Here is a 144179-nt window from a genome sequence, read left to right as displayed (position 1 = left end):
AACTTTTATTGTATTGCTCGTGACGATATCGTTTTACTGTATGAACTAGAAGCTTTCGTTTCTAATGTTATCTATATATTATATGACTCCCTAATTTCAGTGTTCATTCTCTGTTTAGGAAATGAAGTAGGTGGCAACGTCACAGCTGTGCTTTCATGTATTATGATGGAATAGTATCGATATTTCAGCTGCATATTTGGAAAAAGCAGAGGGAGGTGATGGTGAATTTGAGGATGGATGGAACAGCTGTGAAAAAGTGAATCTAGCAATAGTGAATCGTGTGGAAAGTGCTGTTGTGTCAGTTATCATTGTTTTCGTATCAGCTGATTTTATTATGTGCTCACTGAAATTTTTGATAGACCCTGAACTGTGCCGATAAACTGAAACTTAATTGTGTGAATAACTTACTTGTCTATAGAGGAAACAATTTGTATTCAATTCCACATGATATATATTGCATTAATGATGTAGTGCATGGATATTCCATTAAACGTTTGTGGTGAATCATATTTGTTCGGAAACTTTATTGGTGTTCGGAGAAATCCTTTGTTTTCAAGCAAGTAATTCAAGTCGACTGCCCGTGTTTATAATTTAGTAAATTTTTAGTTTTAATTGTAGAAGGCAGCGAATAGTGGGGAAAACAATTTCGACTCGTTGCATGTATTTGTATATACTGTCCAATTGAGGAAATGAACGGCTGATCAAAGTATATGGTATTATTATGGTAATATATGGTTTTCATTGAAAGCTATAACTATTAATATATTTGGCGAGTTAGTGTGTTAACACAAGCTTGAAATTTTTCAAGAATGGACCTGATAGCCTACATTGAGGATATTTTTAGTAGCAAGTCAAGTGATGAAATAAAATTATGAATTGTAAATATGAATAAAACACGTAAAATTTGGGCTAATGGTAGTAATTCTTTGCATTAATTGTTATTGTTTTCGTACTGTCGATGAAGCAAGCTTGTGCTTCATATATTAAGCTCGAATGTTAATTCCTAACCAAATCACTTAACTAGTTAAATATTCATCACTTATGCTACTATTATTTAATTAAAATAAAGCTGATATCATTTTATTTTTGGCTATTATTCCATTTTTCAATGCTTGATTAGGTTACTTTAACCTCAGAAAAACAATTCGACATCGCAATGCGCACGTTTTCTGGTTGCAATACCGAATTGCTCGGCATCGAAGACCGCGTAATATTATAGCAAGCCTACCGGTTGCAATTCGCCGTTCATAATAGTAAATAGCAACGGGCCTATGCTATTCTGAGAATTACGTCTTCCGGTGTAGTAAAAACACGAATTGCAACCGTTCGTAATACCAAATAGCATAGGCGTTGCAATACGCTATATTATAGCAACATCGGTTGCAATATCGAAGAATAGCATGATGCTATTCCATCCATAATAGCAGCCAAGGAAACATAGCAAGAGTGATGTTTGGATGCCAATGTTATTTTCTGGAACTATATAGGTAAGATAGAAAAAGAGTCGCGTGTTTTTTCCACATAGGTCCGGGTTCAAGAGATATTCGCGTGTAAAAATTTCGCACACCATCACTTCCCTTGAGTAAACTCCCTCTCAATTACCTCAGTGGTGTACACCCATGTCTCGTATAGCGCAATTTCGATTAGCGCAATTTCGATATAGCGCAAATTCGTTCCTCGGGGAAACATTGCAACGCAGTGTAGCCTAATCAAAAATCTTAAACGCTCTTGTGATAAAACGTGAACTTGCGCTAAGTACACACGAAATTTCTAACAATTTACGCATATTAATATTATTTCTTGCCTCAAATCTTCTTTTTTGTTTATATATTAATCGAAATTCATTGCTGCGCAATTGCCAAAAGTATTACTCGTCATTGGGTCTAGATAGCCGGCCTACCGAAGATTTATCTCTTCTCCTTAACAGAATGATAATAAATAATTTAGATCGTTAATTAAGCGTGGGGCTAGTGGAAAAGAGTTTTTTTTTCAGCAATACGGTTTGAGACGTATTTTTGCCGTCGTAGGTTACCGGGCGATTGCCTTCCAGGAGGGCAAGTCGGTAACTTGGGGCGCCTCGTTTGGGAGAAAGAGTTCTCCCCCAAAATTGTCTCCCGACCCAAGTCGGTAACTTAGTAGAGAGAACTGTTTCTCCCGACCGGATGGGAGACAACTCGCTCCGATGGGTAGTATGAAAAATTTCTAAGGCGAATCTGATATTGGAGCTTGATTTATCGAAAAATTAATCGTGTGCCATTTTAAAATGTTTTTAATTTTATGTAAAATTCAGCCATGCAAATATTTTCTAAATTGAATACATAATAACCTCATTATGACTTACCAAAGTCGGGACTACTTTTTTGACCGCGCGCAGTGATTCCTCGCTTGCAAGCGGTTGCAAGGCTAAATCCAAGTGCCGGTAAATTTTGCTTGTCACCTTGTTAAATTCTTCATCTCGTGTCAATTACGACCTCTCCAAAGTTGAAAATTAAGAGTATATTTCAAATATGAATACAGCTTTTGCTCGCTGCTTGCAGATTTGTGCAAACATCTTTTGTGCCAAAATTGTGTTAATGTCAATGTGACAACTCTCGTAAATCTTCTGCTGATAATCACAGTGCCAGTGGTTGCAATGTGCAAAGTTTGGATAGGTTGAAAATTATCGGCTAAGAGTTGTAATTATCATTGCTCCATCGTGATTGAATTGTAAACAGTGCTATTACCGTATCGATTAATGTCTGACAGCAATGTAAACATTGTCAGTGTCGTGTTCACCTCCGTTGTTCATCGTATAGGTACATTGACATTTCACGATCAAGCTATCAAGATCAAAGCTGTGTGTGAAGTTTCTTTTTCTAGTATATTTACGAATAATAGTGAGAGAAGTCACCTGTGCCTCTTTCGTATGCTAATTTCTGGCTTTAAATCAGTGAATTAATAGTTGTTTTCATCATAACGAGCTTGGTGATTGTAAGTTGTTCGTGATGAATAAAAGAGTGGAAGTGATTTCCAGTTTTTGATTATTTTATTTGCCTATGTCTCACTTTATATTTACGGTGTTTGCTAGTATTTAGTTTGTGGATATTCATTTATTATTGAAGTACATTTATAGCTTGTGTATGTGTTGACAGCGGAACCGATTCGCGATCTCACATGTGTGCAGACGGTTTTGCTGAGCAGTAGTATTCGTGAAACCAATGAAAAGGTGAAACTCTGTTACATTGTCATGGGACAAGTTTCTTTTAACAATAAGGGCATATCTTGTGTTTCAATAACTATCTATTGCTTTTCATAGGTAACTGCTTAGAAGTTATTTTCCATTATTTAAATTGCTTTTCTTGCGCTCTCTGAATTAGCATTAGCTTTCTAAACCCCGCTACTTAAACGAAAAGAATGCAGAGCTACAGATTATTGTCATTTCATAGGATTGCGGTGTTTTTGTCTGTTATTAAGGCCCTCCAGCTAAGTATTGGTGATGGATTTTCAGCAGGTAGAGAATCGGACCATCGAAGGACGGATAGGACAACCTTCTCCGCTAATGCGGCCGGAAATCTTCCTCCCTCGCCTCAAACGGTTTATTTATATCCCGCAACAATTTCTCACTGGTGGTAATTGCCCCACTTCTTTTAAATGCACCTCATATACGAGCAATAATATTCTATGGTTTGAATGAAAACGCGCCATATTGAGAAAATACAACAAAACACTGTCGAGATACGCACTTTCTCCATGGGAGAAAGAGATACGTCGGGCTCTTGAGGGGGACATAATGCCCCGTTCACATTACGATCGTCCGAGCCGTCGTCCTTACGATAGTTGACCGAACTAGCCGTGTGAATGCAAGTTCTGACTATAGTTGACGTAGTTCCGAACGTTGCCACTTTACGATGGTTAGGCGCTGGGAGACCGGAAACGGAAGCGACAAGAGAAAGACGAAATGCTCGTGAAGCTCTATTTTTTTCATGGACATTTCATGGATTTGTCCTAGGAAGGAAGAATATGGGCGGAAGAAAAATTATTCGGTAAATACACGTTGAAAACAGTAATATCTTGTCAATGCAAACCACAACAGCTTTGCTAATTATCAATTTCCCGTTCACTTTAGATGTCAGCACTAGAGAGCAGCACAGGTTTCAACCATAGTTGTGTGAATGCACGATAGTTCCGACCAGCCCCCGGCTTCTCCCTACCTCTCCCCTGCTGGCTCATGCGACCCTTACTGTCCGATTAGTTCGTCATTTTCACCGCTGGCGCTACTTGTGCACTCGTCCGACGTCAGCCTTGCGATTGCATGGGAAGTAATGCGTCTTGGTGATTCATTGCGATAAACCACGTTTTTTTACAGTCTTTTCCTGCAACGGAGGCCAGTTTTACTTATGGTATATCGTTGATCGAGTGTTTAGGAGTTGGAAAAACTCTCTATTTCAATTTAAAAGGAAAATGGTGGGCAAAAGATGTATCGTGCCAGGTTGTATGTACCTCTGGGTATGACTCTAACTTAGAAAAGGTGCATATCTTTTTGGTGTCAAGGGAAGAAAGACTACGAGCTGAGTGGCAGAGGTGCATTCCTCGTGATAATTTTATCGTCAAGTATCCGCAAGTTGTTTGTGAAAAACACTTTATTGAATCCGATATTCTTCGTGAGAAGATTATCACGGACAACGAGGGAAACGTCGCACAGTGGTCCGGATCGCGAAAAAGTCAGGCAAAAATCAGATTTTCGTTGGATGTTTGGAAAAATTGCTCCCTACATGTTATTTGGCGAGCTATTTTCATTTCTGCAGTTATTTTTACGAAAAAACTATTATTTCATGCGATATCGTGGAACTTTAACTTATTAACTGGCTAATTGTAACGCTGACTGCATAGATAAACGGTAATCATGATAAAATATGAAAATAAATGATAATTAGTTGTATAGAATGAGTTAATATTCTTTCAAATTAGTCAATAAACAAAAAAAACGGCTAAAAGTAGGGTTTTTTGGTGCATTGACTTACGTTAAAGAGGTACGATTTCCAGATTTCGAGAGATTCTTCTGTATGGACTAAAAAGTAATTAATAAATTAGTGTCAAAATAGTATTTAAGTGACTCTTTTATTCTCATAAAAGCATGGTTAATTCCTCATAAATTTACAATTATGTATTACAATTGTTCAGCATCAGATTCTTCTGAATCCCTCCCATCCTCCTCTTCTCATTCACTCGAAGAATTTTGAGACTCTTGCAAGACCAAGAGATCACGAACCTCCTGCGGAAGATATTTAAGGCCCCGGCATTTGTTTAGTTCAGTTCCTAATGTGCTAATAAAAGGATCCGATATTAGGATCAGTCTCCGGAAAATATCCTCATTAGTTTGAAGTCGAGATATTTTTATCGCGTGATGCTCACGATATATTCTAATGTCTTTATTGCGAGATTCCTGGGCCTCCTCCGACAGTTCTCCAATACGAAGAAGAGCCGACTCGATGTCATCTGCACCACTTTTTGCACAGTGGGTGGCTTGTAAAACCAACCATAATGTCTCACAAAATTTTCCGCTGTATCCATACAGAACTTTTTAAATTTTACTGAATCAATCAAAAATCCGCAACACAAAGACCTTAAAATTGTTGAGAAGTGAAAGATTAACTCTTCCTCTACTCCTGAAAATTAATTAACTATGTTATATCATGTGAAAAATACTGCATAAAGCAATAATAAAAAGATGTTATATTGCAACAATGAAAAGAAAGCATTCAAAAATATTGACCCTCGCCAGTAGGCTCAGCCGATAGGCGAGAATTTTTGAAAAAGCCCCTAGCTGAGTTTTCATCACTGGATGTACCATATTTTGGCTTCGGCACATCAACTAAAAGGCCTATTCTCTTTTTAAATTCGTAGGTACCAATTAAAAAATAAGACTACTAGGACAATATCCCAGGGGACCCCATATCACCATTAGAATACAAGGAAAATACGAACCTGAGGTGCTTTGAAGGTTGCGAAATGCAATATCAGGAAAATCAACAATTTTGTCCAACCAAGTGCAATTCCGCTTCAAGTGCGATTTAAAAAATATGGCAAATGCTGGAATGCCAGCGAACTTATTCTTAGTGATATCCTCAAAAGGAACGACCTTTCCTTCCCGTGCAGTGAGCATCGAGAAATGATGCTTGCTGCCATCATTGTCCAGTTTTTGAATTCAAGGATGAGGCAAGCTGCACGGGTGGAGAATGCCGAGGTTGGCCGAGAGTATGCCTCCAGAAGGAGAAACTTAAAGTTTTTGAAAAAATAAATGCTATTCATTTTAGCCTTGTAGAAATATCTTTTTTGATCGTTCACACCATTATATTGTTTAACCATTCCTTTGCTTGTAGTGCTTGTAAGTATAAGTATGCCGTGTGTTGCTTTCCAGATTCTGAATCTACAATTACAGTTATCATAAGGATTAATATTTTCAGTTTATAGGAATTCATATTGGTATCTATCCAAGGAATGGAGCAGCTAATACAGCAGTGACGAAACAATGGGGGAGGCGTGAGGAGATAGATAGGAAAAAAATTAATGAAAAGTAGAAAAAAAGATGATTTTCGGTGGGTATTGGAAAAGAAAATTAATTGGTCTGAGCTATGGAACTCGAGAGTTAAATATTCGGTCTTAAGTTTTACTGTTGAGAGGACTTACTTAGCAGTTACGCTTGTTACAAATAATCAATGTGAAAGCTGTAGCGGCAAAGTTACGCGAAAGCTTTTTGGCTAGGTCGGCACTCGTTTCTCCTCAACTATCTAGGAATAGTAAAGGGAGATTGCCATTGCTTCTTTATTGCCGCTTCATTTACTAAGTTTTCAGCCTAATACTTCTGTCCATGCTATTGAGTACCTTACCGATATTCTCCGTTAACACTTCGCAGTTTTGCTTCCATTGCAAGGTAATTTCGACCGATGTCCTTTTCAGGTGGGTATATTATCTTCACACCATCGTCCTATTTGTCTTAAATGGCTCGCGGAAATGGGATCTACAAAAAACACACCTTTATTATTTATCCCCGCTGGATTAAGCATTCAAACACCCGATTTCGTAGACTATTTTATGACCGTTTACGGAAGCTACTGCACCAGTTTTCACGAATAAAGCTATTTTATATTCTTTAAAACTGAAGCGCGTAAGAGTGAGTACATGCGCGAAGCACGGCTTACAAATTTTTTATAAATATAGTGCATCAAGTTACCTCACAGCCATATCAACCCATGTAACGACGCCCGGAACGACCGGACGAGTGTACTGCTAGCGCTTGACGGCCGGTATGGGAACTAATCGGACAGTAAGGGAACGTACGTGGAGCCGCGGACGCCGGGGGCTGGTTCCGACGACGGCTCGGACTATCGTAATCTGAACGAGGCATAACTGAAGCGCCCGTCTGGGGCGCCGGAAGGCGCTTGAGGGGGCTTACAGACTTGGGTCGGGAGACTAGTACTCTCCCAGGCGACAAATAGTCTCCTTTCTCCGGCGGGGCGCCCTAGAGACTTGGGGCGGGCGACAACTCTCGCGCAGGCGCTTCACGAATCTCCTTTCTCCCATTTTCGGGAGAGAACAGAGTTACAGACTTGCCCTCCTGGTAGAGAGTCTACGCTAAAGCCTTCAAGGTCATCGGTATTCACGGGGGAGAAATGGAGCGGTGACAGAGTTGCGCATGAATAGCATCAACACATAACAGGGTCCGCTATAGTGTCTCAAACACAATGGCTTCGTTCCCTCCCCGCAGTCATAGCCCTTCTGCGTCTCAGGAATACAGTTCAGCAGAAGAAAGTGATTTAGATAGAGCCATACAGGGTAAAAACCAAGAGAATATGGCAAAAAATAGGAATGCATGTAGAAAAATCAAGAAAAACCATAAACCTAGAAGAGGACTTGAGAGAGGTCAATTGCTTTGAAAATGGAGAGCGTCAAAGCGATATTGCGCGGAAGTTTAAACTCACGATGCCTTATTCTGAATAAAGACGAAGCTAAAATATCAGTGACCTCAGCCGCACCAACTTCAACCAAGCGGTCTACACATACGGAAAGTTCATGGTGAATCAGTACAAAAAGACGAGAGTGGTAATCGCTCCGAGACATTAAGTGAAAGCTCCGGTTGGTTCCAGAATTTAAACGGCAAGCAGGTATTTTCAGTGCGGCGATATCAGGTGAATCTGCAAGTGTTGATAGCGCAGCCACCACAACATTTTCTGATGAACTCCAAGCTGTTATTGAAAGTGGCTCCTTTCCCCCTCAACTAGTTTTAAGTGTTGATGAGACGATATTCTTTTGGAAAAGAATGCATTCTCGTTCATTCATTTTCAGGGAAGGAAAACCTGGGTCAGGTTTCAAGGCATTTAAAGACTGTTTCACGTAGCTGCTAATGACTCGGAGGACTTCAAATTAAAATTATTTATCATTCATAAACTCCGCTAGCTATGAAATGGCATTTAAAGTAGCATTTTCCTGTCATTTCGATGAGCGACAAAAGGGCCTGGGTGACACAATAGCTGTTTTTAGACAAGTTTGAAAAATCATCAACTGCCGGCAACGCATTACGATCCCCTGAGATAGCAGATGTTAGCCCACCCGCACGACAGGACGGAATTTCGAAAGCACGTAAGAATTTTTTTTAACGTGAATAAAAGTCTTTGAATGCGTGAATACTATCTTTAAAGATGTTTTAAACTATAAATATTTATAGAAATAATGTTTTCTAAGGCTTTTTATGGGAATATAGATGTTTTAGAGGAAATTCAATACCCAAGACCTATGCTACCAGGAACGCATCCCTATCTTCCCTATGTTAAAACGCTCTCGTATAACGCAAATTCTTATAGCGCAAAGACCCCAAGGAACGCATCCCTTGCGCTATACGAGACATGGGTGTAGTCGATTAGGGCACTAGTCTAGTGACTTTTGACGCGTGCGTCCCAGATTCGAGTCCCGGTGAAGGCTAATTTTTATTTCTCTCTTATAATTTTGGAAGTTGCTGTTACAACTCATCCCCATTTGTTTAATTTAGATACTTCGCATCCTCAAATTCACGTGGTAAGGCATAATCCAGAGTTGCATTTAAAACCCATAAACTAATATGAAAATAAAGAAATTGCAAAGAAACTAAATTAAACGAATGGGGATGAGTTGTAACAGCGATTTCTAAAATTGTAAGAGAGAAAAAAATGTGGCGTAAAGGTGACACTTAATAAATTAAATTTGCATTGGTAATTTAAGTAAACCGCGAATAGCCACGGTGATAAATTTACAGTCACCCTCAATGCACAAATTGTGCAAAAAATCCAGAGGAAAAATCATTCGCCTTGACCAGGATTCGAACCTGGAACCCCCAAATCAAGAGCTAACACCTGTATGTGTTCAAAGTTTGAGCTGTGCTCTCCAGCTGTGGCACTGTGCGCACCATTAGGTATGCTTCTCACATCATATGCCCAGCAGTCCATACCACCTTGTCCAGTATAGTCCTCAAATTTCCACAAGGGAGAATGATGCCTCGGTAGCTTAACTGGGCAAAGCACTCGACTGTAAATCGGGGGATATGGGTTTGTATCCCAGTCAAGACGAATGATTTTTTTCTCTGTGGATTTTTCACACAGTTTGCATTAGTAACTACTATTGGTCAACTGGAGTCAATGAACTTACCATAATAAGACTGGAGGGTGGCATTGGTTTCAGTTTGAAGGTGAGGACGTAAGAAAGACAGAATGCTTGGCACAAATTTCCCAGAGGCATGGAGAATTTGTCCCGTGGCAGCTTGGAATAATACCAAGGATGCCAAATGTAAGGCAAGTGCAGGGTCATCTGTAACAGCATTCAGTTTCTCCAGAAGGGCACTTCGGTGGGCCTGCATCTGCACCCTAAAAGAAAGATCCAATTTCATTACATTAAATTTATCAATTCATGAAAATATAATAAGTAAAACCCAGACATGCAGCGAGGGGGTTTAGGGGATAAAACCCCCCCAGAGCTCAGAGAAACTTTTAATTTTAATCCTTTTTACTTAATTTGATTAATATTACATATAGAATCCTTATAAAAAGCTTGATAAGTAGAAGAAAAAAACCTTGAGTCCATTTCTTGAGACATGATGGCCTGATTAAGACAATCATTGAGAGACAGGTAGATGGCAAGAACGGAAAAGGAAGACCTTAAACAAAATATATGGAACTGGTAAAGAAGAATGTGAAAGGGAAGAAATAGGTTTATAGGTGTGAAAAGGTCAGCTGATAGGAGAACTGAGTGAAGAGCTGCGTCAAGTTAGTATTTAGGATTCGTCAAGCGTATTCTGGGATAATTTTCAATGAGAAAGTGATAGAGTGATGCTATTTTGCATTCGTCCGACCACACCTAGAATATGTAGTGAGCAAATGGGATCCAGAGCAGAAAGATAATCTGTGAACGGAATAAAATAAAAAGGGAAAGCTGCATGTTTTATCAAAAACTGCTACGGGTGTACAGACAGCATTACCCAGACGTTAAGCGAATTAGGCTGGGAGCCGCTAGAGACTCAGAGGCTGCGCGCAAGGTGTTGCTTGAAAATTTGAGAATATGTAGATATATTTAAGAGCGACACAGAGAACATCATCTTAGAGCCCCACTATATTTCCAGGTCCAGCGATAAAGTAAGAGAGATATTTTGTCGAACGGATAGATATGGGATTTCATTTTTTCCTCGAACCATAAAGGATTTCAATAAATGTTAGTCGTAATCTTGTAAGAGCATTTGCTTTTTATAAGTGAACAGCTGGTGTCCTAACATCCCCTGCCAGATGCCTTTTTAGGTGGCTTGCAGGATGGTATGTAGATATAGACGAAACCAATCTTACAATTATTGACCAGTGATGATGATGAAATATAAACATAATTCAATACAAGTACCTATTGATCAGTTTTGAAGAGTTAATGAGCAAGAATAGCTACGAAAAAAGTTGCATCGTAGCTTAGTGGGTAGAGAGCTTGGCTGCAGATCATAGGATCCCAAGTTCAAATCCTGAGGAAAGTCTTAAGGGGACCACAAAACAAAATACTCCAAGTGCAAGGTGGTCCAGGGTAAGGAACAGGCCTCCCTACTATGAATTTGTGAATTGCACATGGCTGTGGCTAAGTATAAGGTGAGCTCTACCTTAACTATCCATTCCAACCTTTACGTTGAATCACTAGGTGAGTGAGAAAGGATAAATAATGCAATGACAACACTTTCACTACAGCAACCAACAACCAACACCAGAAATGAAGAAGTTCACTAAGGGAGTGACTTTAAATAGAGTAATGCCAAGGTCCTATTCACTGGTTAAACGACTAAATTTTCTATTGTTAACTGTTTTCATTACAGCCAAATGAAAATTAGTAATAGCCTTTGCTAATTATTCTATACCAATGAAAAACTTATTTAATAAAAAAAAACCTAGTGGCAATTCCAGGAACATAACCAGAATTGGTTACAACCCATCCTTAATTAGCATCACCATTGCTCACCATATGTTAGCAAAATAATGCTGGACACTCAAACGTCTTTTCACAGACTATCTTTTAAAAATTTTACTAGATTCATGGTAATATACATTCTACATAAATATTAATCTCAATTGGGGATAAAAATGTAACTAACCGGAGTAAAATATTAGCTTGAAACAAGGGATGGTCAGATCAGACAACTTGGATTCAAATACCTGCCAGTATAAAGTTTTAAAAAATATAGCAATTAAATCACTAAAATATTGACTTACTTCTCCTTCTTCTTGTCCTGTTTCCTTAAAACAACATCACAGACAGTCAACGCTCCTTCACAGGTAGCGAGGAATTCTTCAATTGAATTTCCTGAGAGGGACTTGTGCAATTTCATCAAAATTTCCCGCACTTGTGGAGTTACCTCATTTAAAATTTTGACCCTTATCTGAAATAACATAAACACATGGGTAAGAGTACAAAAAAAGGATCGGGAAGGATTTGGACATTCTATGAGAATTAGTCCAAAAGATGGTGAAAAAATTAAGTCCTTACAAATTTACTTATTGATTTCAACCTTCTCAATGATTATACTTACACAAGGTATTGACTAGAGCCTTGCAAAAGCATCAAAATATTTGGTCAACCCAGAGAGACACATGGGTCAGAAAGGCTGGAAAGAGCTTTGGAGAAGCTTACTCACGTAGCACTAACCTCCACCATCAAGAGCTCAAAAAGCTCAGTCTGCCTGAGCTCAAATTCACAGCAGTTCTAAACTACATAGTTTTAAGTATAAATAAATACCTTTAACAAATATTTCTCGGGTTTGCAGCCAGCTTAATGCTTTTATCAAGTAGTCAGAAGTATTCACCAGGAAAAATTTAAATCGTTTATTAAATACCTTTATTTTGTACTTTATTTTTGGAAGTTTGGCTAAGGGTTGAACTTTAATTTTTGACAATAGCTAGAGGTCCGTGAAAGTGGTTTTACTTTTTGCTAAAATTTGTTTTAAAACCATGTGATTTCGGTGTTACAGTAAATCTTGGCAGTGTTATTATAATGCTACAATTTTCCCACGTTTATACGCGTTTTATTATTATATGGTACACATTTCATGAATACTTATACTTTTATTAAGCATTTTACATAACATTTAACACAATTTCGATTGTACAAAATTTCTGATAATACTAAATGAAAGAAATGGTTCAACTTATATTGGTTCAAGGTATATGAATGGTTCAAGTACGTAGTCTTGGTGAATACGATCCGCAAACAGCAAATTCCCACTACCATACATATGTGTATACTTCGAGAGCCATTCCAGAATTTTTGGATTGTCAAGTTCCTCTACACTAAATAAAGCCTTTAAAAATGCTTCAGTAGTAGGAACAACAAGCTCTTCGTTTTCTTTGACTGAGTGACTGTATGTTCAAATGATAGCTGTCGTTTTGCGGGTGCCCTTTCTTTCGCATGTGTAAGTGTATCGCTACTGATGCGCTTTAACAAAGTGTCACATCTTTCATATTCAAATCTTTTATCGCAAACTTTGCACAGTAATACTCTGTCTTTCACATGAAATCCTTCTCAGCTGAATTCACTTACCCTGGTATGAACAGTATCACTAGCTTTAGGCATTTTAAAATTCCTATCCTTCATTCGATACTTAAAGCTATGGAACTACAATAAAAAAACAGTCCAACCACAAAACACAACCAATCACAATGGTGTTTTCAAACTGAGTGCTGGGTAGCTGCGGTATAACCATAGTACTGTATAACTTACAAATTGGCCGAAATGTTTCATGTCGTGGGTTCCCTTTCAATACCACTCACCCAGGTGTTGAGGGAAGGTAGGACAGCAGCTAGATACAACAAAATCGCTTAGTTTTGATTACAGCTATTGCCAATCGGTCAGGAAAGACAGTGAAAGAAGCACACATAATAGGATTCAAAGAAACATGAAAAATGATTTCCCATTTATCGATCCTGAAACATCTAGAATGAGACACTTTCTCATCTGAAGAATTAGATATTAGATTTGGCCAATGTCGAAATGATTTTTTTTTTCATGAAACTCAGTAGAGAGCCGAATATCCGATGATCCGTCCGCTGATAAGGAGACCTCCCCCTCCTCCTATCCTTTCTGTTCCTTCCTTTCCTTCCCCCTACTGTTAGAGCTTCGTGCTTTCAAATAACCATACGCTTCTATGGATGTTTTTAAACGAATCGAATCGCACAGTTGACGGCTGCCGTGGTCACCATGGCACCCATTTCAATCCGGCCTAGCGGTGTGCCGTCTACGGCGTGAAATACAGGCAGTACTACATTGAGGCCGCTTTCTGACGAAACAACTTTTTGCCAGCCGCCGTTCACGACGCGATGGGGTGAAATTCAGGCCGCTTTCAGACGATATGACTCTCTGCCACGCTGTGGGCCGTGCCGTGAACGGCGGCCCAGTCCTGGCCAGCGGCCGTGTTTAAGTCAACGAAATGGTTACATTAGACCCACACTCAAGGTTTTCCTGCAACAAGTTATCCAACTGTCTAATGTGTCGCGGTGAGTCACCGGAATTTGCTCGGCATTGCCGCATACCGGGCGCGTGAGCTTGTATTTCCACTCTTCCGCGGCCGCATTAAATTTCTTTCCGCACATTTTTAATTCATAATATGTAACTAATTCTTCAGGTGAGAAAGCGCCTCATTCTAAATATTTCAGGATTGATACGTAGGATTTGCAGAGAGAGGCTGTGATAGATTTAACGGCAAATTCTGGCGAAGAAATCACTACAGTGCACGATATTACGCTGATGCGTTATGCGCGAGACTAAACAAACCAATTGACCTTGGAATCGTAGTGTGATAGAGCAAATGAACGTCGGAAGCGTTAAACAATGAAGGCTTAGGCTTTAATAGATCATGACTCATTAGATGTGATTTTTTTGCTAATCCATCTAAAATCGCAGAAATCGCAAAATTTCGTTTTTATTTACCGATTTCGCGTTATTTCGCGTCTCGCGATATTCACGGACCTCTAACAATAGCCAATACTTTGGAGACATTGCAGTGTGAAATAAATTATCTGAAATACAGTAGACTCTTGTTGATATGAACAACATTATTACAAAGTTCTCATAATTACGAAGCAAATAGTTGGTCCCGACCAAAAGGCCAATCCTCTGGTAAAAGGAACATTATCACAAAATTACAAACCTCAGTCCCAGTGGTTACTAAAAAAACTTTATTACAAATTTCCATGAATAAGCAACAGCATTTAGAAGGGTGCATACGGCGATGAGTTATAATCATTGCACTACGTTTAGGTATGAGCTGTGCTCAAGAGCATCCATTAATTAAAATATGGTTCTTTCTTCAGTATAAGATACTTCAGTATCCACGCAATATCATATAATAAGCTTCATTCCTGTGGAATCATGGTAACCTACTCAGTAACTCCCGTAAATTGGACGTACATTATGTCCTCTATTTACAAACATTTGTTTTATGAACATTCGAAAAATTCAAGCATGCACAAAATTGCAAATTTGATGTCTTTGGAGTTGGCCGATGCAACGCAGTGTGGGGTAGAGAAACTCGCACATTGGGCATATTCTGAACAAAGTATCATTTAATCTGTTGTGAAGTCAAGAACTGTTCAGCATTTTGCCCGTCCTTCCTTCCCACCGATAGCGATATTTTTCGGCTCCAGCAGCATCGCACCTACAGCTGGATTAGCTCAACACAATCCTGAGTTAACTCCAAGTTGTAATGCTGTGTTGCATTCTGCAGGACAACAGCTCATTTCGATGCCTTGCATAGATTTATCAACTTACGAACAAGGTCTTGGAACGCATCTTGTTCGTATACCGAGGACTTAATGTAGTCGGGAAGATATCAACCTTCGATTGCATCATGCCGTATTCTCATATTGATAAAACCAAACAAATATTCTTGTTTATATATATTTTCAAGTCATTTAATAGACTTTAAGTACCGGATATTGAAGAGACAAGAAATTTTGACAATGTTTTATGCAATTATTCCTAAAAGATACGTTCATACGAACTATGTTATTAAGAACCTCTGGTTTTTTGGTTCCGCAAACTACAAAATAACAAGAGTCTAAAGTACATCTATTAAGTGCTATAAAAACTTAACAAAGTCTTGCAGTAGTGTAGGTCTAGTTATATGCTGCACCCACTCAAACACAATTTTACAGTATTACTCTGGAATTTAAGCAGTGATTTATGACCTCTTTCTAAATGATACTGGTTCATGTAGAAAATAGGATTTCTTTGGCAATAAAAACTCGTGAATTATATAAAAGATAAATTTTTAATCGTGACTTCATAAATTTTACTGATAGAATATTAAGTATCACATGAAATATTACACAATGAAGGGAAGTAGTTTCTATTAACAGACAGAAAAAAGCCAATATATTTTTGCATTATATTTCCATGTTTAGGTCTTTTCGAGTTGCAACTGTAGTTTCATCGGTCAGCTTCTTTATTTCAAAGATCTATGGCTAATTTCAAAGATCTTTAAGCCTGAAAGATTTTGTGCTTTCCCGGCGAATGGACTGAGTGAAGATTTCTCAGGATCGCCACCGCGTCAGGAACTCCATATCTGCCGACGTTTCGATGTCCGACTCAGTCATCGTCCTCAGGGCTGTGAATCGGGGCTTGTTATTATGTAGTCCACAGCCATGAGGACGATGACCGAGTCGGACATCAAAACGTCGGCAGATATGGAGTTCCTGACCCGGTGATGATCCTGAGAAATCTTCATACATCTTTAAGCCTATGTAAGGGGACCATTCAAGGTTAGATGCACCATTATGACAGGAAAGAAAGGTTTGACATTACCTCTGTAGTTATTTCCTTTGGACCTCCTGCTCTTGCAGACCCTTCTTTTGAGGCATAGTCAAAAATCTCATTGGCAATATCAGTACACATGGTCCGAAGGAGATGCTTGCTAAATTGCCCCAACGACCCATCGTCATGATTGTTGTCTATCAGCTTGGCTCCTCGCTCATAAAGCCGAACATCAGTGAGCAAGGCAGATAACCTCTCTTGAAGTTCGGCATGAATTTTCCTGCGGGACTGAGCTGACGATGCCACAGCTGTCTCCAAAAAGTTACGGGCAGCTGCTTCAGCTTTACGCTGAATGGACCTGGCAAAAGAGGGTAAAAGAAGTTACAAAAATGAGAGATTAGTCCATTTTCCTGTAATACAAGACATATAAAAGATATCAAAAGTAAAGTCAAAAGACATCACAACATTCCACACAGTTCATTAAACATGACTACATTCAATATCAAGTCAATCACAAGAGAAAAAAAATATACTGATAGGAAAATCTGATAAAATAAAATACTTCTTTGCCCAATCAATGTGGCATGAGTATGAAATATGGTGGCATACAGGGGTGCAGCTAGGAATTAAGGCAGGGGGGGGGGAGGGCACCTAATACATAAAGAAACAAAAGAATGACAGAAATTTTAAATGATATTATTATCACTAACAATCCTAACCAGCTAATCAAAACTTCCACAATATCAATGCTGTACATTTTGATGACATTAAAAATTAGAATGTAATATATTAATGGTACTGACAATAATTTCATTGACAATGACAACTTCCATACTCACGGATGAAGAAAAGATGCTATCTCAGATATTAGGTCTGGAGATGCATCCTGCAGAAACTCTGCTTGTGATGCAGCTTTGTTCTCCTGCTCCCCATGTTCTTGCAGCTTTTCCTGCACTTCTGAAAGCCTTAGAAACTCAAGCCCCGCTTTGTTGGCCTTCCCACTGGTTCCTTTACCACCACCCCTTCCCTCATCCTCGTCATCATCCGAGTCCCCACCTCCTCTCTTGCCACCATAGTGCTTCTTTTTAGTAGACTTGGTTTTTGTCTCCCGGCCCTACAAAAAACACAATTTGAACCTACAATAATTACACTAATATAAAATATTTTAAGCTACCTTCATCAGTGTTCCCTAACTTAACTTTATGCCCACAATCCAAATCTAAAACCAGCAGTTGAGATACAGAGAAAACTCTGTTAATGGACACCTCTGACTTAAGGACTGTATTCAATTCCCCAGCAGAAGATTATGCACTTGTATAAAGAAAAAACCTTCAGTATACGTACTCTCCCTTTTACAGACACAGACACTTTTTAAGCATAATTTTACTCTTTTATCAACACCATAGCCATGGGTTTTCTGACAGATCTCTCAAAAATTGAGAGCATTCAAAATAAAAGTATTTCACCCAGCTGGCTTAAAATTCTATAAACTACAATACTTGCTGGGTATGCATAAAATAAGTGTAAGTTTTAAAATCTCCGGAGGCGACCTAAAGAAACCTTAACTATTAATTAAGTTTTCTTTAGGCTATATTCAGGATAACTACACTTTTCGATGTCTTGCTTGAGGTTTTCAACCTACGAACGAGGCCTCGGAATGCATCTCATTTGTATGTCAAGGGCTTACTATAATCAGTCTCAGGTTTCTGATTGCACCGCCAGAGTAGAGGGTCTTTGCCCATTTCTCCATCAAAAATGTGGACTGTATTTGCCTCACTAGCAGCCAACCGATAGTGGCCGAGTAGGGAAGCTCTTTTGCAGGGCTACAAGGACCAAGTCTATCTTACCTGGGTTCCCCCTCCTCCCTTTCCTCCGGTAGCTTTTTTTCTCCTTTCCTCCCGTCGATCGCCTTTGACACTGGTATCATCACCAAAACCATCTCCGGAATTACTGAATCCTCCTTTACCCGACATCTTTCCACTCTCCAGCTGTGCTTGTAAATAGGCACCAGAAGCCACACTCTAGAAAAAAAATTACAATGCACTTCTTAAAAAATTGTTTTTTTCCGCAAATACAGGGTACATCCATATGAAATTCCCAGACATTTCTAGATTATCTCGATTACATTAAAAAAATATCCATACTAATTAAAACTAACTAGTACAAAGATCAACAATTTTTACATATTCCTGGGGGTTACCGTCGATAGTAAAGACTAAGCTGGGAAAGCCAAGTTTCTAGTCTAAGTAAAAAACTCTGCGCAGTGCGCTTTTTGGTTCGCTCGATTAGGTCAACAGTTAACAATGAAGTGATAATCTCAATCTATTATGGTGAGTTCTATTCCCATGTTATTTATAGCACCCCTTTTAGGGGCCCTTTACCTTGTGCTCATGCTGTTTTTAAAATACAAAAGAAGATAGTGAGACTGATGTGTAGGGCTGTAGTGATCCGGAAATGGAAGATTTTCATTTCCAAAATATGCATAAATATGTTGTTGTGTGACTTCTCAGAATAGCCAGCTATGACAATCTATGCCTCGGGATTTGTACCTTTTCACTTTCGAGAACGACTAATCTTCCTCTTCCCCTTCCTTTCCCCTTCCTCCTGAACGAAAACATCCTGGTTCCACTTCCCTATATAATGGCACGGTGGAGATGCTATTCGCACTCAGGGACGGACTCAGCAATGTAGCCGTCAGTTGGAGTCGAAGTGCGGGCCGTATGGCTCGTGCGACCGAAGCACCTCGCTATCCACCAGTGCCATCACCAGCAGCTCCTCTCCTTCCCGAGACTTTGGTAATGTTCTAAATTTTGGCTATTCTGGACCCACATATTCACTACTACTTCATGCCTTCTGCTTGAAATGATTTGGAAATTGGGTTTTTGAATGGAAATAAACTTTGGGGTGAAAACTTTAAATACTTGTGTGTGATTATTCGCTTCCCGACACCAAGGGCAAGAACCCGCACCCTTACAGGGCACCCCTTAGAGCTCCATGTCGCCCTCTTTTCAAGAAACTCTCCATTCTCCCAATTCCGTATGTTTAAATGTTGAGTGCAATTATTTGTGCTAAACACAATTTTGGTTTGTATGCTACCAACAATAACATTCAAACCACTATACCAGGAACTGTGGCTATCTACATGTTCATCAGAACCAGCAAAACCAGCCTTTCCCCCATAACATGGGACTACTACTATACGACAAGCTTCCTAGAAACATTAAGAGTGTGGAAAAAATGTCTATTTTTCAATTTAAGGTAAAGGAGTTCTTTTAGATACATTTATTTTATTCTACTGATGAATATTTAACTATATAAATATGTTCTGTATGGGTATTTTTTATTTTCTATTTCTTTTCTTGTAACTGAACATTGACGTACTGTATATCATGGAACATGTATGTACCAAGATCTCCAGGCAAATAAATGTTGTTATTATTATTATTACATATGATTAAAAGGTGAATGAGTGAAGATAAATTTTAGCAATAAAATAAATTAATTAAGAGTATCACTACTTATTGACCCACACCCAAAACCACATTTATTGAAAAGAATTCTGTAGACGGATGAAACAATATATACTTTCACATGATTTATATTAACCTTCACCTAAGTACTCATGATAAATTGTTGAAAATTTGAATAAATATTAGCAAAGGGTCAGTTCAGTTCTTTGGTTTCACCAGCTTCTGAATTTATAAATGAAATCGGAGCTGAAGCCAAAAATATTCACTACCAAAATAATGTAATAAATTCACAACTCAAAAAACTTTCTCGGGCATGATTAACACTATACACTTCCAGTAGAATGATATTGCAGATAAAATCATTTGAGAGACAACTTGATGAATTATTTTAACAAATTTCATAATACCACCACGAAAATATCTATTTTTTAAATTGAGCAATGAAATGAATTACTCCATTAAAAATCAGAGCCAAGAACTAGAACCAGGACCTAACCGCTTTATCCGAAAAAAATTTGTACACACCAAAATATAGAAATTACTCCTCCAAACTATAATAACAATAATTACCTCTTCTGCTCTTTTCAAAGCTATTGCTTCCAAAGGCTCAGCAAGTGACTTAAGGAAAGGTTCTGTGACAACAAAAGACTGGCAAAATATGAGGAACTTTCCACTGTCATGATTCTTCAGTGCCTTGGTTAACAGAAGACTAACATCATCCGGGGAGAAAACTGAGGGAAGGATTTGCTGTGAAGAAAGAACAATAAATTGTTAGCTCCACATTTAATTATCAACGGCAATCAAAATAATAAATCAAAATGCATGTCACAGAAATTTTAAGATCTAATACATTGAATGCACAAATTCATAACATAGATTCCCATCATATCTAGAGGCCAAGCTATAACTAACAATTCATTAAAATATTGAATCGATTTAAAAAAATTAGAGATGGGTCGAATAGCAGATTTCTCGAATTCGAATATCGAATTCGAATATTAAATCATTGCTCGAATATTCGAATACCTCGAATTTCGAATACCTCGAATACTAAATGATGAATGCTGGTATGTTTGACTCGGTTGCCTATGCAGCAGGCAACACAAGATTTTGGGGAGTAATTTTGATTTCCTTTAAATGATTCGAACAGGAATTTAGCTGATTAATGAATATTTTCATTTTATGGAAACAATTGGGCATATAATTAATTCAACTAACATCGCTTTACCCTCACTCCTGCTGCCAAGTGCTAGCTGACAATCTGAGGCATTTTGTAAAATACAAGCTCTTCTCCACCAGATTTTCTTCAATTATTTTCAGTCCATCTTTGGGAGTTCTCACGAGATAAGAAGATGAATTGGAATTGCTATCAGGGAGAAACCAAATATTCTGAGAAAATATCCCTTTTTCTGGGACTGTAACAATAAAGATTTATAGCACCACTCATAAATTATAACTTGATATATGTTTTCGGAAAAAAATACCGCATCAACTTCCGAGAAGCTCTGTTGCTCATATCGAGTTTCGCCAGAATGCGTCTCCGTCGTATTTTGACATTTATTTCTTTGCGTAAAATGCTTAAATAAACTCAGAAATACGTCGTGTTTTGTCTTATTCTTTTTGAAATTACGCGCACATTACTAATATTTCAATTCAATAAAGGTGTAACATCAATTGACGAAAGTCATTCTTAGACACCTTTTGTGCTAATAGATGACTCATGCAGCGGTTGACCTCCAAAGAAATGGGGAACTTCGAAGCTGGTAGGAAAAAAAAGGTCAGTGGGGGAGAAAAGGGAGGGCCCGAAACACGTTTCTATTGTTCTCGTGTAACCCGGTATTTTTTCGAAGCTAAGGTCTTCGTAATATGATCCCTGCGCGAGCTGTGACCTTTTTTTATTTCGAAGAAGAGGAAAGCCTCAGAGGGGGGGCTAGTGCTGAATGGAGAGGGATACCGGATCTTGGGAAATGCGCTAATGTAAGTATCCCACGGTACTCACACAGCTGTTGACCTCCAGAAATGGGGAACTTCGAAGCAGGTAGCCAGAAAAAGGTCAGTGGGTGAGAAAAGGGGGGAGGGCGTGAAACACGTTTTTATTGTTCTCGTAACTCGATATTTTTTTCGAAGCAGGGGTCTTCGTAATGCGATCCCTGCGCGAGCTGGGACCTTTTGTTTGATTTCGGGGAAGAGGAAAGCGTCAGAGGGGTGAGTCAAGTGCTGAATGGAGGGGGATAGCGGATCGTGGGAAATGCCCTAAGGTTGCTATCCCACGGCACTGAGGTTCTCCTGGTGGGGGGAATCGGGGATTTTCGGATTTTTTCACCCGACCATTTTCGGTTCCCCTCGTTGAACTCTTTTCACCGCTAAAATCCACTAATTTGATGTAATTCGTCAACTTGCGTAAAACGGCGCTGCGGGCACTAAATGACTACAGTTCTCTACATTTTTCCGAGTCAACTACCAACGACGTGCGTGCGACAGTGTATGACGCGAAATTCCAAGTATTCGAGGTATTCGAGGCGGTACTTTTCGCATAACTATTCGAAACCTCGAATATCGAATACTTTCTAATATTCGAGGTATTCGAGTATTCGCGGATACTATTCGCACATCTCTAAAAAAAATGGTTATTGAGAATTAGCACACACTTGGCAATGTACATTAGTAAACTAGCACACATACGGTATAATTATTTAATTAACTGTAACAACTAGAGGCTCAAGTACCCAAAGATTCATCAGATACCAATTTAAGTATGAATAGATGAACAACAAATACATTCAGATATTATAAAATACATTACATTCAGACATCATAAAATATGGTCATGTCTTCAATTTATGTTATTTTTTAACATGAAATTTACTATAGAAGGAGCTGGTCATAGTCTGCTCCTCAAAAGTCAAAAAACATTTATAATCTAGAGAAATATTTAGTCCATACATTTAAACTGAAAAAGTTTCAACAAATGAGACAGTTTAAAAACGTGTTTTTAAAAAATGCTTTTTTATGATTTACTTAGGAATAAAGATGAGATTTAAGCATTTTCACAACCCTAAAAATTACAAAGGCATAAGGCAGATTCTGTAGGCTAGAAAATACAAAGATATCAGACACCATAGAAATGCAAAATGCTTGGCTTAGTGAAATAAATAAATACGTTTACAATAAAGGTTAAGCTCATAGGTACTGAGGAAACATCATAAACCCCTATTTTTTCTGAGGACCCTAAAAAAGTAGGAGATAATGAATTAAGGAAAAAGTTTTAAAAAAACACCAGGTAGTAAAAAAAACAGTAAATCACCTCAATATCCACCCAAGATCCTGTTGCAATGGCTTCATCTACAGCTGCTTCCACATGCTCCAACATAGACTTTCCTATGGCACATGTAGCCAAACACTGAGGCTGAGCTTCTCCAGGGAAGTTGTGTTTTTTCACAAATCCAGCAGGATCAGAGATACCCAGTCTTCGAAGAGCATCATACTCTATGAAATTAAATAGCAGATTATTATTTTTTTTTTTTGGAGGCTTAGTACAGTCACACACTAGTGGGATTATGGCTGTGCCCATGGCATATGATCAGTCTTGGCATTGCCACAAATGAAATGGCTTGCATTATGTAAAATGTAACTCACTTTTCTGATTTGAGCCATCTAATTTAATTTTTTTGTTTTGTAAATCCTGACTCATCAATTTTGCAGCCAGAAATAATGCATGTTAACACATGGTGCTTCGGTGGTTTTCCTTATTTCTCATTGAAATAACAACAGCTTTATTCCTATGAATTTAATAAATTTGTTGTACATTACTAAATTACTTCATCCAAAACCTGAGGTCTGGAAGAACAGGTCCATCATATACACAGAGGTGGTTCGATAGTTAATCAGGAGGCCTTTTTTTGCCAGTTGAATGTATTGGTACGCGCAACAGGAAATAAATACAGTAAAACCTCTTTACATCGTAATGGGGGGGACCAAAATTTGGGCAATTTGATGTATGGAGGTTCACTATAGAGAGGTTTCAGTGATAGGTGCGAAAGGCATTGCTGTCTTTTAAACCATTATATTTATGTGTTTAAACAAACATGCATGCATCAGTGAACATATATTTATTATTTAATAATTACAGAAAGCTAGCGCTTTCGCATGATTTTTACGATGATTCAAGAGAAAACAATGTGATCTCTCTTAATTCAACAGTCACTTAAAATGATTAGGATAGTTGGATATCTTTTTTCTTATTTACTGTTAGGTATGCTCTCATATGGAACAAAATGGCCATAACTAATGATTAACGTGAAAATTACGGCATATTAAAGGTGTATAAGAAAAAAAAAGAGTGAAACATTTATTGCTGAAAATGTCATTCCATGTACGTAATCGCGGCTGCATTAATGGTCTCTAGTTGTCTTGATACGATTTCCGGAGGTAGTCAGGCTGTCTCGGGGGTATCTCCTTGGTGTGATAAGTGGAGGTTTTACGATATAAAGAGGTTCACTACAAAGAGGTTTGCCTATAAATTTACATGTAAATCTGACGGGACCGTAGGGGTGGTATGATGTATGGAGGTTTATGATGTAAAGAGGTTCACTACAAAGAGGTTTTACTGTATTGAGCCAAAAACACTGGTGGAAAAATTGCTACTCACTGTTCCCACTTCTCGATCACCACATATGCCTTGGTACCCATTCTGTTTTGCTTTCCCTGATTCTCATGGTTTTGCATACATTGCAATTAAGTTCTATTTTATGGAAATATAGCCTTCTCCTTTCTTTGTCCCCGCGTAAGCATGTTTAATTACCGACTAGACAAGGTAATCATAAAACGGACTACAGACTTACCTAAATATCCATTTTGTCTGAAGAAACTATTAACCCAATCTGATTGAGATTTGGAGTACACAGACGGAACATAGAGGCTGTTAGGCCCCTGTTTCCCACTGAGTGAACCAGCAACTTGCTTCTTTTCCAGAAGGCCTTCCACCACAGCTGCAAAAAAATAATGCACCAAATTGAATAAAATGTAGTGGACAGTATTTCTAAGAAAACTTTCCTTCAATGAAAAGTATGTTTACCTGAAGATACACCTTACCCTAAATTTCTTATATTTAATTTTTAAAAAATAAACTGCAGCTTGAATATAAGTAAGGGCAAAAGGGCAGGGTCTAAATAAAGAGAGCTAAGGAACATAATAATGTAAAAAATTTACAAATTTTAAAACCATCCAACAGTTAGACGATGGCAAAGACAACTTTTACCAAGTCGACTTAAATACTAGACCAATGTCTTTGCTGGGATTCACATTATATATCATCAAACACACATCCACTAGCATTTTGATTTAAACTCAATAGGGAAAATTTGAAAATGTAGAGATCTATAAAAATATTTGAATTACAATCACATACTTGAGTTGATATTACAACCATCTCTGGTTGTTTCATCTAAGGATTACATCTCCTTTTCAAAGTAGAATACCTCGGCATTTTTAACTCTATAAAAATATGTATAGTTCTTAATAATCCAGGAATGCATGACATATGTCACAATCATGATCCATTTAACACCATTCCACCAGCAAATGATATATTATACAAATGATATATAAAGGGTATATTTTCAGTAATATGTATAAATATTTCACTGGCCAATATCTAAGCAGGGAAAAGAGACAGGGAGGCCTCTTGGTTTTGTCCATGACTGCTCTTAAAATGCAAATTACTTTGGGAGTGAAATAATAAAAAAACTTACACATTAAAGCAGTAATCGGAGTTCTGCATTATCCTGAAAAACAGGAAGGGAGCACAGATTTTCTAGTCATGAAAATTCCCCACTGGCATCAAATATCAGCCCGACATTAATTTAATGTCATCAATGGCAGATGACATATACAAAATCGGGCTGACATTGGGCCAGCATGCGTTTACAGCATTCCATACCAACACTACAGCCAACTTATGCCGATTTTGGGCCGACATCAGAACATCTAACCGAGTGCTACCTGACTCCTACATGTGACCAGGAAGGAGGGAGAAAAGCAAGGAATACTATTAATAAAGAATAAAAGATATAAAATTTATTTTTGATGTTGAATTTACTTCTTAACTTTGTAAGTCCTATCAATTTTAATAAATTAGATTAATTATCTATAAAACTTATACCCCATTTACACTACCATCATTCTTAACCAGCATAAAGATGACGTCAGAACCAACATGTATTCACACGTACCATGGTTAGACACTGGCAACATCGGATAAGTGGTAAAGTAAGTCTAAGTGAAAAATGAATTGGCAAGAGGGAATAACCTGTTGGGAGGAAAAAGAGAATGTGCAGGAGAAAGTTCTTGCGTTAATTGCAATGATTTTCAATGTATATGCATATCATGAGCTGCTTATGAATTAAATATCGCATTCCAGCATCGTCGAGCATTGTTCCTTGCAACGTAGAAGTTAATTCAGATGTTTTCGTCCAACTAATCATTTCATCGATAGCATGGTTTGCATTTTTCTCCTGTTCTATTGAATCTGAATTAAAGTACTATTAGTAATAATTTGGTTGGTATCAACAACATATACTACTACTTGCACTTAATTCGGATATGTTGACAAATAATTGATGTAGGTGAAGAAAAGAGGACCTAATCTTGAGCCTTAAGCCACAATTGTGGCACAATTATGGTGAATTGGGATTGAGATACACTTGTCGCTGCATTGCAGTGTTAGCAATTATTGTTTCCTGATTTTGATAGAGGACATGATCCTGTAATGTCTGCACATTAATATAAGGAGCCACTTTTTAAGAACGGTCTTTATTCTCTCGATCCACACCATGACAACCCATAACAATTCAATAAACAAAACACACCAATACATCACATCTCCTCCCCCCATACTCCGAAGACCACCGTTCATAACAAATTCAAATTTAGCAACCTCCACAAAACTTTAACATCAGCAAACCTGAACTACTACACAAAAACAATATTCTTCCCAATGCACAAAAAAAATAATAATACCTTGTAACATAGAAATCGACAGAAACAAACAATCATAATGAATAACATACATAAAGCATACAATGCACAATAACAATCAAATTCAAATTAACAAGCATGAACATCAAATAATATATAATGCTTACAAGTTTAACCTTTCCACCTGCCTGCGCTCTCGCACAGGGTAACGCCTCTCTATTCTCTGTTTTGGACTATCAGATTTAACTAATTGCCGTGAAGTTAAGTTAGGTGAAGTGACGTCATGCTGAGGCATATCAGACTTCAGCCTAGCGTATTCACTGCTAGAATGATGAGGCGGTGTATTCTTGGGACTGTACTGTTGAGATGGTGTGCTCTGCAGAGGTGACCCCCCCTCCTTCGACAGCCTGTCGTCTGTCACTCTAGGCTTCTTTATTATTTACATTGTCATTACTACTTAAAGCTAGGTTAACACGCTTTTTTACATTCTTCACAGAATTTTCTGCTTGACCATTTGTAGCTGGATGGTAAGGTGGCGATAAGGTATGCTTAATGCCATTGCATCTTAGAAAATCCTTAAATTCACCAGAATTGAAGGGTGGACCATTATCTGAAACTATTTGTTGCGGTAAACCAAACCTTGCAAACAAAGCACTTAATTTTGTAATAGTCTGATTAGCTGATGTTGAGCTTACCTCTTCCACCTCCAACCATTTACTATGAGCATCTACTATAACAAGATATAGTTTGTTACTTACAGGCCCTAAGAAATCAATATGTAAACGTTCCCACACACTCTTGGGATACTCCCACACATGTAGGTTACACTTTTTAGGGTTCTGCCTCACAGACAAGCAAGGTGGACAACTGTTGGCTAAATTCTCAATGTCTGAGTCTAAACCTGGCCACCAAAAATACGAACGAGCCATGGCTTTCATCTTAACAATGCCAAGGTGTCCGCAATGCAACTCAGTTAATAATGGCTTACGTAAACTATGAGGTACAACTATCCTATGCCCCCAAACAATAATACCATTTTCAATAGCTAATTCACCTTGCCGCTGGAAATACGGTTTTAATTCATTGTCCATATTTGAGTGGTTATTTGGCCAACCATACAATACATAGTTGTACACTTTCCTTAACAAAACATCCCTTTTTGTTTCCTCTATAACGTTATTAAAATCAACTGGTATGTCATTCTCTTGAATAAATTGCAAATAAGTACCTACATAATTTACATCCTCTGACTCAAACTGAAATTCTTTTACATTCAAAGGCAATCTAGATAAGCAATCGGCGTTTGCATTATCCTGTGATTTAACATATTTAATATCAAAGTCATAATTCGTTAAGAACAGCGCATAGCGCTGAAGTCTGCTTGCTGCATAAGCAGGTAAACCTTTCTTTGATCCAAAAATAGATATCAATGGTTTGTGATCAGTTATTAAAGTAAACTTTCTACCATACAAATATTGATTAAACTTTCGCACACCATAAATAATACCTAAAGCCTCCTTGTCTATGACACTGTACCCCATTTCAGCCTTTGATAAGGTCCTTGATGCATAACAAATTGGTTTCTCAGAACCATCCTTCTGTAACTGACTTAATACACAGCCTAAACCATAGCTAGAACTATCAGTAGCTAATCTTACCGGTAGGTTAGGGTCATAATGTGCCAATATTGGAGCTGAAACTAATTTATTCTTGATTAGCTTGAATGCTTGTTCACATGAGATTGACCACTCAAAAACACTACCTTTCCTCAACAAACTATACAAAGGTGCTGCAATAGTAGATAAATGAGGCACATATTTTCCATAATAATTAACCATACCTAAAAATGCCTTTATTTGTGAAACATCAGTGGGAGTAGGCGCCTTTTCAATAGCGCTTATTTTAGATGGCGATGTACTTAGGCCATCCTCACTCAAAACATAACCCAAGTACTCAATTGACTTGCGGAAAAATTCACACTTCTTTTTACTCACACTGAGACCACTCACTTTTAATCTATTGCAAACTTCATATAACCTTTCCTTGTGAACATCATTATTTTCCCCAGTAATCAAAATGTCATCAAGGAAACAAACAACTCCTGGAATACCAGCGAGAATGGTTTCCATTATTTTCTGAAAAATACCTGGTGCAGAGGCCACTCCATAGGGAACTCTATTGTACATAAATAGCCCTTTTGTAGTACTTATAGTACACAATTTCTTTGATTGGTCATCTAAGCATATCTGCTGATAAGCTTGGGATAGGTCCATTTTGGAGAAAGTTCTACCTTTTTGTAACGTATTAAAAAGATCTTCAATCCTAGGTATTGGATGTCTATTGATGATTAGCGAATCATTTAGTGAAGAAACCCTGAAATCTGCACACAAACGTAATTCCCCGGTTTTTTTTACTATTGGAACAATGGGACTTCCCCATTCACTATCACTCACAGGTGACAAAATACCTTCCCTTACCAATCTATCTATCTCAGCCTCTACCTTGTTTTTCAGGGAGAAAGGTATCGGCCTAGGCTTCAGAAATCTAGGCACAACATTATCTTTTAAAACTAACCTAGCTGGCTCACCCTTATAACAGCCTAATTTATCAGTAAACACCTCAGGAAACTTTTGATATAAACTATTAACTATTTTAAATTCTGCATCTATTATACTACATACATCCCTACTATGCTCTGAGTTAGTGCTCATAATAATATTACTAACCCCACTAGGTATTTTAATTACCAACCCAAGATCACGGATCCAGTCTCTGCCCATTAAAGGATTTGCTCCCTTAGCTATTACATATAAGGATAACTGTTTACATATATTTCTATATTTTACGATTACGCTCAATTTCCCTAATGGTTTGATAGGCTGGCTTGTATATGAGCTTAATACCAAATTGGTACTTAGTAACTTTACTGAAGTAAAATTGTCTTGATAACATTGTTCATTTATGACACTGACACAAGCACCACTATCTACTTCAAAATACAAAAGCTTATCTTCAACTTGCAATTTTACCATAATAGGCCTTACCCTATCATTGGTTTCATCAACTTCATTAGTTTTACTTACATTAAATAGATTAGTTAAATCATATATATAATCATTAGTTGGCTTATTTTGCTTGGAATCGTCAGTAGTAGGCTTTTTTAGCATACAATCATTAGAATCACAGGGTTCACAATAGTGATTAGATGGCTTAGTACTAAAATTACTAGGCTTTGGATTTGACACACCCCTATCTTGACTTCGACAAACCTGTGACAAGTGGCCTACTTTGCCACACTTATAGCACTTGTATGACTTGAATTTACACATATTGGCCCTATGGCCTGACTTTCCACAACAATAACACTTTACATCACTAGACACTCTCTCCTCCCTCCTAGTTGTGTCCTCCCTCCTTTGGTTTGTGGGACGTTGTTGTTGCCGGTTCACGTGAGAACAGCTGCCACTGCGATGCGTTGTCCCCATAGCCGCCGACGTCGTCGCCAAACCGTTCCGCCTGGCGTTGTAGTTAAGTTGACTTGTTTGTGGATTCCCTCGCGCCATCAACGTCGCTGCATCGTGGTCAGCCATCTCCATGTTGGTAGCTATCGTTACTGCCTTTTCAAAAGTAAGGTCTGTTTCCCCCAACAGCCGCCTCTTAATTGCGTCACTACGGATACCGCTGACCAGTCTATCTCTCAAATAATCCGACAGATTATTTCTAAATTCACAAAACATTGAAAGTTCCTTTAACTGTACCACATAATCGGAGATTGACTCGTGCTCCCGCTGGCTCCGTAAACTAAACTTATAACGCTCCGAAATAAATGATGGCTTTGGACTTAAGTGCGTTGTTACTAGCTGCACTAATTGTTCAAATGTCTTAGTTGCCGGCTTATCTGGTGCACACAAATTTTTTACTAAATTGTAAGTTTTATGCCCAATTACTGTTAACAAGGTAGGCACTTTTTTCTCGTCCTTAATGTCGTTTGCATCAAAAAATAGTTCTAAACGCTCAATATACGAAGACCACGTCTCTTCAGCCGCGTCAAATGCATTCATTGAGCCGATGAGTCCCGCCATTTCGCCGTCACCGAAAAATCTATCTTCCTGCACTCGAACTTGGTACTTTTACTATCACGATCACGCTCAATCACGGCTACGCCCTTCCGCTGTTGACCGTAATTATGTGAATTCGTGCTTCCTCGTCGCCAAATGTAATGTCTGCACATTAATATAAGGAGCCACTTTTTAAGAACGGTCTTTATTCTCTCGATCCACACCATGACAACCCATAACAATTCAATAAACAAAACACACCAATACATCACAGATCCAATCTGATGCTATACCATAAATTAAAACTATTTTACTTCAATTCAATGGTGGATGAATAACTTGCAGAATTTTGACTTGAATATTGTTGAAATTAAACTTGAAATAAGAGAGAGAATGTGGTAATTTTTGTGATATTTAGTATCACCCGACATTTCTAACTTTATTTTCTAGAGTTATATCTAACTAGCAGTTAGCCTGATATTTTAAATTGCTAAGGGAGGAACTTTTGTTCAAGGATAAACAATAAGTGATCTTTTTTAAACTGGGACAAAGAACTCTTACCAAAACATTAAAATCATTGTAACCATCATATTTTTATTAATGTAATTTGACACATTTTACATTATGCTAGCAAAATATTTATAGAGACTACTCAATATGTCTATAACAAAACAATGCAAGTTAATGGCTAATTCACAACAAACTATAGCATATCGCATGACGTATATCAAGTTTAAAACCTCACAATATATAACAAATTATGGAATGAATCTAAAGCACTTTCCTTCGAATTAATTCTGACGAATATAGTTCAATAGGAACGGCTGGCTCCTCTTCAAGTACAGTGGAACCTCGTTAAAGCGAGTACGGGCTATAGCGACACCCCCGCTATTACGAGAGATAGCCGATGCACCGTCAATTGACCCTATAATAAGAGTGTTAAAAAATTCGTTTTTACGAGACCCTTTCGGCGTTGGCTCTCGCCATAGCGAGGGTTTCACCGCCGGAAGACTTTCATCAAGACTCCTTAACCTCTGTAACTGCTAGCGATCTGTTAGAAATGAAGTTAATGGAGTGCTCAGTCTCAAATTTATGTGGTAAACTGTCGTTCGATAAAAATAATGATTGACGAAACAATGCTTTGCATGATTTTTATTCAGTGCGGCGCTTATAAATTGTTTGAATAGTTAGTCGTTATTTGAGTAAGAAAATTTAGTGATGCAAAAAAACATTGCCTTTCGTCTGGATTTATGCTTACGTTTATCGGATAGATGTTTATCTGTCGCCGCACCACTCCTGTTCCTGTATATCTGTTCGCAACAGGTATATTGGCTATTATTTGCTCCACCTCCGGTAAAGCGACAATTCGCTATAGCGAGTGTTTATTAGTGCACCGTGGGGTGTCGTTATATCGAGGTTGCACTGTACTTTACTTTCTGATTTCTTTCCTCCACTCCCACCATGGTGCTGCTTCGCCTTCTTATTTTTCTAACCAGCTTTTAACCAACTTGAGTTCACTCACGCATAAACTACTGCCAACCATGGTTGGAAAACGGTGGTCACAATTCCAACCAAAGTTAACGGTAACTAGCGTTCACACCTCTGTTTGTAACCTTGGCCCGGCTTAACCAGCAATAAAAGAGGGTAGTGTGAACAGGGCAATAAGTATTTTCCATAGTTTTGATATAAATTTAATTTAAGGTTTCCTGTTAATGCAGAAGTGGACGTATAGTTATTCAGATTTTCATATGCATGGGTCTCTGACAACTGTTTTGGTTTGGATATCACTCTCAGATTGAAATCAAAATTGATCTATCCTCTAATTAGCAATTAGTCTCTTGTGCCCTCTATAGTTACATAAAATCAATGGGGAACTTGCATGAATTTTTTTTATTTCACAGGCGGACAGAAAATTATTTTCTGAATACAACAAAGAAAACTGCATGTATATCTGAGTATTCCTTCGCGAGATATTCAATGATAAATATAACGAATTTTAAAGCACGAGAAAAACTCCCTCACCCCCCAAGCCACTGCCGACGAAGCCTCGATGACGTCAAAGGTGCCTAAACATCACACAAAGCTATTGTTGTGATTGTTTGTAATAGTTGCCAGCAGTTGTGAGAGCTTCGTTTGTTAGACGTGTTGATTATATTCTATTTAAAGATAAATATTCGACGATAGAGGCTCAGAAGCCCTCATATTTTGCATTATTTATAATATATTAATATCTGAGTAAGGGCATAAAATATAAAACTGGAGCAGTTAAACCAAAAATATTATAATACCTAAATAACATCGTTGTATGAGTCTGAGCCTCTGCCGTTGGAAGGGGGATTCGTTAATTGTAAGTTAATGTTATCGAAGGCATATCATTCATTTAAGTATGTAATTAGAATGATTTTGATGTTTACTAATGTCCGCTTAGCCTTTATATACAATAACTTCATCCGTTTATTCGTAGGTACCGGAGAATTCGTCGTTTAGGACTGTCTGTGCTTGTACTATGAGGTGAATTCCAGTCAATGCAACTTTTGCTTGCTGATTGGAGACATCTAGGAACATTTTTGTGACAAAATAGTGTTATTTTTAACGTGATATCTCCCGTTAAGCTACTGCTAATAATCACAGTGCCAGTGGTTGTAATGCACAAAGTTTGACAAGGTTGAAAAATATCGGCCAAGAGTTGTCAGTGTTCCATCGTGATTGAATTGTAAAACGTGCTATTACGCTATTGATAAATGTCTAACAGTAGTGTAAAAATTGTCAGTGGCATGTTAACCTCCGTTGTTCACCATAGATATGACATTTTGCGATCAAGCTATTGAAATAAAAACTGTGTGAAGTTTGTTATTCCATTATTTCAACGAATAGTAGTGAGAAAAGTCACATGTGTCACTTGTGTGGGCTAATTTAAGGCCTTAAATCAGTGAATAAATAGTTGTTTCATCATAATGAGCTCTGTTATTGTAAGTGGCACGTGATGAATATAAGAATGGTAGTGAATTTCAGTTTATGATGAGAGTATTCGCCTATTTCCCACTATATTTTTATGGTATATGCTAGTATATTATTTATGGATTTACCTATATTATTTAAATAGGTTGTAGCTTGTGTGTGTGTGTTGGCAGCGGAACCGATTCGCGATCTCACATGTGGATTGTGTGCAGACTGTTTTGCTGTGAATTTGTACCGTAGGACGGATAGGACTACCTTCTCCGCTAATTCGGCGTCGCCAAATTCAACAGCACAGCTTAATCTAATGTCAACAGCACAGCTTACGATCGTTATCCTCCAGTATTACAAGTTTCTTTTACATCTCAATTTGCCGGCGATGTATATCAATAATTTGTCTTAACAAATTCCATGAGGGTTGTGGCATCAATTTTTGGTGTCCTAAAAAAAGGCTGGTGTCCTAACACCCCACGCCTTTTGGGCGGCTTCCGGGGTATTATGTAGATGTAGATGAATTTCAGGTGTACTATTCGAACAAGTGGCAATGTTATCATCCATTTTTCTGATCACTAAAATATACGAAGTGAAACGCTTGTACTTCATCATCCCAATGTTGCATTATTAACATCCTAAGCAATAATCGTGGCACAATAGCAATAGGAAAACTTGCCCAAGAATAACAGAACAAAATAAAGCGACGATGAGCGGCTATATACTCCCTCAAAACAAATTTTACAGCATGCGCTAAGCGTATTTCCCAATTCCCTACGGTTGTTTAGGCACCTATGACATCACGCCTGGCCTCGGCAACACTCGGCTGTCTTTGCGCAGTGGTCGGCTCAGAGAAATTTTTCTCGATTTTAAATTCAATTTTTTTTATTTCTTTTGATGCTGAATGGAGAAACTTAAGGTATTTTTGCGAGCTAATATATCCATTTTACTTATTCAAAATAGCTTTTAGAGCAATCGACGACCCATACAAGTTCCCCATTAAATTCACCTAATTCCATACACATAATCATGCTTACTATAGTAATAGTAATTACTATAGAATTGGTGCTCCAAATTCATCTTGCATATAAACTGAATCAATTTCAATGACTGTTTGTCAGTTTGTGGACTTCATATAATTCTATATGCTGCACCTACACCCTATGGTGACTTAATGCCAGATGACATGTGTTACTAGACTTGGGATATGTCGCCTAAATGCTGGGACTCTGTGTATGGTGCAGGGCCTATGTCGGCGTCAGCGTGTCGGGTGGAATGTCAGCCGTAGCCCAGCTAAACATCATTTCCACATCTACTGATGTCGGACCGAACTGGAGCACACATGCGAATGTTGTGTCGATATTGGACCAAGGCTGGAGTGCTATCTGGATTCCTATTAATCACTTCTAAAAATTAAATGTGCACTTGAGTATTGGGAGAGACTTCAGCAGAGCACTCGTAATTAAAAATATCTCAATTATGAGGTAATTGTCTATGAAGCCTGAATCCACTTCCTACAATACCTACTATTCTACTTACAATTATTTTAAATTCTACTTACAATAAAATATACTCTCCGGAATTTTGCACTGAGATATGATGGAAGCAACTGTAGTTGGACGCGTAACAGCACACAGAGCACCACGGACTATAGCACGGTTTCTGGCAACAAAAGCTTCAGTGAAAATTAACCTTGGATCTTGCTTGTCCTGTTTTCCATCAATTGTTTTTCCAAGCTCTCTCTCCACCAACTGAAATAATTTTACATAATATTACTTAAAGTGATGACAATATTAATGTCAGGGATATGATCACTCATCAATATTGTAATGCAAATTAATTTGATAACAATAAGCACTCAATCAATTAAAAGAAACAGTTATTGAAAAAAAATTCACAGATCCCGAAATAAAAGCAACACACTAACCCATAAATGTGTGATATAAATTTATACTTAAGTATTCATAACTTGCAAAAAAATGTTTGAATAACCATATGGATGATATACTGTGCAAGCCAGCACCAGGGTGTCCACACACTGGTGTTCAGGGAGCATTTAAACAATGATTTTGAACACAACAAAGCAAGTAGTGTTTGAGCATCAAGAATTCAAACATTTTATATCTAAAGTTCAGCACGACCACAAGATCACACCAAGGCTGATGGCACCAAACATGCCAGAAGAAAACGATAGCATTTAAATACGTGAAAAATGAAGACATTACTATGACATTCATGAGCTGTTCACATGAAAGATAAAATCCAGCAAAGCAAAGAACTTCAATATCTTGAGAAAAAAAACATTTAAAAAGATAAAATTATAAAATACTAGATTAGGTGCTGAAAACACGATGTGAAATACTTAATATTAAGTACAGTTATACCCATTCAAATCCCAAAGATAAAACTCCTGAAAATTGGTTCTCACCAAAGTACACACACCAAGGAATGGTCGTTAAAAGCTAATTGCTATGCATTCATCTACAGCAAGTTCTTTTCATAAGCATGTTAGTTCCTAAGAGATATTTCAGAGATTATGAAAAATTAAATGGAATGCTAACCGTTTGCAGGAACTCTCCAGGTAGATCATAATTCCTCGTCAAACTGGAGATAGAAACTTGACCCTCACGCTGTAAGCAATCGTTGATTTCCTGAGCAACTCGTGTCTGATAACTCTTGTCAATCAACTGGCCCAATATTACAGTGTAGTCACCTCTTCCATCCTTAGATGACAGCTCATTAACGCGAGCTTCTACCTGGCTTAGGTCAACGGAGAGTAATTTAGCGAGTTCAACCAAATTGATTCTCCCTGAAAACAAAGGATTGACAGTGCAACATCAACGAAAGTGGATGTGAATCCATTCAGGCGCGAACCTAAAGAATAAAATTATTCACACGGTTTTACCTCCATGGACGTATAGCTCGTCCAATATCTCTTTGGTGAGATGCTGAGGAGTAACATACTCCTTCCCGTCAGTGGTAAAAAGAACATCCAGAAGTTTAAGCTCTAGTAGTCTTGACACGATTTCAATGCAGTTGTTTTCCGACAGCCTTTAAAAAATTAAATAGTATGAAAATCATCGCACATACAGCCCAGAATAACAGCACCAAATGCTCTTTTGGCACCTAAATCTCAATCATAATTATTAATTGTGCACAGGCTCAGCAGACGAAAATGTTGGCTCCCATAATTTCTGTCCTACGCCGCAGATATAACCACAGAATTTAATTCAGCACACTTGCTTAATGATAATCTCAAGGATATAGTATATTACATACCTCTGAACTGTACAACTTAGCTGGGCTCTCTGAAAATCTGCGGCCAGCCGCTTAATTTCATTCCAGTCAACAGCTGCCATGTTGGCGGTGTAACAACGTAACAATTGAAGGCAGTTACGCGCTTATAAACATGGGCGCGCTAATATGTCTCAAATATTTTGGCACTCATTATTCCCGGCAATAATTAAATTCTCTGCCAATAGACACAGATATGGATGCGACGTACAGATAACGGATATAAAGAGCTGTCAACTTACTGGTCATCTTCAACCCATCCAGCTGATTCGATTCCTTCATTTACGTCACATTTCGGACCTGTCGTAACCAAAAGCAACACTTCATCCGTGGTATTTATTATTCTACCTATGACATTATCACAAACGAGCGCATGCTTCTCTCTTTAATGTAACTACTCAAGCGTTTCTCATTGCTTATTAACAAAGAGGTTATATCCCGCGAGTTTATTTCCCATGTAACGCAACATTACAGCGAGCGAACAATAACGCTCTCGCCACAAAGCTGGTTCTTCGTCGAAGGCGTACCACAGCAGCTGTCAACTCGAGAAGATCCCGACTCAATTAGTGACAAACACATTGACGTAGCTTCCCCAAAAATATGTCATTAAGTCTGTGGAATGCAATTTCCAACCGATGTATCTCATAGACTGCAATTATTATCTATAACAAAAGTCGGCCGGAGCTGTATCCCATACATAAGGAGTGAAAACTGCACAATGGTGACCTACCATATTGACAACTGGTCAGTAACAGAGGACAACTGCACAAAGTAATAAATTCAACCTACAGACTAATAACATAGGCTGAATCAAAAAACAAGAGCCACATGACTATTATCGTATCCACGAGGCAGACACCCGCTGCCGACACAATTAAGGCAGCACATATTCACTACTACAAACTTAGGACCCCCCCCCCACACTTTTGTCATTTTTTATGCTTCCCCATTGAAAGTCAGAACCAAGGGGACTCCACTATTGTAATATTCGCGGTCAGAACCACCAATACACCACTCAACTCATTCCAATGTTAAACCTGACAAAGTTGATAACCACAATGAAATCATCCTTGCTCTATCGCATACACCTACAATTGACACTGGCAACCAATCAACATTATCACAGCTATGCTACATCATCCACCATGATGTCATTGACTGCAGTCAAAATTTGAACTTGTAGGAGCCGACTAACAACAAAATTACTGGCGTATTAGCAAAAGATGTCAATGAGGCCAAACTATCTTCAACCAACCAATACAACCCCTTTGTTATAGATTAATAATAATGCATTGTTTTATATTGCCCTCTCCACGAATATCTGTAGGTTCTCCTTAAACAGTGACTATAAAATGCATAACCGTAGAAAAGGAAATTGAGGTGTAGTAATACACATTAAATGAAAACAAAACAAGCTTTTAGTTAGTTCTTATAATTATACTTGATCGTCACACGACATAAAATGCACTACTTTTAGAGAACACTACTGCACAAATAACATATTGAACAATAATGCTTAAGTCCACCACTGAATTCAAATGCATATGAAGTTCATGAGCTGTCCTAATGGCTTCACAGATATTTAGTGAAACCAGATCACACGATAATGACATTTATGACATCACTGGCTATCATTTCTTGCATTGCTGAACATGTAATAAAAATAAAATGAATAGTCTGTCACTACACATCAGAAATACTTTGATGAATGCCATTTCAGGCATTCTTCTGGAATTAAGTGCAATTGCTTCACGGCTTTGTGAAATCTAACACATCACAAATTAAGTCCATAAGATAGAAGTGGAAGGATAGTGAGAGCAGCATCTGCACAGTCTTGGTACATCCAAATGACCTCTCTTCCAGCAAGACGAATTAAATAAAACATCTCTTCTATTGCCTCTACCGTCCTTCAACTAGAACATAAAAACAAGGTATTAAATGACGAATTTCCAAAAGCCACTGATGTGGAAGAAAAGGTGCATCAGTGAGAGAGTTCAAGATTCTTTCATCAAAAAAGTACAGATAAGAAATTCATCATGACGTAGTAGGAAGGTCCAATATTGACAATACTTACTGTAAGAGGAAAGGTCAATTTCATCAGGTAATTCGGTTATGTTAACATCAAACCTATCTTGTACATCATTCAGAATTTTGGCATCACCCTCGTCACTTACAAAGGTGATAGCCAATCCCTGTAAAAAGAAGTTTTATTAAGTAAAGACCATAAATAAAATTAAGATAAATTTAAGACTCCACATTTATTCCATGTACCTTGGTCCCAAATCGGCCAGCACGAGCTACTCTATGAAGGTAAGTATCAGAATCTTCAGGCATATCATAATTGAAAACTATATTAACACGCTCAATATCCATTCCTCGGCCAAAGAGATTCGTAGCCACAAGAATTCTCTAAAATGAAAAAAATTGAATTAGTATACATCCAAGTTGAATTAATAACTAATTAGAATTAAGATATTCAGCACTAGATAAATAATCACATAAGTCATATGTCCCTATCAAAGTTTCATCACGTTAGAATTGAGGTAGCCGTATACTTATTTTAAATCAAACCTTTTGAAAATCCTTAAATTGCTGATAGCGAGAAAGTCTCTCCTCCTGAGTCATACCTCGATGTATTGCAATGGCCGGGAAATTCTGTTCAATTAAAAGCTGTGCAAGGGCCATACATCTTTGAACAGATTTCACAAAAATGACCACCTGTAAAAAGATACAATTAACAGCTGCAACGAAGGAAAATATCACCTTAATGATTAATGGAAACCAAGTTAAGTACCTGATTGAACTCCAGAACATCAAGTAATTCAAACAGCTTTTTATTCTTCTCATTTTCCTTCAATTTCACATAGTGCTGCTGCAGACCATGAAGAGTAAGTTTTGCTTCATCATCAACATAGACTTCCATAGGCTGTTCCCCAACATAAGGAAGAAACAACAACAAACAAGGCACATTTAAACAAACAAACCCCACCTCCAAATCCCAGTTGACATTCAACAAATTGAAAATTTATCAAGTTTTAAAAATAAATTCACAAAATCAAAACACCCTTTAAAATTTAACTGATAAAATAACTCATGCACTTTTAAAAACCCTAAAACCCTGGAGTGGGGTAGATTCTGCCTGACATCTGAATTTTAGGTTGTCTAATCAGAGTGATGGAATGCAGGGGAAAAATTCTCACCACCAATATTACATCCCCATTTTCTACATACGGTTTCGTTGGTAGAGGCTGGGAATTCCTCCACCACTGGGTCTCCATGCAAAGGGGTGATAGACGTTGTAGAATGATATTGCCGATGGATCCGAACAGGCAGTGGCATTTATCAATCCTCAAACCCTTCTCATCAGAGGCCAGTTAGCCCATTTACATCCCACAAAGAAAATCCTTTTATCATTCACGGTCTCATGTTTTCACTAAATTTGGCATTATGGTCGGAGCCTAACATCCTAACCCAACCTAAAGCTATCTTCTTTTCTTCTCTTCTCTCTTCGTTTCTTGAAATCTTCTGCTCTTCTAATCTTCTCCTAACAAAATAACCCATTCCCAAACCCCAAATTTTTAAAACAGGCCCTAACAATGCTTCTCAGTCTGAGTTTGGCTAGTTAGATAGTCAAGAAAGTGATCTTATTACTCTGAAGATGAACAGGAATTTCGTTTGGATCGAGTGATGACTGGCTCACAATGCAATAGCAATTTAAGAACCTAACATTGACTCCAGGTTCTGCCCCAAACTGAAGAAACCTCAGATACAACACCCCAACCACAGGGTATCAACCTCATGAACATATTTTAAACTAAGTGACTGGTATGTAACAATTCGGAGGATAAATTACATCTTGCATAAATTTCTTGCAAACAGGCCTGACGTCCTTGCTGAGTGTGGCACTAAACATCATAACTTGCTTTCCATGTGGGGTGTTGCGGAATATTTCCTGCACATCTCTCCTCATATCTGCAAGAAGAATAAAAAAACAATAAGCTTATTCTCATCCCACCCAGTATTTTATTATTAGATAGGCTTTAAATGTATGATGGTAGCGTACTCCTTACCCATACGGGAGGGAGCATAGAACCAACATATTTGCTGTACACAGTATAGAAACGCCAGAACTGAAAATTACATCAAGTCTGGAGCTGGTACTGTGACATGTACTTAGGGATAAAAAATAACCTTCATGCACAATACCGTATTCTTCCGAATATAGTCCCCCCCTAATTTTGAGGCTTGAGTTTTGGGAAAAAATTTAAAAAATGGGTTTGAATCTAGTCCCCCCCTTAACTTTATCACGGGCATTTTTGGAAAAAAGGGGGACTATATTCAGACATACATATTGCAATCAACTGTGTTGCTTTCAGTGCATCAAAGATATCCGACATGTCTATAAAAAATTAATGAGGTAACTAAATTTCATAAGCATTAACCCAAAACTGCAACTGCAACCCATTAACTGCAATGTTCTCACAATTGTCATTATTAAGTACCAAACACTTGCCAATTTCAGAATGCTTCGGGTAAAAATTGAGACAAATGCACACAATGCTTTGAATGGGATAGGAACATTGCATCAGATACTTAGAACTCCTGTTAGCTGTTTACTATGTGGCATATAATTGCATACCATGATACATAAATATTGGAAGTCCAATTGACTAAAGCATGCACTTAATTCCTACCCCTAGCTCCGTGTCAACTCACTATAGGAATTCGCAGTCTATGCCCATCACAATTGGTTAAACAGCAGCAGATGCATGAATTGGCCACCAAGTGTGCTGATTTCAATTTTGAGTGATCAATCAAATCAATTCTCAAGATGAATAAATAATAAATTTATATTATGCAAACTTCAACAGACAAATAATTCTTAGAGCCCAACTACTGAGTACCAACTAGCATGACCAACTAGAACTAACATTACTAGCATGACCAACTAGAACTAACATTGCTAGGAAATCAAACTAAACTAACAATTAAGCTTGTTCTGATACAAGTAGGAAGTGTATACATGTTCAAGTAAACAGGAAGCAATTCAAGCCCCTACATATCAAGAGTCTAGATTCAAAAAGTAATAGTTACTGGTAACTATGAAACATAAGCACCAATTACCTAGTAGCTCCAACATTTTGTCGCATTCATCAAGAATGAAGTGTTTTAAATGCTTCAGCACCAGCTTCTTGGAGCTAACCAGGGCAAGAATACGACCTGGAGTTCCAACAACAATGTGGGGGCAGCTATTTTTCAGGACCTCTTCATCCTTTTGGATAGGTAGGCCACCAAAAAACACACCAACCTACAAGAACAACAAAATATTAAATCCTTAAGGTAACCAAGGTAATATCAGTTACTAGCCCAATCAATAAAATGTGAACCAATTATAACACTACATGATAATTACAATGATAGCAATGTAGATATTCAAGCAATAAGATCAAAGAGATACTGGGCACAAGGAACTGATACAATTGCAAGTGCATTATTTATATTAGGATTCATTGCTCTCACCTTAATGGCCGGCATGTACTTGGAGAAACGCTCATACTCCTTGCTGATTTGAAAAGCAAGTTCTCTTGTATGACACATAACGAGCACATGGACCTGATTGTCAGCGATTTCCAGCTGTTGCAGAGTGGCTAGAACGAAGACAGCTGTTTTACCCATACCAGACTTGGCCTGGCACAGGATATCCATCCCAAGAACAGCTTGAGGAATGCACTCGTGCTGAACTGAAAAGTCAAACAGGAAATCAATTAATAACCCAGGACTTCAATGTAATAGTCAATATTGAAGCGAATGTGTCGATTTTGTCACGCTATAAGACGCCTTGATCGTGATATATAAGACAAAATTTATGATTAAGAGAGAGAAAAGGCAGTTAGCCTAAGAGTGCAAGCCTTATAACAAAATATTACTCTCATATTATACGGTTTGAGTTGTGCTCTCCATGGTGGACGACACAAATGACTATATAACTCAAAATTAGGAAAAAGCAGTCCAAGGAAAATAAAAAAACGAGTAATCATTACGCAAAATAAATATCGAATATGACCAGAGAAAATTTGCAGTATTAAAGACAAAACAAGTAGCATAAATGTAATTAGATTCAGACAATTCTACATCAGCTGCCAACACGACCAACGGTCGAAGTTGATTCAAGTCACTAACAATAGTTATCTGATCTTCATTCGATTACGAATAGATGCCACGATTCTCGCCGGGTCTGTGTTTATTCAGCGTATTATTTAAATTTTTAGGTTAATTTACCACTATTTCTTCGGCGTACCGGGACGAAATAAGTTACTGGAAGCCAATTTTAAACTAATTTCGCTTAACTGTTACACGTCAAAAAGGCACCGCAATTATAGAAGATTCATTTGAATAATGCAGAGAATTACACCGCCATGCTCATACTCAGTAGAAATTGGAGGGAAGAGTTCAACTCACAAGAGCAATTATAGTACCAAATGAGGCCGAGAGCAGTGGTGCCATGCTGTCGGTACGCCGTCCGGCACTGGTTAGCAAATAACATAATAGCTATCACTTATGTCACTTTAGTTGCTTCAAAATGTCTAACGCGTTACAAAATGTAAATAAAGTTCCAATAAAAAATACGGCTGATATTACAAGTCTATTAAAAGTTACGGAAATTGCGTTCCGGCACTTCTTATTTGGTCATGACGTCATTGGCTGAGTGTGCTTGAAACCACCGAAGATAAGAGAACATAAGAATTTACCACGAAACGGGATTTGCTTGCACCTGATAATTGAGAAATAATTTAATGCATTTCTCACGAGAGGTCATCCTTTATACATTCATTGTTATAAGACATGAATAACATGCACCGCCAACAAGGCGATGAGATTGAAAGTCCATTTAACACGGGACATGTACTGATATAATGAGGGACTTGCAAGCGCATTTCGATTGCGTTATGTAAAGCGGTGAATTGCTAGAACAGATGTGAAAACACCTGAACGCGAGATTACAAAATAGACAGGTATATTACCAGTTACGCATTTGCGCAGATGCACACAAGATGGAAAAATCATGCACTTCTGAATTTTAAATCGATATGCCCCAGTCTACAGTCTAAAGCAATACCCTTGCTTAATGCCGCCAAGCTGGTTGTGGAAAAAGGCAAACATTGCCCAGCATGCAACCGAGGCCACGCTCGTAAACTAGCTACACGTGGTAAAAAATCTCTCAGCAGCCATTTTGAATAACTGTACGGGTTGAAATTACCTTCAGACGGATGCTCAAATCCACAGTCTGCAATAGCTCTCAGAATTTCCGGCTTGAGAAGAAAATCGCGAAATCCGGAGCTGTGAATGGAAACATAAGTTCCCTTAACGTCCTTCTTTGTTGCGACGTCTCCCGAGCCATCGACAACATTAGTCTCATTTTGCTCCTCATCTTCGTAATCCAAAAGATCGTCATTGTCTGCCATATCGGAGTAATATTTCGTCTGGATAGGGACACTGAAACAAACAAACATTCAGAAAAATAAGTACCAACAATCTTGAGTGCTAACGCCGAAGTTCCATCAATATCGATAACATTTCCTCAAAACCTAAAATTTACCGTAGCTTCTCAAATCCTACATTAACCAATGTACCCTAAAAACAAGTTTCCTACTATTTCAATGCTCAAATTATATCAGATGCAGCAGGATTTCACCAGGTTAGACTTACCTCCCAGAAACCAAAGCCGGCAATGGACGCTAACAAGTAGCAATGGCGCCGTCCACAGCTGTAGTCGAGTTGAGTACAGTAATGTTAAATAGTTGTACTTCGTACATAACTCATGTAAATAATTGAATTTAAAAAAACAAATTCTATATTTTTAAAACAAATGATCCAATTTTTGTTCGATTATACGGGAAAATAACATGAAAAAATTCTCAAAATCTTTTCAATTGATCATTACTTCCGTCCAATTCCCTCTATGAATGCGGTGTTGCCGGCTTATATTGCTTAAACAAGGCATTTAAATTTTGAATTTTAGTTACTTTATGATAATACTTAATTAAGAATTTATTTATTTTATGAAATTTAGAAATATATAACATTGCAATGCTAAATGTTGTTCATATAACCGCGCGAACACGATTTTTAAATTTAGGAAATTTTAGTAGCGTACTTTTCAAACATAGCGTACATATACTTTCAACGCTTTCAACTATCAAATTAATCAGGTGATAATCGAGTACATATAGGATTACAATGAATTCAAAAACTTCGATGCACGTGAAAAATTCAAAGGAACTATAAAAGAGCTTGAATATATATTTCGAATCTTATTTTTAACAGCGGAGGATGGACTGTGGACCACAATAGGCAGGTGGAATTTTATTTTCATATTCGGGCATTGGATTCATGAATTAACTATCGTGATCATATGTAAGCATCATCGAATGCGTGTATTAGGTAATTCCTGCCTCTACTTATTTTCTGTAATGTTTCCACCGTACATTCACATGCAACGATTCAATCATTTGAATCTGTACAGAAGGTCAAAGCTAGGAGTGGAGGAAAAATTATTTAACCTAAACTTCATCCTGGAAAAAATTCAGAGTCAATATGAGAGACTAGTCAGGTTTTCAAGTTGTTGAAATCCTCTTGAAAACTATGAAGGTGCCTGCCTTTTTTTTTTATTTGACGACCCTATTGTAATGTTCAATGAGCGTGTACACTGTGTAACATGTTTTATAAAACAATTTACACATTACATGCTTTACGAAAAAGTCGAAAATCAGTGTAACATTGTGTTATATAACAAAATATCGTGTTATAACACAATGTAAATTGTTACACGAATTTGTAACTTTTTCATGGAGCATGCTATATGTAACTTGTTTAATGTGATTTCCTAAATACATCATATGATATGTTACAGAGACCCTCCTTAAAATTCCCTTTGAATGAACTGCAAATACTAGATAAATGTTAAAAGCGTTTACAAATCCTTGCCATCACCTTTTGATAAGGCACAATAGAAAAACCCCCTAACATGTTTCTTTTAACCTCTACGGAAGTGGTGTCCAACAGGTGGTCCACAAGATATTTAAATTTAAAAAACAAAAACTTTTAATTTGGCTATTTTCAGGTACCTGGTACTATGATATGGCGAGGTACCAACATTATCTTAGCTCAGCTAATAGCTCATTTGTGGAGGGGTAGGGAACTAGGAAATTTACCTTTAAAGTTAATTTTAATTAATTGGGTTTAGGAATCGGTGGGGGTCCTGGCCATAATAGCATATGGATTAGTGGGGTCCTTGGAGAAATGTTGTATTTACCTGTGGAGATATTCAAGACACTCCTGTAAGTCCTCTAGGTACCTGTCAACTGTAGCAAAATCATCACAGATTTTGTTGAAAACGGCTTCATAGCATTGGTGGAATTATGATTGTATTGTTACATTGCCCAAAGCATCTGAACAAGATTCTTGGAGGTTTCTCATTTACTCTGTTGACCTCTTCTGTGGGAATTCTTAGGAAAATCTCTTTGCCCTTCCTTGTTTTTCCTTGTGATCCACTAATTATCTTCAATCTCTAAATAAAAACTTTTGTTAGCGTGTTCAAATCTACTGATATTCGTCAGGGATAGCAAAGCTGGACACATCAGACATTCAAGAGTGAAACTTGACAAACTCCAAAAGATTGTCAGCTGATAGCAGGCTGAATTCACCTCAACTTCATTGCCTGTATAAGTTGAATTCCTGAAGGAATCAAGCTAGAAAAGTGAAGTAGGAATAAAGCTTAGTACCTATGCATGGTATAGTGCAGCTAGAATCAAGCTTGCAGTTCTTTGCAAAGTTAATCAAATACACACCATAATGTCCGTACATCCAGGAACAGACAGGAAATCCATTCTCAAACAAGGGTTTCCATAATAAAAAAACTAATGTTTGCAGTCATTACATTAGTAATGGGGCAGATGGTGCAGACTGCCCTGAGCCACAGAGTTAAAGTACTTCTGGTACTTCTCTTCGGGGGAGTGGGGCCTAACACCCAAACTCTACCCCAGGCCACAAGAAGTCTGCAGGTGGCCCTGCCAGTGGCGCAGGGAGGGGGGGTTTTGGGAGATAAACCCCCCCCCCCCCAGCAGAGGCGCAGCTAGGAATTAAGGCTGGGGAGAGGTTTTAGGCGCAACTAATACCGGGGTGTGTGGGGGTATGGAATTCCCACCAGGATAAGTGGTAGGTGCAAGATTAATACATTATGGAATTTTAAGATAAACGATTCGAAATGGTGAGTTTTACGGCTTTCTGAGGGATATTTTATTAATCCTTACACTATTATATTAGTAATATCAATCCATTAAAGTAAAATGGATTGAAATAAAAAATTTCTCTTAGCTCTGGGGGGGGGGGGGGTTTAACCCCCAAAACCCCCCCTTGCTGTGCCACTGCCCCCCAGAGCTCAGAGAAATTTTTAAGTTTAATCCATTTCACTTAATCTCCGCATTCTCTTCGGATTTTCACTGCGTCCATTGGGTTTTAGCGACAACAGTTTCGCTGACATTGCAGTCAGCGTCTTCACCTTCGACCTGAAGACGCTGACACTGCATAAAAAAAAAAAAAAAAATGCGCGGACGGGTGAAAACCCGAAGAGAATGCAGAGATCATCTGATCAACGCCGCAAAAATCTTCAAACCTACATCCATTTCACTTAATTGGATAAATATTATTTATAGAATAGTGTAAGGATTAATAAGATATCCCTCACATAGCCGTAAAACTCACCATTTATCTTAAAACTCCGCAAGTTATTAATCTCACACCTACCGCTTATCCTGGTGGGTATTCCATACCCCCACACACCCTGGTATTAGCTGTACCTAAACCCCCCCAGCCTTAATTCCTAGCTGCGCCCCTGGGCCCTGCTATTGTTTTTCAGGCTGTAACCTCCAAAGTGGGGGGAGGTTTGGCTGAAGTGCCCCCCATAATTTGCCCAGAACCCTTTCAGAAAAAGTGGGCTCTTTTGGATGGAATCTCAGGACTCATAACTTTGGTAGCCCATTTAGCTTCACTGGCCGGATTTGCATTCTCAATGGTTGTCCTCCATTGCCAGATTTGATTCAAAACTCTACATTAGTGGAGATTTTTGCCTGTGCTCAGGGGTGGCGACTTACAAAAAATATTGGGGGGACCCAAACCGGGGACCTTGTCCCGGTAAATTTTATAAGTAGTGAATTTTAAGTTTTTTAAGCATTTTAGAAGAGTCATATGATCAACATTAGAACCCTGATCACTCGAATCTCGATATCTGAACACTCCGGGGAAAATCAACAAGTCTGACACATTTTTCCTCACATCTGTAACGAATTATTGGGAGGGCTCGGGCCCCCTCAGGCCCCATGGAGTCGGCACCGCTGCCTGTGCTCATATGGGCATGCTAGGCATTTATAGGTTAATTGATGTAAACAGGGATGTGGCCATTTAACCTTTGGGCTGCAGGAGCTCACGATTTTAGCTGCCAGCCAGTGCAGAAGAGACCCCCTGCCACTAAGGCTGGTCTTATATATGTAAAGCCCCTTAGAGATCCTTATGGTTATGGAAAGTGCTCTAGTGCATCCAGGTAGCAATAAAAAGTTTGTGTAAATGCTGCAGCCAGTGTGCTAAACGTGTAAAAATGTTCCCACACTCTAAGGGTTAACCACAACAAGACATGTTTCATCATAAAAACAGGACTGTCTTAATAAGGCTGGTGGTGGTTCCTACATATCTCTGCTGGGTTACTTTAAGTCAGAGCTAACCAGCTCATTTGATCAGCGCAATATGAATCAGCTTATGAAGCTTGAGCAAATTTTATTTCTAGGTAGTGCGAGAATTCTTGCACATCTCATGGAGGAATTAGGGGTCCATAAGAGAGACATTGTAGCCAAGGCGGCATACCAACTCAGGAGCTGAATTGTAGGTTTGAAGATTTTCACGGCGTTGATTAGATGATCTTTCCATTCTATTCGGATTTTCACCGCAGTGAAAACCCGAATAGAATGGAAAGATCATCAGGAGCTGAATTATTAACTGTTTGTTTTGAGGAGCTGGTCCATTACTTCCTGTGCCACCTGGGTGACATGCAATACCTCTAAGCAATTTTGCATTTCAGGTCTGATATGCGTAGACCAGTGGCTTTTAGAAACTCATTAATTATTTTTCAAACTAGTTTCTTAAGCCAGCAAAATATAAACTTACATGGGAGAGCCACCTTAAAGAGTACCACCTTCTCCATTTTTCCTGGAATTCTGTTTTGTTGAAGGGTGGTTTTCACAGCCTCTGTGACATTTATTTCTTTCGAACAATCCTTCAGTGGAATTAGAAGGTTAAAAGGCCATTTTACAAAGGGCATGGAATTGCGCAGGTTAGAACTGCATTAATTTCTAATATGGCAAGGAATTGCACGAATGTATGAACGAAATTAGAACGGGCTATTTTGCCACCTCTTGTTCGTGCATTCTTGCATGTGTTCTAGCAATTCACCGCTTTATACGATGCAATTTTGACTGCGCCTTCCTACACACATCAGATTGTGCAAGTAAGTGCCCCGTGTAAAATGACCTAAAGACCTACATACGATTCAATATGCAGGAAAATAAATAAACACACCAGCTCTTTCTCCATTCACATTGAGACATAACTTTGAGGCTGTCACAATTGGAAATTATGATTGAATTTGTGAGGACAACAGAACAAATGAAAGTTTTTGCACTTCATTTGAATCCTCTGTAATCTTAATTGACAGCTTAAATATTATAGCAAACAAATGGCCTTGAATATACTCAACAAAATGTAACTTTTGACTCTAAACATGAATTGCTTCGCCCATAGCATCCAAACTGGGCAGAAGCATCCTCTGAAAAAATCTGTCAAGCAAGATTTGAACGAGGATGTCCAACAGATAAGGCACTACAACAACTGATCCTTTGCTCTGGTGCACAATTTTTTCACTATATCCTTTCGAACAGCCGCATGAAAACTATTTCAATCCAATGTAGAGGGCATGGAGTTGCACTTGGTTCTTCAAGTATGTCAATAAGATCTAATCCCCTACCTATGCTTGGAAATAAAAAGTTTGTTTTGCTACAGCTTGAAAAGCCTTGGTGGCATCAATTTCCGAATAATTTTCCTAAGATTGCAAGATTTTTTTACTAGTCATAGTTTTGCTTATAAAATGCTTGTATCTTTGCTATACGCAGCTTCAATATATGTAGTGAGCATCCAGTTAACCAGAGTGATGACAAATTAAAGATAGAAATGTGTCAAGGCCACTTACTTACATTGACGCTTATTTCAAATGAGTATGAGACAATAATAGGCAGTTCTACATTGAAGGTAAATGCTTAAGCATTTTCAATTAACGCATAGCGGTAAAAGTAAAAGAGAATTCGAAAAAAAATGATATGATCGCCCGTAAATTCGGATCAGAAAGAAATTTGAATGCATCGCGCCACGTTACGAGAAGCAATTTGGCAACATGCATCCCGCAGCCGTTGTTGCCAGCTCAGTGGTAGTTATGAAATAAACGAGGCAGCTGACTTCCTTTCTGTTTTCGTTTCGCTGGTCTAAGCGAATGAATTCCAGGAGAAACGAAGAGTAGATACTGCATTTAAAGCATTCCGCTAATTTAAGGGTGATAATGATAGAGAAATACTTCGTGACGACGCCAGGGAAAGAAGACAGCAGTATGTCTGATAACACGAATGACACAAACGATGAAGACGAGGGCATGAGCGAGGAAATGAGCGATGATATGGTTGAGGAAGGTAATATACTGACCTTTGACGTAATAAAACCTTCATGGTATTTTCATTTTTACTTAAATACCCGCTCTTTCCAGAACTGGAAGCACTGAACTCGCATTTGGATAACCTTGGGACTTACCTCGACAATCTAGAGAAAAAGAACGATGACATTCATGCACAGCTGGTCGAGTTGCTAGAAGCCAACCGGCAGGTTAAAATGCTCTTTCAAGACGAGTCGGCGCCAAAAGAGGAGCCTATGAAAGAATAATGCCATATGTATTTCGTAAATTATTATAATCTGTATTTAAAAATCAGGGATATAGAAATTCTCTAGGCATTTTTCCATTGAATAATGTTAAAACCTATATCATGTCTAGTATTTAACTGCCCATTCTATCAGTTTGTGCATTTAAAAAATCAGGGAGAAATACATTCCAGGAAAATTTTCATTGAAAATTTTTGAAACTTCAGTCATGTCGAGAATTTAATTCCCCATTCTATCATAATTTTATTAGTACTATTGTGCCACCGATTCTTAAGCTGAAATTTGTAATGCATGTAATAGTATGCATAATTTTTGTGTTACTTTATGCCTAGAATTGTGAATAGTGTAAATATAAATACTGCCATACTGTACCACTTCAGTCTAGTGATTTACCGTTTTCCTCCACTACCATGCATGCTATTACCCATTGACGAATTTGTGGTTTTCATACTCTGATTTCAGTAACCAATTCAATCCGGTCAGATGTTTATGAAAATATCTATGTAAACATAGATATAAAGCTTACACCTAACCATTGCAATTTGAATGTGCTTTATTTATGGATGTGCCTGATGAACGAGACTCTGGCATCCTATGCATTGCAGTGTCCCTACAGCCCTCTAGGCAACAATGTGCAGTTTCTCCAACCATTCTACTGACATCACCAGGTAAGAACTTCTGACTGGAAGATACCAGCATGTCAGCTGGAAGAAAATGCTGCCACCCAAATTAAGATGATTGCTGGATACCCTCCTCTATTACAGATAAATGCAGCAAAAAACCTCTATCCCAGTACCTTACAATACAACATGTGAAAAAACTTAGGCTGGAACTCTAAATATTTTCTAGTAGAAAGCGGGCATTGTTCACAAATTTTCAATTTCATTATTTCATGCCCATTGGAACTATTAATCCTCATCTATGGGATTAGGAGGGTGAATACTATTTACAGATAAGCCTAATATGGCAGATTTAAGTTGAATCTCTCAAATACTGTTGGTTGGAATGTGAGCGGTAGATTCATACTCAAAGAAGGTAGAATGAGTGGAGTGCTAGACTATACAAAAGGGCAGCAAGTGCTTCTCTGCTGCAGCACAATAGATATATGTACTTACAAGCAATGGCAGATCCAAGATAGGCACAAGGAAGGCTAAGTGGGGGTAACCTCCCAGCAGTAGTGGGAGTCGGAAAAAATTAATATATTCTATGTAGTGCAAACTGGATATCCAAAGGAGGAAGGAAGCTACAGCCACATCTATCCCCTCTCTGAATCTGCCACTAGATTGTAACTTACCAAAAGTGTGTAAAATACACCCTAAGTTTAGAGCTACATAATTTGTATGTTAATTCGTAAAAGTAAGTAAATACATATATCGGAAAATATAACTAAATACTTCTGTGCAAAGTGGCAACCTCCAAAAATTTTGATTTTATCTAATGTTTGTTTTGACCCAAAGGGTGATAGGGGGGGCTATAAACCCCCTTGCCCCCCCCCCCAATCTATGTATCAGGTGCTGCTTAGAAATAATCACACATTGGGTACTTTATGAAAAAAATCTTGAGTGATTTTGCAGTCTTTATAACACCTCTCCAGACATGGGGTAGTACGTGAGAGTATTGAACGTATTTCTTAACTCCTTGGTAGTATGCTGTGTGTACTGGCAGCCAGCAAGAATTTTCAGGGATTCTCCTCATCAAGTAGAAGACATATTTGTCGGAGCACACCTCTAAAATTGTGTATTGTGCATCGGGCAGCACTAACACTCAATAGAGGAGTTTCTCATTGTTCAAGCAGATTAAGACCTTCATATAGGATACAATATCACAGGAATGGTTGGTGTGCTGGAAATGCTCACCATTGAGAAGATAGTGTCCACAATGCAAGGATTCAATGGCAGGGTGATTGACAATTACTGCATCAGGTAAGAGCAGTGTCTAGATTATATTTTTCTACCAAGAGCGAGAAAATTTTACGTTTCGGTGTATTTCATTGTCGGTGTTGAGGAAGTAGAGGGAGCGAGGGGCAGCAAATTGTAGATCTTTTTCACCAACTGCCACAGACTGTACACCTGATAATAGTGGATTCAAATCCTTAATCCTTTAGGTGTTTGAATCATTCAAGATTGATTTCAGCACGTAACAAAAGATGGATGCAGAAATTAATTAACACACATTCTAGATTATGGGATCCTTATAACAATACTCAATGTGAGTTTATTCAATTTGAAACCTTAATCCTAGTGTCAAATGTACAAGAACAGGCTTCTTTAACTTATATGTCCAAAATCCGTCAGTTGAAATGCTTGAGAAATAGACAAACAGTACACAGATGCGAAGAAATAAATGCACAACAATAAACTGCAATTATGAATGAAAAACATATATTAAAATTAGAAAAGGAAATGATTAAATAATTTACAAAACTTTAAAGAAGGATTGACTATTTACATATTTTTTAACGATAATTCACCAAATACATTGGAGCATTAAGTTCTGAGTGAAGACGTTTTATGGAAAACTGTGTTCTCCAAGTAAAAAGTTTAAGAAAATAGATCACTTGTGTATCTGAGAGGTATTTCATTGGTTTTATCTTCCCAAATTCACCGTAATGTCTTTTTCCGCACATTTCACAGTGCCATTGGTGACTCAACATAATATCTCAATGCTTCAGAAGTTTCTGAGACGCTTCCAGAGTTGAAATTATATATTTCCCTTCAGGATGAAGTAGAAAAGTGTATGAATTATCACCAAACGCACCATACCGTCGGTGTTCCCTTAATCCTGGAGAAACTGGTGCATCTTCAAATCCAGCAACAAAAACAGCTGCCCATGGAAATTTCCTGTTGGCAATGTACACCCTGAAAATAATATTAGCTTACATTCCAAAATAATATAAGATTCATGAATTAATTTAAATAAATCTGATAAGGCGGTTGCACCTAGAAATGTTGACAATATGATTTTCATGAAAATACCATAATATGACCTTCTCACTGTACTTCATTAACTAATGGCAAATATAGGAATTCCAAACTGTATTTTCTCGTGATTGAAACAGAAAATCTGCACTTCTACGCAAGCTCTCATACAGCACTTCTCTTAGCATAGGAAAATGTTAATTAATACTCCATGCAGTAAACCCTTGCTTTATGATATTATTCTGTTCCAAAAGACTAATCATAAACTTAATTCCATAGAATGTTGAATTGGCATTATTTCTTGATGACGAATCAGTTTAAAGAGTATAATCAAGTGTCAATGCTGCTATGTTACAACTTTACAATCTGTGACAAATAAGGTATAGAATATCATAAATGATGGCAAACTGTGCAATTGAAAATAAAATTAGCAAAATTTGAAATTAAAAAAGGAAGTGCAAAATCAGATCACATATGGCTCATCCATTGTAAGTCTAAACTTTCATAAAACTGGAGGGTATATGTCACAAAGCACAATTTTGTAAACAGGAGTTTCTACTGTTGATAAAAGATTTCTGAAGGAAAGGAAAAGGTAAAGTAAATTCAAAAGCATATATATTTTCCCAAAGTATTAATTTTGAAAGTAAGATGTTTCAATGTCCAGGAACTTGAAATTATCACCAATAACCTGATGGCAATGTATTGAGACACCAAAACCATGAATAGGGTGGTTTCCTATTATTTTTTTATTGCCTTAATCGAAAGATTATTACTCCTGGAGTACGTATTTCACGCTTTTAGATTTTTAAATGACAATATCTATTTTTCGCGATTAAATGGAAAGTGAAAATTTTCAAGCGCGCGAAAACGCGAGGCTCAAGTATGAATGCCGGGAAATATCTCCGTACGTCGTATTTCTGGTTCCCCCTCCCGCCCAGTGAGGTGACCTTGAGGCGAGGCTTAGCGCTGATACGTCGCAGGCTGCCAGCGGGTAGCTGAGTACCTTGCTGAATGGTAGCGCTTGGCTTAAAAAAGGTTTATTAATACCTTATCAAACGAAGAAAACTTTCCGACCTTAGCCAGTTTTAGTAGGTGATTATTAAGACATGCTTCCCTGAGCTCTGTGCCTCATGCATGCATTGGTAACCTCAGACGATGTATAACTCCTATCCTCTCGTGTAGAAACTAGGTCCCTGTGACATCACGTGGAGTGGAATCGCATGGGCGCCAATCTGGCCTTTTTCAAATGAGGATAAAATTTGACCCTTGCCATTCGTCTAAACTGGTATTTCAAAAACCAAATAATTTGTGCATTATGAATACACTAATGGTGGGTAACGAATCGCAATCAATGCCTTTTGTTTTCTTTGATGAAGGAAACTACCCTATTACACTCATGAAAAAGTAGCTAATACATGACTCCTAACTTTGCCTTTCACCATTAAAAAAATAATTTTGTAGTGAAAGATTAATGCATAAAAATATGTACCGTCGAAGAGCGAAACAGTCTCTATGATCGATGGAAACATAGAAATAATGTTTAAATGCCAAAAGATGCATTTTTATGTCTTTTAAGAAGAATAAATAGATGGATTTCTTTCTATTGAAGTATGATATAGGTATTATCGATCATTATAAGCCATGCAAGGCCTTGCAATACATTTGTTGGGGCAAACAAATGACAAACAAACATATTAGCATGATAAAACAAGGGGTGCTTACGAAAAAATTTGATACAGAGTAAGTGAATAATTCCTTGGTGAAGGAACAAACCCTAGCTCTGTTGATACCAGCTGACATGATGAACCGCAATAGGTTTTCTGGTTGAATAGTGAGATTGAGGAAGGTATAACTCCTACACTCTAGGGTTGTTTCCTATTTTTTTAATTGCCTATATCGTAAGATTATTACTCCTGAAGTATGTATTTCATGCTTTTAGATTTTTAAACGACAATACATATCTATTATTCATGATTTAATGAAAAGTGAAATTTTTCAAGCACGCGAAAACGTGAAGGCTGAGCATGAATGCTGGGAAAAGCCCATCTGACGTCTGGCTGCAGCTGTGTGAGGCCACCTAGGTGCGAGGCTATGAATGCCGCTACGATGCAGGCTGCTTGCTGCCGAGCATGGCAGTAGTGTAGTGTACCCTGCTAGTAGGTAGCACATGGTTTAATTAAGGATTATTAATACCCTATCAAACCAAGGAAACTTTCTGATCACAGGCAATTTTAATAGGTTATTATTAAGAGATGTTTCCCTGAGCTCTGTGCCTCATATATGCCTCAGACAATGTAAAAGTCCTATCTACTTGTATCGCATCAACGTCCCTGTGACGTCACGTGGAGTGGCATCACATGAGCGCCAATCTGGCCTTTTTCAAATGAGGTTAAAATTGATCATTAACATTCGTCTAAACTGGGATTTCTAAAACCAAATAAATTGTATATTATGAATACACTAATGGTGGGTAACGAATAGCAAGCAATGCCTTTCGTTTTCTTTGATTAAGGAAACTACCCTATTGTAGTTATGGCTGTCATACAATAAGTTATAAGAATATTTACAGCTAAGCAGATATTGCTAAAAAGAAAACTTAAAAATAGGCATCCCCTTTCACCAGATAACTTTAATTTGACAACATGCCATTTGGTCCTCCCTAGAGGTGGATGTGGCGACTGCCTCTTTTCACCTTGGGGACAACCCACTGGTCACCAATAACAAGGGTTGCTGATATAGAAAATTCATAACTCACTCTAGATTTTCTAAAAATTTGATTATCCTCGATGGTGTGTAGAAGCCCTTCCCTTTCAGGTGGGCAGTTTGTCCGCACATAACTGTGTGTTCCATTGAAAAAATACTTTCATTTTCCTCCTCTTCACCACTGATGAATGATTGTGCACATGAAAAGAAGAAAATAGGCTTAATGGCACTCTGCTATGAGAGAGAAAATATGAACATAGAAATCAATCTTGCCAAAAATGTACTGATTGGGTGCATGGCTGTGAGGCATATTACAACGCAAAAATACTGCAGCCCATCTCTCAGTAAATTTTCCATGAGTCGTTGTTCATCATGTGAGAAATGAATATTTATTCTCGTGTACATAGTTTGGGATGTATATAGACCCATACAGAAATTATCATCAAAATCTGAGATTCTAAGGGACAAAGATTTGTTCATTAGAGATGGAATGATTCATACGGACTCCACTGTAATCATAGGTGTATTTAAAGAGGGGGGACACATGCCCCCCATATGCTTAAAAATAGACAAGATTTTTAATACAGTTATCATTACGTTCGTTTCATTGAGTCTGGTCCTTCCATTGTTCGTAGGAAATGCTTTTAAATACTTTGTTTTTTTCTTCAAATGGATCCACATTATCTTGCTCATCTGATCTTGAAAATTAATTCCAGTACTAAGAAACTACTAGACAAGACAATTTAAGCATGGTGCGATTTACTCATGAAGTTCCTTTAATTGTGTTAATTTGAATTGTTAAGGGTTGACTGCATGCCTACCATTAAGGCGAGCTTACCTATTTCTGGCTACTTGTGCTATGGATCTTAGCCCTGTGAATTGGCTTGTGACCATGCTAAATTAGTTTCTTCAAAGCTTTCACTAGGAGGTGTTATTTGGATATGGAATTATGATGTGGACTGTAATATGTATTAGTTTTGTAAGCATTTTTCGGGGAATTTTTCATATGCCAAAGTTTGCGGCTGTTTCTGTCAAAAATCAGGTTGCTGCCTTGTGGTAGTTCCTACCAAAGTGATCACTTAATGTGCTAGGCCAAAGTATTAATTTATTCCCATTGCCATATTGGAAATTAAGTGGGATAATAAAGAAAATTTCGCACATTACGGAGCCTCGATCATTTAATTTAATATTAATAACTTTCATATCAAAATAAAGAGAATATTTTCTACAGTAATTGTTGCACATATTTTGTTTTTAATCTAAAATATGAGAAGGCCTGCCAGACCCTAGTGCCCCCAGAAAAAAATCCTGGATCCGCACCTGACTGTCATCAATTTAGTAAAATGTGAGAATGTCATGACAGGAGAATTGTAAAGTTTCATTCTTGGTGGCATGGTAATTCACATGATCTTATCATTACACATTTGTAATACTCAACAATTTCAAACAAAGCATTCAAAATCAACAACTAATATTTACACTATTTGTCCACATTAGGCAACTATGTAAGGGTTCTAAGAGGCAATGTTTCTAGTTCACAGATATCATTACAGAGTTTTAGTGTTTTCTTCCTCCAGGTCCCCTGATGCCATACAGAAAAAATACTATTCTAGGGAACATGGGTTGTCATCATAAAGAAGATCTGAGGAATAGGTAGCATAAGACTATTGGTCCCTAAACAATGAGTGAGCCTTGTATGATGTTGGGCATGATATGGTGGAAGTTCTTAATAAATATTATTAAAATAAGACATTGCAATATTTCCACTGAGTTTTATTACTACACAACGCGTTTCGTCGTCACAAACAACATTATCAAGTATGACAAGTCTTAAAAAGTTCCTCCTTATATGTATCTTGGTGCTTGAAGGGAGGGGGTAAGGTGGAGGGTGGGGTTTGGGTGACGAGAAGTGAGGATGTTGAAGGCTGTGGGGGGATCATCTGGACGAGGACTCCATCTAGACAACCACAACCCGAAAGAAGACAGTTTAGGCATACGGGGTACCCTCACCCATCCTGGAACCTCTATTTCCTCCCCCCTCTTCAAGACCCTATAAACTACCATTTTCCCCCACAGCCTTCAATATCTTCACTACTCGTCACCCAAACCCCACCCTCCACCTTACCCCCTCCCTTCAAGCACTAAGATACGTGTAAGGAGGAACTTTTTAAGACTTGTCACACTTGATAATGTCGTTTGTGATGACGAAACGCGTTGTGTAGTAATGAAACCCAGTGGAAATATTGCAATGTCTTATTTTAATAATAAAATGAGTGAGCCATCAACTGAATATCAAACCCAATGCAAAAGCTAAGATCTCGATAATAATTAGACAAAAGAAAACTTTCAACTCTCTTCAATCCACCTGGTTATTGGAATAACCCAATGGTGTAACTAGGAATATGTTTTTGGGGGGGGATGAGGGGTGGTTAGTGGAGGCTACCCCCCAGAAAACGGAGAGTTCAGGAAAAATTGTGAAAAATAACATGCCTGAAAATGCATTTTGGCACTTAAATTTAACTTTAAGCATATGCAGTTATTACGCATCAAATCCAGACTAGATTTTTAAATGATTTTTTTGATTTCTCTGAGGCTTTGGGGGAAGGATACATCCCCTCACCCCCCCCCCCCTCATAGTTACACCACAGGAATAACACTCTTTGGTAACCTTGATGATGAACTTAGTGTAAAAAACAATACTAAATTATAAAATCCCAGGGTGAAATGTAAAAAGTGAATTTTCTTTTCTGTCGTTGTGGTTCCACAAATTTAAACTGCAAACATTAAACAAGGAATGGGAAAAAAATTCTCAAACTTGAGTACAATTTTTATACTCGCATAAAATCCATCAGTATAATGCAACAATTTTTTTGAGCAAAATACATGATTACGGTTAAATCTGGTAAGGTGAGTATTTTATTACAATTGATCTCAAATGCATGATTTGATGAAGTGGTATTTTACTTACAGATCAACACCAAGTGAGAAGGCTCCAAGCCACTCCAAGACATCTTCAGGCTCACATCCAACATCATCATTCTTCCATTTCACTATGGGAACTTTAATATTATTGACCCTCCGCTGAGTGAACTTGGGGCTACATTGCGTAATATTTATGTTAAGCTTTTCAAAGAAAGCAGCAATTGATGATGGGCAAATTTTTTCTTGTCCTAGAAATAATGATAAGGTTTTCAAAGAATATTAAGAAATCATTAGAAGAATTTTTTGAGGGGAAAACTCATTTTTATACATAAATTTTATACTGGGGAAAACGAACTTGAGCATGGATGAATTGTTTTCACAACTATTCATCATGAATCCAACTCCTACTGGCTCAAACTATTGCATTTAAAAAGTAATTTGTATGCAGTCATGTGCAACAGTGGATAGTCGAAAGGGTGAAAATCAGTCATGTGTAAGCGTGCAAAGTTGAAAGTTGCCATGAAAAAATCATTTGGTGTAGCCAAGTATTTTTGAGGGGGTTCGGGCCCCCTCAAACCCCATGGAGCCGGCGCCACTGTGCCCGATTAAAAGAAGTAAAATGAATATACTCACCTAATGGAGGATCCCATGCCAGAATCATATCGAAAACATGTTCAGACTGGAAATTCGATAGAGCAGAGTGAATCCTCTCATATTTTTTAGACTCTGGATTGATGGTTTTTAAATCAATGGACACCACTGGATATGGATAAATTATTAAAAAAATGTTCAACTATTATAACATTCATCAATGCCAAAAAGTTTAAGACCATTTTCATGTCAAGCCACTCACTTCACTTAAAGAGGACAAAGAGGATTTTTCACCGTTAAAACATTCCAACACATTTTACAAGAGTTTAATCCCAGATTCAAGAAATTTCAACATAAATCGTTTCCCATATAGAGGTAAACTTACAGTATCTGGTAGCCCGTTTCTTCATGCGACAGAATGCCGAGGGCTTACCATCCAAGCCCAGTTCCTCATACGACTGTTTGAGCAGAGACAAAACTAGATGACCCGTTGGTGTCACGGCTATGCAATCGTCACAATCCACTCTTGTACCAATCGTCAGGGCCGTGAACTGTCCTATATTTAGCAAGATTTCCTTAGTATCTTAAATTCTAGAATTTTTTAAGGGCAGAATTCATTACTGAAAGTACTTGAACAATCCAAATGACTAGTCGGTATGCTCACACGTAAACGTGTGACTTTACAATTTGACAGTCATTTGGGATGATTTTTTATGCGGATTTCCTACTGCTAGATAATGCCATAATTTTCTATTTCTTTCACTCACCTGAACGGATAAATTTTCCTAAAAATAAGCTATTGATGAAAGCAGTGATTGGGAAATTGGAAACTCTATAATAATCACAGTCATTTGAGAGCGACTCAATCAAATTTTGTGGTACAATAACAGTATCCGGGAGTACAACAGAGACCTGTGAAGTGAACAGTACGATCACCACTGGAAAATAGACACACAGGGAATAAAAAAACTATTCAAAATATATTATTATTACTAAGTGGTTGAAATAACGCTTCTTTGCGACACTTTTAATGTCGTCTGAAGTCTTCCAGTCTCCAGTGCTGAACGTTGAACTGTGCTTGGGAGGCGAAAAGTTCCAAACTTCGGGACAAAGCATAACTAATTAAGATTTCCGGAAAATGGGAGAACATTCACGTATTACACGCAAAAAAAATCACACAGGAAACGATGATATTAATAATTCCATCGATGAAGCGGTCTCAAAACAACTAACGAAAATTCGGAAGCTGTTTGAATAATAACAAACACCATGCCGGATTTCAGTGATTATCAGCTCTCGCTTGTTTTTTTTTGGCGGTATTCAAATGCAAGCGATAGTAGAACTCGAAGTTTTTATGAACTATTTTGGCATCAAATCGATCAGAACTATGTGATAATTGGCCATAATAGGAAGCAACCAATTAAATTTTAACTGAAAACGACCAATTCCTTATGAGGATCCACAGGCTACTCTCCTTTTTACACGTTAGAAAATCACTGAAGGTACCTACATCTTAATCTGCATTACCAATATATTTAGCTAAAAAAACGATATTCTAGATTGCTAGGGCCGACTACAGCAAAACTCACAGCTTAAAGTTAAATGATATCTTAAACAGAATCAGCAATCGATGATCTTGTATTTTACCATTTCAATCTTGATTGCATGCACAAGACCTGATGCTCCATCCTCATCTTACTCTGACAATGAGACTGTGGCTGTGCAAGCGTAAGAATATCAGGAAATAGTGGAAAATAGAATTTGGGAAATTGAAAATTCACAGAAAGGGTGAGATAAGATAAAAATAGGAATAGTGACAACGGCCAAAAAGTCAATTGGGTTCGTTGACAGTAGAACAGTGTCGGCGCGTGCTTATATGCATGTAGCAAGTGCCATAGAGGTTGCCAGAAAGGCATGGCAAGTGCACACCCAAAGATGAATGAATTATGAAAGATATCTATTCCATTACAAAGAGAAGGATAAAAATCCTGTCTACTTATGGATGTGATATGAAGCTCCGAACAATACAGCTATCTCTTTGGTGAATTCACCGCTCTGCAAGTGTGCGATCCCGTGGCATCGTGCCGGGTGCAAATTCGGTCTATGCGATTGCTTAAGGGTGCTCGGGCGGGACGGTGTAAGCAGGAGGAATGTGATGTTCAAATGGGTGCTGGGAGTAGAGTTAAAACGTTAAAACTTAAGTATATGATCTTTGGTTAAAACCGTCAAAACGACGCGAGTGCGCACGCGCATGTTTGGTAAGTGACACGCAGGTAGTGTAGCTGCCGCCTACACTACCTGCGCCCAGGATCCTACTGCTTGTAAAAAAAAGCAAGACACCCGAGTTTGAGGAGCGCATTGCCCCTAAATTGCATTTGAGGGAGGGTCAGGGGTTCACCTAGAGGTCTCAAATTTTTTCAGGCCTTATTTTTGATCGGTCCCACAACTTTTTTTCATTGTGCCAGATGGATTTGAAAAAAATCGATTTTTCCGATCCGCCCTAATGCACATCCCCGAAAAGTTTTCATTGAACGAAACATACGGGAATGCGTGAACCAAATTCATGCATCCATACATTAACTTGTACGTGGTAAAATATCTCGAAACAAGACCTTGCAGCTGGAGTCAGATTTTTATAATAGTTACAAAAGATTAAAAATCTATACCAAGAATGCGGGTACAAGAATCCATTAATTTAGACAAAATCCTACTGCCAAAGAATGTTGCCTTCTTGCACTAAAACCATGAATATATATGTAGAAATAATATGTAGTAATAGTGAAGGAGTAGTGTATAGAACGGCCATCCAGAGACTTATTGTTAGGGGGGAGGGACAGAAAGAGTGTCGGCAAAAGTGGAGGGGACTCGGGGCGCCACCCTCGACACAAAAAGGCCCTCTATTCCTCTCGTGACATCACACACCTGGGGCAAGCCATGGGATTTATGAGATTATTTCCTTGAAAAAATAGTTTTATTTTAGTTACCTGCATGCCATGTATTAATATATTTTTTTCTTGGGTTTACAGAAAAATTTTTGAATGCTTTCGTTTCAATTCAGTACTGATTTTGCTTAAAGCCTTTTGCAATTTTTGCTCCTAGGGAGGGGGGCAGCTGCCCCCCCCTACCCCTCGCTGGGTTCGCCCATGCACCTCTTAGAACTTCTGGATTACGCACACTATCAATGAACTAACTGCGGCGGAGGGAACCACACCAGCGTACAGTGGGCAGAAATCGGAAAAAGCCGGTCAAGCAGTAGAAGAAGTTTTTAAAGTTTAAATTTTCCTTCTTCGCAACTTAACCCTTGGGGTGCACAATTCTTTTTCTGACCACCCGGGAACGCCTATAAAATTAAATATGATTTTTTTAACATAAGATAAAGTAAGGATAGTATTGAATCAATCAATCTGAAAAGATCACTGTTTAAAAAAATACAAACCGGCTCCTGTAAAATAAACGGGATTGTGCTGAATGACAGATTCCGGAAATTTTTAAGATTCTGCAAGCCAATTTTTGTAGTGATACAAAATTCGTTCATTGATTCGGGAACTCTCTACCTGTTTGTTAAGGTATGGCCATAAGATGAGTTTTGTCAGGAAATCACTAAGCGATTTCAGAGCCTCATGGTTGTGTCTTAAATTCAGCCTCCGCAATAAATAATCCAGCAATTTTTTTCTGGGTGAATGATTTTTTCCCAGATTTCAATATTATATGCACGCCTAGTCATGTAACCAAGTGAGGAGGCATATTCTATAGAATGACTTACGGAGCCGATATAAGATTTAAAAATAGACTTCAAATTGGTGGACGGAAAATATTCCTATGAAAACCATCAATGGCTCCCGCTCCACGGTGTCATAACACGACCGTTTTCGCATTAGGATCCTGGAGGTTAGGGATCGGAGGGTAAAGAAGGTAGTGAGATCTCACCTGGTATCCTTCTGAAGGTCTTTGTGTACGAGTCTCAAGAAAACAACTCTACCAATGAAATAAAATATATGATGTAAATAATCTCAATCACCTGACCCTTTTTGGCTAGGCTATAACAAAAGATGAGTTTTTCAAGCGTAAAAAATTTTTTTAAATGTTGTATACTAATTCCAATTCGTGAAAATACAGCATCAAGATAACGTCAGCTACCCAACAATGAAGAGGACACTGAGACAGCGTCGCAAGACAACACAGCTAGCACTTCGCATCATCCAACCACCGTCCCTGATGAGTACATGGTGGTTTATTTGGGGATTTCGCTGGTCACCCTCACGTCTAGGGCAAATGTCAGATCACAAGCCGTCACAGAAGAGGAGTATTAATGATAACAAGTTATTGGCAATGCTTGAGGAGGAATATATCCTATAATGAGGATCTTGCTCCATGTATTATTTTCTAAATGAGATACCGTGTTCAATTTTGGGGCTTATCCATTTCCTTTCATAATACAGAAATGATCTATTGGTTGCTGTTAAACATTGTAAAGTAATAATTTATGTTGACGTTATAATTTGCACCATAAACATTTTTGAAACCAAGGTTTCTTGGATATTTCACCGTTACTCATACCACTACTTTTTTCATAATGCGATCTGGGTTTTGATGAGTAATCATCATTTTCAGGGGTAAATTATGATGTATTTATCTTATTATTGTTACCTAATTACCAAACGGAGGAAGAGATGAATTTTTAAATGGAGGCCAGAATATGGGAAAAGGATGGGTATCGATATTTGTTTACAGATTGCTGTCCTGACTTTCAATAATTTTTAAAATTTCCAACTGCTCGATATATAGTCCAATTCACAGTGGTCAATGCATAATTTTAAAATATTAATTTTAAAATTGCTCCTATGACGGTTGCATATTAAGTGTTTAGCAAAATTACCTTTATAATTTAATGATTATGCAATGACCACGGATGGACTCTGTGTGTGAGCAAATCAGCTCCAATGAACAACTCCGCACTAAGGTTCAGAGCTCCTATTTGAGTGCAATTCTTTCTTAGTGCAACATGCAGCCATTTACCTCTAGTATTTTATGCCACAGTGGGGTCATTTCCTAAAGAACGCATTCTTCCAAACCTTGCCAAATAATCACCAAGAGGTGAAATAAAATATCTCAAATTATGTTCCTCAACTATAAATTTTACGAGAGATTGATAAATCATTTTTCAACTGAAGACCTAAATATTTCAGTTCAGAGCTTTTTCCACAATCACACATTTCCACTCTCTTAAAGGAAAGAAAGATGTCCTGGATCGGGAATGTAACCATGGACCTTGGCCTTCGCAATGATTCAATTGCTCATCCAGGGTAATTTTTTTCAATGGCATTTAATGTAAAAGTCTAATGTAACTTGTCACTCATCTAACTGAAAATTGTGGGGTGAAGAAATAGAGGGATTTGATTTTATCAAATAAAGATGTATTTAATATCATTCCAAGCATGAGCAAAAACAATGATAGTTCACTTCATTCAACAGAGAGGAAGTTAACAAAAATAAAGTCTTTTCAAAAAGATTAAAATAGTAGGCAGTAGAAATACATATCCACTACCAAAAACATAGATATGCATTCAATTTATCAATAAATTATGGCAATGAACCAACACAATTCAATTCAAATAACTTACAAAAACTAATAACACAGCCCAGTTTGACTAGTTTTGAATCATTTTCCATAGCTTATCCGAGAGTATGCACAGCTACCTGAGGCATATTTACAGAACATGTAAATACATAATCAAAATCAAGTATAAAGGATACAAACAATCCAATATTATATTCCTAAAAATATGAGGAGTAACAAATAAGTCACTACTAGGCAAAAAAGCCATTTTTGTAAACATTAATAACACAAGCAGAAAAGGGTTACAATCATAAAAACACAACCTGCTGAATGGTAACCCTGCTCTGAGTCATTTCATGTTTCAATTTTACTGGTATAAACAATCTAATTGCACTAATATTCCCCATTATGTACAATACTGGAAAAGTAGTTAATATATCCTATTTCAAGAATAGACAACCTTTATTTTTTGTGTTCAAAACACAAATGTAGTACCAAGATTAAACAAGCAGACATAAAACTTCCAAAGCTCATGAACTGATGGCAGTTCCCCATATTTAATTCTTTCAAAAAGAGAAATGGGAACGACCTCATGATAGTGCACCAAAAGCAATGATTGTGAGATAGCTTCTTTCAGTTTTCAAGCTAAAAAAAGCTGATACATTCATCAAAAACTACACATGATGGGTGAATAGCATTTACCATGATTGTATAAAATCTGCTGTTTCCAATATGACTAGTGCAGCAGCCAAATGATGAGTTCTTTACTGGAATGTGATTTGTGTTTTTGCGACCGACTCTCGCCCATCCATGATGCCATCAGCGTAAACATCAACTGAATCCCGTCCTTTATTGTCAACAACATCCCCTCCATTTCCACCAGGTGGATCCACAAACAACTGGTTCAGCCTTGAAGCAAAATCGACGGACCCATTTAAAGCTAACGCTTCAGCATAATCTTCAATGTCCTGGCTGTACCTGAATCAATCAGAAAAACTTATGCCAATGAAAACATGAAATATGCAAACTGTATTCTGCATTTGAGCTAGTCGTAATCACAACTTTTACCAATTGAATTCAGATCTGCCTATGTTGACCTAGAGTGGTAAATGCAACAACCAAGCCAGACTGATCTGATATACAAGTGGGGTCAGCAACTCTCGCAAACAAGCCTAAAATGCCAAATCAATCCAGGGTGGACAGAACATGAATATGGTAGCTTTCTTTTCGTCACCACTGGAAAATACTATCAAATATCACAGCATTAACAATCCAGAAGTAAAAAATCCTGACAGTCTATCACCTAGATTCCCATCCAGAAAAAAATAAGTTAAATATGTAGTATGTATCTGCATTGTTATGTTCCATTAAGACCGTTTTACATGGGGCACATCATTGCACAATCTGACGTACATACGAAGGTTCAGTCAAAATTGCATCGTGTAAAGCGGTGAATTGCTAGAACACATGCGAGAATGCACGGATGTGCGACTGCAAAAGAGCCCCTGCTCTAACTCCGTGCTCGCATTCTTGCAATTTCAACAATTTTTTTCCGATAGATGTCACAGCAGTAACCATGAATATTATTCAGAATATTCTTGTGAAATGAGCAAAAATGACCCTAACTTCTAATTAAAAATAAGTATTATGAAGATATGAAAATAACAAGTTGTGTGAGAATAAATGTCGGAGTATGTACCTATATGAAATATTTGGTTTGCTAACTTTGAGTGATTTGCCAATCATGGTGTCTTGAATAATGTCTCGCGGTACTCCAGTGGTAGATAAGTAACTGCAAGGAAATATCATTAGAACATCATTGTTCGTGCATTTTTGCATATTTGTTACACTAAGCATTGAACTATAGGAAGGTTTGTGACACATTAACTTTCTTATTCTGCCATACCATTTTGTTTAATCAGTGAATGATTCATTGATTCATCTCAAGTGTACGTTCTATGAATATACATATTAATTTAAGTTCATGGTAAGTTTCATTACATTTACAAGAGACAATATTCACCATGAATATATACATATGTTACAATATTCTAGAGCATTTCATGAATTTGATAGACATGAAAAATTTGAAATTTTCGATTATGATTTCCGTCTTATTCCGATTAGTGCACATTGTGGAAAAGTATAAATTCTAGGTAGTAGCAAAAGCAATCTTAACTACGCATTGGATCTTAATCTCCCTTTTCACTGTTTTATCTTATTAATTATACGCAGATTATTATCTGCTTAAGTTTCAGGATAATCGCCTTTGTGTCAGTGCATTAACACAAAACAGACCAGTATGTCAACAACGTTGCACACTGAATTTCATTTGTTCCTTGTTCTAACATGTAACACACTACTTGCACACTCGACAGACGACGAAATTTCATGAATGAATGCTTGATTGCAAATACCGTGTAAAGTAGCAATGCATTCATCTGTGCAATAATTATTGCACGCAAGATTGAGAAATGAACGTATTGCTAACCTGTTCAATGACGTGCCCCATGTAAAATGGTCTTTGCAATATCAAGGTAATAAGTCCATATTAATACACGATCATACAGTAAAGCCTCAACTTATGAACTTATAGACACACTCATGCACAATTGAAAAATTCAAAAATGCCTGAAATTTCAAATTTGGGGCCTTTTGAGTTGGTTGTTGCGACTGCTGGTGCACTTTAGGCCCTAAGTGTGCGACTAATATTAACCATGTAATCATGTTATATTGATATTACCCTTCAGCAACATGCGTTCGAAAATTTTACTTAATTGAGAGCATAACAAAATATGAATAATGGAGCTTATTACTCAGAGTGCTCACAACAATTAATGTAAAAATGCTAATGTTTAAATTGGATAATTTCTGATGGCACATTTTGCTATAACTTTTAACTTGCTCAGCTGATTACGGGAAGAGAATGTAACAGCAGGATTCTATATCCCACCCTTCCCATAGTTATTTTCTCTCGTGGCAATTGCACTGATGTTTGCAAAGGAAGGCAACCTTTTTTCTTGAAATATTTTCAGCACTGTTCACTTTCAAGCATTGTACTGAATAGTCTCGTGCAAGACTGCAAGTCTTGAGAAGATAACTATGCAATCAATATTCTTGATTTATATATTTTTCTCTCTCAAACTCATACAATATAATTATAACAAATGTTCAACATTTTTGTACAGAAATTTTTTCATCGGAAATGAGTGTATGGCTTGCATTCATTTTCCATGTTGAAGGACAAGAAACTTGTGAACTTGCTACTCCCACTGTTCTAGCTGGTTAGGGTTATCGCTGACAATGCAACACCAAAAGGATGGGAATGAAAAAATGCCGGCACCCTTCAGGTCAGCAAAGTCTGATTGGAGAGGGACAGAGAGAGACAAATGGAGGAGAAGTGAAGGAAGAGAAAGACCATGGGGTGGGGAGCTCCTTTCCCGTTTAGCCCGTTTTGGCAATAAAGAGTGATAAATATAGCATTCAAGGTTACATAGACGAAGTTTAAAGTCTATCTAAACAATTTTGTGGCTTTATGATGAGTGAGAATGATCAACAAATATTGAATGTATGCAACCCGCCTGCCACCCAAAGTGTCTGCCTGGGGTGGCACGCGCTGACTCTTGGGGACTTATCTCAGAAACCACTGGTCCCAATTTGAAAATATTTTAATTGCAGCATATCAAATGTCCAATGTATTGTTGGTTACCATAGAAAATCAGTTGAAAAATACCAGCGCCTTCTTATTGCCATTCATATCCCAAAAACAGCCAAAAATGCCAAAATTTCTCAACTTTGAGTGATATGCGTCTTCCCGTTATCCAATTGCAATAATATTTTACAGGATATGTTTTTACACCAATTGACATAAGATGAGGGGGTGCCCCGAAAGAAATTAGAGAAATAAGGACCAATATAATGTACAGGGCTACCACATGAAATATTTAACTTACACTTTCTACATCAGAGAATTAGGAGTAAATTGGCTTTTTATTATTTTTTGAGGGCCTATGGCTATTTAACAACCCAATAAAACTCACCTTAATGTCTGGTGCATTCATATTTGTACATAGTGATCAATTATTGCCATGTGGAACGAGCATCAGGAGATATTAAATGGCAATTTGAGTCTTTTCTTTTTCAGGGAAGTTTATACTTCGATAACTGTCATTTCGTTTAATGTCACATTTTCCAGGAATGGTAAGTGATGTTAAAACGAGGACATACTATGCAACGAAGTTTGGTTATAACAAAGTAAACTTCCGGCCCCCTAATTTCCTTATACACATGGTGCCACTGTATAAACTTTCCACTAACCTGCTTCGCGGCCTTCCACCAGGAGCGCTACTGGATGGATTTCCAGAGCCATAGTCAATGTCATCTACCGCCTCCAATGAAATGTGAGAACCTTTAATAAAAAAAAGACAATAGTATTAGACCATGACATAGATATGGAGTTAATAAGCAAAAGCTATGGATGGGCAACTAGAGGCATTGAAGACTCAAACAGCATAAGAAATCAAGCTTTTTGAACAAATGATGAAAAATAATCTTACATTATACAGTGAGTCCTCGTTTAACGTCACTTACCGTTCCTGAAAAATGTGACGATAAACGAAATGACGTTAATCGAAGCATAATATCCCATAAGTAACAATGTAAAAAGTGAATATCGGCTCCTAGACCTAACAATTCCTACGCGAAAAAAATGTTAGCGTATCATATCTGGGGCATTTTTTACGGTGGGAATGCCAAACTATCGCATAAATACGAGTTCCTGTCTTCATCGACGACAATAGCAGCAGTGACGTAAATCCTTCTCCATTTTTGTATCTTCCAGCATTTGCTTTTCGGCTTCGCTATGGTGGTCGCCTGGGCGAGCGTCGCCTGGGCGAGCGTCGCCTGGGCATCATCCAAGGCATCATCATCGCTGAAACATCGTCGCAGTTACAGGAACCAAAATTATTGTGAACTCGGCGAAAAAAGTGACGGCAAAAACTCCGAGTTCTACACGGAAAAATGCCTTGAAATCACTTTTTAGGTTCCTGAAAACCATTATGTCAAGTAAAACCTTGCGCACCTACGCAAGAATTCATTTTGCAGAAATTTTTGCTAAAACCGTAATCGCAATTAAGAATAAACACACCGTTTTACACTTTGCTTAGACTGACTGTACTACCGCCCACAAAACGAACAACCTGCAACGCCCGCCGCTTCGCCTTTTTTTTTCGAGCGAAATTTAAAAGACTTGACGTTATCGCGAAGCGTAGGTGCGATAAACGAATGACGGTCTCAAAATTTTCGTGACGTTATCGCGAAATGACGTTAAACGGGGTGACGTAGAACGAGGACTCACTGTATTGTTTTCATACCAGATTCTCTAAAGATGTATTTGGTCACTTAGATTTAGCAACAACTGACATTAGCTAGCCAGGAAAGGAATAATAATTGCAGTATGAGTCACAAAAACACCTTTTTTCCTGCTTGAATTAGCAACCACTTACAACCATTTTAAATGCAGAGGGTGACCAGTCAAATAATAAAATGAAATTTTCTTCTTTTTTTTTCAACTTTTCCGCAACCACCTGACTACACTATACCAGATCTTTTTCAAACGTCTCGTAATACGTATTTAAAAAAAGTCCGAGTCATTCAAAATTATATAAATATGAAATGCTACAGGAAATTAATTGGCTCACAGAATTAAGAATATGATTAAGATATAAAATGAATTTTAATAGTTATTCGTAAATTTAATTACAAGAGCGAAACGTCTAGAATACAGCGACTTGATGTAGCATAACCACACGAAGGCATTGAAACGGTTATCAGCAAAGGTTAAAGTGTTCTTTTGTTGAAGAATACTTGAGGGTAAAAGGATGAGGAGATTTTGAAATTTTCAATAAAAGTAATTTTTCCAGATTCATTTTTCACTACGCATTTGATGACTTTCCAGACACAATGAAAACCCCAGACTTGCCCACTTTTCGATTGTAGTGGCTACCCTGCATTAACACCTTTAAATAAATCAATTTTCATGAAGTAGAAGGCAAGGACTGAGGTTGAAATATTTTCAAATAAGATTTAATTTTCTCATTTAGCATCCGAAATGGCCTACATACACATGTATTTGCATATATATGAGTAGTTGAGACAATTAATGAGACACTGATATAAACTGAAAACCAAAGATAAGCATGTATTCACCTGACTGGAAAAGAGATTCCGAGAGCAGGTTGCGGTCCAGGAACCCAGAAGCCAATCCTGTTCCACCACAGCCTTCATCCATGTAAGATCCGTCCTCCATATCACCGGCATAGTCTTCACCCCATGGATCGGACGCACCATCAGCTTGGCTGCTAACCATGTCAAGCCACTGTGTATTGTGATGGCGAAATTTCTCCACTTGGATTCGCTTCTTCCAATCCTCCCTATGCTCCTGATCACAGAAGGGAAGAAAAGGAATTCTTATTAAAGGTTAGACCAAAATAAAAAAATACATTTTTCAAAGTAAACTAATTTCATGCAAAAACCAAAGAAAAATATGTTTTTTGGACTAGAAGCCTAATGGAGATGTACAGTGCAAGCTCAGTTTAACAAGCCCTTGTTAGAGAGAGTCAGATCCATTGCAACCGACGAAAGGTTAACACTTTGCGAGCCATGGGCATAATATTACATCCTGCTAATCTTTCTGAGGATGACGATGGACGTAATATTGCGTCTATCTATTTTATTGACTTTGTTTGCGTGAAGCTGTAATATTTCGCCCATGGTACTTTTCCAGTTTACTGCTTAGTGGTTACTGCTTTTGTTATTTCAAAAATCAACTGCTCGATGGAAAAAGAGTTCTTTTAATGTCTTGAGGACGAAAAGTCCTCTGTAGCTACTGGCACCCTTATCACAGCCTACTTTGTGTGAAAATTCTTTGGAAGAAAGAACCATTCATGGAGGGTGCAGTGACCCTTTTTGTCATCCAGGATTTTGAATGATTAGCGTGGAGCAATGCTTTTGTATGATTTCCTTGGTTTAAATAGTTCAAATTGAGCACAATAAAAAATATTATGCATTTTATGGCGGTACATCATTTGTTGCAACTTTTTTGTTTTTCAAAAACAGTAGGTTTTCATTATTAAAATATATATATTTAAAAGTTAGCAATAAATGTTCTTCAACTCATTTATAAAAAAAGATCAAAGTCCATTTTTATTGAAATACACATCGATATAAATATATTTTTGATACTTATGTTTTAAAAAAATTGCGAATTTAGTAAAAATGGTTGGATTTTTCAGTAGGGCTTTGAAATCAGCAGCCGGCACTCAAAGTGTTAAATACATTCCGGTTTACAATGTGATTTCCATATTTTCATTTCAATCCATTATTTCAAGAAGTTTACGGCTAGCATTCAAGACAAGTGTGGCTCTATATGATTCACATTGCCTACCACTCAAAACTGAATGTCACCGAAAGGACGATGGCCATTTTTGTTATTATTTACTTAATAATATTTCATGTTGCTAATTAATCCAACTACATCAATCCAAATAAATTTTCATTTAATCAAGGAAGAAAATCAGGGCTGTAATTTTTTGTTGCAGAGCATACTTTTAGTTTAAATAGGCCCATTACTAACAGGTTTGACTGTAATACTTACTGCAATTATATCAAGTGTGGCATCACATACTTTGGTAATTTGCACATTCTTATCGTGCATCAAGTCAAGTAAGTATGCCGGAGCATCTAAATATCTAGTTAAGGACATAGTTATAGTAAAAAATGTGAAAAAGTTAATTGCAAGAATATTGGAAATAACTAATAATATAATGAAAAATTTTAAAAAATTACCATCCAAATGAGCAATTTTACATTACCAATGTTTATTAGGCACATATTTCATTAACATGACAATAAGCATCATTATTATTATTATAGGTAGATTACACATTTTTCAGTCGTAAGGAATCAAAATTTTTAAGTTTCTCATATATAAAAACAAGAGCCTTAAAGTTTTGTGCCTTGTTCTGAGGAACACACATACAGTACATTAGGTATTTATGGAGAGAATTCACCTCCATATTAATAATAATAATTCTTATATTTCAAGGGTTAGCATTTTGAAGTTTGTCTTTTTTTCTCTCCCGTCTCCCGGAGATAATGTAAGTTGTGAACTGAGACGTAATAAAGATGGCTGCGCCGTAAGTGAAACTTGGTTCTCCCTTGAATTTTTACTTGAAGTAAAGGTGAGTTCATGAGAAACCTCCAAGAGTAAAGAGGTAACAACGACAAAGTACTGAGATATAACAGTGAGTGCTGACATAGACTGAAACAGAGCAACTGGCTATGTAAGATTTTACCCTTTCCCGGCAAACAATATGTATTAACTCTTCTCGGGATACCGCACGGTTAATATTTTGTAAGAGCGCCGACGTCAGTAGCCATGAGAATGGGTAACGAGTCGGCACTCGAAACGTCGGCGCTCTTACAAAATCTTACGCAGTATCCCGAGAAGAGTTTATACATAGAGCATATGGCTATTTTCCAGCATTTGCATCTAAATGTGAAGAATAGAAATTTCAAGATCTTGCCAATAAAAATCTCTCTCTCTAACTTTCTGAGTTTTGTGGGGATATGCCAATGAAAATCATACCTGAAATTTAGTAAAAAGCCTAGCAAAACTTGAGGTAGCATAACTTTTTTAGAAAAATGCCTCCTGGTTGAGTCATGAAAAATGATAGTTGCATATATGTAAATATACTAATTTCGGATGTATATCTTAATGGTCTTTGGAATTGGTCTTCTTGAGCATGTGTCTTAAGAGAAGGGATGGAAAAGGTCTAAAGTGTGCTCATTTGGCATTTTCCCATGTTGGTGTCAATACTTCTAATATATTAAGTCTCATATCCAAAACTTGAGTGAGCATCGCAAAAGTTCCATTGAGAAAAAAATCATTTGCCTTGTCGGGATTCAAACCCAGACCTCCTAAATTCATGCCAGGTGTTTCACCACTTGAACTATCAATGCATCTCATATGAACGTCCAGCAGTGTACTCAATCTTAAAGCCACAAAGCTCTGCAGAGGATAAAGTTGCCTCGGTAGTTCAGGTGGTGTAACACCTGGTCTGAAATTTCTGGGTTCAAATCCTGGCAAGGCAAATGAATTGTCCTCAGCTAAATTATTGCACTTCATGTGCCCTTGTGGGTGACTCCGTAAAGGTACATCGCTGGCTAGTTCACAGATATTCCATGGATATTGGTGAGTTTACCACCTTGTGGTTATTGTGAAGTAAAAAAAGGATACCAGTTTCTTGAAGTAGATACTCCCGTGTAGATACATGCTTGCTCAGCTGGAAGAACACATACACAACTTGCAGCACTATTTCGTCATCTTCCTGCTTGGCTATGAAATTTAAGGGTGAAAAATCAAGGGTTAGCATCTTTGAGCTCTGCAATATCAAAGCAAAAATAATCAAAGCTCCTCTCTAAACATCTACATGAATGAAAATGGATGAAAAAATTTACTACCTTTAAGTAGCTCTATCAAAGAGAGAATTGCGTCAGCTTTGCATAAAAGCATTGCGCAAGCATCATCAGCCGCAACCGTTCCAAGAAAGTTAACAATTTCTAGTACTACATCATCCTCAGCTACGCCTATGAAAAAGAAAAAATGATTTGAACATGTTAGTGACTATCAACATAATTCCTATGTAAGCAAAAAAATCAAATTCACACACAGAAACACACACTGAGGTACTAGGAAACCTTTCCTGTGTAATTGTGAACCAATCTTAAATTCTTTATCTTGGTACAACATTCGACGATCACTATCAGACCAATTTTAACAGAAAACAAAAAAAACCTAGATCACAAAAATACAGCAGAGCCTTGATTATCTATATTTTGAATGACTGCTAATTGGATAATCCACCTATCACTTCTTTAGCCAGTCCCCCATAATACTCCTACAGTCTTTTCCTAACCTTCACTACCAAAAAATAATTACCTAGTTCTTACTTAAGTAGTATGGGCACCGTTTACATTCATAGTTATATAAATGATTTTTCAACTGTTGAAGAGCTATAAAAACAGCCTCTTCCTTGTCCAAGACAAAATAAACATCAAAGAGAAAGGAGGCTCCATAAAATTAGACAGGAAAGCGTTATGGAATTCTTGAAATTTTGATGAGGTGATTACTAAACATACTTCCATACAACATGGAGATGCAAGGAAATTCTGAATGTGAATAAAATTTGTACTGAAGAGGCAAACGGTCAGTAAATATGGCAATACTCACAGTTATATTCTAACACACTAATAATACGAATGTGTACCACATTGATGAATGCCACTGGTTTCTCAGAAACTTAATTTACAGGTTAAAACATAATGGAAAATTTGGTGTAAAATCTTTAGCTTAACAGTCACAAAATTCACAATTTAAAAAATCATGATTTTTGGGTCCTTATATTGTGGTTCTACTGTAATAAGATTTATTGATCTAGTCTCTCAAAATTTATGGCCATTAACTAATTACCTACTGAAGGCATACTATTTTCACCTGAAAAAATTATTCCTACACAATGAAACACAATTTCTAATCAATGAGACATACTATTTAAAAGAAAAAGAAAAATAAAAATTAAATTTATACTTCAAAGGAAATTGTCCTACCTGGTATGAGCTTGCTTCTAAACCATGAAATGAGATTATACTGCCGTAAAAGTTTCTCATAATCCAAGTCTGGTAAACTTAGATTCCCTAACACAGCCAAGCATTCGACAACAAAATCTTCACAGTCAGCCTCTTGGACAGCATTAGCAAGGTCACCAATAAATTCCTGTAAAGACAATGTAAAGTAATTGTTCAAGTAGTATAATTTTCAAGGAAAATACCTACAGAAAATTGCAATATTTCAAAGACCAAATAGTGTACATTGTATATCTTTTGTATTGTAAACGTTTATCTACCGTTTTTAATATGTTTGCATTGACACTATCCAGGGGTTGGGTGGACGAGGGGACTTCTTAGTCTCAACCTCGCCCGAATAAAGACATCTTATTATTATTATTATTAAATTATAATTTCATGGATGGTCACATGGATAATTGTAGTCAAGGAGTCACCTTGTTTCCAACAGTAACCCTGAACAAAAAATAGGAAACTTGAGCATCTTACCAAATAAAGTTTTCACCTGAATGTAGGATGACTCAGAACCCATGAAACTCTCTACATTTAGAAGCAAATTAAAATAGAAAATTACAAACTTAGACCCAAAAATTGTACTTAAATGATTGTTTTGATAGCATTGGAATAGTAGCACAGAATAAGTAACATTAACTTCTGGAGAAAAACTGGTAGATTTCGTGTAACAGTTAGACTCACTCCACTCTTTAATATTATCCATTATCCCATATTTCCACAAAATTCGTCTTCATAGCCGTTTGATTCTGATTTTTCGCAAAATTTTAAACTTTAGAGCTCGGGCGGCAATGGTTAATATTATCCGATTTGAAAACAATTTTGTGTGCGAGATCCTTAAATCATTTCGCAACTTTCCCGCATAGGGCAAATTTGATCAGGAAAAAAAAACCTTTTTTCGGCCCACCCTACTATACAAGGCATTGAGGAGAGTGGTTATCCTGCAGAATGCAACACTGCATCACAATATTGCATTAACTCACAATTGCAATGAACTTATCTATCTTGCAACGTAGCCAGAGCCGAAAAAAATCGCTGTCCACGGGAAGAAAGAATGGGCGAAACGCTGAACACTTCCTGACTTCACACAAGACTAAATGATACTTTGTTCTGATTATGCCCAAAGTGCGAGTTCCTCTACGCCACATTGTGTAGCATTGGCAAACTCCAAAGGCACCAAATTTGAAATTTCGGGCGCGCTTGAATTATTTGAATGTTTGTGTCTCAGAAAGTTCATAAATCCAATCTGCGTAGGAAGAGGAATAACTGCACATCCGATTCATGAGCGTTAATGAATGGGTCACCATAATTCCATAGGAATGAAGCACATTATATGATGTTGCTCGCATATTGAAGTATCTCCTACTGAAGAAAGAACCAAAATTGACACTCTCGGACACAGTACAATAACTTAAACTTAGATCAATGATGATAATGTAGCGTCAAGTATATCCACCTAAATGCCGTTGCTTTTTCGCGAAACCTTGTAATAAAGTTCATTTTGTAACCACCAGGGCCGGGACTGAGGTTCGCAATTTCGTAATAACATTTCTTTTACCATAAATTGGATAGGCCATTTTGTTAGGACCAATGGATGGCTTTGTAATAACGAGAACTTCGTAATAACATTGCTCGTATTAACGAGAGTCTACTGCACATGTTTTAAATGTAATGATTACATGAAAAAATTGCTTAAAATGTAACTGTTAGCAGTCACTAAGTTATTAGTGCATAATTACTCCCCAACTCTGATTAAAAAGCAATTTACACTACCAATGAGCTTACCACAAAGAGGACTTTAGTTTGACCATCATGCTGCGATATGTTCCTCACGATTTTCATCACGAGAGCATCTTGTAGACGAAACGCCCTCTTCATAAGGTCTTTCAAACCCACAGCCTCACTCTCTTCGGCATCCAGCTCCCCATTCTCAGTTCCCTCACCACCACCCTTGCCAACATCACTTGCCACACTGTGGACGTTAGTTGAGCACATCAGTTGCGCATTCCGGCGATTTAAAGCCAAATTGATCAACAGTGCGGCAGCCAGAGAATCAGTTTGCTTCTCAGGAGGTTCGAGCAGCATTTTCATCACCTTTAATTCAAATAGATAGTTATAAATAAGAATAATAAAGTATCCCTTAACCTCCTCATTTGTTACATACGTCTCTCTTTTGAGTTTTGGTTATAATGAACAGAAAAGCCACACAAAGCCAACCTCAAATTCCGGGGCAATCATAGACCACCCACACCAATTTTAATTTTTCCAACTATTGAATCGCAATTTCTACAGGACAATTTACATTATACACTTCCATATACATCTTTACAGGACATAAAAATAAGATTAAGAGAAGAAGAATTATTTAAGTATATTCTTGATCTTAAAACTAATTATATAAATTCATGATAAAAATGTACATGTTAACCACTATGAAGGTTCACTTGATTGGCATAAAGAAAAAAGTTGATAAAAGTGGATAAAACTATATGTTAGACAATGAGGAAAAATCACCGCCAGACTTTGAGAGCATATACCATTTTTCCAGGTTTTTTTCAACACTGTCCCTAATATTCCCTAACTTTTAAAGATAGTGAAATTCTATAATCCTCTCTTTCTTTTTTATTTATAATAACAATACCTAGGGAAGACTGCTAAATAATGCTATAGATGTTATTGAACCCAAATTAAAATCTGGCATTAATAATTCAAAGTGTAACAACCGTGATTCATGCTACATTGGACAAACGGTACGAGACTTCAAAACAAGAATGAAGGAACACAGAGCGTGTTGGAAGAACAAGGATGATACTTCAGCTTTCGCCCGCCACCTCTTGGAAATGGGGCACCAAAGTAGTTTCGGCCCAGAAATACTATATTTTACCAGTAAAGGGAGGAGGATAGATGCCTTAGAAATTTGGGAGATAGCTACAAATGGAAACCTGGTTAATGACATGACCTTTCCCAACCCATCCCCCTTATTACTTATCACCCAAATAATCCCCCACCTCCACAACCCACTTGACAAACTGTGTCCCCCTCCTCCCCCCCGTTCTCCTTCAGGAATTACCAATCCCAGCTTGAAACCCAACCTCACCCCCACCCCCCACATTAACAACCATAATATAAATAAACCTGCCCCCACCATATATTTTCTGTATTTGATAATGGTGTAACAGCCGAAATCGGTAATAAAATAGGAAAAAAATATAAACTTGTGGAAGAAACAAAGTATCTCTCATTATTAATATGGAGCCCTTCCACCACGTTCGTGCTTCAGTTTTGATTTAACTCTCTTCCTTCCCAGGTTTTTGCAGGAGAATGGCCACCCTGGTGAATTATCAGTTTATTTCCTCACCAATATTTCTGCAAATTTGTAACAACTTCAGGGCTTTGAAATATTTACTGCACTCACTTCAGGGCAGACCAAAAAATTTAACCTTTAGGCAAAATAACTTCTTTTTGATAATTAGGGAAAAATTAAACATTCAAACTTCGAAAATTGAACGTTAATTTAAAATGTTTGGTTTGTACAGCTAGCAGTAGCCAAAAAGCATTCAAAGCCCAGGAGATAGTCTCGAATGTGACTTCAAAACAAGATTACCGTATATCTCCGAATATAGTCCCCCCTTTTTTCCAAAAATGGCCGAGGAAAAGTAAGGGGGGGGGACTATAATCGAGTGTAATCCAATTTAGCATACTAAAGGTGACCATCAAGTTATAAATAACGGCATAATGGCTAATGTTCTCGTAGTCTTTCTATTTGAGTATATTTATGAGGATTATAATCGAAGATGTGAGTAAATACTGCCACGTTTTACCGGAAATTAAGACAATTTTTGCCACAAATGTTGTAAAGATACGATTCTTCCGATTCAAATAGCATATCGAATTCGGGTTTTCACGGAATCCATCGGGTAGCTGTAAATTTTTCTTGGAAAAGTATTGTTAGAATAATTCAATCGACACTGATCACTTTATGACGCAAAACAATAAATAATTAAAATCAAAACTAAACACACACTAATCGAACACTAGAATTGAATCAATAGTATATGTACCTGTCGCTCATTTAATAGTAACACGATTTAAATCATTGCGAAAAATAAACAGATAAAGTAAACCTTTCGTGACGATTTCGCATTGCATTGCGGCCGTAGCTACTATATGTCCATGTGCCCGTGCGGTTCGTGTTTACAACCACCGCCTTCACAGAACAAGAATGCGCAATAGTTATGCATTTGTTTCTGAAAAGGCACAATAATCAATGGCTTTAAACCAGAAGCGCCGGCATTACTGCATTTGATCGAAATCCAGCGACTCAGCATCGAAAGTGCGATCAATTTATGGAGGAATATCTTCAATTCGCCAGGGTAAGTAGGATCGATAAATTACGTCACATAATATTTCGCAATTATTTCCGCGATATTTTCTTTAATTAAAATAATTTTACGTTCAACAGTGAGGTGATGGATCAAGTAGAAAGATGAGGATCAATCCTGCGGCAGATTAGAAGCTATCAAAGACGGAGTTTCGATGCCAATTTAAAAATAGCCGTTGCAGAATGCGCCGTAAATCATAGTATTCATATGACGGCTGAAAAATTTGGCGTGGAAAGAAAGTCTTTGGAAAGATTGCAAAGCGCTAATACATCGCGGAGGTCATTTCGGGGGTCTCGATGCGGCAGATTCATAGAATTAGAGGAAAATATCGTCGAATTTGTGCGCAAATGCAGAGCAGAAACTCTTTGTGTAACTTATGCAATGATTCGCAACGAGGCATTGAAAATTGATAACATGTTTTTTCAGTGTTTATGTTTGGTGGAAAAAGTTTATTTCCTAATTTTATTACTTTGATATTTGTAACCTGTAGTTTAATTATTTTGCTTAGCAGGCATTAGATGGCAATATTTTTATAATATTTATAATTTATTTAACACAATTTTATTTAGATATCCTAAATTCTTCTAGTCACTTGGATTTCACATGACTTGATGGGTGTGTTACACTGGGTCTAAGGAAGTTTCAGGGCCAAATGCAATACTGTTTATGAGCTTTATGTTAAAGCTTATATATTTACATTGTCTGTAGTCATTTGGAAATCAAAAATATTAATAATTTGTGAATGTTTAAAAAAATACAATAGCCTTGGATAGTTGAAAATTTTCTCATTACTTCATTACATCTGGTTAAGGAACTATAAATTACTGATACATGCAATGGATAACAACATATTTTAGGAATAGTTATTTTGTTGTGATGGAAAATATGTGAACAGATTTGTTCTTATTATTTACAGAAAAAAATAGTTTTTATTGACTCTAGAATCTTAATCTTGCTAACCACAGAAAAACTGCCTTCCTTTGCATTTTAAAATTTTTCCCAAAACTGGGGTCTCAAAATTAGGTGGGGGGGACTATATTCAGAGGGGGACTATATTCGGAGATATACGGTACTAACGGAAAACATTATTTGCACTAAGGATGATAATATCCATTGACAATCTTTTGGCTTCACAGGGATTGAAACCCAGATCTCCCAACTGCCAGTCATGCGTGCTGCCAGTTACACCAGTAAGTATGATCCTAGTTTGAGCAATTGGGAGATTGTGCTTATTAAACACTGTGAATAACTTTACACCCATGAGCATTGGCGTCGTCAGCAGCAACACTTAGGGGGGACAAATGGGGTTATATTAATTTTTTAAATGCAATTTAGGGGGGGACAAAACTGACTTTTCAAATATTGGGGGGGATGCGTCCCCCATTCCCCTATGGCGGCGATGCCCGTGCCCATGAGCATAACTGAGTACAAAGTCACTAGCCACATGCACTGCTTTGTTAAACACATGAATTGAAAATACTCACAATTGGAATGCAATTGGTATACGTGAACATAGACTTCACACGGTCATCCATTGACAGATGGTACAATATACTCATTGCTGTATTGTGCTGGCGCACATCACTGGCAGCAAGAACTGCCACCAATCTTGGCAGCATGCCAACACGAATCATCTTTGCACGTAGACCACCATCAAATGAGAGATTCATCAAAAGCTTGAGAGACAGATGAGATACATCAAACCTTGGCCATGACACTAGCCTCGGTAATTTTTCAACAACATTGTGTTCAGCCTGTAACAGAAATGCACTATTTTAATCTTTCAACCCTGAGCATGCCCTTACAAACACAAGGAAGAAGCTACGCTTAGTTCCTAGAATTTTGATAGAGCACGACAACTTGAGAGACTCTAAAATCAAAAGTGTATGAATATTTTACAGAAAATTTTTTCGAGAACTACAGTTTTAAGTCTTTTTAATGGGATAACTATGACATTGAAATTTGAAAACACTTGATTACTTGCATGGACAATTAAATTACCTTATTTTCTGGTAAATAACATGTACCTACAAGGTAACATGGATTTTAGAAATAAAATCATGATATATGAAGTGAGCAGTTAGGACATTTGTTTCAGAGTTCAATGAAACAAGATTTCTGTTGCATATCACGCACTATTATTTTTATCATTTTCCTATATTTTTTGTATAGATAACACTGGGCTATCCACAAGAAATTACCGTTATCAACATAAAAGAGCTGAAATAATATCCCGCAGTAAAGGTCAACAACAGGGCATTCAAATCCACTTCCTAACAGTTGATGCATTATGATATGCACCAAATATCAAGTTAAGCATCATAAAAACAGCTAACATACCATATCGTCCTTATTTTCTCTAAATATGGACAGTTTTTTTAGGAATGTCAGCACTAGCACCAGTAGGTCAGGGTTGTCTCGGTCAAGGCACCTAATCAGCATCCCCACAATATTTCTCCTTCTCATTTTCTCCTCTAACTTCAATGACTCAGCCAAATTCAACAACAGATAGAAGGATACTGAAATCAAACAAGACTTCTTGTTTTTTACTCAAGTTAGATAAAATTCAGCCATACAAGTCAGTCTGAAACACTTTTCTTAGCCTTCAATAAGAAAAATTATGAGAAAAATTCCAATTTAATGTGATTCCTTAAACATTTTTCTCCATTGTACTTCAGTTATGACCAACAGTGCCACCAAAGACCAGCACTATAGCAGGAGAGATAGCTCCTTTTTACTGTCATTTATTTACACTGACAGTAGAATATAAATTGTAAGAGGAAAGCACGATGATAAGGAGGTTGCAATTAATTAGTGATAAAATGTACATACCTCTAAGCAATTGATCCTGTTTTCGAACAAGAGAATGAAACTTCCTGAGACTCCTTTCATACTCCAGACGCGACCTGACAACTGGTTTAGCAGGTGGCACACCATCTTCTGTGCTATCGCTGACATCTGGACTGATAACCCTCTGAAATAAAAAAATCTCAAAGTCAGCTATTCTCAGAAAACAATTATTCAAGGATCTTGATGTTAATTATTTAGCAGGAGATATATAATAAAGCCAAATAATGTCTCATGTTAGAATTATAAAAGCAGAATCTTGAAGACGATTAAAAATAAGCTCTTATAAAAAATTTTTTTTTTAAAACCAGCCTTTATATTTAGATTACAGGGGATGAGCAACGTTTATATATGACACAAAGCAAAAAAACTCAGTGACCCCGAAAAACCAAAAGTGACGTATTAAAAAAGTCACTATATTTATTACTACGAATCTGCAGGCGCTCGAAGGGAAGAAAAATTTTTTGACGATTTTCGAAAAAAATCTAAGTGCCGAAAAATTTCCAAGTCCAGAGTCCGGACCTGGGACGACGGAATTCGGACGAAATTTTTCCAAGTCCGAAGCCGGACCCGAGACGACGGAGGGACTTTGAAAAATTTTCAAAAGCGGGGGTCTCGCCGAGTAAAGCAAGACGAATCCCCCAAGCTAGGGCTGAGTCGATGGGAAATTTTATGGTGGATAACTTTTACTGTGGTCGCAAAACACGAAAATCGACCATTTGGAACTTCTTTGATCAAAAACATGTTTTGGGGGGCTATAGGTTGACTGGGGGGTGGTTAAAGGGGGGTTGGAGAGAAAAAGTTATATTTTCATGTATTGTCATCGGAAATGAAGAAGTGTGCAAAATTTCAGCGTTTTTGCTTCACAGGAAGTGAGTCAAATTTCAGTTACAAGATTTGTACCAGACAAACAGACAGGTTGGTGAGTTGATATAAAGACTGTAAAAACAATTTAGGTTGAAACCAGGGTTGATAAAAATCATGATTTTTTCAAAAAAATCATTTTTCATCAATCCGATTTAAATCAATTTTATTGATTTAAATCGGATTTTATTGATTTAAATGAGATTTTTATGATTCTCCATTCATCAAAAATTCAGTTATTTGCAAAACTAACTATTTGGGCAGCATATTGGAGAATGATCGTTTGCAGAAACAATAAGAGGCAACATACTCTAAACTTAATACAACATTTAGTCAATCAGGGAAGAGAACTATGGAAATGCAAATGGTATCAAATTAAAAATTACACCGGCATAATATAAAATTGCCATTGGAAGTATCAAATGTGCAATATTATGCGGTTTTAAAGCATATGAAGTTTAGAAAAATTCTGTAATTGCAAATTTGTATGGTGCCTACGCTTAGAAGTTAAATCGGAAAACAATTTTTTTTCAACGGATACTCCAGTATTCTAACCAAAGCCATTTTTTTAAATTCTCATGTTAAATGCATTCCTACAGATGTATTCAACGGTGTTCGGCGAGATGTTGTGGAACATAATGATACAATGATAAATGAAGAGCAAACTTAGTGCATGTCCACAGTAATTTTATTTGGTACGACGCGTTTCAGCGACCTTACTTCGCTATCATCAGGTACAAAATGCCGTATTTTCGTCAAGCAGTCATATATATATATATACAATCATGCAAATGGGAGGGGTATATTTATGAGTCGGCGGAAGTGGGAGAGGGTTTGGGGGGTAAAGGATGGGGGAAGGGGGTGGGGAGGTGGTTGGGATACGTAAGGATTTGGGGTTCGGTTGAAGGTTTGAGAGGGGGGAGGGCTAACAACGGGGAATGACTCAGGAACTCAATGTCATTCAAAAGATTTTCCTTGCGTTTTCTCCTCCTGGTAATTTCCCATTGCTCGAGTGCGTCGAGCCGATGTCCTTTTCCTTCGAAGGCCAGTATTTTAGGTTGGAAACTGCATGAATGGTTCTCGTTGATAAGGTGAGTGGCTAGCTGGGATTTGGTGCCTTTCTTATCAAAACATCTTTTGTGCTCTGCTGTCCTTACTTTGAAATTCCGACCAGTTTGTCCTACATATGTTGAATCACATGAGTCGCAGCTGATTGCATAAATGCCGGATCTTAAAAGAGGGTCCCATTTATCTAATAATTTGTCAAATAATTATTTGAATTAATAAAAAATATATTTTTATTTATATTAATAAAAAAATTATTTGACAAATTATTAGATAAATGGGACCCTCTTTTAAGATCCGGCATTTATGCAATCAGCTGCGACTCATGTGATTCAACATATGTAGGACAAACTGGTCGGAATTTCAAAGTAAGGACAGCAGAGCACAAAAGATGTTTTGATAAGAAAGGCACCAAATCCCAGCTAGCCACTCACCTTATCAACGAGAACCATTCATGCAGTTTCCAACCTAAAATACTGGCCTTCGAAGGAAAAGGACGTCGGCTCGACGCACTCGAGCAATGGGAAATTACCAGGAGGAGAAAACGCAAGGAAAATCTTTTGAATGACATTGAGCTCCTGAGTCATTCCCCGTTGTTAGCCCTCCCCCCTCTCAAACCTTCAACCGAACCCCAAATCCTTACGTATCCCAACCACCTCCCCACCCCCTTCCCCCATCCTTTACCCCCCAAACCCTCTCCCACTTCCGTCGACTCATAAATATACCCCTCCCATTTTCATGATTATAAATATATATATGACTGCTTGACGAAAATATGCATTTTGTACCTGATGATAGTGAAGTAAGGTTGCTGAAACGCGTCGTACCAAATAAAATTACTGTGGATATGCACTAAGTTTGCTCTTCATTTATCATTGCATTCCTAGAGTATCATTTCTATTTAAGAGCCACCATTGTGCTGATAACTGTCGATTCATTGTATTAATTAAGAAATAAAAATCAAAATTATGCACTTACAGCTTCCTTTTCTTGACTCTTTAAAAATCAAACATATAGATCACATTATGATTTAAATCATGATTTAAATCAAAGTGATTTAAATCAATCAACCCTGGTTGAAACAATGAAAGAGGCATAAACACACAACACAAAATTAACCAAAATTGTTGAAGTGGACAGAGATTGTATTGAAAGGTGATCAATTCTTGGCGGTGCTTTTCAAGTGACACATATTGGAGCTCATATAAAAATGAACCAGTTTATAAGAAAGTCCTGTTTAAACAAAGTGAAAGCCATTCCCAGTCATTAAGATGAACATTCTTTGTAACTGAGCGAGGTTATTAAATAATTGTCACAATTATACTCCAGTAATGCTTCAAAGTTCAATTCTAAGTTCACAAGTGTGGGCCCAAATATGTATAACAAAGTTGGTTACAAAAAAGTTAACTTCAAGCCCCCTCATCTTTGTAATACACAGGCTTCACTGTTTTACCAATACATAATTAAATACTCATGAATATAATATATTTCTCCAGCCAAACTAATTACATTAAAATACATGATGGTGATATTGAAGATGAAATATACTGAAAATCAGATGGGAAAAATGTGGCCTGACTGGGACTCAAACCAAGAACCTCTTTATCTTTGCACCAGGTGATTTATGAGTCATACACTACCAGAACATTTAGCTTTCTCATGATTTTGGAGGGGATTCAAGATAAAAAAAAGAAGAAAATTGAAAGAGAATACAAAAATAATAAGGTAGATAATTCATGAATTTGAACCAAACTATCTCAAATTGAGAGGTCATTGAAGAGAAAATAAGGTTCTAACACTAAGCATGTAATTTATGCTTAGTTACCCCTTTATAAATTATAAGAAAATCATGCATGTGAGTACTCATTATAGAAGGTTAAAACATATATCAGTTGGCAAGCTATTATATAACTTAGCTCGTACTGTCTTAATGAGATTTCCAGTGCTCTAGAGACTACTGTACACTCCCGATTATCTGGGCTAATGATGGGGAGAGATGGCAAGAATAATTGGAAAACACGGATAACCTAAATTTTCACTTTAATGCCTTCAAATGTTCATAATTTACATAAAACAAACAATATATTATTATTTATGCAGTTATTCTAAACATTTTAGAGTGCTTCCCAGACTCATTGAAAGCTTTCTTTGCCAGTTCGCGATCTTTTTAGTGGCGATAATATGGTTGTACTTGTATTATTAATGCTCCATGAAAGGCCTGGTTTCAAAAACCACACATCCGTGGCTTAGTGATCATGGATACAGAAAAGTGGTTAGCACCAATGCTTAAAAACCACTGCTCGACGTCGGAAACTAAACCGTAAGGCACCACATCTCGTAGTCGCCTCTCACACAAGTCACCAGGTTGCAACTGCTGCGGGACGTGTATCTGTGATCATGGATCGCGGTCGTGTGCTGCGAGGCTTGGAAAACAGGAACACAGAGCACCCGTGAATGCAGCTAGCGTGCGTTCGCTTCCGTTTTACGAAGGGGATTATAACGGAAACAATAAGCCTGGTGTATCCTAGCATTAATGCAGTAATTCTGGTGATTTTATGTCTGATTTTATTTTTTTATAAAGATTGTGGAAAATATTGAGCGAGAGTGAAAATCATGCACGGATAATCTGCAATGGGGATATACCGCAGCCGGATAATCGGGAGTCTGCTGTATTTGTATATAGATGAGTGGGTAAGTAGAGATGAAATATGAAATTTTAAAACCGTTCCAGTAATTGAATTAGCAAACATTCAACTAACCTTAGGGAGGGAAGATGATTGATTGCCTTGATGTCTGGGGGAGGTGGTTCCCTGTGACAGAGCAGACAGATTTGAATCTGAATTCCTGGTCGGCCTCCTCTGCTCCAGTTCATGTTCCCACTGCTCATACCGATGCAGCTCATGCTCAATGACCTCTATACACAGCGATCCCACCTGCAGACATTAGATTCAAACTCAGCATTTCATCAACCATACATCATCATGGTACGACTAGCAACATTACCTCGATCACCACTGATGTAAATTCAAACATTGATTTCCATCATTATTTCTTTAATGCATAAAAAATACTATAAAGTGACAAGTTAGTAGGAAATTGAGTACATTTTGGTATTGTTTTCGAAAGTTGTGAGTATTAACACTTTACAGCAAGGTGTTGATGCTATTTGTGATTCAAGGTTTTTATAACATTTAATTTCATGCTGTTTCCAGTGTTAAACAAGTGGCCAGGATGGTTTGACATAATTATTAAATGAACAGGGAGAGGAATAGATAAGAGATAAATATGAAATTCATAGTTACTTTGTAATGGATGACTATGCGATGAAATTGAGTAAATGAAGAGAAACAGAAGAAGATATAAATAATATTGGTGCTGAGCTCAACACTGCGCCGCCATTCTTCTCTTAACACTCTAGCGAGAGCACCAAGCACTGTCTCTGAAATAGTACATATGGAAACGTGATTTTGCTAATATCCTCACAAGCATTAGACATTGAAGTCACATGCTACATACAGTCATTGACACCAAGAGCAATAAAAGCCTGGTTCGAATCCACTTCAAGGAAAATGAAAGATGGCAATGATTTCTTTTGCTAACCAATATAATCACAAAGACATTTAATGCAGTCAATGAAAATAAATGAATCATTTGAATTTTTGGTTATTTAGCTAATTTGCACAATCATTCTAAGAACATAGAAATTCCAAATTCTATGATTGGCTACATACATGGTGGAAAGTAGGTTAGCTTCAGGAAAATTTTTTACTAAAATATATGGAACTAGCAAATATATGGAACTTAATTAAATAATAATACAACATTAAAATACATGTAAAAACTGTATACTATTTAACCAAAAATTAAAGTGAAATACAATGTTATTAACATATGCTTGAAAAAAGAATGTTCACAAAAAGTTCATTAAATAGAACCTCTGAATTTCTAGTCCCATGAACATATTTATAAAGAGATCATACAGTTGGGTCATTTCACATTAATCAAGTTCTGGTCAAATTAATATGGTCAAGACATGGTAACTCTCAAACAGTCTCCTCATAAACATGAGCAGCAAAGATTTAGCTCACTGAACTTTCTGAGATCAGTGGCTTAGCCAGGGGAGGTCCAGGGGGTCCGGATCCCCCCAAAATATAAAAACTCAATAATGTTTCTTCATAAAAGAAAACAAAATATTTTAATAATCATGAATTTACAAAATATTTTTTTTAACATATGAAGCTTTTTCGATTATGAAAAGTGTAAAAAATTAGACGAAAAATCCACAGAGGAAAAATCATTCGACTCTGGTCAAGGTGAATGATTTTTCCTCAGTGGATTTTTCGCAAAATTTGTGCATTGCGGGTGACTTCGTAAAAGTTATCACCGTGGCTAGTCCCGGTTTACTTAAATATGTTAAAATTAGTTTAAAACCCATTAGTTAGAACCCTATTTTTCAAAAATTTTCCAACTGATTTTGGATCCTCCCCCCCCCCCCCGAACAAAATTCCTGGCTACGCCCCTGTCTGAGATACTAAAACCTTGAGTCATCCCTTAACAATAGACTAAGCGCTAAATAAGACAAACCATTAGTTGACAGCTCCATTAGATTCTCTGGAACTCGTGCCAGCTGCAGGATGAGGGCAGAGCCACGAATTTTGTCCGACGGCCCCTCGTACATGAGCTCCATATATTCCTCCAAACGCGACATGGAAGCTACAGTTTTGATCTGTTCCCCACTTCCACTGCTTTCCGTAGGAGTGCTACCTTCACCACTGCTGCTGCCCGAATAGGGTCGAGGTATGACTGATTCCGGTCTCGTTTCTCTGCTGGCATCCCTCGAACGGTCAGGAGTCACTGGAATACCTAGGTTTAATATAAAGTAAAACCTCTTTACATCAAAATGGGGGGCAATTTTTAGGCAATTTGATGTATGGAGGTTCACTATAGAGAGGTTTCAGTGATGGGAACCATTTTTCCAGCCTTTATATCAACTCACCAACCTGTCTGTTTGTCTGGTACAAATCTTGTAACTCAAATTTGACTCACTTCCTGTGAAGCAAAAACGCTGAAATTTTGCACACTTCTTCATTTCCGATGACAATACATGAAAATATAACTTTTTCTCTCCAACCCCCCTTTAACCACCCCCCAGTCAACCTATAGCCCCCCAAAACATGTTTTTGATCTAAGAAGTTCCAAATGGTCGATTTTCGTGTTTTGCGACCACAGTAAAAGTTATCCACTTTAGGCATATCCACATAGTAGGCATTTAAAAGCATAGGGGTGGCATTTTGAAACATAGGGGGCTTACCATTCACTGAAAATTTAATAAATATAGTGACTTTTTTAATACGTCACTTTTGGTTTTTCGGGGTCACTGAGTTTTTTTGCTTTGTGTCATATATAAACGTTGCTCATCCCCTGTAATCTAAATATAAAGGCTGGTTTTTAAAAAAAATTTTTTTATAAGAGCTTATTTCATATCCTTCAGAGAAGAAAGGCACTACTGTCTTCTAAACCATTATATTTATGTGTTTAAACAAACATGCATGCATTAGTGAACACATATTTATTATTTAATAATAACAGAAAGCGAGTGCTATCACGAGATTTTGAACATGATTCGAGAGAAAACAATGTGATCTCCCTTACTTCAACTGTCACTTAAAATGATTAGGATAGTAGGATACCTTTTTTCTTATTTACTGTTAGGTATGCTCTCATATGGAATAAAATGGCCACAACTTATGATTGACGTGAAAATTACAGCATGTTAAAGGTGTATAAGAAAAAAAAGTAAGGGTGAAACATTTATTGCTGAAAATGTCATTCCATGTACGAAATCGCAGCTGCATTAATGGTCTCTAGTTGTCTCGGTACGTTTTGCAGAGGTAGTTAGACTATCTCGGGGGTGTCTCCTTAGAGGTTTTACTGTAATAATAATGATTATTTTTTATTATGTATTTAAGTATTCTACTGATTAAGGTAACTAGGCATTGAGTTTTCAAAAAGTATTTTGTCAGTCTACCCTCCCTCAATGCACTTCCCTCTTCAATTTACAAGAAGACCGACTACATAACTCACAATTTTCGTTCTACCTAAAAGTCCTCTCTCCTCCTTCCCCTCCGTCATTTACCCAACATTCAACCCTATAGTACTGCTTTCAACATTCACTCCTGGCTCAGTACTCACTCCATCATACTTTATCTCCTACGTAATTCATCTAAAAAATAACAATTAAAAATTATGATTAATGCTTGCTCATTATTTGTATGCAAACCCATGGTGTCTGAACGCTCACACACAGGCATGTAAAATATCACTTTCATTTTAATTTTAAAGCACTTTCAATTACAGTTTATAGTGAAACACTGACTTGCAATTTTCCACAAAAACAAATTTTTGTGGAAAATTGCAAGTCAGTGTTTCATTATGAATCAATTCCACTCCATCTCGCTTGATTCTTCGAATTTTATTTTCGCATTTTGTAAAATCTATTTTTTCTTTATTTTCATAATTTATCACTGGAAGTTCAAGAAAAAGTGTGATGAAACACAGATATTTGAAAAATATGGAATAGTTTAAATAATTCTGGGGTTTAGCAATAATAAATTAAGGAATAAGTTTTAAGGAAATAATTTAAAATTATTTTAGTAGCCTGAATATCATTTATACTAGTTGAACATCAACATTGAACAAGTTTCAAAACTTTCTTCCTTCAACCGGTTGCGTCTGTCAGTCACAACTAGATTGTACTGGCTGAAAAACCTCTCCGTATCCATGATGCTAACTGGTGTCCAGACTGTGTGGAGTGCAGCATTACCAAACTTAGTTTTTTTCTGGACAGAATGGCATGAAATATTTGCTAAACATCGCAGAAGCTACCAGGGTTCTCTCTCAACCTCTCTACATGTAACCATCTTTGAAGAAGTAAGGCCCAACATCCAGTGCGTCAGCGAGGGGCGGGCTCGGCATTAAATATACGAATTTTGCCATCCAATAGGCAAATTTGCTGTTTAAATATCATAAAAGTCCCGTCATTGCGCCTATGTTGCATTTATTCACGTGTATCGCATCAATATTGCAATTATCGCACAAGTGATTTTAACGTATCACTAATAGTAGAGCATCCCAATGGAGAAGTAAGCCCATAGAACATAGTAAATGCAAGGAAATAGGGGAGTCCACCTCCAACTTCACAAAACACTTAATAGAAAGTTGCTATCACAGTGATTTTAAGTTGTCTACTTCGAATTTTTAAAATGAGGGAGTGAAATTTGATAACCTTGAAATGCTTGAAATTGTTTAAGTCCTTTACAAAAAAATACTAGTTAAACAACCATGTTTTTGACTCCTGCTCACAATCACAGAGTGTTAACCTTCTTCAAAGGACACATCTTAGAGTGACCCACCATTTTTTTTCAACTCTGACAAATATTCCATTTATTGGTCAAATACCATGCTCTGGTGTTTTGTACAAGTGGACTAATTGTAATCTGTTAGCATTTTTGGGTGTCATATAGAGTTCATGCCCTCATCATCCTTGTTACCACCCCAAAATTTTTTCTTCCCATCCCCGGAGCTGTAGTTGCGCCGGTACGGCGGACCCCATAAAATCTAAACTCGTTATAAGCGTACTGGTTAAAATTTTTCAAGCATCTGTAATCGGCATAAATTTATGCAGTCTTGGCTTAAATCAGGAAGATGATCATTTAAAGAGACAGCGTGTCGAAAATGTGACCCACAGAACTAAGTCCACTACGAGTCCATCTGGAACCTCCATAAGTGATTTTTGGTGAGTACCGCCTGAATTTTTTTCCCAACTGCAGCACTGCCCACACCCCAATCGAATATAGAATTTATTTTGGTACTTTGCTGGCGTCCGACACCTCAAGAATAACTGTTTTCTGTTACCTAGGTAGGTATAAGTTTGTTTAAAGTGTGAAATACTACATAAATTTTTATGTTCTTCTATCATCAATATTGAAAAATTCCACCAAATTAAACCTGAGACTATTGTTTACACTAAAATGATGATCTTGGTGGTGGGGGTAAAGTCCCAGCCTCAAACTGAAGGTCGCATGTTGGAGCCCCACCTGGGTAGGATTTACATATCCATGGCATGAGTGCTTGTCATAGTCTTTATTTATACGCCATTGTGTTGACGTATTGGACCATATTTTAGGAGCATGAAAATGAAAATGGCTATTTAGTTAGATTGGAGCATGTCATTTCCACCAGAAAATAAAAAAATGAACCATTATAAACAGCTCTTTTGGCCCAGAAGTTCTAGGTCTGTGCCCCGTCAGTGGTTTTGGCCTTGATAAATAGATAGACATGAAACGTAGAAATCTGCATACCTTGACAAAACTAAAAAAAATGAGTGTGGGTCTTAAAGTGACCAATTGAAATATTAGCAGCTATGTTTACGTAGTCCATAATGTTGGATAGTGATTCCTGCTTTTAAAATATGCTGATATTGTAAGATATGGTTGTTTTTATGAGATATTCAATGTTTTTTTACATGACCTTTTGTCTGCCACTGATAAAATTCCACTTTTTCATCAACGTTCTTGCTTGAATTGATGTTTCAGGCTATGTCTCCAATCAAACTTGAGCTTTAATTTATTGTTTCTGCCTCTGATGAACAGCCTAGACACTAATACCAAAAATCCATTGTTTACTTAACTCGGATCAATTTGATGAGACCATCAGCCGACATTTCTCTCCCTTCACCTCATTATTTATTTCATTATTAGGATTTCTGATAAATTATCACAATAATTATTTACAAATTGTTTCCTAAATATGCTCGCGATACAGTTAACAACTAGCATCGTCATGATATCAAACCATCAGGGACTAGTGGTATGTATTTCAAATTCAGAAAGGGTACAAAAATTGATGAAAATGATTGCTTTGGAAGGGAAAAATCACACACTAAGAAAAAGGGTAACCAATTAGTGCATTCTGTGGCCAATAGAGAACAGCGTGTAACTCCCAGATGAATATATGGAACCACAAGAATGCACAAAGAACGATCACACATTTAAATGAGGGAGAAAGCTCTTTCATGCCAAGCAAAAGCAAGTGAGTGACTCATGAACTACAATTAATGGCGTGATTAAACTCAATACACAGAAGGATCACCTAGGTGTGATGTGATGCAACAGCTTACCTTTATTTGATGGAGATGAGCCTTTTCGATTCTGTAAGTAATATATCAGCTGTTCAACCTCGGCCAATTTGCTAGGATGAATTAGCTGGCAACGATCAACCACTTCTTTCGCCAAAGCAGATATGTCTGTCGAGGAGCTCAAGTTTTTCAGCCGGATTACCTTTTGACATTCCTAACGAGAGAGGAACATAAAACGTTATGTGAAAATTTCAAAGCCAAAATATGTTGTCATAGCGGTGAATTTTATAATAGGATACCATAATTTCCTCCTTTTCCGTCTACGATTACCAATCTCGTCCTCTCATGCATAAATTTCAACTATGCAATAACAAAAACTCGCAGCAAGGTTGAATAAGTTTGTCAGCTAACCTTTTTCTCTCCAAGCATGGCATCTCCAGTTTCGCCAAGGATAGTAGCTTCCAAATGGTAATTGACGACTAAGGCTTTTTCTGAGGGATGAACATCTATTGACCCCCCTTGAATTTTTCTGAAATAATATAAGGTACATTGACAACTCGTCGTTCATGATTCGTACTTATACACAACGTATCATTCAATAGATCAATCAGCGGAAAAGCAGCGATTATCTATTTAAGTCATTGAAAGTGATTCAAAAAAGCTTTAAATGTTTCTTTCATTTAGACAGCAACGATACAAAATTTGGAAGGAATCTTGTTACGGGGCATAGAAAAATTGCAATGGATTTACCGTTTAATAAATTTTGCCTCGTCCGTCTGCATCTTCGTTAATTTTCATGCAGCTTTTCTCAACATTTTATGATACTCCTCGCATAGTATACATCATTCTGAGAACATTGAATAGCTGTCAAAGTCAATCATTTACAAATATCCCGCACGCTTGGGATCCATGTTGCCTTCTTTGTTATGTTTGCTTTGGGTTCTTGTTTGCAAATGTCTGCGTTTCGCGATTACCCAGTCGAATAGCGAAAAAACATTCTTCGTCACATCTTTTTGAAATTAAATTAATATTTTTGTTATCAGTGCATATAAACACATACAATTAAAGTGCGTTTATCAGATCAATATCCTCTTCTCTGCATTTCGATCGGTCGAAATATTCGATGGCTTTCATTGCGATACTAGCGCGAAAAGACAAATCCGTCTTGGAATCAATCACTTCCGCGTTGATCCCCCTCTTCAAGTATTTCAAATCGTGTTGGCTCACCAGAGCACTCCAAAAACCGCTTACTTCTTAAAAATACAGAGAGGACATCCTTGAACCAACCGCACCGAAAACAAACAGACGCAAACCGCTAGAGCTAAGGCGTCTTTTCCTGTCAATGTCGTACCGTCATTCACACGGTTTGTGTCACGGCTTTAGTCAATAATGAGCATATGATGGCTTCCTCAATTGGGAGATCACATTGCATAATGTTTCACAAGAGAAGCAAGAAAAAGCACGAGTGAAATAGAGGTTTAGGGGTGGAGGAATCCAATATATTCGAGCGTCAGAATATAAATATTCTCATTTACGGCTGGATAAAACGAGAGACAAGGCAATCTTCCTCGCAGGTGTTGGCGTCGATAAGAGCTCAGCGCATTTCCAAAATGATTTTCGAGAGATACTTCAATCCAACACAATGGCTTGTCATCGGTTTCACGTGGTATGTAAAATCTTGAAAACTTTAGGGCATTAGTAATAATTAATTATTTTTCGTTAACAAATTTTAAAATATCTCAGTCATTTTAACTTATTCTTGACATCAGTCAGAAATAACTTCATCCTATGTAATTTGGTGTAATTATAGTTCCATCATCGGCCTTGTTTTTGATCGAAGACTCTTTAAATAAGTTATTATTTACCCGTAACGCGCAGAAAGGTCGTTTATTTAACTATACGTCTTCTACACGCAAAATTACAGCACAAGATACTGGGTACTTATATGTCTATATGAATCTTACTACTGAACGTGAACCACTTCTTTCGAAATATTTTCTGATTTATGCACAAACAACCTAGATGTTGGAAAAACAATTTTTCACTAACGCGAGTAAATGTTTTGAAAATTTAACTTAATCGCCATATTCACAGTGAAACAAATATTTTACGAAGGCCGTAACATTATTGTGTCTTTAAAGAAAATACGCCCTATCAAATCTGCAAATTTTCTTAGTTACTTTAATAAGTGTTTATTTATATTTCCTTCGCTATGAGGCAAAATAGTCCCCAACGAACTCAACGAGGATAAAAAGAAATTTGGTCATGAAACTTTCAAGGCACTCACTGTAAACCATCTCCCTTCCTACCGCTTAATTTTTGCAGAAAATCTGGTTTCGTATCAGTGGTTATTTTGAGAATTTACCGAAACTTCACAAAACCCTCATTGCCGTTTTAGCCAAGCGTCAGTTTATACATGGAACTTGAGATTTCGATTTTCAATTTTAAGAAATGTTTAGCAAGTCTGTAGTCACCTATTAGAAACCATTGAAAAAGACAAGATGCCGCATTAATACAGTCGTTCTTTCAAATTAGCTATGTATTTAATCAAACAGCGGTTGAGTATTCAATATTTCACCTCATAGTTCTGAAACTACCAAAAATTACAGAAAAATTCATTTCGCATTAAACAAATAGAGATGGGGACGATGGATTCATCACTAGAATCCATCGAAAAGATATTGCAATCAAATTCACCATGAATTGGCAGCAGCCACTGTGTGAGAGCAAAATAATGCATTCCTTTGATCTAAGATTATCATTGACACTAAACCCTATAATCTCACTTGGGTATTTAAGAATTCCGCTTCATTCAAAACCTTATTTTCGCACGTGCAATGCTATCTAAAATATTTATTTTGATAGTTACCGAATTATAAACAGATGGCAAGTCAATTAATTACAAAAAAATAATTAAAAAGAATTGCATTCAAAACCCGTTGTTTGAATAGCCAATAAAATGGCAAAAAAATAATTTATTTCCGGTCTGACAGCTATGAACTACTTTTCGAAAATCACTAATTAATCCCTATAATGTTCAAACGACGCCTCAGCTAAAGAGGAATCTTCATTACCGCCTAACCAGTATTTTTTGCCAAATATTAATCGTTAAAAAAATTGCTCTATCATCATGAAACTTTGAGAGTAGAGCCTAGGTCAACATTTACCTGTACCTCAATCTCTCAGTATTTTCTCAGGAGTAAAATTTTCGAATTTGTGGCACAGGAAATAGTTGACAAGGTTCTGATTTTAAAATATAAACCTTAGCCCTATGCCCTAAAAAGTTCGTAATGATAGCATCAGTTTTAAGGCCGTTTTACACGGGGCAAGCACTTGCACAAACTGACGTGTGTACGAAGTCGCAGTAAAATTGCGTCGTGTAAAGCGGTGAATTGCTGGAACACATGCGAAAATGCATGGACTCGAGATGGCAAAATAGCCCCTGCTCTGATTTACTACGCGCATTCGCGAAATTCCACGCCAGGAAGAGAAATTAATTCAGTTCTAACCTGCGCAATTACGTGCCCCGTGTAAAACATCCTTTGGGCAAGATATTTGTGCCAAAAAAGCCTTGTTGATCGGGAGTGATGCATCATCCTAAGTTTAATTTTCTCAGGTTCTTCCTAGATAATAGAAAACGACACAGATAACACAAGGAAAAATACCGACAGAAGGGTGAAACTTAGCAACATTCGCCCTTGCGACCGCAGGGAGATATCAGCTGACAGCGTAAACTAGGAAAGTCTCGGTAATTTTCCAATGGAAATGAAGTTAGGGTGGGATTCTTGGTAGGGAAGGAAGGGACTGCATCAGGTAGCCGCATGACGTTATCTGATTTCAGGATGTGGGAAGGAAACCCCAAGCTGTGGCGCTACTGAGTATGTTGCATAGTCTTGCGCCACAGGAGAAACTAAGTCAAGCCTTTATGATAAGCACGCACCATTTGTCCCCTGTTCATCATCACCAACATTTTCAACACGAGAACAATTTCTTTTCGAGCTGAGCGTCAGCTAATTGTCGTCAGTTACTTTCTTACGCTAATTAACAAGCGTCGTCGGAACAGCGACCATCCCAAAAGAATTAAGGAAGTCACTCAGAGCCCCAAAGATTCGATTTTTTCCTTAAGGTATTCAGCAGACTTCATTTTTTTTACTCATTCCTTTTCGTACTTCCGTATTACTCAGTTGATTAATACCTTAATATATTTATTTCAAAAAAGACCTGATGAAGGTATAAAAATATAAGGAAATATTGGCCAAAATATTTGCTTTTAATTCTTAATGCCCTACACTGAAAGACAGAAATCAACGTTAAAATTGAGGTCAAGATAAAGAAAAAAACTCAGTTCACTTAATGACGATAATAGATCATCATCGCCATTAAGCAATAACAAAAAGATTCGATACCTCCACTGCAAAAACGCTCAACAATCGCCCATCGAATCAAATCAGCTCATCTAGTACTACTAGGGCTACTAGACGAGCGGATTTGATTCGGCGGGCATTTGTGCAGTGGAGGTATCGGATTGGTTTGCCGCAGCTCTCCATTCAGCTTTCAAATCAGATAACCTTATCATATTTACGTATGCTTTTCTTTCACTTCCTTAATAATTTCCCCAACAAATTCGGAGACTTCCCTAAAGTGCACTTGTTCTTAGAGAACTGTCCTCATCAGGCCATTATGCCCCTTGCTGTTCCCAATAAAGTTGTCCCGTCATCTTCTATGAGTTTTTGGTATACTTATCTTTTCTCCCATTCTCTGAGGTACTTCCCCATGGCTAGAGATGCGTGAAAATCGCAAATGCGATGTGCGCAAATAAATGCGACATAGATGCGATGACTGGACTTTTATGATATTCTTACGAAAATTTGGCTTTTTGACTGCAAAATTCGTACATTTTGTGCCGAGCGCAGTTTAAATGCTCCGCCGACACTGTGAGCGACTGGCCAGCTGCTAGTTGGCTGGGACTTCACGTGACCGCGAACTACAAGTGGGCGCGGGCAAGCTACACCACCGCCACTATATTTCTCATTCCTTAATTTATTATTGTTCTACGTCATAATTATTTAAAATATTCTGTATTTTATCACATAACTGTGTTTCACTACATTTTATCGTCATTTACCTCATTATGAAAATAAAAAATAGACGCTAAAAAAATACGATAATCTGTTATTGAAAGTGCGATAAAATAAAAATGAAAGTGCGATTTTCACGTAAATCTACCCATGGCGCACCCGGTCGATCTAATAGAACTTCATGACTATACAACAGCACCACATTTTGAACGATTACAACCGTGACTTCTCTGAATTTTTAGAACTCCATGCCCCGCGCCATTATATAAATTCAGCTAGCCTGAGTAATATTAGAACAGGGATAATGCTGCTATGTGGCATAAACGCGAACTAGCGTTCCTCGTCGCATTTTATTTTTTTCCTCGATTCAGTTTTTACTTCAACACTTGCATAATTTTTAATTATTGCAAAAAATTTGTTGGTTAAAACGGCCTTAAGAATTATATAAAAAATTTCTTCAGCATATTTTGTGGTTCTTCTTTCGCTGTAGTTCGAAAATGAGCTTTCTATCTTTTCCTCAATTCATCACCGAGAATCATAAATTATCGTGAACCAGGAGACGATTTTCTCAGGCCTTCAACTCATGAGTTATGCCTCGTTAAATCAATCGAACGCGGTTTTTGCTTACTCGACCTACGTATTCGTAATTCAAACTGTATCTTTTCACAAAAAGAGCGTTTTAATAAATGAAAACATTTTCCCCCTAATGTCCCAACAGGTTCAGTTCGGAATCTGTCGTTACACAGTTCCACTGGCACAAAAATGCTAGGAGTGACAGGATTGTCATTCTCACATCAAAGAGAGGGAAAATTTTCCCACTAGCTGACAGGATACAAGAGGAATGACATTCGTGCCATTTTACATTGATATCACCTTTTCACGCCACAAATATGGTTTTATTCAGGGATTTTGTAGACGTTAGAGCTAAAGCATTAGGAAAAGCGCTCAACTAAATTCCACGGTCTCTCTATTTATCAACTTAAAAAACACCAGCCTTGGTCTCAGCAAACACAGATGTTGTGAAATACCAATACAATAAACAAACCTTGGCAATGACAGTGTCACCTGAAACATTGTATGTGTTTTCTTAGGATGTTTTTTGTAACAACGAGGACATTCAATAGCTTGCTTTTTTACATCAAATACGTCAGTTATCCCGGCTGCCTTTCTACACTCATGATAGATTGAGAAAGATCTGAAAACGATCAGAATATATGGATTTTCCTCACCCCGACTACCAAGAATCAAGGCAATAGTAGAAAAAAATTTCGGGGGTGGAGGGGGGAGGAAGGTGAGAGAGGGGTTTCATTTTGGGAAGGTTCATCTGGAGGGGGTACACTAAAGACCGCAAGACCGCATTCGAGACCTCATTCTTCAAAATATTTCTTGGGCTTTAAAACCGTAGAAGACCTTGTTGAATAAATTCTGTGCAATTAAGCCGTAGCTGGAGACTACTTCTGGCTGCCTTTTCTTTCCTCTTATCGCCTCGGATGCAGCTATCTCTGCAAAAAGACAACCAATGGTTTTAAATGTGAAACCGTGTTTACACGATTCATTTACCGGTGAAACGTGACTGAACAACTGCGCGGATAGATGCACGAAATAAAAACGTAGGCTATTTCCTGGTCATGCATTCGCGTATTCAATTGGCGATGGATTTGTTTATGCCTGTGCTCACGTTGGTAAATGCATCGTGTAAACACGCATTAAGAAACCACACTCTTGTTTTATCGAACCATAAACTTACGTTTATAAGAAGAAATTCATATGCTACTCGGTAAATAAACATCAATGACACTAAACACGATTACTTGCGTAAATTAACCCTTTCTGAAAAAAATTACTGTTGAAAATTTTCATCTCCATATTTCAGTTTCATTAAAACTATAATATTTTCGCGTTCGGAATCATCTTAATCATTTGCTGAGAATTCGTCAATTATTCCATTGTCATTTTCGATCATCATTGTATTGATAATCTTAGGCACTGAATATAATTTTGATTTTCAAATTGTTATTGCGAAGTGTAAGAATGGCTTCACGAATAGATTTATTAGTCAATGCAATGCCATTGAGGTGTATAATTCGAGAGTTTGTTTTCCTCTCCATTATATCCAATTCCCCATTTCGAGCATAAGTTGCTCTCAAATTTTAAAAAATGGGGTTCTATGTATGATTACTTTTAGAAAACTATGGAAATTCTATGGACTCTTACGAAAATTTTCGACGGTTAATGAGACAAAAATGGATTATGATTAGAATAAAAATGACACGTTACACAATCGAGGACGTTTATTTTACCGTAATGCAACCACTTCCCTGATTGAATTATTAAATAATGTCGGTTGATATACGTGATTTATTCATACACGCACGATCATTTTTTTCTGGAGTTGGGGGGGGGGGGGGGGGCACAAGAGTCCGATAGGTCTTATCATATTTCAGATTAAAAACAAAATACAACTATTACTGTTAAAATATTCTATTTACTTTGATGTGAAAGATATTAGTGTAAAATTAAATGATTGAGGCTCCATAATACACTAAATTAAACGAACGTAATGATAACCATATTAAAAATCTTTCCCATTTTTTAAGCACCTGGGGAGGTACGTGCCTCCGTGCCCCCCTCCTAAATCCGTCTATGCGTACGATCATAAGCTATCTCGTTCGCTGTAAAATAATGAAAAGTATTTTCAATTTAAACAAAAACATCATTTTTACTTGCATTTCCCCTTTGAATTTCTAAAGGACAAGGATAATTGTTTTTCTTTTCACAATTTAGTCATTTAAATGAACTTCTGTGTCTTTAAAAAATAAAAAGATTCTACATTAAAGCATAAATATTTCGAGTTCTCTGGATCGCCACCGAGTCAGGAACTGCATTACTGCCGACGTTTCGTTGATTTATAATGATAATTAGCGTAGCAGGATTTTCCATTGTGACAATTTGAAAATAAACTCTTAAATTAAAACTTTCCGAACGTGCCGAGGAAAAATTACAGCATTCTTGGTAAGAGAAAAAATTAGGGTAGTGGGAATTAGTTGAAATATACTATATTTATAACTTTTTCAAAAGTTGTAGCGATGATTATAGTGCCATGACACGATTTATTTTATGCTATATTTATAACCTATATTTTTCCGATTCAATTTCAAACATTGCAGAGAGAGTCTATTTAATTTTGCTGGCTTATAATTAATATGACAGTGTCCAAAAAAAGTACTGTCAACAATAATTACGGCTATTAGCTGACATTTCGCAGCTATTCGCGATTTTTCAAATTCATTACTTTGCAGTGAGAGTCAATTGAACTTTGCTGGCTTATTATTAATCTGATAGTGTCCAAAAAAAGTACTATCAACAATAAACGATTTAAGTTTTTCCTGGTGAATACTTCTGACAAATATTTCTCGGGTTTGCATCCAGGTTAAAGCTTTTATGTAAGCCGACGTTTCGGAAGACGACTTGTCTTCCATCCTCAAGGCTGTGTTTCAGATTAGCGCAACCAGAAAAGTCGGCCGTGGCGGAACACAGCATTAATGAAGACCATGCTATTAAATGGGACGACACCAAAATCCTTTGCCATGCTCAACGTTACTGGGACCGCGTAGTTAAGGAAGCAATAGAGATCCGCCTCAATCCCAAAAATTTCAATCGGGACACCGGCTTTCATCTAAGCACTACATGGAGACCTGTAATCAGCTGTATGAAAAACATAAGGGTTAAACGTGAAGAATTTCAAAAGACCTACAGCCAATCGGACGACACCTGAGCCGTATTGTTGTCTCCGTAAACGGTCGATCCTGTTCAGTGTGAAATTGAACTTCATTCAAGTAACACAGCCTTGAGGATGGAAGACAAGTCGTCTTCCGAAACGTCGGCTTACATAAAAGCTTTAACCTGGATGCAAACCCGAGAAATATTTGTCAGAACTATCAACAATAATTACGGCTATTAGCTGACATTTCGCAGCTATTCGCGATTTTTCAAATTCATTACTTTGCATTGAGAGTCAATTGAGCTTTGCTGGCTTATTATTAATCTGATAGTGTCCAAAAAACTACTGTCAACTATAATTACGGCTATTAGCTGACATTTCGCGGCTATTCGTGATTTTTCAGATCTATAACTTTGCAGTGAGAGTCAATTGAACTTTGCTGGCTTATGATTAATCTGATAGTTTCCAAAAAAAAGTACTGTCAACTATAATGACGGCTATTGGCTGAAATTTCGCGACTATTTGTGACTTTCAAATCTATAACTTTGCAGTGAGAGTCATTTGAACTTTTCTGACTTATAATTAATATGACAGGGTCCAAAAAAAGTACTGTCGACTATGATTACGGCTATTAGCTGATATTTTGCGGCTATTCGCGATTTTTCAAATGCATACCTTTTCAATGCTATTTCTCAAGAGAGGATATATGATGTTGCAAATGATTAGGATAAATGAATCGCTCTGAACTCGTAGACGCGCTGAGGATATTTTTGAAAACAAATTAAAATTTTTAATTTTACAGTGGGGTGAAAACAAAAGTCTTCACTGGAAATGCAAGATACATTCAGGTTACGTAATTAAAATACCAAATATAAAGTAAAATGATTTTCAAAGACGTATTTTAAATTATAAATACTGCCCAAGCCCGGCTCGCTAAGTGGCAACAAAAATCCAACTTCAACGGGACAGAATGGTGTTTCTTCCATGTGGTCCCTTTGCAGACCCATCTCCCACGTTCATTTTAATCGAAAGGTCGAGGCCATGACAGTAAACGCGAAAACGCACCGCCGCCGTAGAATACCTTCGCGACCAACTTTTCCGCTTCCACCGCCCAGCCGTCCTTGGAGTCATCGCAGCCAACCAAATGACTCCTTCATGAAAGGAACGTGTATGCGGGAGACTTGATTGGCCGGAATTTCCGCGAGTACCAACCGGAAATTTTTCCCGCCCAGCATCAGCTGACAGCTGTTTGGAAAATAATTTAGTTCCGCGGGAGCGATCGAACAGCTAACACAGATCCTCCAAAACAACTCACGGCACATATGTAAACGGTGTACTCAAGTGGCATTTAACAGCGATGGATTAACCACTTAATACGTCTACCCATCAAACATCAGTCATACAGCCGACGAGATGGATACGAAGATTTGGTTACTATGGTAACTTTCGATGTTTATTTAACGATTTAAGGCCGTTTTTTAGAAACAAAATTAGCTATAAATTAAATTAGCCCTTAACGATAAGTTAGCTTCAAATTTTAGGGGCGTTTATAAAAAAAATAGTTTTAGTTAGTTAAAATTAGTTTGGACTGAACGCCATCTATAATATTGCAGAACCCTAAATACCCAAAAGTATTCTCCATATATAATGTTGGCTAGTTTTATAAAAATAATTTTTTGATAAGTGCTTTGTATATGATTCTACAATTTGCCACATTGTATGCATATGCGTGGAACTCTCTGACAAGCCATTTGGGTTATAGGGACCACGAATGCTAAACGCAATAAATAGATGTAGTTAACTATACCGGAAAACTGTCGCACAACTGTATTGATATTGAGTTGTCTTTTTCGGGGTTAAGTTCTCGATTCCATTTTATTTTTCATCCGAAGGAGTCGTCTTCCGTGATTCATGCTTTGAAATAACAAAAATTGTGAAAAAGTGCAAGAGAAACTTAGACAAATGACGGAGATACAGCGTGTTCCTAAAATGTTACGCTAATTTTTTCCCTTAAATATGGCCAAGTTCTACGCCCTTGGCGTCTCGCTAAGACCTCCTTACGGATGATTTGTTGATTATTTTTATCCATAAACCGGCCTTTATTTGGCGTAAATTACCTCTTTATTATTCACAGAACTGACAGCATCAATAATGAAATAGATTTAATAATATTTTTTAAGGGCCAGAATAGCGTCAAAATCTAATTCCGAGCATACAATTTCCTAAAATTTTCCGATGGAGGACCCCCCGAATACTCTGGTAAGGGGGGCCCCATCATGAGCCCAAGCCGAGGGCTGCACACCCCTGACCGCCCCTGGGTTTCACCACCCTAATGCAATAATCTTATCTTTGCAGGCAATATTTGATCTTGGCGACGGCGGCAGGGTCTATCATAGACCGAGGACCGCCCTCCCCCGCCAACAAGGAGCTGTTTATCTTGGATGTTGACGCCGGGAGTGATGACGCGGTTGCCATAGTGATGACCGCGTCCAAGCTGGCGAGGCGTGAGAAGGGATTGGAAGTGGTGGCCATCACCTGCGTCAACGGAAACACGCATCTCGACAACGTGGTCGTCAATGTGCTCAAGACACTCAAGACCATGAACAGACTCGACGTACGTAACAACGAAAAGGGTGTGCATAAGGGTATATTGGTTTAAAATAGGGTTTCTAGGACGAGATATAAAATCCATAAATATTGTGCATTCGAGATTCTGCACACTAAATGAACTTTAATGCTAGTTTTTACCTCGGAAAATTATATTCAACATTATAATTTGATTATAATTGATGAAATAATGTAATTTAGCATCATAAGTAGATAATATCAGAGTCAGGGGCGGACGTCCGCCCCTGACGCTGATACTATCTACTTATGTACCTTTATATTCTATCGGCCAGTACTGGCCGCGGTTCCAGGGCCGATTACGATTTTACGGCAAACCACATGCCAGGAAAACTGAATTGCTTCATGATAATGATTTCGCTTGCTCATAGTCAAAAAATCAATGGGAATTTTACCTGGAAAGTTTGTTTTGATAGTTTGAAAGATAGATTTTGATGATTTGATGGATATATTTGAGGGTAAAGCTCAATGCATACTAAGCCAAAGGCGTGTAAAATCCACACACTTGGGTTCAATGGCGTATCTAGAGAGGGACTAGGATGACTATACTCCCTCCCTGGGGTATCTGCCACGCCCCTCATAAGTGTATGGAATATTTTTGTTTTCAAAGGTAGCTCCTATCTTGTGGTCTATACCCAAAGTTTACCGAGATACGTTTTCACAGGATCGATGGCCTTGTACCTAAATGAGTTAGGCCATCTGTTGCTTCCACCTTGACGCCAATTCTTGATGTATATAATTCCCAATGTCCTCGAAACTTGAGGAAAAAGGTCCTCTCAAGCACAGGCCAAAGTTCATTAATTTAGCCGCACACTTCCGTATGATTTTTTCAAGAATCGACTCCTCAGTAACCTTCGCACGAGATTATTTTGGTTGTCTTACGGAAAGTGAAGAGTTTTTGCCCAAGAAAGAATAGACTTTTCTGTTGCTGTGACTGGAAAAGGCATCCAAGTTCACAACGCATGCATGGCTAAGGAAATTATAAAGGTACTTCATTTTGTGAATTTTAGAAATAAGTCCGGAATTTTCAGTCTCTTACCCTATACGAGGTATTAAATTTATGTATGGACATCAAAAATAAAACACACTTTCTTTTATATCTAAGAAGTATCCTCATGCTCATGTCGGATATAGAAAGGAACGACTGATTTCTCCTTGAAAATGTTTCAATACTTAAGATATAAAGTAAACTTTCCAATTTTGAATTGGCCGTACCATTGACCACATCGATAGCTAAAGGTGATTTTAAGCTGTCTATAATGGAAGTTATGACTAAAAATAGTTAATCAATAACAAATTCAATTAATTTTGGCTGAATTTTATTATCCTGAGAATGAATTAAAATAACAGGATGTTAGGTGAATACATCATTAATTCAGCAATATTGGTTGTATTTTTATGTGTATGTATGGGGCATTTCAGAATTGAGAAAAGGTTGAAAGGATTCTTATACCGAGACGATTCAGTCTCATGCAAGCTGATGTGAAAGTTAGTAAAACAAAATAGCCTCGATGGGATTCAGAAAAGAATTGCTGGTTGCGGCACGTTCAGGATGTAATATTGGTCACATTTTAATGTACAATCTACAAGATACTTCGCAAGTTTCATCAAAAATTGTGTAGCCGGAGGTATTAGGGCACGAGCCTTTGCGAAATATAGATAAAAACTACTCGTTGTGAGATTTGACGGACTAATTTCGACCCTGAATGCAATAAAAAATCAATAATTTGCTTGATTAATTCGCAAGTAATTCGCGTACGAGTATATTCATATATTCCTCATTGCACAAATTTTTTTTTCATAATCGGATATTATTAGCGATTGCTTCCACAGCCCAAAGTTTAAAATATTTCAAAAACTCATAAAATTTCGGGTTCAAATACCTTTGGAGACCAAGCCATAAAAACCGCTATCATTTAAGTAGAACTAAATGACGGCTTAACCATTCAGTATTAAGGCCTACTTACACGGTACATTTACACGTAAGAGTTAATGCCTGTTTGCGTGGATGTCTTTTGCGGATTGGAACGGAACATATGCGAATGCATAAAACAAATTAGAACATGTCCTGTTTTCTGTTAATGCGTTTGCACAAGTTGGGCGGTTACACGGTGCATTTTCGTGTTCATTCACGCACTCATACATTTAGACATTGACTCGTACGTGTTAATGTATCTTGTACTCAGGCCTTTACGAAATACACAGAATATTTAATTAAATCGATGCATTTTCTATTCGTGCATATTGATAACAAATTTCCAGCATAGGTAACCCACACAGTATACAAGCACTCCCCGAAGCAAATATACGCGTTGATGCGTAGTTTTTCGCGGCGTTCTCTCGCGGTGAAATCCACGCGGTGAAACCCAGAAGCATGGAGACATCAAATATACGTGTTTATATAAATATAAGTGTTTGGTGACCAAGGTTATTAAATCTGCTCTTCTTTCCAGATCCCTGTGTTCCGTGGCTCCTCGAAATCTATTCTGCGCACTCCTGAGACGGATGACTTCTTCGGATTGGACGGCTTCGGCGACTTTCTGTATGAAGGCGCTCCTGATCCAAGGGCTCTTCTTCAGAGGGAGCACGCAGTCAGTGCCCTCATCCGACTTGTTAATGCAAATCCAGGTGAGCAAATGCGTAATAGAACTTCATGAGTGGCGCTAATAATTATCCTAGTTCATCCCCGGTAACCGTATCGTAGCAACGCGTAAGCCTGAATCACAAGTCATTTTTTCCGTCCTTCACGAGGGATAGTTCTAGCGATCACTCCAATGATGATGAAAAAATGACCATTTCACTCAATAATTTTCCGCAGTGGCAAAAGGGATGGTTACTGCGGTTAACTGCATATAACTTTGCAACGCCGAAACGTTCCAGCATAATTATAAGATACGAATACTTTCGCGGCTGAATCTCTCAAAAAATGAAATACCATAGTTATATATCTAAGTGTTGCTACGTTACAGAAAAAGGGGATGAACCTTAGTAGTTATGTTCGAAATTGCGTTTTGAAACTTATTTTCAAATGCATTTTAAAATTTTAAGATGACACGAATATGTTCGTGCCTACGTTCGTGCCGTTAAAGATATTAAATCACATTATTATTCATCTAAAGCCTGAATCAATGAACTTTTTTTACCGTCCCTCAGAATATTGCTTTCCAGGGACCAAAAGAGTGATAACTCGACCCATCATTTTTTTTTAATCAGACGGTCATTCCCACTGTCCCTATTTCCATCGCTTATTCCGACTGTAACTATAATATTTCATTTTTCGAGAGATTCAGCCGCAAACACATTCGTATCATCTTATAAGTATGTCGCAATTAACCGCAAGAGTGGAAGAATGCGGACTTCCTAATGATGGAAAATTGTACGCCTTTTTCATAATCCTAGTTCCAGACACGATAAAAAATAAATTTTTTTCACGTTTGCGAAATTTCGGTGTAGGTTTAATTGCCTCAAAACGGCCGTCATTGAATAAAGTCAAGAAATTAAATTATCATAGGTACTGGAAAATCGAATCCTATGGTGGCCAAGCAATACGGGTCTAGTTCCAAGGAAAATAACAATTCGAATGTCGAATTATATGGAACCAGTCATAAATTTAAAAAAAAATCCTATTCTTGCCAACGTTTTCCCCTGTAATTTCTGAGCCATTATAGGCAGGTTGGGAGAAATTTTAAATCGGCGAATGGTGTGAACAGAGCTTCGAATGAATATTAAAATAACGGAAAACAAAAAGAGCAAAATTTTGGCCGGATGTTTAATTAAGATTTTTTTTCTTAGCCAATCCCATTAAAGTTTTTCGACCTAAAATTATTAGTTTCCACTGAATGTAAACTTGGTGTAATGGACGACGTCAGCTTTTATTTGCCTGTTCCTGTGACGAATAAAAACTCAAAACACTTGATTCGAAACAGGCATTTTAGGTCTAATCAAACGACATCGAAAAAATTACAATTGGAAAATTCTTTCGTATTCAACAGTTCCAGCAAGTCATACAAAGGAATGATTTTTCATGATTATAATTTCCATATCTGACCACACTGAGAAATAACTACAATATTGGAAAAGAGCTATTACCACGATTTTTCTTATAAAAATGATCTTAATTCAAGGTTTTAAATTCTTTGGATAAATGGCTTGACGATGGAAGATTATTATTTCTCTTAATTTCCACCAAGTTAAACCATACAGACTGATTTGTCAGCTGATTGTGGGTTACAATTTTCCCGAAAGTAAAAGTTCAGTTTTGTAAAATTTCCCACATTCCAAATATCATAACATTTCATACAAACGCCATGCATTTCATCCCAAACTTAATTTTTAGGAAAAATAAATATCCTGGCCATTGGACCACTGACCAATATCGCCTTAGCTACCCGACTCCAACCAAATTTTATGAAGAATGTGAAACGTATCTACGTACTCGGCGGTGCAGCCAATGGTAAGTTTCATTGTTTTGTTCAATGTTTTTATTTCAATTATGTATATATACTCGCTTTTGCTCGTTGGGGGGGCTCTGCCTCTGCAGACCCACGAAAAAGACCTGCGCCTGTTATCGTTACAATGGAAGTTCTTACACTTTGTTACTTAAGGATCGTTTACTTTCAATTGGCTAGATTATATATATGCAATATTTCCACTTTCAAGTAAAACGAGCGTATGGTACGTAGGTTTCAATATGAAAATTTTTATAGAAGAGCAACGTTTTTTCTGTGGGACTAAAAAAATAAAATAAAATTCTGCGAGTCCGACAGAGTGTCTAAATTATGCAATTCAAGTACAAAAACCGTTGAGAGTTATCATTCCACCGTAACACTCAACTTATACTTAATTTCAGACCATAAAGAATTTATGAAATACAATGAACTACAGAACTACATTTTAGTTGATAAAACGTTACATAAAGGAAGTAATTACTGAAGAAAGTATAGTTATAAATACCAGTTTATGATTGACCCATCGCAATTTCTATTCATATGGGACATTTAATATTCCAGTTACTATTACCAAACATTTTTGATAAATTTAGTTCGATAAATACTATCAAAATGGCACCCATCAGTTCGTTAAAATAACTAAGATCAAACGCATAGTATACCCGACGTAGCGTGAGCCGATTAAAGGTTTTACAAGCAGAAAACAGTTTTTTTATTGGAAATCATAAAATTACGAGTTCAATTTAGGTTTCCTCAAAATAAATTTAAAAAAGCGGCGGAGAAATGTGCCTGCACAGGGTATTGAACAAGGGCCCCCACGCGTATTACACTAATCTATTTACAGGCTAATCGGTTGCCATGATAAATATTAAAAACATGTTTTATTAATTATTTTTCAAATTACTCAACCAAATTCTTGAAATTTGAATAAGATGTGACAGCAGTTTCCCTTCGTAAACTTAAGAGAGGATGATACACACAATTGAATTGCGTAGGAACTGAATATCAATATATAGTGAAAATGCGCAAAGTGGAGACCCACAGCATGAATTGGGCCTAGTATGACGAATTTCATCGAAAGGTTATTAAATCATAATCGCGAATGATACCGTTGTAATTCACGACATACGATTTCTGCGGTTAGGCATCCTGCCAGGTAGAAAAAAGGAAAAGGAAACTGTAATTGTAAAAACTTTATTCAAAGGATATCTCTCTTAACTATTAAACCTCTGGGTGCAAACTTCTTTGCTGGGGAATGTGTTCACACTGTGTTTTGACCCACACGCGCACGGACACACCTAACGATCAAAGCAGCAAGCTGGCCACGCGCGCGGCATACGGAAATCGTTTTTTTCGATTCAATTCCTTCCCGAGCAACGCAGGGGGGCCTGCTGGTATTTAATAAAACATTGGGTAATGTGGTAGCGCTTAGCTGCATCCAGGGTTCAAAAATAGGGTGAACCCTTCGGACAACCTCAAATAAAAATAATCTTCAAGTGCACAATCAGACGATTTCCTCCGTTTTTCATTTGTTTCTGTAAATTATATAGTTCATTCATAATTTTTTGCCCGTAACATGAGATCTGTTTCCGATATTCAGAGTAGATCGTAGAGAAGTTATCAAATTAACTAAGCTTTGTCTTTGGAGAAACATGGCAAAATAATGAAGTGATTTTTTTTCAAATGTTCCGCTGTTTGCCAACGGCATTTGTGCCAAGATAAAAGATGAATCAATATCTTTCAAAATTTGAGTCAGTTTTGAGTTTTACAAAACATCAAATTTATAAGCGCCATATTCAGGCTGGAGCTGTACTTAAATGGTATTCGCAAATAAAAAAAAACTAAAACATTTTATGTTAAGCCCACCCCACCTCTAGAATGCATATCTTCGGCTTGCGAATTGTAACATGTTCGCTATGGACAAAAATAATGGCAACAATTACGGCCGTCACTGAAAAAATTCAAATCTGAAGTACAAAGTGCAATTTTAGAGCCTTCCTGAGGTATTTCTTGTCACGTTCACGTTTTCCGATTGACCTTATGGTTAAAACACGACCTGTTCGCAATGTCATTCAATCCTAGTCGTTCGAGCATGACTCCCTTGGTATTTGTTTGGAATACCAGTGAGGAGTGAAACGAAAATTATATGAACTTGACAGTCGCAGAAGTTTTAGAAGATTGTTTATCGCTATTCAATATCGCATACCAATAACAATGAGTTTCAATTGGAACATGCATTTGTTTAGAGAATTTATTTTTTCCTCGTCTTCGAAACAGCTTATTGTTTAGATTTTAAAATATGAATTCTTTTTTTCAGTTTCCAAGGACATTGCTGATTATTTTTTTCATTTTCATAGAAATATGGCGAGAAAGTGAAATGCCACTTAACAAAACAAGATTCATTGTCCGAAAAATTTTAATTTGAAGCCACTTAAGGCATTCCGAGATCGTCAAAATTTTCAAATCTATTGTCAGCAATTTTGCTTAATGGAGAAGACACGTAGTTAAAAGAAAAAAATATCTTTCTTGCTTCAGATCTTTGTTCAAAATAAATGCGTTGAATTTTTATAATTATCAACAGATGTTAAAAAGTTCCTCTCCCAAAAGAAAATATTTGTAAATTCGTAAAGAATTCTCACATAAATGTTTTCATGTAGCATTCCTGCGTTGGTCGCGTTTAAGATGAATCATACTTCGACTTAAAACGCATACTACTAACATATTTTGGATGTCCATGCACTGTCAATTATGGATTTTCACTCAAAGGCCAAATTTGAAATCAAATATTCTTAACTTACCGATATTGTAGGCACTTAGTAACTGGAAAACCAACATCTGGAGGCAATACGGATGGCACGGCTGAGCAACTACATTTCCTGAGAGAGACTATGAGAGGAAAACGTTTAATTCGTCCAAAAACCAACCTTGAAATTTAAACACGCATTGTTATGCATCGCAAGTGTACAAAAACAAGCTGTGAATAAAAAGCAGTGGTTTCTGATGCCTCTTTCGCGAGCTATTCCGGAAATGCAGTGTCATTGGTTGAATTTTGTCGGCGTTACGTAGAAGATGTCGCTTACAATAGTTGCCAATCATTGCAGTTTTTGAACAATGATGGAGAATCAATGGGTCATCAAAAGTTACTCATGACGACAAGCAAATTATACACGATGTTTCAGAAGGTATCTGCAATATTTCAAGAGGTGGTCGGGGAGAGAATTTTAAGCATTTCTTTTGCCCATAAACATGGGGTGGCAACTTCTTAGTCACTGAGCTACGGCAACCCAAACATTATTTTTGAATTAACTTTGCAGTTACTCTAAAAATGGCCTTTCTTCCGTATCCAGCCTTTTCGACATTTTTTTGGATTTATAAGGACATTTAATAAATAAGGTTGTACGGAAATGTGCTATTATAATTGAGGGTGTGATAAGACAAGGGGTACTACTGATATCTTTTTCTAAACATAGTTAGGAACAGAAATTGGATAAAGAATGCAAAAAAGATGAACAAGATATTTAGTAGCGCATTTGGTATTCTGCTCGATGTCAGCACAGAACGGAGACTTTTATTATGGAATATTACATTCGATCCTCAGAATTCTCTTAAACCTCATTATCTCCTACACACTCAGTGTATTCCATATCTCATCCAAAATACTCGATCACAACCGTGGAAAAAATTCCTAAAGGTTGTACTTGAAAATTTCCACTCAATACATTTCTGACCGGATTTGGCCACATTCAAACTAATTGCTTGGCAATGGCTTTCCCAAAATTCTCAATCACAACACCGGAAAAAATAACAAACACGTCTGATTGAAAATTTTGACTCGATGCATTGCTGACTTGATAAGGCCCTATTCAAACTTTTTTTTTGGATATGGCTACTCGCAATCCGCAGACTTATTCCCCAAGGATTTCATCAAGGTCTACCATGGTGAGAAGATGCCTAGTCATTTTATTCGTGGGTGCGGTGTCCTCGTGACGAACTGGCCATACCTACAATAAGTGTGACCGGAAATGCCTTCAGAAATAAATAGGTGCTGATACAGTGCTTTGAGGTACAAAGGTCATTCACAGGCACGTCGTTTATTTTGCGACATTCGGGTCGCCAACCGAAGAGTTGCTTAGCATATATCTGATTCTCGTGATTTTAATTTTGTTCTTGCTTTACTTTAAACCACTAAAGTTTAAATCCACTCTGTTATCAAATTTAACGATTTTTCCTGCGTTGTAGAACAAAGAAATATTACAGATAGTCAGCTGAAATTAAAATATACCAATCATAGTTTTGTCACCATCGATATATGTTCGATAGTGTCAAAAAATCTTTTCGCTGCCGGATAGATTGATTTATAGAATCAAAAAGGTGTAAATTTAGAAATACACTTCAATTGTAAGCAAGGATGCATTGAAAGCTTTCTAATCGGAGTATTTAATGTCCCAACTTTATCATGTACTTTTCAAAGCTATATTCACTCTAACATCACCGATGTTTCCATCGTCTAGTAATTTATAACTAAATACTGAATTTAAAAAAATAACCAAAACAGAGTATACTCCAGGAAATATATAAAATTGATGGTTGCTGAATCACAGAGTACCAGAATAAATGAGAAAACAAACCTTGGCAATGTTGAAGGCTCTTTGTCAAAGCAAGTGGAAGGAGTACCAAATATGTAAAAAAATAATTTTTTAACACTTTAACAACAGTGCTGTATGCTATGTCTCAATCAATGCCATATCATGAAATAATTAAAAATTCGGAATAAAGCTTACGGTTGCTTCCGAGATAGGACGTCCGTTGCGAGTCTAATAAATATTTATGCCATGCGTACAAATCATATTGTAATATTTCACATCAAATATGCAAAAATTTCTCTGAGAAGACAGAAAAAGGAAGAAGAATTAATATCGTCGATACTCCTATTGTCAATACTCAAATGAATCTCATTGAATAAAAATAAAATTATTTAACTGATGACAAGTAACATTCAATATGCAATAGGAATGAAATTGAACCAATTCTCACTGTCTGTAGGAAGTAAATATAGTCAAAAGAGGTTATTACATGCATTTGGTATCCCATGCACCTTCAATGGGGAAGGAAGGAGTTGCTGAGCTTGCCTATATAAGGGTAGCACTATAATTCTTTCGCGTTCGTGGACCCCGCAAGAAGTTTGTTTTGCGTAGCGAATTCTTCTATATTATACACATAAACCATATTCCATCGTCATAAAACAACAATCATTATCATTTCAAATTTTTGCATTACTAAAGCTATAAAAATTAGCTGTATGTTTTAGAGCACTAAATCATTTATTCATGCAATTCTTAATTGTTATTCGTCACAGGAGTTGGAAATATCAAGCCAGGAGTTGAATTCAACTTCTACATGGATCCACATGCTGCGGAGATTGTTTTCAACGAAACTGCAAGGCCAATATGTCTCGTCCCTTGGGAGACCGTTAAAATTCGCTCAAAAGTCTTTATGGTAAGTTTTACCTTATATGCAACTCATATGTATTGTTTATTGAGTTATTAAAACTCTACTTTAGCCAGAAATCTGAGCCACCAAGGTAATAAAAGTAAGATAAAATTTGGTATAACCACCGGCTAAGAATGAGGACTCGAGATTGAATCGGGTTCAATTCGCACTTCGATCGTTGTTTATTCCAACGTCCTTCAAATCATTTGAACACTTTGAATTTTGGTATGGCAAAACATTGGTATTGAACCTTAAGGTAGTATTTGGGGAGGGCATACGAGCCAATCATCTATTATAAGTACGATTATATTAGTCACACCTCATATAGAGCCATGGGAAGCAAGGCTCAACTGTACTTTGACTCACATAAAAAGAATGAGCCCATTCTATTGCTGCAATCATACTCTACTACATTGAAGTCTGAATTGCACTATCCATGATCTTGCACAGTGGCCCCGACTCCATGGGGCCTGAGGGGGCCCGAGCCCCCTCAACAATTCGTTATGGGTGTGAGGAAAAAATGTGTCAGGCTTGTCGATTTTCCCCGGAGTGTCCAGATATCGAGATTCGAGTTATCAGGGTTCTTCTAAAATCCCTAAAAAAATTAAAACTCACTACTTATAAAATTTCCCGGGGCAAGATCCCCGGTTTGGGACCCCCCCTATATTTTTTGTGAGTCGGCATCCCTGATCTTGCACAATTTTCAAGAAAACTAGCGAGTACTCATGGAACTTTGGAAGGCACAGTGGCACTCATGGCTGTATTCCAAAGCGTTGCTCAATTCTTGATCCTGATTCTAACTGGACTCATTGGATATATTGGTATTACGAGACATCATTCTAGTGTCAAAGCTCGCTCAGGCAATATACCATAGTTGATAGGTTGGGTCCCAAAGTCGCCAAATTCCAAGATATCCTCCGCCGTTTCCTCATGAATTGAAATAAAATCTCTCTCGTCAATTTATTTCCACGTCTGATACTGGACAGTGGCGCAGCGAGGGAGGGGTTTTGGGGATAAAACCCCTCCAGGGCTCAGAGAAATCTTTAAGTTTAACCCATTTTACTTAATTGGATTAGGATTACTTATAGAATAGTGTTAGGATTAATTAAATATTCCTCAGAAAGCCGTGAAACTCGCCATTTTGAACCATTAATCTTAAGCTTTTTCAGAAGGAGGTCCCCCGCAAATTCCTCTTACCCTAGCAGGTATGCAATACTACCACACTCCCAAATATTAGTTGCGCTAAAACCCCCCCAACCCCAGCCTTGATTCTTCGCTGAGCCCCTGATCCTGTACATATTCCGGTAATGCCAGATTTGATAAGCGAGGGACCACATATAACAGGAGTTGAGGAAAATTAATCGCATTGTAAATTTTACCCCTGAAATTTACGACATTTACTTGATCTCACGAGAATTCAGCTGCCGTTAGTTTCTAAAATATAAACTCAAGCTCTACTGTGGCCAGAAATCTGAGCCACCAAGGTAATAAGTAAAATAACACCGACTAAGAATGGGCACTCAAGGTTGAGTCGAGTTCAGTTAGCACCTCTATCGTTGTTTATTCCAACGTCCTTCAAATCATTTGAACACTAGATTCGTTGTTATGGCAAAAAATTGGTCCCCAAAATCAGAACTTTTTCATGAGTAGTATGCCTTCACGCGTGCCTCATAAGTCGCGTCCGGTTCGATGTGGGGACTAACATCCTCAACAATAAAGTGCATCGATAGATGTATACAGGCCGTTTTACACGGGGCACGGAATCGCGCAGGTTAGAACTGCATTGATTTCTAAAATGGCATGGAATTGCTCGAATGCATGAACGAAATTAGAACAGGGGCTATTTTTACATCTCACGTCCACGCATTCTCGCATGTGTTCTAGCAATTCACCGCTTTACACGACGCAATTTTGACTGCGCCTTCGTACACACGTCAGGTTGTGCAAGTGCGTGCCTCGTGTAAAACGGCCTTTAAAGTCAACGCTTCTGTCACGTGATGCAAGACGCAAAGCTTCCTACGGCAACATAGAAACAAACCCAAACAATAGGGTGGTTTCCTATTATTTTTTTATTGCCTAAATCGAAAGATTATTACTCCTTGAGTACGTATTTCACGGTTTTAGATTTTTAAATGACGATATCTATTTTTCGCGATTAAATGAAATGTGAAAAATTTCAAGCGCGCGAAAACGCGACGCTCAAGTATGAATGCTGGGAAAACTCCGTGTGACGTCGTTCTGGTTCCCGCTGCCGCAAGTGAAGTGACCTTGTGGCGAGGCTTTGAGCGCTGATACGACGCAGGATGCTAGTAGCTAGCGGGTATCCAGCTAGCTGGTAGCGCTTGGCTTAAATAATGATTATTACTGCCCTATCAAACGAAGGAAATTTTCCGACCTTAGGCAGTTTTATTAGGTGATTATTGAGACATGTTTCCCTGAGCTCTGTGCCTCATGCATGCATGGTAATCTCAGACGATGTAAAACTCCTATCTACTCGTATAAAAACTAGGTCCCTGTGACGTCACGTGGAGTGGCATTGCATGGGCGCCAATCTGGCCTTTTTCAAATGAGGATAAAATTGACCATTGCCTTTCGTTCAAACCGGTATTTCTAAAACCAAATAATTGGTATATTATGTATACACTACTGGTGGGTAACGAATCGCAATCAATGCTTTTCGTTTCCTTTGATGAAGGAGAGTACCCTATTCAGCCGGAGCTGGAGACTATTTCTGGCTGGCTTTTCTTTCCTCTTATCGCCTCGGATGCAGCTATCTCTGCAAAAAGACAACCAATGGTTTTAAATGTGAAACCGTGTTTACACGATTCATTTACCGGTGGCACGTGGCTGGACAACTGCGCGGATAGATTCACCAAATAAAAACTAGGCTATTTCCTGGTCTAGCTACACGTGATAAGGGGAAATACCGTTTCGAAAATTCTAGTTTTTTAATTGGAAATTTTGTACCTGCTAGCATCCTCGGACTTGTTCGAGGTCAAATAAAATGTGATACAGGCTTTAATCGATTGTTTACACGATTGCAGGATTGGAGGAAGAACGTGATGGGAGCTGTCGATACTCCAGTCGCTCGGTTGCTGAACCTTGCCGAGAGGATAGCGAGCAAGAGTGACGATGAGCAATGGATCAGTTCGGACAGCTACGCGGCGTGGATGGCCCTCAACTACGACTCCAACAAGAGACCCGGGTCCACTTGCGGTGGATTCCCGCTCCACGGCAGCGTGCTCACGACATGCGGAGACGAAGCCGGTGCTCTGATGGTGGACTATGCAAACAACACGGGCAAGCCGGCCAACTTCGAGCTCATCGAGCAGATCAACGTGGAAGCATTTAAGGACACTCTCGTGAGGATCGTCAGCGAGAAATGAGCGACGCAAAAGGGATCGATGGAATTGATCGAGTGAATCGAATCTTTTTCGTCAAATAATTTTTTTTAAACAGAGAAAACTACAGTGAAATTTTCTCGTTCAAAGTTTCCATTTTGCTTACAAGAGCTCAAAGACTTGCAGCAGCCGGAACTTTGAAAAATACATGAATAAAACGAATAAATAAAAAATATGAAACATGTGACTTTAAAGCTTGTGTTTTTCGATTATTTTTCGGCAGCTCTTAATTCTAAGTTTTCCAACTTTCCTTTGTAAGATAAAAGAGCAGCCATCTGAGGAGATAGCTACACTTCTTTTTATTACACTGGGGAACACAAATTGCATGTGCTACCCGAAATAGCCCTTGGTTAACACAATTATCGACATATTTGACACTTATTTGGCACAGGTAACCATTGGAATCAAAATATTTCCCAAATTTTGGTATCTCACTTCAACGTAGAGATTCCAAAAACCGTTTCACCTTGCCCACCCCTAGACCATGGCTTGCACCCCCCCCCCCCCTGGTTATGATCCTGGGTACGCACACAAGTATTCATTGTTATTTATTATTAATATTTCAGTAGTAAAATACACAAAGGAAAGTTTTTTAGGAAAAAAATGTATATCTGAAACACATAAAAAAATTGGAATCGCTCTGCACATTAGAGCAACGTAAATTACCGCCGAGGAAAAAGATAATGGTTGAAATAAACGATATGAAAACATCAAGTAATTCACACATTTCTCCGATGAGATAAGGAAAACAGCTAGGAAATGCGTTATGTCTTCACTTGCCTCGTGATAATGCAGATAGGTTACCTATATATAGTATCACCCAATGCTAAAGTGGTTTTGGAATTGTTTTCTCTCCGTGTTTGCAACGGTATACCTTGTCAGATACCAAGCGAAAGGGGATTAAGAGACGTACGATTTTTCTCTAGGGGGACAGCATTATATCTTCCTCAAGTTTATTTTATAATTATATTTATAATTATTTTTTCTAATATAAATAATTTTATCTACCTCTGCATCAAAGAGGCTAGTACCACCATGTACCTAAACAGTGGAACTTACAAATTCATTATTTTTTCCAATATAATTTCAATTCATCGTCGAAAACTTTCAATCTGGTATACAACAAATTGTATTTTCTTTTATAAACTTTTATTTTAACAGTCTACTAGTTTCGACGTTTACACCCTCATACTAGTTGACTGTTAAAATAAAAGTTTGTGGAATAGTACTGTATTTTGTTCCACCGTGAAAATGTCATCGTTCCACCAAGTAATGCCCAAATCAGTTGATTTTATTCTTTTATAACTTAAAGATAAATTTCGTAGCAGGAAATCAATGGAAATATATATTTCTAAATAGAGAGAAATAAACCGGAAAATATCGCTTGTCAGTGGTGCCGTAACTCGAGAAGTTAATATTTGTTCCTTTATCTGCAGAACTCAAAACATGTTTTATTGATATGAATTTATCTATGAGTTCTAAAGCGTTTTCAGTTTCGAAGAAAACATTCTTCACCATTTATTGTTTCCCGTAGTCCTACCACTTCCGTTACTCTTGATTATAAAGCTCTGTCTTTGTGAAAATGTCTTTCTTTGTGTGAAGGTAACGACATCGGCGTACCCAGCGAGGGGCAGGAGGGGGGGGGGGGGGCAGCTGCCCTCCCCTAGAAACAAAAATGGCAAAAGTGTTTAAGCAAAACCAGTTCTGAATTGAAATGAAAGTATTCAACAAATTTCCTTTAAACCCACGAAAAATGATAGGTTTTAATATAAGATATGTAACTAAAATAAAACTATATTTTCGAATGTCACAAGTTGGCTTGCTCCCCTCCTAGACCATGGCTTGCCCCCCCCCCCCCCCCTTTAGTTATGATCCTGGGCTCGCCCTTGGGTAGAGAGGAGGCAAACCAACCTACGGGTCTAATATAAGAGTGGCTTTGAACTGAGCATAAATTAAATGCGATATTTTCAAATCTTCAGACAAGTTTTCCGCCCATGTGTAGCGCTTTACCAATAACACATGGTCTCAAAAACATGCGGCACAATATTAATCCTGAATCATCCGATAGATAGGTCTTAATCCATAAATTAGGGAGTGGCAGAAATGACAGTGTAAGAAAAGGCCCAGGGGAATCCGGTCCGTCCACGTCATTTCAATAAACCGCCTAAGCTTCTCGTTTACATTCATACACGGCTAATATTAAAATTATTTCATTTGCATACATTTTTAATGTGCCATACATTCGACTTTCAAAAACTGCTGGTGAAGTGCAGTGTCCATTTTACTAAAAGAGTAATGGAAGTTTCATATTTGCTTGGATATGTTCGAATTTCACAAAATTCTGTGAAATTTCGGCATTTTTTTTTTACACTTTGGAGTCCTCTAACTTTCTCGCATTTATTTCTTGCAAAACAATCCCGATTGGTGTAAAATTTTAGGTTTTCCCGGCGTATAGATTGATGAAAATTTTCTAACATTGAGAGAGTCAACCCAATACCACACCAGGTGGGAATCCCGAGAAATATTTCATCAATCCCGATTGGTATTTTCTTCGTTAATTACAAAAACCATTAAATATATTAAAATTACAATAAATCGGAGATAGCCGGGTAGAAAATATTACTTTGCTGCGTTGAGTTGACGTGCACACGGAAACAAAGTATTTGATAATAGCTATCGAACAAGTATATGGTACGAAGTATATTTGTTAAGTATACTGAAACTTTGATACAAATAATAAAGCACTTGATTAATGTTATCAAGAGTTCTTGGAGGATCTTTTCGAAGATTTCAATATTTCATAATTTTATCAATTGAGCAAAAGAGTTTGATAAAAATGACTGCAAAAATTCGATACGGTTCAGAGCTTCGTAAGTTTCATCGAAGTGACGATTAATTTTACGAACGTGCTTGCCTGCTTGGTAACAAATATCAATCTCTCAATTGTTTGGTTTGATAGAATTCACTAATCGTTTTGAAAAATCAATTTAAAGGTATGTTGTTCCTGTCAGTTCTTTTTTTGTTTTCAATACCGAATTCAAGTTGAAAAATTCCTAAACAAATCTTCCTTAAAAGATAGGTTGGTTTCTTGGTTGGTTTATGATGCCTTCATTTTAATCGCTAGTAATAGCGAGAGCCTTTATATGTTAGTTACGTTCATTTTTCTGTTCATTTTCGTTTCAATGTGCAATTTTATCCGCAAGCTGGTACATCTAAGACACTGCAAGTAGGATGAGTACAGTTATAGGTATTTTATATTCAATTATTTATATTACGAAAATCAGATTCCTTTGAGTGACTAAGTTATTTAGCTGTTAACATCTTAACGATCATAACTTTTGTAATACATCGTTTATCAAAAGTTGTCAATTGCAACTCACGAGATTATTTACTTGCGTATTATCATATACTATTAACTATAATTAGAGCATTCCTTAAGCGTTATCATTCGCGCTCATGATGAATAATCATGTGATAAAATTCGTCATACTAGACCCAAATCATGCCAAGGATCTCACCTACACGTTATAGTCAACTTACATCATTGTAAAAAGCTGTCAAAAATGGCGTTTCAAAGTGGCAACAGATATCAGCCTTCTATTGTATTAAAATTGGGCCTCCTCAGTGGGCCACCGCTTGTTCGGTGCCATCACATAAAAAACGAAAGGTATCAACGCTGTAGAACAACTTAGCTACTAAATTTTCCGCTTTCCGAGTTATCGCAGCGCACCAAATGACTCCTAGATAAAAAGAACGTGTCCACGGGAGACTTGATTTGCCAGAATTTCCGCGAATACCCACCGGAAATTTTTCATGCCCACCATCAGCCGATCGTGGTTTCGAAAATAATTTAGTCCCGTCGGAGTGATCGAGCAGCTACCAGCGTTCCTCTAAGACAATTTCTCACGACACGGACGTAGCCGCTGTACTCAAGTGGCATTTAACAGCAATAGATTAACACAAAGTAACTCTACCCTACAAACATCTGTCATAGAGGCGACAGGATGGACACGAAGATCTGGTTCCTATGGTAACATTTATTTTGAAATTAACGAATCATGAACTATATAAGTGATTTAACACTTTCCCGGCGAACAATATTTGAAAAATCTTCTCGGGATACCGCGCGGGTAAGATTATGTAAGAGCGCCGACGTTTCGCGTACCGACTCGCTACCCATTCTCACGGCTACTGACAGAAAATTCGAAGTGACCGTTGAAGCCCAGCATTAGGAGGGGCCGGATTGGTCGAGATCCGATTTTCTGTCAGTAGCCGTGAGAATGGGTAGCGTGTCGGTACCCGAAACGTCGACGCTCTTACATAATCTTACCCGAGCGGTATCCCGAGAAGATTTTTCAAAGATTTATAAACTGTTTACAGAAAGAATTCGGCATGAATTAAAATTACCACTTAGGGATAATTGGCTTCACAAGGTTATTTATAGGAAACAAGGGGACTGCGTAGAGGAAAGTTAATTCCATTCAATAGAAAGCTGATTTCTGTTGCCGCTTCGGTCGCATTTAAATCTGTTTTTAAAAATCTCCGCGGTGCGGTAATGAGTGCAATGCGATCCACTTTTTTCCAATATTTTGCAATGAATTTTTTTTTAATGTGCGAGGAATAGCATTGGGCTTTTATGAACTTGATAGATCACATCATCACGTACATTAATTTCTGTAAGAACTGCTAATTATAACTTATTTCCTCATGAAACTCGGATCAAGTTGTTCGTCAGCGACGCGGTTGGCGACTTTTGTAAACGCATTTAAGTGCGCGGTAAATGTCTATCTGACAAGCAATTTTGATACTAATTTACGTAGTAGTTTATATAAATTTGTATCCTTATTTTATTATAATTAATTAAATGTGATTAAAGACGATACAGCCGCTTCCGATTTATAAAGTGTATAACTAGACTGTAAGTTCATTGATTGTTAGGCGGTACGAAGTTCGCCGGGTCAGCTAGTTAATTATAAAAAAATTAAGGATACAAATTCAATAAAACTACGTAAATGAGTATCAAAATTGCTTGTCAGATAGACATTTTCTTTATTGAATCAACATAGGGTGAATCGGAGCACGTTTACGCGGTTTTTTTCAATGAATTTTCTTACGTTTTAGCTTAAGAAATTTGGGGCATTGTGGTTTTATAAAGAGTATAATTAACCTTAGCCGTCGCGCTTTTGCGCGCTTGAAATTTTCCCTTTTCATTCAATCGCGAAAAATAGATATCGTCATTTAAAAATCTAAAAGCGTGAAATACCTACTCCAGGAGTAATAATTTTTCGATTTAGGCAGTACCTAAAGAAAATACGAAACCACCCAATTCTTCGGAACAGGATAGAGGTTTCACCACTCTTAAACTCATCTTCTCCTTGCAGGCAATTCGTCATGATGGTGGCAGTGTCTGTCATAGACGGAAGATCGCACTCCAAATCCTACAAGAAGGAGCTGTTTATCTTGGATGTTGATGCTGGGAGCGACGACGCGGTTGCCATAGTGATGGCCGGGTCCAAGCTGGCGAGGTGTAAGAAGCGATTGGAAGTAGTGGCCATCACCTGCGTCAACGGAAACACGAATCTCGACAACGTTGTCGTCAATGTGCTCAAGACACTCAAGACCATGAACAGACTCGACGTACGTAATACACGAAAAGACTGTGCAAAAGGGTATAGCGGATAAATATTAAGATTCCGGGAGATAGAAAATCCATAAAAAGTATGCACTCGATATCTAACACACTAAATTAAGATTAGCCCCATTTTTTATTTCGGAAAACAATTATTTAAATACCATATTTTAATTATTGTTGAAGATATAATGAAATTTAGCGTCATTAGTAGATAATATCAGAGTATACAGACTGAATCACCGGAATATATTTTACATACTCTTCCAGGGACAGATCCAGCGATTTTTCCAATGATGCAATGGACTTCAGGATCCTCTTTTGTAATATTCGTGTTTCTGACTATGCAGTGGGCCGGATAGGCCAAAACGGTTGGCTAGTTAAGATGTAAGAAATTCGTAACTTGCTTGACATGAATCATACGCATTGGGTTACTATTTTCCTAATTACAATTATGAAATGGATTAGCCGGCATTTTGGAGGAGTTTTATTTAATATCTCGTCATTCCTTGGGATAAAATAAATAAATATAGAGACCTAAAGACCTTTGATATACTTACAAATATCACTTCTAAAGAAGTAAGCATTTGAACTAATGAAGATGATATAGCTACTTGGGTATTACGAAGAGTTTTGCACGGTGTTATGGACAAAATGCTGGCTAGTTGTCTGGTGACAAAATGCAAAATATGTGTTAACACATTATTTACTGTATACATTCATTATAAATGTATTGTTGCATAGAGTTTTCATAAATAGATTAAGCCATTAAGCCATAGAAGGCCATTTACCAATCACGCACGCTGCAATGAATTTTCGAGCGCTATACATTGCTATGAGCGCTTTGTATCGCGATTATGTATCGATGCCATTGTTTACATTGGCCAAAATTCCAAAACATTTAGCGGCCGACTTGAGGATCCTGATTTGTAATATTCTTGGTCCTGGCGAAGTGTCTGGTGACAAAGGTTATTAAGTCCGCTCTTCTTTCCAGATCCCAGTGTATCGCGGCTCTCCGAAATCCATTCTGCGCACTCCTGAGACGGATAACTTCTTCGGCTTGGACGGCTTCGGCGACTTTGACTTCGAGGACACTCCTGATCCAACGGATTTTGTTCAGAGTGAACACGCCGTCAAGGCCCTCATCCGACTCGTGAATAAAAATCCAGGTGTGCAAATATGCAACACTGACTATATATAAATGACTACACTCATAATTACTCTTGTTCTTCCCCAGATACCGCCACGTTGTAACGCACAAAAACGCCGGTAGCGATAATTTTGAACGGTAATGGGTTTTTTCTCGTTGGGTGGAGTATGTAAATGATCTGTTTCGTAAATTATATTTTTGAAGTTTGATTTTTTTATTTTTAACTCAGCTTTACAATATTCTCATACAATAAAAAATTTAGTTTTTCAACGTGGTAGGTAAATGCTGAGGTCTATGCAATGATTCTATGATATAACTGAATAGAAAAAAGGAATTGTATAGATACGTGCAGAAAATCAGTCGTAAATTTAAACTGTTAACCTGAATGTTACTCATAATGCTAGAAACAAAACATGATTTAAAGGAAACAAATAATATGCAGGTAATCAATGATATCGGTCAAAATGACCGCTCTGGTGCTTTTAGCAATATCAGCAATTATTTCATACTTTATTCACCCAAATATAAAAAATTTTGGCGTGTGGTCGAAGGACAAAAATTCATCAAAAGTCACGAAATTTCTACAGTTATTTAACCAACGTGAAGGAAGAGGAGGCCATTCTAAATTCATAAGCAGTCGAAGTGACCGCTCCGGCGCTCTATAATAGTGTTATGACGAAAGGTGATTGCCCAGTAAACGGTTATCCTAATTTTTGAATTGAGTTAGAAATTATAGACACGCAACCTTCGCTAATATATAAAAGTCACAGCGTATTTTTTCAAATATCGTATCCAAATTGATATAAATTGAAAATTGTTAGTGTGGGTTGCCAGTCCGTCTATCACGATTTTTCTCATATAAGTGATCTTGATTCAAGAAGTTTTTCAATTCTATTTTAATGGGATGGCTTAGGATAAAAGGCTTGACGAAGGAAGATTATTATATCTCTTAATTTTCACGAAGATAAACCATATAGACGGCAATTTTCCCGAAAGTAAAAATTCAGTTTGATAAAATTTCCCACACTCAAAATACCTAACCATTCACTCAAACGCCATGCATTTCATCCAAACCTTGATTTTCAGGAAAAATAAATATTCTAGCCGTTGGACCACTGACTAATATCGCCTTGGCTACCCGGCTCGATCCAAATTTCATGAAAAATGTGAAACGTATCTACGTTCTCGGCGGTGCAACCAATGGTAAGTGTCTTCCTCTTTTGTTGAAACATATTAAGTGCTCAAATGGGTATCGTGGTAGCACTTGCATGCGTCTAAGGTTCAAATATTGGGTGAAGATTCCGAGATAGAATCTCCTTGGTGACCCTAATAGGAATATATTTACGCGATGCGTCAAATAACGAATATTACAAAAGAGGACCTTCAAGTCGGCCACTTAATGTTTTGTCACCGACCGCGCATTTAAATAGGTTTACAAAAGTCGCAACTCGCGTCGCTGATGGACATATTGATCCGAGTTTCACGGCGGAATATGGTATAATAGGGCGTTTCCTATTATTTTTTATTGCCTAAATCGAAAGTTTATTACTCCTGGATTACGCATTTCACGCACTTAGATTTTCGAATGACGATATCTATTTTTCGCGATTAAACGAAAATTGAAAAATTTCAAGCGCGCGAAAACGCGACGGCTAAGTATAAATGCCGGGACAACTCCGTGTGACGTCGTTCTGGTTCCCGCTGCCGCAAGTGAAGTGACCTTGGGGCGAGGCTTTGAGCGCTGATACGATGCAGGATGCTAGCATGTAGCTGAGTACCCTGCTAGCTGGTAGTACCCTGGCTTAAATAAGGATTATTAATACCTTATCAAACGAGGAAAGCTTTCCGACCTTAGCCAGTTTTAATAGGTGATTATTAAGACATGTTTCCCTGAGCTCTGTGCCTCATGCATGCTTTGGTAATCTCAGACGATGTAAAACTCCTATCTACTCGTGTAGAAACTAGGTCCCTGTGACGTCACGTGGAGTGGCATCGCATGGGCGGCAGTCTGGCCTTTTTCAAATGAGAATAAAATTGTCCATTCCCATTCGTCTAAACCGGTATTTCTTAAACCAAATAATAGGGTAGTTTCCTTCATCAAAGAAAACGAAAGGCATTGATTGCGATTCGTTACCCACCATTAGTGTATTCATAATACACAAATTATTTGGTTTTTGAAATACCGGTTTAGACGAATGGCAAGGGTCAAATTTTATCCTCATTTGAAAAAGGCCAGATTGGCGCCCATGCGATTCCACTCCGCATGACGTCACAGGGACCTAGTTTCTACACGAGAGGATAGGAGTTATGCATCGTCTGAGGTTACCAATGCAAGCATGAGGCACAGAGCTCAGGGAAACATGTCTTAATAATCACCTATTAAAACTGGCTAATGTCGGAAAGTTTTCTTCGTTTGATAAGGTATTAATAAACCTTTTTTAAGCCAAGCGCTACCGTTCAGCAAGGTACTCAGCTATCCGCTAGCATCCTGCGACGTATCAGAGCTAAGCCTCGCCTCAAGGTCATCTCACCGGGCGGGAGGGGGAACCAGAAATACGACGTACGGAGATATTTCCCGACATTCATACTTAAGCGTCGCGTTTTCGCGCGCTTGAAAATTTTCACTTTTCATTTAATCGCGAAAAATAGATGTTGTCATTTAAAAATCTAAAAGCGCGAAATACGTACTCCAGGAGTAATAATCTTTCGATTAAGGCAATAAAAAAATAATAGGAAACCACCCTATTGTTATATTATGTTTACACTACTGGTGGGTAACGAATCGCAATCAATGCTCTTCGTTTTCTTTGATGAAGGAAACTACCCTATTGACAAAGTAAGCTAGAGGTGGGTTAAACTGTTCATTTTTATGAACCGTTCACTTTGATCCTGTTCAGTAAAAAGAACAGTTCAAAATATCGGTTCATAGTGAACAGGTAGGGTCATTCGGTAGAAAATATCGTTTATCATACGTTTAGAGTACATGAAAGCTTAGTGTGGTATCGTAAGGCGTTTTAAACAACATTTTTGGAGATGCATCCACATTGCACAATACAGCGCACTTAAAAAATTAAAATTTAATCGTAGGCGCCAAAAACCAAGTCCAAAGATCATCTTGGTAAGGGGACCGAAAAAAATGTTCCACAATCATGAGTTCAATCGTTTCCTAAGTTCATGAATCGCGTTTTAAACAATATTTTTGGAGATGCATCCACATTAAAAAATTTCATCGTAGGCGCCAAAAACTAAGTCCAAAGATCATCTTGGTAAGGGGACCGAAAAAAATGTTCCACAATCATGAGTTCAATCGTTTCCTAAGTTCATGAATCGAGTTTTAAACAATATTTTTGGAGATGCATCCACATTAAAAAATTTCATCGTAGGCGCCAAAAACTAAGTCCAAAGATCATCTTGGTAAGGGGACCGAAAAAAATGTTCCACAATCATGAGTTCAATCGTTTCCTAAGTTCATGAATCGCGTTTTAAACAATATTTTTGGAGATGCATCCACAGATCCACAAATGTTCAAAATACGAAATCAAAATGAACGCGATATCCCAACTGAACGCCCCGAGGAAACTAATATTTGATCTAATATTTAGAACGGTTCGATAGAACTAATATTTTAAATATCAGTTCAAATATTAGTCATTTCGAACGGTTCAAAAGAACTAATATTTTAAATATCAGTTCAAATATTAGTTGGAACGAACCGTTCAGTGGCTATCGGAGGGGAATAGTAGAGAAAGAAGGGGAGGGGCTCGGTCGTCTACGACGCACTTCGGCGGCCTTGGATGGCCTCCCTCGTAACCGCCATCTGTTGTACCCACAACGCACTTGCTCGAGTAAGCTGCAGTTCAAAATGCCTCATGATCATACCTACTGTACCGAGTACGAGCAATTGTGCAGTGCCGACATGAACAGTGAACAGGGTGTTTTAGAGAACGGTTCATTTTCGAACCGGTTCATTTCAGTGAACAGTTCGTTTTGGCAGTTCGGTTCTTTTTGACCCATCTCTAAAGTAAGCATCAGAGAAATCTTAATGTTGACATCAACAATGATGAAGTTTCATCGCTTCTTCGAAAACTGTTCCCCGAATATTCAGTCATATTCTGGCTCAATCTCTATCGATAACGTCATGGGTAATTAATTAGAAAAATTATGAAAAAAATGATTTTCGTCAGAGGCAGCAGTATTTCTCAAAGCTTGAAGAAGTTAACAGTATGGTTATAAACATTAATTGCGATATTTATTTGTGCAATAGGCATTGTTTTTAGATAGTTATTCTTAATCAATTATATCACAAACATATCGACAATCGTTGCTCCAAACAATCAAATCAAATATCCTCGTGGAATACATAGATGATAATGGCACAAAGCAGCTATTCGTGTTTTTGACCGTGTTTCACCAATTTTAACATGTAATTGGGATCTGAAAAAATAGGTGTATACTTTGATATAGGGGCAACAACATATTTTTTCGGGTTGTCCATTGTTTCCTATAATTTTTAATTAAATTTTGAAAATTTTAAGCTAGCATAAAATTTTTGTTTTCAGCCAAAAAATTTTGAAAAAAATACGGATGGTAGAAGGTAATGGAATATACATTTTAAAGTAAAAAAAAAAACGTTTTCACTACAATAAAAACAGTAGATGTGGTTAAAAAAAGACGAAAAATCATGTTTCAATTTTTTTGGGAAAATTTTAACTGTTGAGGCCTGAAACTTTGGGGAAACGCATAATTTTTGATAATTTTGATAACCTTTAAATGTATATTTTTTATTTTTCAAAATATCTGGGGTCACTTTTCTCGATCTTAACCTGCGAGACCCTTTGCCAGGAAAATATATAAATAAGCTAACTCCATCTATTGAACAAATTTAAAATTATTTCTCATGTGAAAATTCTTAATTAGGGGCTTTTAAGCCAAGAAGTGCCAGTTATTTTTTTCTAAACAGAGTTAGGTACAGAAATTGATAGAAAAAATAAATACTAAAACTTGGTGGCCAAGGGATACGAGTGAATCTGTGTTATGTGCTGACATGGACTGGAAAATCAAATGTGTTATTCATATCCAGTTGGTGTCATTTGTTTTTTTTGCCTAATTCATGTACCTAACTCTGGTTAGAAAAAGAAAATCACTTGTACCTTTAGGCTTATCAACCTCTCAATCAAAAGGAGCGGGAAGGAACAAATTTTTGAAGTGAAAACTTCTTTAGCGGCGTTAAGCACTTTTGCTGGATGGGGAAAAAGCATAGAATTCGCGTGAGCGTCACCGACCCGACACCGCGATCGCTACAGCGAGATATACATATGTATAGTGTGCATAGTGTATACAATGGTATAGGTTGCGTCACCGCTATACTTTTACATACAGAATACTGGCATCTGCCTGCTCCTAGTTCTATACTGTACATATGTACTTTTTTTATACAGTGCGTATTATTTTGTAGACTGTTAATAGAGATTAATATATACACTTTGTTAATATATAGTCTGTTAAAGTCTTTTTGTTTAAAAAATATTAAAATTGAAAATAAAAATCTATAGCGTATATTGTATAAGTTCATTAAATATAAAGAGCTCGTGCATGAACGTGCAGAAGAGTGTACACGCTATAAAAATATAGGTCAGTACAATTTAAGGCAGTTTCTTTTATGTGCATAGTGAACAATTATAGGTTTAAAGCATATTAAATAAAAGAAATAAAAGCATATTATATTTTAATATATAAATGATGTTACTTTCTATTCATGCACATCGTATTTTTAATATATATTTAATAATAAACAGTTTGCTGAAAAAAATAATTTCAATTTTTGTTGGAAAATGAGTATTACTGGAAAAATTAGTTCTTTAATAATATTAAATCTATATAAAAAATAAATCGATAATAATTATTTCAGTTTTCACTTCTGTCGGCCAGTCCCACGACTGCCGACACGACTTTTTTTTTAATACCATATCATTGAATATTTTATCATCAGCAGAAACAAGCAAACGCTCGAAATTTCAATCTGAATCGTCGATCGAAAGTGTGTTAAAAATCATTGAGGAAAAAGACACAATATTAAAAAATCGTGTGATAAACGCATCCCGAACTAGGTTTTCTGGTATGTTCCAGGCCATGACTTGAAATTCATTTGATTGAAATGCATTCACCAGAGTACTCAATATTCATTCGTGTACCCATCGTCATAATTTGAGTCATCATTAAAATAATTTAGAATGCAAGTTATAATTTGAGAACTCGATTGAGGATGAGTGATTACATTTGGCACGGCCCAACTCACGGGATGGGTATGCTTTTTATTGTCGCTGTCGCTCAGCTCTTGCACGGAGCGGATCGTAGAACCTTGCTCGTTTTTCGCTCCTGTCTTACGAAATGCCTAGCTGTGCAATTTGCAGGCAAACAATCAAACGAGGCAACCGCTTTGTCTCTTGTGATAAGTGCCGCGAAGTCCATCACATCAGCTGTGCCTCAATTACTGCAGATAAAGTTCATTTCTGTCGATTCTTTCAATTTATTTTCTTCAATTGTATTATACTGAACTGAAATTTTTGTAATGTGTAAATTTTTGTTAATTGGTTCAAGTTGTTTTCTGCAGTATTTGATTGACTTGAATTCTTTGTGTATATTGGTTTTTGTTGAATGGTTCAAGTTATTTACTTCTGTTGTGTTTGAGTTGTCTTGAAGTTTTTGTATAAGCTCATTTTTTGTTAATTGGTACAAATGAATATTATATTGGTTAATTTACTGCTGAGCTATAAACTCATTATATATAAAAGTTCCAACGGATGTAAATCTGAGAATAATAAATTATATTATATTACATTATATTATATTATTTTATATTACATTATATTTTCTCGGCTAATTTCCCCATTACTGAGTATGGCTTCGCTCTCCTGAATATCTATGAGCACTGAATTATGCTATTATTACTTTTCATTCATCACAGGAGTTGGAAATGTCAAGCCAGGAGTTGAATTCAACTTCTATATGGATCCCAATGCTGCGGAGATCGTTTTAAGCGAAACTGCAAGGCCTATATGTCTCGTCCCTTGGGAGACGGTCAAAATACGTTCACAAATATTTATCGTAAGTTTTACCTTATATGGAGGTTATATTTATTGCATATTAAAACTTAAGGTAGTGTTTGCAACGGGGGGCAAACGATCCAATTGCATATACAATTTATTGGTCACTCCTCGTATAAAGAACCTTGCACTTTGCACTTCAGGGCCAATTTCTTACTTTTAATTCATCGAAGTCCTTTGAAAACCATTTCATATGTTTAGTTTTCCTCAAAGAAGTTGAAAATTATGGTTTGACGTGCGTTAGTCTTACGTACTTATGCAAAACTCCTATCCTCTCGTGTAGAAACTAGGTCCCTGTGACGTCACGTGGAGTGGCATCGCATGGGCGCCAATCTGGCCTTTCTCAAATGAGGATAAAATTGGCCATGCCATTCGTCTAAACTGGAATTTCTAAAACAAAATAATTTGTATATTATGAATACACTAATGGTGGGTAACGAATCGCAATCAATGCCTTTCGATATAGATATAGATATATAGTGATTCGAGTTATAAGGGTTCTAATTTTGATCAAACGACTCTTCTAAAATGCTTAAAAAACTTAAAACTCACTACTTGTAAAATTTCCCGGGGCGAGATCCCCGGTTTGGGCCCCCCCAATATTTTTTGTGAGTCGGCGTCCCTGGAAACTACCCTATTTGGTACTCGCTAGTATCCTCAATACTTGTTCGAGGTCCTATATCGTGTGATGCAGCCTTTAATCGGTCGTTTACATGATTGCAGGACTGGAGGAAGAACGTGATGGGAGCTGTCGACACTCCAGTCGCTCGGCTGTTGAACCAGGCCGAGAGGATAGCGAGGCAGAGCGATGACAGCCAGTGGATCAGTGCGGACAGCTACGCTGCGTGGATGGCCCTCAACTACGACTCCAACAAGAAGTGCAGGTCCACGTGCGGTGGAAAGCCGCTCTACGGCAGGGTGCTGACGACCTGTGGAGAGGAAGCCGGTGCTCTCATTGTGGACTATGCAAACACCACGGGCAAGGCAGCCAACTTCGAGCTCATCGAGGAGATCGACGTGGAAGCATTCAAGAAAACGCTCTTGAAGATCGTCAAGGAGGATTGAGCAACGGAAAAGGGATCGACAGAAGCCCTCGACTGAATCGATTCATTCTCGTCAAATAACTTAAAAAGTAGTGAAAGCTACTATGATTTTTTATCGTTCAAAGTATCGATTCTGTTTGCGTAAGCTCAAAGATTTGCAGCAGCTGGAACTATGAAAAAAACATGAAATGTTTAAATAAATAAAATATATGAAACATGTGAGTTTAATTCTTGTCTTTTTCGATTATTTTGCGGCAGCTCTTAAGTCCAAATTTTTCAACTGTCTTGGGTGAGGTGAAGGAGCAACAATGTGCTCTTCACCAGTGTCGTCATGGCAAACTTAGCAGTGCCGGAACAGACTTTCCTTAACTTTTGTTAGAACTGAAATATTACTCTGTGCGTTTTGTTTATTACAAGTTATTAAGACATTTTATTACAAAGATTTTAATTTGGTTACGGGTGCATATATAAGAAATTTTAAGGCAGCAAATTGATGAAATTGCTTTTTGACTATTATTTCTTTTGTTAAACAGTGCCGGAACGGTACCATGACACCACTGCTCTTCGACTTACCGAAGGAGGACACATATGTTACAAACTCGCTTTTACTCGCTGGGGGGGCTCTGCCCTCCAGACCCCTCCTAAAAAGGCATGCGGCCTGTCATGGTCACTATGGAAGGTCATTTTGTCTGCCATTTCTTATTTGAAGATCGTTTATTTTTCAGTTGGCTAGATTAGGTATAAGCAATACTTTCACTTTCAAGTAAAACGAGCGTATGATACGTAGGTTACAATGTGATAATAAATTTTTATAGAAGAGAAACGTTTTTCTGATTTACTTAAAAAATAAAATAAATTTCTATGAGTCAGACAGAGTCTCTATATCATTCAATTCAAATACTAAACACGTTGAGAGCATATTCCATTGCAACACTCAATTCATACTTAATATGTTAACACGACGACTTTACGAAATACAATGACCTGCAGTTAACTGCATTTTAATTGATAAAGCATTACATAAAGCGAGTAAACTCTGCAAAAAGTTTAAAAATACCATTTTCTGATCAAACTCATCGCAATTTGGATTCATTTGGAGTATATTATTTCTCTTACTTTTGCCAAACAAGTTTGATAAATTTAGTTCGATAAATACTATCAACATGGCACCCATCAGTTCCATAAAATAACTAAGATCAAACGCATAGTAAACCCGAAGTAGCGTGAGCCGATGAAAGGTTTTACAACTAGAAAACCGTTGTTCTCATTGGAAATCATAAAATTATGAGTTCAATGTAGGTTTCCTCAAAATAATTACAAAAAAAGCGGCGAATAAATGTGCCTACACAGGGTATTGAACACGGGTCCCCCACGCGTATTAACATAATCTATTTACAGGCTAATCGGTTGCCATGATAAATATAAAAAAACATGATTATTAATTATTTTTCACATTACTCAAAAAAGTTCTTGAAATATGAATGAGGTGTGACTGCAGTTTCCCTTCATAAACTTAAAGAGGTTGTTACACACAATAGAATTGTGTAGGATCTGAATATCAATATCTAGTGCAAATGCGCAAAGTGGAGATACTTCCCCTGATAAAAATAAACCACTTCATTGAGGGGAGGCCCACCCTCTAATGAGGGTAAGAGAGGGATAGGACTAACCTTCCTAAACCCTTCAGGAAGGGTAGACGGAACGTATTTTTGAACATTGGCGGTCAGGCCTTATTCTTCCTGGAGTGTAGGGGAAGGGTTGGGCCGGCTGAATGGTCAATGAAAGGTAACGGAAGGGTAGGACACATATGAAAACTAAAAACCAATATACTAATATTAAAATTAAAAAAAAAAACGACTGGTTAGCAAAGTAGTTCTCAGGAAGAGTAGATGAAGTATAGGACTACCCTTACGTTACACTCAATAGATGTTGGACGAAGTATAGAGGAATGGTAAGCAACGGAGTTCCCAGGAAGGGAAGATGAAGTATAGGCCTACACTTCCCTTACTCTCAATTGATGGTAGACCAAGTGTAGACGGATGGTAAGCGGAGGAGTTCCCAGGAAGGGTAGAAGAAGGTTTGTCCTTCCCTTACCCTCCACGTAGTGTAGAGCGTGGGTTGAGCAAGGGTAACTACCCTCCATAATGGGTACTACTCTTCCTTTACCTTTCTTTTACCCACCATGGGGAAGTTTATTTTTATCAGGGTCTCATGAATTAGGGCTAGTATGACGAATTTTATCGAATATGATTTGATATCGAATGATACCACTTCAGGAATAACTCTCTTTAAAGTTTTAATAATTAGGGATACACGAACATCTTCAAACAGCTTTAATACCCAATATAATGCGCAATAAAATCTTCTGGTGAGTAGAAGATGGCAAGATAACATTGCACATTAAAAAGGGTTTAAACGGCAAAATGAACGTAAAAAATAAAACGATATCGCCATCGAAATCAATGAAAATAAAATCATTTTTACCTACCTATCTCAAATGGAAGGTTTGTTTGGTAATCTTTCAACTGCAATCGAGTATCGGTAACAAGGCAGGTACTATAGTCAACAGCACGAATCATCTTTTTAAAATGACATTATGCGCACTTGTTAACTATTCAAATTAATGACAACCACACCTTCTATTTTGATAACACCGAAATTTCATATATTGAATGTAATTTATAAAAAAATGAGTAATTTCCTACCTTATATTTCTCCTCTTTTCGCTTATATAAACGCTTTAGATGTAAACAAATTTTTCTTCTTATGGAAAGAAGCCATTAGGAAATTGACTTTTCAAAACTTACGTTGTAAATTTCTTATATTATCTTCTTGATATTTTCGTTTTAATTCCCCATTCTATCTTTTCGTTTTAAAATCTTTATGTTCTTTTCCAATTTTGCTGATTCTGTTTGCACAAGCAAATATGTTGCTATTATGTTTTTTTGTATCTGATCGCCGCGCAGTCATTGTATCCTGGTGACCTTTATTTCACCTCATCCCTATGCTCAATTTTAAGTGAATAGACGGGCTATGTAATGGGAAATTTAGTGTTTTCATAATTTTTCCAGACAAATTTAGAGGGGATCATCACAATACTTTTTATCGTATCTCGTCTCGTTCACCCCAAACATTTAAATGAGGGAGTGAGTGGACGTAATTTAACTGAGTTAATTTGGCCCAGTTAACGGGGCTAATTTAACTGAGTTAATTTAGCCCAGTTAACTGGGCTTTATAGTATAGAGATAAAAATGAATGGCAGTGTACTTACCTCTTAGGAGATAGGAATACTCACATTTATTGTGCGGGGGATCACAAAATTTTATATGCTGCCGGAAATAGCACTCAGGTAACACAATTCTCGACTTATTGTCAGATTCGACACTTAAGAAAATATTCTAATCCAAAAATGACCCCAATTTCTGTATCTCACGTCAACATAGGCCTCAAAATGAACGTAGCGGTTGTTATCATTAGTTATTATTAATAATGCAGAAGTAGGTAACACATTAATATACGACAAGGTTTGTTGAGAAAAAAAATATATATCGGAATCTTTAAAAAAAAGGGATAGCTCTATATCTTACATCAACGTATGTGACAATCAAAGAAGAAGAAATCGGAGGTAATAGCGATATAATTAAGCAATACACCTTACTGCGATAAGATAAGGAAAACAGCTAGGATATTTAAGTAGTCTTCACTTGTCTCGGGATAATGCCTATCGCTTACCTATATAGATATATGGTCAACGAATGCTTAAGAGATTTTGGAATTTCGTTTCTTCATGCTTGAAACGGAATATCTTGTCTGATACCAAGTGCCAGGGGGATTAAGAGACGAATGTCCCGAGTACTATTTTTCTCGGGGCGGTTAACTTCATATCTACCTCTTGGTTAAAGAAGCAAACAGCACCACTTAAACATTGAAGCAGAGGAATTAATTTTTGTCCCATTCGATCACTTTCAACCATTTATCCAAAAATTGCTCATTTCTTTTCTACTGGAAAGATAAATTTTGTATCAGGAAGTTTAGGGAAATTTTATTTCAAACAGAGAAAAAGAAACATTTAAATGAACAGAAGTGGTAAATTTCCACAATATTTCATTCGCTAGATACCGGTTTCAACGTCATTATCACGAGCTGTCTCAATAATGACGAGTATGGACAGCTTTTGATAAAAAAGCGTGCGTAGGTACGTTGAAACCGGTTGAGCGAAAAAAATACTGTGAAAAAATACTACAGCTGTTTTTATCTTATTACAATAATTTCCTCTATGTGAACTGGCCAATAATCCTTATGATTCAAAATTTTTGAAGTTAATAGTAATCGTATTGACGAAATGTTAAATTAAATCAACAAGGGAAAGTGTTGAAGTATATAAATAAGCAAACGGTTGTCAAGGGTAAAAAGTTGTTGACTGGTAGCCAGAGCAGATGAATAAATAAGATAAAAAAGACAACAATATCATGAATACTTAAGAAGAATAATTGAGTTACATTAGGTTATGGGTCCAGCACGCTTCCACTGCGTGTTCGAGTAATTGTTTAAACGAAATGTTAATTTATATCAACAAGGGAAAGTGTTTAAGTTAATAGTAATTGTTTTAACAAAATTTGAATTTACATCAACAAGGGAAAGTGTTGAAGTTTATAAATAAGCATAGGGTTGTCAAGGGAAAAAAGTTGTTGACAAGTTACCATAGCAGATGAATCAATAAGATAAAAGAGACAACAACATCATGCATAATTAAGAAGAATAAATTGAGTTACATTAAAAACAAAGCTCGTCAGTAGTGCCTTAACTCGAGAAATTATAATTTAAAGATAAATTTCGTGTCAGGAAATTTAAAGAAAAACTTATTCCCATCAGAGAGGAAGAAAATTTAAGATATACCTTGTCAGTGGTGCCTCAAATCCAGAAGTTATTGTTTAAAGATGAATGTCGTACCAGCTTATTTAAGGAAAAAAGTATTCCGATTAGAGAAAAAAGAAACTTAGAAACACAGCTTGTCAGAGGTGCTTCGACTCGACAAACTAAAATATAAAGATATATTTCATATCAGGAAATTTATGAAAAAATTATTCCTATCAGGGAAGAAAGAAACTTTGATGTATATATTGTCGTAGGTGACTCAATTCGACATTAGAAATTAAAGATAAACTTCATATCAGGAAAAAACTAGCTTTCGCTTGCTGAGGGCTCTGCCAACCCTTCACAGCAGAAGGCCTGTGGACTTTTATGGTGTCACTGCCACTTCTTAAAATTTTTGTCTGCAGTTTGTTACTTAAGGATTGTATTTTTCAAATGGTTAGATGAGAAATAAGCAATAGTCCCACTTTCACTGTTAAAACGAGCATATAATATACAATAGGCTAAAATATTAAAATAACCTTTCATGAAAAACTTACATTTTTCCAATGGAACTTAAAAAAAAAAACTTTCTATGTGCCCCGCAGATTCTCTTAATTATTGGCACCATTCACAAACGGGCGCATATTCTACTATAGCACTCAAATTATACTCACATCATAATGTTGTGAAATCACAAATTCCAATGAACCTCAGAAAACTTCATTGAAATTGATGGTACGAATACGTGTTTTTTAGTGGAAAATGCGCCCAGTGTTTTTCGTTGTATGTGAAGGAAATAATTTAGAAACTTTCAGACTCGTAGAAAATTGTTTTATTCTTTTCAGTTTATCAGAAAGACTTTGTTTTTAGAATTTTCTCACCTCTGCTCCTTTTTTTCAAAATTGAAGTTCAATCAATTCTTCTACATCCCTTGATGTAAAAAATTAATTATTGCTCATATTGAATCATGCCATTGAGAATTAGACTGTTAAAATATTTCATAAAAAATGTCCCTCTTCACCTTTTTCATCTATTAATTTTAGCTCCTTCCTCTTCTTTTCCATTTTTTCAATTTCACCTCTATTTCTTTTGTTTGCACAAACAATTTTGTTGCTATGATTTTCCATCATTCCCCTTCCTTTTTTCAGAGTCCTCTAAAATTCAAGTTTCTAAATTCTAATTTCCATTCTAAATCTCAGAGTCCTCTTTCAAATTCTAACGCAGAAAACCCAATTGTTCTACATGCTCAGGCAGCAGGGATTGACGCGTCCATGTTACAGCATTACTGCCTGCAGATTCGCTACGCAATTGTGCGGCAGGACAAGCGATCCCATGACAAAATTGCTAGATTTGGTAGCTCGGTTAATTTTTTTTATTATATCAACGATTTTTTGGGTCTTGAGTTTACATAGAATTTAAGTTGACGAACGGAACGAACTTTACAACTTTGCTTTAGCTTTGTGGACCAATTTTTTCCCACATCATTTAATTAACCTTGGCAACTCTGGTTTTATAAGTTCAATATGTAAACTGAACGCAACTAAGGAATAAACAAAAATTAACAACGGTCGTGCGAAGTGCTCAAAAAAGGCTAAAAGATGGTCTCACTTGTCATACGCCGGGAAAAACCGGCATTTTCCGCTAAAACGGAATATGTAGTTATACATTTTTTCATAGAAATTTTAACTTTTTTTACGTATTCTCTCGGCGTTTGAGTAAAAAAAGAAGGATTTTGTGTAGAATTATCGATTAAGAAAGTATGAGTGACGCAGTGGTCCACTCCGCATTGGTGATGGGCACTGTGCGAGTGATTCAGTTCAAATGTGCGACTCAGCAGATAGAGCTGTGAGGCAAGAGTGTCGAATTATAATTAATTTTTCCAAAAACTAATTTCCTCAATCAATCCTAATTTTATAATTTTACCTCTTTCTTGTGTGCGAGTGGGTCACTGGCGTAAGCGGAAGCTTCGCAAACCTGAATGCATAAGCGCCGACTCCATGGGGCTTGAGGGGGCCCGAGCCCCCTCAAAAAATCCGTCATGGGTGTGAGGAAAAAATGTGCCAGGCTTGTCAATTTTTCCCGGAGCGTCCAGATATCGAGATTCGAGTTATAAGGGTTCTAATGTTGACCATATGACTCTTCTAAAAAGCTTAAAAAACTAAAAACTAACTGCAAAAAATATTGGGGTGGCCCAAACCGGGGCAAGTCCCCGGTTTGGGCCCCCCAATATTTTTTGCAAGTCGGCGTCCCTGCCTGAATGTGTGTGTGGTTTGAGATCCAAGCGGAAATTTGTTACTTACAATTAGAACAAATCTGATAGGTGCGTGAGTGAGCTACGCGATTGTTTTGTTTCATAGTGTTTTTAGCTTGATTTCTGTGTATTACCTCCCCTATCAGCCTTGTAATTTACCACCCCCACCATTTCCCAGCAAAGAGTACGGCCTTGAGGAATTTATTTTCTTTCAACTGTTCAAAGGCCGTATAAGATCTGCCAACTGTGAAAGAACATATGCAAAGCAACTTAGACAAGCTAAAGTATTGGTTTTCTGTTAATAAACTTACGCTGAGTGAAAAAACTAAATTTATTCGATTCAGCTTAAGAGATAGAAAAGATTCTATTGGTTGTTTGTATTATAAGTGTGCCAGTTGCCTTGCATTTAAAGATTACATGTGCAGAAACTGCGTGCAAATTGATCAGGTTAGTAATATAAAGTATTTGGGTCTTGTTATTGATGAGAATTTAAATTGGAAAAATCATTTACAAAATTTAAAAAATTACATGAATACAGCACTTAGGAAATTCTATTACTTAAGACAGATTTGTAATTTACCTGTACTAAAAAGTGTATATTACTCACTGATCAATTCCAAACTGCAGTATGGTCTCTCTTGTTGGGGAGGAACATATATCTCGAATCTAAATCCAGTTTTAGTGTCACAAAAGAAAATAATAAGAATGATAATGGGGGCAAAAAGAGACGACGCTTCTTACCCATTATTTAAATTACTAGGTATTTTACCACTCAGATATTTATATGTTTATAGAGTTTTACGCATGTTTTATATCAGAGGAGGAAATGTCAATGGCTATGCAAATATTCCCTATCATGGCTTGAGGTCACGTAATAGAGTGTCTATTCCACAACCTAATAATGAAGCTTTCAGAAGATTTTATTTATATTGTGCTAGTAAGATGTTTAACCTCCTACCATTTCGTATCCCATCAATAAAGTCCTTCGCGTTGTTTTTACGTGAATTAAAAATATGGTTATTCTCTATTGACAATATTGAAGTGTACTTCTAAATACTATCTTGCACATTATTTTTTACATTGTATGTTATTAGTCTGATTTCTGTACAGTGTATGAAATATTTCTATGCATCATGGTAATTAATGCATTTGTTTTCATTTATTTTTATGTTTCAATTTTTCATAATTTTTCTCAAAGGAACAGACGCTAAAGAAAAGCGTACTTTGACTCATTACTTACGGTATATTCTTTTGTTTTTGGCCCCACCAGCCAGCTGTATGTTTAATTTAAGAGATGGCAACCCCAACACTGGTTCTTACCACAGGGGTGCATATATTCCACCTTTGTAAAAACTCATGCTTGAGTAACCTATTAAAATTTCATGTACTATAATGTGGAATAAATACATATTATTATATCGTTCAATCACTTATTTCCAGTAGATTTTTGTAAAAATCATTCCGATTGGTATTGTTTCATTACTTACAAATATCACTCAATATGTCAAATTTCAAAGACATGGGAGAGAGCCGGGTATAAAATATTTGTTTGCTAAAGCTGCGTCTCATGAACTCGTTCAGAGAGAAAGGCGCATTGAGAGATGGAATACAACATTAAAGCCTGAATTACAAGATCATTTTTTTCGTCGCGAAAAGTGGTCACTCGTGCGATCGCTTTCGGGACCGAAGAAGTGATCGCTCGAATGATCATTTTTCTGAATCACACGGTCCCTCCCGCCCTCGCTATTCGCATAATTTCCGATATCACAGCTCGTTGCCATAGGCCCCGCATCACGAAAATATAAAGCGTGTTTATGTTTACCTGTGTCGTTCCCATGTTTGTCAAACGTTGCGCTGCAATTGTGCTCCATACGGGCATGCGTTCTGACTGGCCGATATGGTGTTTCAGTGACGGAAAAAGCGACCAGACGAGTGATGAAAAAAGTCATGAGAATCCTCATCATTGGAGTGATCGCGAAAAACAATTGCCGGCGACGATCATTTCCGAGTGATCACTGGAATGATCACTCGAAAATGACGAAACAAATGATCGTGTAATTCAGGCTTAAGAACGAACCACCACCAGCGAACCAAACGAATTCGGCGACGAAAATAGTGGCAAGACTCGAAAAAAATTTAAGTTAATCATGAAAACATGGGTGTACTCAGGATAAAAACTAGGGGGAGGGGGGCAAGCCATGGTTGTTCAAGTTGTTGGTAAGATTTAAGCATGGAAAAGGTGAACGACATCAACATTTTAAGAAAACTGTAGTCGCTCTTTATTAATTTTTCGAATTATTTACTTGAAAAAGTATTTTCTTCTTTGACCCGGTAACGTCTGGATTAAAAAGTTTGTGCGATGTTTGTGGTAATCATGTATCTAAATGTCAATGAAATTCTGAGTCATTAGGTGCAAAATTTATTCTTTTGCCACTAATAGTAACGTCAGCGGTACCATATGGTACCACGAAAATGTTTTGCTTCTTAACATCCCAAAATTTAGGCTCACATAAAAAATATACTTCATCTGAGATATACATGTTATAAAAATCATAATTGCATAATAATACTTTTGTATTAACAGTACATGAGGCGTAATCAAAGAAAATCTAAATGCTTGCTCTAAAAATTCCGTTTTTTTGGGCTAGTTGATAATTCCCAATTTT

The 144179-nt window shown here is 37.3% G+C and overlaps 7 protein-coding genes across 9 annotated transcripts in view; 3 read left to right on the top strand and 4 right to left on the bottom strand.

Annotated features, from left to right (window-relative positions):
* Window positions 1-37401, bottom strand: part of LOC124168967 (E3 UFM1-protein ligase 1 homolog) — a 39138-nt gene extending 1737 nt beyond the window's left edge. Inside the window, exons 1-12 of the mRNA XM_046547390.1 lie at window positions 37001-37401; window positions 36627-36772; window positions 36283-36530; window positions 35283-35472; window positions 24584-24730; window positions 23047-23228; window positions 20313-20489; window positions 18120-18293; window positions 17112-17386; window positions 16324-16630; window positions 11739-11905; window positions 9655-9869 (exon numbers count right to left, since the gene is read on the bottom strand). Coding sequence (XP_046403346.1) covers window positions 9655-9869; window positions 11739-11905; window positions 16324-16630; window positions 17112-17386; window positions 18120-18293; window positions 20313-20489; window positions 23047-23228; window positions 24584-24730; window positions 35283-35472; window positions 36283-36530; window positions 36627-36772; window positions 37001-37080 — 2308 coding nt within the window. The 5' untranslated portion in view covers window positions 37081-37401. The remainder of the gene's footprint in view (window positions 1-9654; window positions 9870-11738; window positions 11906-16323; window positions 16631-17111; window positions 17387-18119; window positions 18294-20312; window positions 20490-23046; window positions 23229-24583; window positions 24731-35282; window positions 35473-36282; window positions 36531-36626; window positions 36773-37000) is intronic.
* A 1030-nt stretch (window positions 37402-38431) lies between these two features.
* Window positions 38432-44815, bottom strand: LOC124168889 (ATP-dependent RNA helicase WM6). Of its 2 annotated transcripts, none has more exons than XM_046547265.1 (10): window positions 44723-44815; window positions 44274-44509; window positions 42536-42756; window positions 42140-42323; window positions 40869-40987; window positions 39810-39941; window positions 39587-39733; window positions 39287-39424; window positions 39090-39207; window positions 38432-38928 (listed from the first exon to the last, which is right to left on the bottom strand). In XM_046547265.1, the coding sequence occupies exons 2-10, from the start codon at window positions 44476-44478 to the stop codon at window positions 38915-38917; spliced, it is 1278 nt and encodes a 425-aa protein (XP_046403221.1). In that variant the 5' UTR covers window positions 44479-44509; window positions 44723-44815; the 3' UTR covers window positions 38432-38914. The 2 variants fall into 2 exon arrangements, with proteins under 2 accessions (XP_046403221.1, XP_046403222.1); XM_046547266.1 differs by lacking the exon at window positions 44723-44815 and adding an exon at window positions 44613-44689.
* Window positions 44816-50529: 5714 nt separating this feature from the next.
* Window positions 50530-51411, top strand: LOC124169487 (bublin coiled-coil protein). Its single transcript, XM_046548114.1, has 2 exons — window positions 50530-50796; window positions 50871-51411. The coding sequence occupies exons 1-2, from the start codon at window positions 50670-50672 to the stop codon at window positions 51041-51043; spliced, it is 300 nt and encodes a 99-aa protein (XP_046404070.1). The 5' UTR covers window positions 50530-50669; the 3' UTR covers window positions 51044-51411.
* A 1807-nt stretch (window positions 51412-53218) lies between these two features.
* LOC124169579 (ribonuclease P protein subunit p40-like) lies at window positions 53219-61449 on the bottom strand. Its single transcript, XM_046548220.1, has 7 exons — window positions 61168-61449; window positions 60942-61086; window positions 60560-60730; window positions 60217-60342; window positions 59630-59831; window positions 56714-56842; window positions 53219-53898 (listed from the first exon to the last, which is right to left on the bottom strand). The coding sequence occupies exons 1-7, from the start codon at window positions 61288-61290 to the stop codon at window positions 53700-53702; spliced, it is 1095 nt and encodes a 364-aa protein (XP_046404176.1). The 5' UTR covers window positions 61291-61449; the 3' UTR covers window positions 53219-53699.
* A 4117-nt stretch (window positions 61450-65566) lies between these two features.
* On the bottom strand, window positions 65567-95813 carry LOC124169858 (kinesin-associated protein 3-like). Its single transcript, XM_046548658.1, has 17 exons — window positions 95471-95813; window positions 95132-95249; window positions 94763-94934; window positions 90169-90447; window positions 88887-89023; window positions 88344-88517; window positions 83641-83782; window positions 83149-83327; window positions 82293-82562; window positions 78212-78520; window positions 76400-76565; window positions 75254-75379; window positions 75030-75128; window positions 73386-73471; window positions 71939-72170; window positions 70049-70139; window positions 65567-66709 (listed from the first exon to the last, which is right to left on the bottom strand). The coding sequence occupies exons 1-17, from the start codon at window positions 95500-95502 to the stop codon at window positions 66496-66498; spliced, it is 2826 nt and encodes a 941-aa protein (XP_046404614.1). The 5' UTR covers window positions 95503-95813; the 3' UTR covers window positions 65567-66495.
* A 271-nt stretch (window positions 95814-96084) lies between these two features.
* LOC124169859 (uncharacterized protein C1683.06c-like) lies at window positions 96085-119677 on the top strand. 2 transcript variants are annotated; one of them, XM_046548659.1, is made up of 6 exons: window positions 96085-96386; window positions 105875-106133; window positions 108598-108772; window positions 110481-110597; window positions 115949-116088; window positions 119127-119677. In XM_046548659.1, the coding sequence occupies exons 1-6, from the start codon at window positions 96331-96333 to the stop codon at window positions 119466-119468; spliced, it is 1089 nt and encodes a 362-aa protein (XP_046404615.1). In that variant the 5' UTR covers window positions 96085-96330; the 3' UTR covers window positions 119469-119677. The 2 variants fall into 2 exon arrangements, with proteins under 2 accessions (XP_046404615.1, XP_046404616.1); XM_046548660.1 differs by lacking the exon at window positions 96085-96386 and adding an exon at window positions 104782-104958.
* A 5197-nt stretch (window positions 119678-124874) lies between these two features.
* LOC124169573 (pyrimidine-specific ribonucleoside hydrolase RihA-like) lies at window positions 124875-134579 on the top strand. Its single transcript, XM_046548213.1, has 5 exons — window positions 124875-125120; window positions 126107-126281; window positions 127349-127541; window positions 133189-133366; window positions 134089-134579. Exons 1-5 carry the CDS (start codon window positions 124875-124877, stop codon window positions 134428-134430), a joined length of 1134 nt encoding a protein of 377 aa, XP_046404169.1. The 3' UTR covers window positions 134431-134579.
* Window positions 134580-144179: the final 9600 nt, after the last annotated feature.

This window comes from Ischnura elegans, chromosome 12, assembly GCF_921293095.1.
Source record: "Ischnura elegans chromosome 12, ioIscEleg1.1, whole genome shotgun sequence".
Classification (NCBI taxonomy): Eukaryota; Metazoa; Arthropoda; class Insecta; order Odonata; family Coenagrionidae; genus Ischnura; species Ischnura elegans.
The sequence above is the reverse complement of the archived record's forward strand: the minus strand, read 5'-3'. Positions and strand labels throughout refer to the sequence as shown.

Excerpts from the sequence above, each read along its gene's own strand:
- LOC124168889 (XM_046547265.1), bottom strand. The coding sequence starts at position 44,478 with ATGGCAGACAATGACGATCTTTTGGATTACGAAGATGAGGAGCAAAAT. Across the intron at positions 42,324-42,535 it reads AGTACATGCCGGCCATTAAG|GTTGGTGTGTTTTTTGGTGG; the intron begins GTGAGAGCAATG and ends TTGTTCTTGTAG. Across the intron at positions 39,208-39,286 it reads CTGGCCGATTTGGGACCAAG|GGATTGGCTATCACCTTTGT; the intron begins GTACATGGAATA and ends TTCTTTTTACAG.
- LOC124169487 (XM_046548114.1), top strand. The coding sequence starts at position 50,670 with ATGATAGAGAAATACTTCGTGACGACGCCAGGGAAAGAAGACAGCAGT. Across the intron at positions 50,797-50,870 it reads CGATGATATGGTTGAGGAAG|AACTGGAAGCACTGAACTCG; the intron begins GTAATATACTGA and ends CGCTCTTTCCAG.
- LOC124169859 (XM_046548659.1), top strand. The coding sequence starts at position 96,331 with ATGATTTTCGAGAGATACTTCAATCCAACACAATGGCTTGTCATCGGT. Across the intron at positions 96,387-105,874 it reads CTTGTCATCGGTTTCACGTG|GCAATATTTGATCTTGGCGA; the intron begins GTATGTAAAATC and ends TTATCTTTGCAG. Across the intron at positions 116,089-119,126 it reads TTCGCTCAAAAGTCTTTATG|GATTGGAGGAAGAACGTGAT; the intron begins GTAAGTTTTACC and ends ACACGATTGCAG.
- LOC124169858 (XM_046548658.1), bottom strand. The coding sequence starts at position 95,502 with ATGCAGACGGACGAGGCAAAATTTATTAAACG. Across the intron at positions 90,448-94,762 it reads CTCATCTCCATCAAATAAAG|GTATTCCAGTGACTCCTGAC; the intron begins GTAAGCTGTTGC and ends TATTAAACCTAG. Across the intron at positions 66,710-70,048 it reads GGTGGAAGGCCGCGAAGCAG|GTACAGCCAGGACATTGAAG; the intron begins GTTAGTGGAAAG and ends TGATTGATTCAG.
- LOC124169579 (XM_046548220.1), bottom strand. The coding sequence starts at position 61,290 with ATGCTTTGTCCCGAAGTTTGGAACTTTTCGCCTCCCAAGCACAGTTCA. Across the intron at positions 60,343-60,559 it reads GAAACGGGCTACCAGATACT|TGGTGTCCATTGATTTAAAA; the intron begins GTAAGTTTACCT and ends ATCCATATCCAG. Across the intron at positions 59,832-60,216 it reads GGCATGGGATCCTCCATTAG|GACAAGAAAAAATTTGCCCA; the intron begins GTGAGTATATTC and ends CATTATTTCTAG.
- LOC124169573 (XM_046548213.1), top strand. The coding sequence starts at position 124,875 with ATGATGGTGGCAGTGTCTGTCATAGACGGAAGATCGCACTCCAAATCC. Across the intron at positions 127,542-133,188 it reads AGCACTTGCATGCGTCTAAG|CACTGAATTATGCTATTATT; the intron begins GTTCAAATATTG and ends AATATCTATGAG. Across the intron at positions 133,367-134,088 it reads TACGTTCACAAATATTTATC|GACTGGAGGAAGAACGTGAT; the intron begins GTAAGTTTTACC and ends ACATGATTGCAG.